At 38.8% G+C, this 144,179-nt stretch overlaps 8 protein-coding genes, 1 long non-coding RNA gene and 1 pseudogene across 29 annotated transcripts; 3 read left to right on the forward strand and 7 right to left on the reverse strand.

The window, feature by feature from the left end:
* The first annotated feature begins 5,689 nt into the window (after positions 1-5,689).
* LOC125254229 (extracellular calcium-sensing receptor) lies at positions 5,690-12,577 on the forward strand. The gene is made up of 6 exons (XM_048168748.1): positions 5,690-6,344; positions 7,663-7,939; positions 8,074-8,907; positions 9,763-9,972; positions 11,377-11,500; positions 11,608-12,577. Exons 1-6 carry the CDS (start codon positions 5,869-5,871, stop codon positions 12,507-12,509), a joined length of 2,823 nt encoding a protein of 940 aa, XP_048024705.1. The 5' UTR covers positions 5,690-5,868; the 3' UTR covers positions 12,510-12,577.
* A 9,626-nt stretch (positions 12,578-22,203) lies between these two features.
* On the reverse strand, positions 22,204-27,226 carry LOC125254808 (extracellular calcium-sensing receptor-like). The gene is made up of 6 exons (XM_048169636.1): positions 26,119-27,226; positions 25,476-25,767; positions 24,373-25,200; positions 24,003-24,230; positions 23,725-23,848; positions 22,204-23,613 (listed from the first exon to the last, which is right to left on the reverse strand). The coding sequence occupies exons 1-6, from the start codon at positions 26,337-26,339 to the stop codon at positions 22,700-22,702; spliced, it is 2,607 nt and encodes an 868-aa protein (XP_048025593.1). The 5' UTR covers positions 26,340-27,226; the 3' UTR covers positions 22,204-22,699.
* Positions 27,227-33,545: 6,319 nt separating this feature from the next.
* LOC125254704 (extracellular calcium-sensing receptor-like) lies at positions 33,546-39,130 on the reverse strand. 2 transcript variants are annotated; one of them, XM_048169446.1, is made up of 6 exons: positions 38,637-39,130; positions 38,090-38,381; positions 37,162-37,989; positions 36,066-36,293; positions 35,774-35,897; positions 33,546-35,659 (listed from the first exon to the last, which is right to left on the reverse strand). In XM_048169446.1, the coding sequence occupies exons 1-6, from the start codon at positions 38,855-38,857 to the stop codon at positions 34,746-34,748; spliced, it is 2,607 nt and encodes an 868-aa protein (XP_048025403.1). In that variant the 5' UTR covers positions 38,858-39,130; the 3' UTR covers positions 33,546-34,745. The 2 variants fall into 2 exon arrangements, with proteins under 2 accessions (XP_048025403.1, XP_048025404.1); XM_048169447.1 differs by having other exon boundaries at positions 38,644-38,767.
* A 10,205-nt stretch (positions 39,131-49,335) lies between these two features.
* On the forward strand, positions 49,336-53,819 carry LOC125254654. 8 transcript variants are annotated; one of them, XM_048169373.1, is made up of 3 exons: positions 49,336-50,411; positions 50,514-50,604; positions 53,758-53,819. In XM_048169373.1, the coding sequence occupies exons 1-2, from the start codon at positions 49,666-49,668 to the stop codon at positions 50,599-50,601; spliced, it is 834 nt and encodes a 277-aa protein (XP_048025330.1). In that variant the 5' UTR covers positions 49,336-49,665; the 3' UTR covers positions 50,602-50,604; positions 53,758-53,819. The 8 variants fall into 8 exon arrangements, with proteins under 8 accessions (XP_048025330.1, XP_048025332.1, XP_048025331.1 ...); XM_048169375.1 differs by having other exon boundaries at positions 53,778-53,795; XM_048169374.1 differs by having other exon boundaries at positions 53,766-53,784.
* A 6,102-nt stretch (positions 53,820-59,921) lies between these two features.
* On the reverse strand, positions 59,922-66,015 carry LOC125254616 (extracellular calcium-sensing receptor-like). The gene is made up of 6 exons (XM_048169305.1): positions 65,157-66,015; positions 64,520-64,811; positions 62,409-63,236; positions 62,065-62,292; positions 61,782-61,905; positions 59,922-61,686 (listed from the first exon to the last, which is right to left on the reverse strand). The coding sequence occupies exons 1-6, from the start codon at positions 65,375-65,377 to the stop codon at positions 60,773-60,775; spliced, it is 2,607 nt and encodes an 868-aa protein (XP_048025262.1). The 5' UTR covers positions 65,378-66,015; the 3' UTR covers positions 59,922-60,772.
* Positions 66,016-70,588: 4,573 nt separating this feature from the next.
* LOC125254870 lies at positions 70,589-70,705 on the reverse strand (annotated as a pseudogene).
* A 3,221-nt stretch (positions 70,706-73,926) lies between these two features.
* On the forward strand, positions 73,927-78,119 carry LOC125254761. The gene is given in 2 exon segments (XM_048169564.1): positions 73,927-76,434; positions 76,436-78,119. Coding segments are annotated over 2 exon segments (3,429 nt in total). The 3' UTR covers positions 77,357-78,119.
* A 17,334-nt stretch (positions 78,120-95,453) lies between these two features.
* Positions 95,454-109,018, reverse strand: LOC125254630. Of its 13 annotated transcripts, none has more exons than XM_048169331.1 (22): positions 108,970-108,987; positions 107,038-107,071; positions 104,515-106,453; positions 104,248-104,443; positions 104,022-104,147; positions 103,888-103,944; positions 103,715-103,771; positions 102,705-102,743; positions 102,562-102,600; positions 102,412-102,450; positions 102,262-102,300; positions 102,112-102,150; positions 101,962-102,000; positions 101,830-101,868; positions 101,687-101,725; positions 101,532-101,603; positions 100,241-100,426; positions 100,076-100,141; positions 99,348-99,514; positions 98,350-98,414; positions 97,026-97,126; positions 95,456-96,782 (listed from the first exon to the last, which is right to left on the reverse strand). In XM_048169331.1, exons 4-22 carry the CDS (start codon positions 104,438-104,440, stop codon positions 96,676-96,678), a joined length of 1,509 nt encoding a protein of 502 aa, XP_048025288.1. In that variant the 5' UTR covers positions 104,441-104,443; positions 104,515-106,453; positions 107,038-107,071; positions 108,970-108,987; the 3' UTR covers positions 95,456-96,675. The 13 variants fall into 13 exon arrangements, with proteins under 13 accessions (XP_048025283.1, XP_048025289.1, XP_048025280.1 ...); XM_048169333.1 differs by lacking the exons at positions 104,515-106,453; positions 108,970-108,987 and adding an exon at positions 107,810-108,194 and having other exon boundaries at positions 100,241-100,282; positions 100,388-100,426; XM_048169330.1 differs by lacking the exon at positions 108,970-108,987 and adding an exon at positions 107,810-108,194.
* Positions 109,019-119,395: 10,377 nt separating this feature from the next.
* Positions 119,396-121,278, reverse strand: LOC125254326. Its single transcript, XR_007181632.1, has 4 exons — positions 121,119-121,278; positions 120,548-120,602; positions 120,325-120,419; positions 119,396-120,213 (listed from the first exon to the last, which is right to left on the reverse strand). It is a non-coding gene; the product is annotated as an uncharacterized LOC125254326 (long non-coding RNA).
* A 9,127-nt stretch (positions 121,279-130,405) lies between these two features.
* On the reverse strand, positions 130,406-135,576 carry LOC125254782 (extracellular calcium-sensing receptor-like). Its single transcript, XM_048169604.1, has 6 exons — positions 135,085-135,576; positions 134,422-134,713; positions 132,534-133,355; positions 132,191-132,418; positions 131,908-132,031; positions 130,406-131,831 (listed from the first exon to the last, which is right to left on the reverse strand). The coding sequence occupies exons 1-6, from the start codon at positions 135,303-135,305 to the stop codon at positions 130,918-130,920; spliced, it is 2,601 nt and encodes an 866-aa protein (XP_048025561.1). The 5' UTR covers positions 135,306-135,576; the 3' UTR covers positions 130,406-130,917.
* Positions 135,577-144,179: the final 8,603 nt, after the last annotated feature.

The raw sequence follows: 144,179 nt of genomic DNA on the forward strand, positions 1-144,179 counted from the left end.
TAGTTACTTCTGTAAATTGTAATGAGATTACTTTACTAGTTACTGCATTTGAAAAGTAACTTCACTACTTATTACTTTACTTTACTTTTTCTTAATTTACCGTGTAGATACATGGACAAACATCATAGCCCTATCATCACTTAACCTTTCTGCATAGAGTTTATTGTATAAATATTGAACCATATGAAAGAACAATAACCCAGTCTGCACAAAGAAATATGCCTCACCGTAAAATCCAGAAACAACAGGATAAAGAAGGCTATTGTGGGGTCATTTTAAAATGGTGTCAACACACAAGTTTCAAAACACAGGCTTTGAATCGCTAATTCAAAAGTGAAAGTATAATGCTCACGGCCGCACGGGCATTCATAACGGCACCGCGCAAGTGGACACGCACACGGTTATGAACGCCAGTGAATGCATTTTAATGATGGGTTCATTAATGATGAGTTTATTATTATTCTTAATAAAAAACCCAACACAGACATCCCAACCTGCAAAAAGTCATTTCAGGGAGGTATCCCAAAGCCACCCCACCCCCCCAAATGTAGAATAAGCTATAGGCAATTATTCATTAATTATGTTTAAATATGTAGATTACTTTTACTATTTATATAAGCTTATACTACTTATGTAAACTGCTTTTATTTATTTTCGATTTCCAATTTTAAACAGGTCTAAGGAGTTTGTTGTTTTCATGTAGCCTTGGCAACTAGCCTGAATAATATGGACATGAAATAAAACTTGTCAATTCACCTCAATATTCCTTTTACAATCATTTAACCCACCATGGGCAATGCTGAAGTCGCTGTCAAATACTGTCATTATGTTTGACGCTTATAAGACAGGGGTACACTTTTGTGTAATCTGCCGTAAAATGTGTCTTGCACTTTTTTTTGTGTGTGTGGCACTCTCCTTCTGCCATGGTGCTCCTGTTTCTAGATACTATCTAGTAGATAGACATAACGATTAATTTGGTTCGGGAGAAGAGATAAAAGCCCGCCCACACTGACAATTGATTGGTTGATTTGCCGAAACAGGCCAATCAGGATGCTGCCTTACATGCGCTTCGCACACACGCACACTACCACACACACGCAAGGTCTCTCGCTCCCTCTCCGTCTCTGTCGTGTGCGCGCTACACGGTTTGAAACACACCCTGTATCCCAATGTGCATACTATCCACCCTATCCACCCTAAATAGTATTGAATATTACTAGTGTCACATACTATTTAGGATGGATAGTATGCACATTGAGACGCAGGCACAGTCGCTGTCTCGCATGCGCGCTCTTGCTCGCTCGCTCTAGATTCCGGGAGATTTTAACTAATTTGCGGGCATCAGGGAGCCGCAATCAAAATGCGGGAGACTCCCGGAACTTCCGGGAGACTTGGGATGTCTGCCAACAACAAAACAATTCAGACAAACTCGCTTAAATAGGCGCTCAGTCAAAGGTGAGGCGAAATGGGCAAAGTGAAGTGCGACTCTCGAGCCCACTTTGAATTGAGCAGATGCGTTCAGTTCTGTAACTTGGTCACATGCAAAATAAAGAAATAAAATATTAAGTTTTGTTGCCAAATTTAGTTTTTTTTTTTTTATTTGATTATTATTTAGTCTATTTGTTTGATTTGTAATGATTTAAGTATAATTTAATTAATTGCTTGTCATCAACTTGCAATTCCCTCGCAAACCCCCGTTTGGGAAACCCTGTTTTTTTTAGAACATTATTTTACATTCATTCCTTGGCGACGCGTCATGCAGCAAGCTACAGGTATCGCGTTTATTTTGTTTTTCCTTTTTTACTTAAAATATTCACAAACTTGTTAACTATATCATGAATTATATGATATTTTCCGATTGTCATATATGTGGAAGTGAATGTGTTTTGTTTAATCACCTTTATAATGATCATGTTAGTTGATAAAACAGAGGATCTGTCGGATTTACATTACATAAATTCATCAATTTTTCCCGAAATAAACGTAAGTGGCTGGTGAACTGGGATAAGAGAGTAAACTTTAAAGGATTATCGCAGCTTCCATGTATGGAATCTGCATTTAACAAACTATAAATGTCTTTTTTATATATAGCCTAGTCCTCATTCAAACGTTTGAAACCTCAAATAAACATGGTTGAAAACTTAGATGTGAAATATGAAAAGCACAGAGCGCGTCAATCTCTGGCTCAGCGCCAGCAGCGGGAAAGCAGGTTTGAATTTAGCGTATTGAACGTTCTCATCACACCGGTGTTATCGTACACGTTAAAAAATTTAAAATCGATCGGGTGAAAGGGGACAAATTGAAACTGAGGGGGCACAAATCAGATCTGAGGGGGCAATATGCCCCCTTTTGCCCCCTCGTGGCGCCGGGCCTGCCGAAACCCCCTGTCTCACTCCATTTCCCGCTCCAGCAGATTTCTATGGCAACGGCACACATACAGGCACACGCATGCACGCACCACTTAAACAGACAGAACTTTACACACAGGCAAACACAGCTTGGGTAACGCAGGAAAGCGCGTTCCTATAGTCTAGTAAAGTAGTGTAGTTACCAATATTATTAGTGTAATGCGTTTCTTTACTTCGTTACCCAGAAAAGTAATATCGTTACTGTAATCCTTTACTTTGTAACTCGTTACCCCCAACACTGTGGGTGAACTAACCCTTTTACCATATTTACATATTATGGTAAGAGCTACTCAAAATATAACTACAAGTGGATCTATCTACACCACACAACAAACTTTAGTGGTTGGCTCACCAGTATCCATATAATTAGTGGTGACCATAAGCTGTGTTATTTAGAGGAATAACCATTTCTTTACTGTTGGGGATTCAGAGACGTCAAAAAAAGACAAAACATTTTGAAGGACATCCACTTTGAGTTGTCCCCTTGAACCACCAAGTGAATTAATTTGTGTACATTTTGATTAGGCCTACCCATTCCCAAGATACTGTCTAACACTAACGTTACTGTAGTATGAAGCAGAGTAGGACTGAGTGTTGTGGGAGCTGAATGAGGCAGCTGGAGCAATTGCGCAACACACATTATCTACTACCATGCCAGTCTCTCCGAGAGTTGTCTCTCTAGATGGTGCAGGTTGATAGGTCCTTAACTCAGTTAGGTAGAGATCACATCGTTATCTACATAGCGCAGCGTAGTCTACAGCACACCTCCAGAAACCCTCCACCTGCCCCAGCTTCACCTGTATAGATCTGCTATGGGCAGTTATGTCATGTATGTTATATGTGCAGCAGCAGCATGTCTTACGATGCTCACAGTAATGTCTGTGAATGTATTAGCAGTAGCAAGTCTCTGTACTTGCTCTGCAGCAGAAGCAGCATAGCAGATATGATGTTTTATTAACAAAGATCAGGAGGAGCATATTCAAATGATCTATCCAATCAACACGTCATCTCAACCAGATGTCAACAGTCAGTAATCAACATTATCTACCCAATCAGCATGAGTGCAGGCCTATAAACACAGTCAACTCACCCATGATTCCTTGACAGTTTTCAGCATCCCTCCACCACCCCATCTCCTCACACTCACCTGGGCCAAATACCTAGCTCGGAGCCCTCTCTCCGGACAGCACAGCAAATATGCATACCATTTATTCTGTCTGACTTATTTATAAGTGTGAACTATTCCTATGTATAACTATGTTTTTCTTTAGCATGTGAATCATCAACATTTTCAGCATGACTATGCACAGACCTGTAGATGCCATGCTCTGATTTTGCATAGTGATTCTGTTGTATTGAATTCAATACAGCATATTTACCTGCTTGCTCTGACTTGATTGCTTACTATTAGTCATCATTAGTCGTTAAAAAGTTTGAAACTCTTAATATTCTAAAGTGTAAAGTTTTGTTTTTATAATTGCTTTGATACAGAGAGCAAAAATAACATTTGTTAGACTTAATGTTTAGTTTATCCAATTTTCTTTTCTTTTTTTCTTCAAATGTATTTCTCCTTATCACTTTGGTTGCTACGTTTTGCCATTGCCCCAAAAAGTGAGTTTGACTGGCCATGACACATTTATTTCCTAGAGGTATATTTATATATTTACCTCCCATTCTTTAAGTCTGCAAAACGTTGACATTGCAGCTATAAATTGGCTTGCAGTATTGCTGCTTACTGTATGATAGTGTTCATCTCTGAGTAACAGCAAACACAACCCTGCCGAAAAATGTTAACATTGCTAGTCACTATAGCTTACGTTATGTTTTGCATGCTGGGACCAGCATGGGATGCTGGTTGCTGGTTTGCTGGTCCCCAGCTTTGGAAGTGGTTGTGCTGGTGGACCAGCGTAAGGTATGATTTGCACACTAGGACCAGCTTAGAATGCTGGAGTGCTGGTGGACCAGCATATGTTGTCTTTGGGGTGCTGGTGTGATCCTAGCTAGACCACAATAAAAAACTTTGTATGTGTTACATATCATGTTTCTTAATGTGTGTTCTTAGATAAAGACAAAAATAATTTTCCAAAAATTCCAAAGAAAAATGCACATTGCATGTTCATTGGTACACAGCAAAATCCTTTATAGTGTTAAATGAACACTGCTCAGTTTTTATTTTGTCCTATTCTATAGAGAGTAAAACAGCAGTGTGGCAGTTAGTGAAATAAAATAGAATCACCTACAAGTGATGATTGATAATTAGAAGAGATGAACAGACAGCACAACAACTACAACCGACTCACAGCCACATAGCCTTAGATTAAATCAACTGCAAATAAGATTATCTCACCAACTCCAAAAACAGCATCAGTATTTTCACTTATTATGAACCCATTTGGGTTTATTTCTTTCGTATGGTACAGATATAAAAGTTGAAGTCTGTTTGAAGTCACCATTATGGTGATTAGTGATCCCTTCATATGGGATCTGGGCCACTGACTCTGGTTAAATTAATTCTCTTTCAGCAATTGTTGAAAATGCATGCTACCACGAATGTCTACAGTATTTCATGCTCCTGACTGCAATGACATACCTTTTACTATGTGCACTTCTTGGAGTCAGTGACTGACAGATGGATTTTAACACATGTGAGTTCCCAAATAAGCATGAAATTCTTTAAAAACAGCAACTTTCAATTCTGAACTTTCATTATCAAGTTGTAATATTTGAAAGAGCTCTTCTCATAACCCCTGTTATTGAACAAACTGCTTATGATTGTGCTTTTATCTGGCATTTTTCTGTTTTCATGCCTCTAAATGATTTTGTTTTGCAATATACACAAGATCTTTTTAATTGATTTGTACTCAGATTCTTTGAAACAAGAGACAAATCCTTTGATCCTTTAAGTTTTACCAGTTTGAATTTTTTCTTTGTTATTTAAAACTTTGGATAACATTGATTAATAATATAATCATAACTAAAACTACTCAAATTTTCAGTTCTACTTTCATCAGAGGGAGCAAAAGAAATTACAAAGTTATAATCATATATTACAATAAATCATGTTTTAATCTTATATTGTTTTCTCTTTAAATCATTAATGTGTTAAATATAGAAATATACAAGCAAAAACAATGCTTGCATACTCACACTCAACCCCACAATATCTATAGTCTCTAACCATGCTGGTAAACCAGCTTCACTAGCTCTGTTTTGTTTGAGAACAGCACAACTATTCTGGTCCACCAGCACTGCCAGCACTATATCGGCACTAACCAACATGAACCAGCCTGGGCTAGCATGGAATTCTTGCTAGTTTATGCTGGATTTTGTCTGTCTCATGCTGATGTTACATAGGACTGTTTTTGTCAGGAAAACTTTGGTGAGAGTATGTAATTAAAAGTCAGTTTGTCAGAGGCTTTCTTGCAGATGGGGCTTTGTTGTTTCAAGTCTGAAGATAACAATGTCTCAGAGCAACCGTGAACTCATCAAAAATTATTGTGTAATTGTCTTTAATTCTGTGACTCAGAGGAGGTGCAATTTGGCCTCATGTTGTTTTTTTCTGGCCCTTGTTTTCCTAATGCTCTTTTGGGACTGTGGTCAAAACAAATACCTCTTCTTGCCCTGCACTGATGCACAAGGATTCAGGAAGACTGCTAGACAAGCTGGTAACACCAAACTGTGCCCAATGTCTGTACATGTCCTATTGTGGCTTCTATTTTCTGTGTTGGTGCTTCTACCGTGGGCAGTATGTGGGGCTCTGGTAGATGAGACTCTGCAGGAAAAGTGTGTGAACTTGGATGCTCCACAGAACTTAGAAGGTGTTGGTTTCTATCAGGATGGTGATGTGATTATCGGTACTCTCATTAATGTCCACAACCTGGCTGCAACCCCTGACCTGAGTTTCACCAGAAAAGCTGAATTAGCGCCATGCTTAGAGTAAGTGATATGCCCTTTCTAATTCTCTTTCCTATTACACCTCACGCCTGTCAAGTACATGGAGTTTAAGTATTGATGTGTTCTGTACAATGATATTTTGTATACTAAATTTGCTCTGTAAGATTTTTCCTGCAAGTGGATTTTATTTTAATTTGCACAACGTCTAACAGAAGGTTTAAAGTTTTCAGGATTATTAATGAATATTCTGTAACTCAGAAAATTGCCTGTATGTGTACTTTGATGTATTTTTTGTACATGTACAAACATATATCATCATTGAAACATGATGTAGCTACTCATGTAGTTTATTTATATGATTGCAGAATCATGTTTTATATGTTTTATATTAGTTTTTTTATTTTATTTTTTATTATTAATATTATTTCTAAACAGCAGCATAACAATGTCTCAGAGCAACCGCTCTTCCAAAAATACTAAATGTCCCTGTGCCACTCTATCTTACCGTGAACTCATCAAAAATTGTGTAATTGAATTTTGAATGTGATACATAGAAAATGTATTCCATATTCTGTATATACAGAATGCTTGCACAGAATATTTATTCAGTAATTTACATGTATGAATTTTATCAAGTGAACATAATTTTACAATATCTTGATCTGCAGGTAATTTACTGTAGCTATACAGTCAAACCAAAAATTATTCAGACAGTTTTGATATTTTTGATATATTTTTACTAGTGGGTGCAGGACACTATAGTTAATTTATGTAAGTGAGGATAGCAAAATAAACTGAGACTGAGAAAATTCTTCATACAGTGGACTAATAAAATTTATAAAAATTTGGAACCAAAAATTATTCAGACACTTTGACCTGACCATGTTTTGCTTAAGTGTTATCTGACATTATTTTTTTTCTGACACAGTTTAACTCTGAGATTTTGTCATATTTTATTACCATTTTTTTTAACTATAGTGAATAAACTAATGAATGAAATGTTCAAGGTGTCTGAATAAATTTTGGTTTGACTGTATCTGCAGTCACTTTTTTATAACATATTTTTTTTAAATCATAAAACATGCTAATGAGGTGAAATATAGGTGAATATAGATTTAGTTTACAGGATTATTGTTCATTATACTAACCCATTGTTGTTTTGCCTGCATAATGTTCCTAAATTTCAGTGCTGACGTATTTAAGTAGCTCAAGTGATCACTGTTTGATTCTTGCTCACCACTGGAAAAAAAATAATTTTAATTTTATGAAAAAAAATATACTTATTCAATATTGTATATGCTTTGTGGCACCCAAGACAAAAAGATAATAATTTTACTGGAAATTGTTTGTCTCCTGTTAGTTTTCAGGAACGTTCTGTTCGCTGGCTTCAGGCAGTTGTGTTTGCAGTTGAAGAAATTAACCGGAGCCCCACTCTGTTGCCAGGGGTCAGACTGGGTTATCACATAATGGATAGCTGTTCCCGATACCCCCACAGCCTGAAGGCAGCTATCTCAATGATCAGTGGAGGAAATGAAACTTGTGGTACCACTAGACCTGCTAAGCTCCTCATTGGAGATTCTTCTTCTACTCAGAGCATTCTTCTATCCAGGACCCTGAATCCCCTACAGATTGCATTGGTGAGGTTATATTATGCACCAAAAAAGAAAGTCAAATTGTGATTGAATTGATGTTTGGCCATTTGTAAATATGCAATATGACATTTAAATTCAAGCTCTATGCAAATACTGTATTGTTTTATATGTACTTCCAGATCAGCTACCTGGCTAGCTGCCAATGTCTCAGTAACAGACAAAAGTATCCTAATTTCTTCCGCACTGTCCCCAGTGATGCCTTTCAGGCACGCACCATGGCACGGATGGCCAAACGGTTTGGTTGGACCTGGGTTGGAGCCGTGGTTGCCGATAATGACTATGGGCGAGGGGCTGTGCAGGTGTTTGAAGAGGAAATCAAGGGCACGGGGATCTGCTTGGCCTTTTTTCACACACTCTACAGGGAGCAATTAACAAAGGATGTGGCCCGTGCTGCAACAACAGTCCAAGCCTCTTCTGCCCATGTGATCTTGGTGTTTGCTTGGTATACAGATGTTGAGGCGTTTCTCTTGGAATTGATCCGTAGGAATGTGACAGACAGGCTGTTCCTGGCAAGTGAGATCTGGAGCACCAGTGACTATCTTTTAGCCAATCCCCAGCTCTACACCATCTCTAAGGGAACACTGGGTGTGGCATTAAGAAGCGTGCCCATACCTGGTTTTGATGCACATCTCCGGCAGCTACATCCTGCTCGTTACCCTAATGATGAATTCTTGAGGGCCTTGTGGGAAAATACATTTGGCTGTAGCCTTACGAAAAGCTCTTCCATGGTTACTCAGGAAGCCCTGCCTCCATGCAGTGGCAGAGAGAGTCTGGAAGGGGTTCACAGTCAATTTACAGATACTTCTCATCTTACAGTGACATATAATGTTTACTTGGCTGTATATGCTGCTGCTCATGCACTTCACTCTTTGCTGGCGTGCACCCCGCAAAACAATTCTGATCCTAAAATAAAACCAAAGTGCTCCTCTCCAGACAACATCACTCCAGCACAGGTATGCATCTCATGTGAATTTTTTAAATAATTATTTATTTATATAGTGGTCATATTTATATAGTGGTCAAAATGACATATTTCAAAATGTAAGAATGCATTTAGATAACCAAATATTCATTCAGCTACCAATCTGTCATTAATTTTAAAGAAAGCTCTTTTCAAACAAGACATTTCACAGTAAGAAGTGTTTGTTTTAACATTTGTTGAGTTATTTATGTTATGTTATTTATTAAAATATTTAATTTACTTTATTTTAATCAATTGAAAATTAAGCTTTATATTTTTAAATTATGAATTATACTTAAATGCAATTTTATTTACATAATTTTTTCCCCCAGTTTAAAAGACTAAAATGCATGTTTGAGCTGTTTAACTAAAAGTAACTTGCACTGACATATCTTAAAATATGTCAATTCCTTTGTTTTCTGAAAAGCTACTGAAATGTTCTATTTGAACTAAGGCCTAATCCTGGCTTAATATAAGCCGTCTGTAAAACCAGGCTTAAATCTCCTACTATTTCAGCTTATTCCGATTTAGACTAAAACAGCACGTTTAAAGTTGTTTAATAAATGTTCTGTAACTCATAAAATTGCATATATTTATTCTTAAACTTAATTATGTTCTCAAATGAACCAACTGAATCAAATGAACACAATTTGAATATTTATTTGCAGTATTTTTTTTTTAAGTAAGCAAACTGTTCAAGTAAGACATTTTTAAACCTTAATAGACAATACATATAATGTAAATATGAAGTATTTGGAAATTGCAATGACTTTTTTCATCTTAAGTATGGATTAACTTGTGGTTGTTCCAAATATTTACATTTTCTCTCTTTTCCTGACTTGTTCAGCTTTTACAGCACATTGGACAAGTTAATTTCACCACTCAGTTAGGAGAGGAGTTTTATTTCCAGGATGGCAGCATTCCACCTGTCTATGACCTGGTGAACTGGCAGAGAGCTGCTGATGGTTCACTCCACTATGTTTCCATTGGACGAGTAGAGGGGAACCAGCTCATTATTAATGAGTCAGCCATTACATGGCCTGGAAACACTGAAATGGTGACAGGGGCTTCTAATAAAAATATATATATATATATATATATATATATATATATATAATGTGGGATGACTTTGAATATATATATATATATATATATATATATATATATATATATATGTATGTATATATATATATTTTTTTTTTTCCACACACACCGATCAGGCATAACATTATGACCACCTTCCTAATATTGTGTTGGTTCCCCTTTTGCTGCCAAAACAGCCCTGACCTGTCGAGGCATGGACTCCACTAGACCCCTGAAGGTGTGCTGTGGTATCTGGCACCAAGATGTTAGCAACAGATCCTTTAAGTCCTGTAAGTTGCGAGATGGGACCTCCATGAATCAGACTTGTTTGTTCAGCACATCCCACAGATGCTCGATTGGATTGAGATCAGGGGAATTTGGAGGCCAAGTCAACACCTCAAGCTTGTTGTTGTGCTCCTCAAACCATTCTTGAACCATTTTTGCTTTGTGGCAGGGCGCTTTATCCTGCTGAAAGAGGCCACAGCCACCAGGGAATACCATCTCCATAAAAGGGTGTACATGGTCTGCAACGTGTCAAAGAAACATCCACATGGATGACCCAAGGTTTCCCAGCAAAACATTGCCCAAAGCATCACACTCCCTCCGCCGCCTTTCCTTCTTCCCATAGTGCATCAGACCAGGCCACCTTCTTCCATTGTTCCATGGTCCAGTTCTGATGCTCGCATGCCCACTGTTTCCACTTTCGGCGGTGGACAGGGGTCAGCATGGGCACCCTGACTGGTCTGCGGCTATGCAGCCCCCATACGCAACAAACTGCGATGCACTGTGTATTCTGACACCTTTCTATCAGAACCAGCATTAACTTCTTGAGCAATTTGAGCTACAGTAGCTCGTCTATTGGACCACATGGGCTAGCCTTTGCTCCCAACGTGCATCAATGAGACTTGGCCGCCCATGACCCTGTCGCCGGTTCACCACTGTTCCTGCCTTGGACCACTTTTGATAGATACTGACCACTGCAGACCGGGAACACCCCACAAGAGCTGCAGTTTTGGAGATGCTCTGACACTGTCTAACCATCACAATTTGGCCCTTGTCAAAGTCTTTCAAATCCTTACGCTTGCCCATTTTTCCTGCTTGTAATACATCAACTTTGAGGACAAAATGTTCACTTACTGCCTAATACTAACCCACTAACAGGTGCAGTGATAAAAAGATAATCAGTGTTATTTACTTCACCTGTCAGTGGTCATAATGTTATGCCTGATTGGTGTATATATAGTGTTTGTATGTATTGGTTATAGGTCTTGCTATATGCAAATTAATCCTTCTGAGACCAGACATAAAATTGTATGTAATTTGTATTAATAATTATTGTCTATTGCCCTCAAATGTCTTCCTTATGTCATGTTCCCAGATGCCTGTATCCAAGTGCACTTCTGAGTGCCCCCCTGGGACACGTAAAGCCATTAAGAAGGGCCTTCCAGTATGCTGTTTTGACTGCTTGCCCTGTACAGAGGGGGAAATCAGCAATAGTACAGGTCATTAATAGTCTCTACTTTATATTTTACTCTGACACTAATTTATTAAGTCACTAAACACTATAGAGCTTTAATATTCCTCTTTTGATTTTTTTTTTCTTCTCTAGGCTCAATAAAATGTTATCGCTGTCCCCAAGAGTTCTGGTCAAATAGTTTCAGAAATGAATGTGTGCCCCGTGAGATGGAGTTTCTCTCTGTTAGAGAAACAATGGGCATTACGCTGACCGGTGTTGCCATTTCGGGTGCTGTCGTTACAGCTACAGTGGCTGTTATTTTCCTGCACCATAGGAACACTCCAATAGTTAAAGCTAACAACTCAGAGCTCAGCTTCCTGCTCCTCCTGTCTCTCAAACTCTGCTTCTTGTGCTCGCTAGTATTTGTAGGCCAGCCATCGCTCTGGTCATGTAGGATTCAACAGGCAGTGTTTGGGATCAGTTTTGTCATGTGCATCTCCTGTATTCTGGTCAAGACCATTGTAGTTCTAGTTGCATTCCACTCTGCTAGGCCTGGATCCTCAGCTCTTATCAAATGGTTCGGACCGGGCCAGCAGAGAGGAAGCGTTCTGGTCTTTACCTGCATTCAGGTGATTATCTGTGCCATTTGGCTCTCTGTCAGTCCGCCTTCACCTCGCCGTAACTTTGGAATCCATGGTTCAAAGGTCATCCTTGAGTGCACAGTTGGGTCAGTTGTGGGATTCGCCTGTGTACTGGGCTACATTAGCTTTCTGGCTGCTGTCTGCATTCTACTGGCCTTCTTTGCCCGTAAACTTCCAGATAATTTTAATGAGGCGAAATTCATTACTTTCAGCATGTTGATCTTTTGTGCTGTGTGGATTGCTTTTGTGCCAGCATATGTGAGCTCACCAGGGAAGTACAGTGTAGCTGTGGAAATTTTTGCCATCTTGGCCTCTAGTTTTGGACTCTTGTTTTGTATATTTCTCCCAAAATGTTACATTATTTTACTCAAGCCAGAAAACAACACTAAAAATTTTCTTATGGGTAAAGCATAATTATACACTTGAAAACCTTTTCTGTTTTGTGATTCTGTTTCCCTATAATAAAGCTGTTCTGAGTCACAGTCATGTTTATTTCTGTCATTCATTCATTGCTTCTCAAATCTGTCCATGAGATCCATGAGAAGTAAATTTTCAAAAAAGTGATCACACATGTATAATTATAATAGGTAACATTTTACAATAAGGTTCATTAGTTAAACATTAGTTAATGTACCCTCTACTGCACACATTGATGGCACATGAAAAAAATATTCCACATCATTTTTTGATTCATTTGGGAACGTTATTGATAAAAAAAAAAAAAAATGTTTTGACCCCCAACCCTCCCCCCACTTCAAAATACTTTTTCAACGTTGTGCAACAATGGTATAGAATCAAAGAGAAATTTATCATAAGACAATGCTCAGGGAGCAATGCAAAATCACAATTAAAAAAAAAAAAAAATCATTAAGTAAAAAGGGGAAAAACACTTGAAACACATTGATATATTGAATTTGATACATGCATAGGTCTGTATCATGTAGTGTGTCGTGTCATATAATGTACTACATGTAATAAGATTTCACTCCGTACAAAACTTCAAAAAGCAGTTCTTCTCTGCTGTGAAATAGTGGTGTATGTTACAATTTTTGCACATCACTTTGGGTGTTCCTGCGCATCCAGAAACCCTGCATCGTCCCTTCTTATAACACATTATTGCCAATGTGAGGTATTGTCCAAAACATTCTCGAAAAGTACCCCTTATTGCACAACGTTGTCCTGAGGCAACGAAAAGAAAAACTGAATTTCTCAACATGCAAAATAAAAACACTTCATAAATCCTGACAAAAGGCTTCTTTACACCTTCATACACACGCGCGCGCACACACACACTCACACACACAGAGACACACACACACACATTTTATGTACAGTTCATGTCATTTTAAATAAGGTTACTAAAGCAAATAATCTTGCCGCCTTCTCACACCATATGCGCCTGTGACCATGTGCCAGAACAGGACGTCCCACCTTCAAATGGTGCTTGATAGTGACTCCCACACCTTACTGAACTCTTCTTTGGTACTTTTTCGACCTTTCTAATTGGTTGTAATCATTTAAAGAAAAATGTACTAAACACAGGGCTTAAGAAAACTTTCCATTGCCAGAGGGCAACGCTGTGCTGTAGAGGGCTAACATGAACTAACTATGAGCAATACATTTGTTACTGTATTTACTAATCTTTGTTAACGTTAGTTAATGAAAATACATTGTTTGTTCATGTTAGTTCACAGTGCATTAACTAATGTTAACAAGATTAATAATGTATTAGTAAATGTTGAAATTAACATTAACAAAGATTAATAAATGCTGTGTAAGTGCAGTTCATTATTAGTTCATGTTACTAATGTAGTTAACCAATGTTAACTAATGAACCTTACTGTAAAGTGTTATCTAATAATAATAGTTTATTTAAAACCTACTATGAATATATGTAGGAATGTTTCTTTTCATAACCTCCATTTCAAAATGTAATGTAATAAAAATTTATTCTAATAAATTGTGAATCTGTACTGTTTGGTTGATCAAAATGTAACAGTATGATCTTCAATTTAGTAATTTTAATAGCCATTTAATTTAGGAGCAAACAGTGTAAAATATATGAATAAATAGCTTTATTAGCTAAATTATAATCTACACTTGACACACATTACTGAACAGAACTGACATTAATTCTAAAATGCTTGAGTATAATGCAAATATTGCAAAAATACTATGGAAACTGTACACTAATGTGTGCCATTTACTGCATTGTACGGTACCGTAAGAAGCCTTCAGTACTAGAGAGCAAAAAGATACCAGCCTCCATCGAAGTCCCTAAAGAAGCATCAGGAAATGATGAGGGGAAGCAACAACAACAACGACAACAAAGGAAACAGCAAGGATAAGAGATGCAGTCTTATATTGCCACTAAGAAATCCAAAACACAGCAGCAACAAAAGAAGAAAAAAAAGAAAGAAAAAAGAAAGGAGGACAGCAGGGAGCAGATGAGGAATGATTGGATAATCTGATAAAACTGTGTAATGAATTTTAAGCCTGATTACAAGTTATTTGTGGATAGTTGCTGTCTACTAATTAATTCCTTCATTTTAATTTGGCCATGATTTAAAGTGGTGATGCAATGGCAGAAGCAACATGTATTTTCTTTTGTATTGTGTATGTCAAAATAAAACCATTTATTTAAAAAAAAAGAAAAAAAAGTGCTAGTGGTAGTGGTGGTGGGGGTGTTTTACGTAAAAAAAGAAATCTTTATTTGATAAAGACAGGATGGAAAAAGGAATTTGGGCTAGAGGTGCTGGTCATATAATTAGAATATCATCAAAAAGTTGATTTATTTCACTAATTCCATTCAAAAAGTGAAACTTGTATATTATATTATATTCATTCATTACACACAGACTGATATATTTCAAATGTTTATTTCTTTTAATTTTGATGATTATAACTGACAACTAAGGAAAATCCCAAATTCAGTATTTCAAAAAATTAGAATATTGTGAAAAGGTTCAATATTGAAGACACCTGGTGCCACACTCTAATCAGCAAATTAACTCAAAACACCTGCAAAGGCCATTAAATGGTCTCTCAGTCTAGTTCTGTAGGCTACACAATCATGGGGAAGACTGCTGACTCGACCATTGACACCTTGCACAAGGAGGGCAAGACACAAAAGGTCATTGCAAAAAGAGGCTGGCTGTTCACAGAGCTCTGTGTCCAAGCACATTAATAGAGAGGCGAAGGGACGGAAAAAATGTGGTAGAAAAAAGTGTACAAGCAATAGGGATAACCGCACACTGGAGAGGATTGTGAAACAAAACCCATTAAAAAATTTGGGGGAGATTCTCAAAGAGTGGACTGCTGCTGGAGTCAGTGCTTCAAGAACCACTACGCACAGACGTATGCAAGACATGGGTTTCAGCTGTCGCATTCCTTGTGTCAAGCCACTCTTGAACAACAGACAGCGTCAGAAGCGTCTCACCTGGGCTAAAGACAAAAAGGACTGGACTGCTGCTGAGTGGTCCAAAGTTATGTTCTCTGATGAAAGTAAATTTTGCATTTCCTTTGGAAATCAAGGTCCCAGAGTCTGGAGGAAGAGAGGAGAGGCACACAGTCCACGTTGCTTGAGGTCCAGTATAAAGTTTCGACAGTCAGTGATGGTTTGGGGTGCCATGTCATCTGCTGGTGTTGGTCCACTGTGTTTTCTGAGATCCAAGGTCAACGCAGCCGTATACCAGGAAGTTTTAGAGCACTTCATGCTTCCTGCTGCTGACCAACTTTATGGAGATGCAGATTTCATTTTCCAACAGGACTTGGCACCTGCACACAGTGCCAAAGCTACCAGTACCTGGTTTAAGGACCATGGTATCCCTGTTCTTAATTGGCCAGCAAACTCGCCTGACCTTACCTTGACCAATTAGTTTATAGTTAATTCATAGTTTATATAGTCAATAGATTAATAGACTCTATACAAAATAGTGAGTTCTTCATTATCACTCTAATTAACTAAATTATTATAATTTAATTAGCTTGTAGTAAAGGAATTAGATATTGGAATTGGTAATAAGGAGTGAATAGTTCTCACTTTAGAATAGGTCACAGAAAATGGGACAATGTCATTAATTGCATTCATATTCACTGTCCCTTAAAATGTTAACAAATACATTAAGGACACACACGCATACTGACATATGTGTTTTACAGGGACTTTTCATAGGAGTAATGGTTTTTATACTGTACTGTACAGTCTCTCGCTCTCTCTCTTTCACATTTTCTGTGACCTAATCTAAAGTAAAAACTATTTATAGTTAATCAGTTGTTAACAAAGCAATATTTAACTCTTTACATATGAGCTAATTAAACAATAATATTTTGGTTAATTACAGTGACAATGAATGAAGAACTATATGTGTATAAAGTTTATGTATTAACTACAGTTTATAAACTATGAATTAACTATATAAACTAATAGTTTAGCAAATGATTCATTAGTACTTTATTAGTGTATACTTATTATACCCAAACTAAGTTACCAATCTTTGTTATTAAATTGACCATATGACAAATTACACTTGTCAATACAGAAGGATATTGTAATAAACCTTTGATTAGATTAATCAAACTTACAGGGATAGATTTGATGACTAAAGGAAACTGTCTGTCTGAACAATCCAAAATAAATTTTGTTTCACAATTACTGTAACTTAAAATATTACTAACTTCATCCATTAAATGTACTACAGATACTGGTCATATAATTAGAATATCATCAAAAAGTTGATTTATTTCACTAATTCACAAAAAAGTGAAACTTGTATATTATATTCATTCATTACACACATACTGATATATTTCATATGTTTATTTCTTTTAATTTTGATGATTATAACTGACAACTAAGGAAAATCCCAAATTCAGTATCTCAGAAAATTAGAATATTACTTAAGACCAATACAAAGAAAGGATTTTTAGAAATCTTGGCCAACTGAAAAGTATGAACATGAAAATGAGCATGTACAGCACTCAATACTTAGTTGGGGCTCCTTTTGCCTGAATTACTGCAGCAATGCAGATAGATTTTCTATGGGGTTAAGGTCAGGCGAGTTTGCTGGCCAATTAAGAACAGGGATACCATGGTCCTTAAACCAGGTACTTGTAGCTTTGGCACTGTGTGCAGGTGCCAAGTCCTGTTGGAAAATGAAATCTGCATCTCCATAAAGTTGGTCAGCAGCAGGAAGCATGAAGTGCTCTAAAACTTCCTGGTATACAGCTGCGTTGACCTTGGATCTCAGAAAACACAGTGGACCAACACCAGCAGATGACATGGCACCCCAAACCATCACTGACTGTCAAAACTTTACACTGGACCTCAAGCAACGTGGACTGTGTGCCTCTCCTCTCTTCCTCCAGACTCTGGGACCCTGATTACTATCACTTTGACTATCAGTGTTGACATTCTCAACACTGAAACGAAAAATGACCAGACTTTAAATAAATTTGTTTGTGTTGGTTTTAAAATTTGTCGTTACGTCCCAAACGCCTTTACATAGTATTGCAGAAAGCTATCAGGAGTGACAAACGCTGACATTTCGCTAGCACGGGCCGTTAAAGGGACCTGCCAATATCCTTTAAGGCAGGGCTATTCAATTACAAATCCAGTTGGGCCAGATTTTTAAACCAAGAAGCTTACCTGGGCCAGTCATTTTAGCGGTGAAGCAGCTCCTAACGACAAATTTTAAAACCAACACAAACAAATTTAATGAAAAACATAAGGTTTATTCATTGTTTCTCTTTTAACTTTTGTCAGTTTGTAAAGCTCCGGTAGTAAGATGCAATCAAACTCTGCACTTTTGCAGCCCTCTCTTGAGATCCCTCGGGAAAATTGGTGCGGAAAGTCTGGTGTTTCTCAACATGGTGCCTCCACACATTGTAATCTTTAAGTACTGCAACGCACTTATTACAAATTAAACACATCGGTTTGGCGTTTGGATGTGGTGGTAAAATAAACAAGTATTTGTCAGTACAGGCAGGGTTGAACTTACGGTTTCATTGGCAATTTTACGTTTCAGTGTTGAGAAAGTCAACACTGATAGTCAAAGTGATAGTAATCTAGGCTACTACTGGCACGCTCTGCATTGTTTGCCCATTGCTAGGCTACATGGTATGAATTTACGTAGGAATGCACGTTTTTGGCGGGGCCATTGACATAATAAATAGTTTATAATATATATATAATAATTTATATATATTAATTAAAAATTATATTAAATAATAATTTATAAATAATATATATTAATTTATTAAGTCTATGGGCGGGACCACAGGCTGGGCCACTCGGAGTTTGCTTCCGGGCCGCATGTAGCCCACGGGCCGCCAATTGAATAGCCCTGCTTTAAGGAGATCTAGTTTAGTGACATAAGTGGCAGAACTAATTCGATCGACACAATCTTTAATGCGGGGTAAAGGAAAAGAATCTGCCTTAGTCACACTGTTAACCTTTCGGTAATCAGTGCAGAAACGGAAAGAAGAGTCTGGTTTCTGGACCAACAGACATGGAGAACTCCACAGACTCTGACTATGGAAGGCCAATTCATTTTTCAGCAAATACTCCACTTCATTTTTCATTGCTGTTCGTTTCATTGGGTTCAGTCGGTACGGATGTTGCTTTATAGGCAAAGAAGTTCCCACATCAATTTCATGACACAGGATTGTAGTTCTACCCGGAACATCAGAAAACAGAGAGGGGTATTTTCGTATAACTCTCACTACATCCTCTCGTTAGCATGTCGGCAAATACTCTAGATGAGTATCTAAATTATTCAAAATAACTGAATTCTCCAGACGTACCCCACAACCTTGACAGTCCTCTGCCAAATCACCCTCCTGTACCTGCTCAGAACTAACATGAATAGGGGTAGCAAGCATTGATGACAAGGGAGTCTGTGTCATCTTTCGCACATGATATGCTTTAAGCATATTGATGTGACAGACCCGGCTCTTACATTTTCGATCCTCAATACATAATCCGTTTCGCTAAGCTTCTTTTCTATCAAATAAGGACCAAAGAATTTTGCTTGAAATGTAGATTTGGAGATGGGAAGTAGAACAAGAACTAAATCACCCGCCTGAACGTTATGTGGTACACTTTTCTGGTCAAAGCGCTTCTTATAAAGATTGCACGCCAGCCAGATGAGCTTTAGTGAATGTACACGCCTGATGTAAACGCTCATGAAAAGAGCTTACGTACTCGGGAACCGATACAGGTGAACTAGATTTGACCCCTGGTCAGTTTAAATCACTCAAGGCAGACCAAAAGTAGTACAAAACCTCACCAATTCTTTGACCAGAAAAGTGTTAAAAAAGCTTTAATCGAGCGCAGCGGGATGACTTCTGCATAATGCGTTGCGCAACACATAACTGTCAGAATGTACTGATGACCGGTTTCCGATTTGGGCAACGGGCCCACACAGTCAATAGTCGATCTCTCAAAAGGTTCACTTAGCACAGGAATGGGATACAAAGGTGCCAAAGGAATCTTTTGATTCGGCTTCCCTGCACTCTGGCATATGTCACAATGGCAGAAATCTGATACCTACCACAGATTTTAATCCGGGCCAGAAATAATACTCACAAACGACTCCCAAATGTCCTGAAAGAGGATGTTCATGAGCCAGTTTCAAGACTTGTAAACGGTACCCAGTCTGTAATACAATCTGATATCTCACCTGCCAATCTGCCGTGTCAGAATGCGGATGGTTTCCATTTATGCATGAGAACTCCCTCCTCCCAATAATAAGTTGTATTCAAGTCAGAGATATCATTTACATTAACTGCCACCTCGGAACAATTTCGCAACGTAGGATCAGCCTTCTGGGCTAGGATAACTGATCTCGACCCACCTGTAAATGAACTCCCTCAGCTGTCGGGATTTCTGAACTAGACTTTACTTCAGCCTCCACAACCAAGTCAAGTCAAGTCACCTTTATTTATATAGCACTTTTTACGATGCAAATTGTGTCAAAGCAGCTTTACAGTGATAACTGGTATATAATTTTGGCTGCACAGCAGCTCTAAAAGAATAGTGTCAATGCAGGCAGATCAAAGCACTGTTGAATATCAAATGTCAAGTTAAAAGTCAAGTGTCCCCAACTAAGCAAGCCAAAGGCGACAGCGGCAAGGAACCCAAACTCCAACAGGTGACAACAGGTTGCAAACAGCTGGCAAATAGGTGTTAAAATGGAGAAAAAAAACCTTGGGAGAAACCAGGCTTAGTTGGGGGACCAGTCATCCTCTGGTGAACAGTGCTTTGTTACAATTCAGGTTGCTATCATAAGTCTGATATGGTCGCAACATTCAAAGTATTTATTTCAGTTCCATCCAGTTCCAGGATCATATTCATCATGCCGGTATGGACGCTCAAGTGACAACCAAGTGATTTTTTCTAGGTTCAGAATCAGTGCCAAGGAAAGAGACAGAGATGTGAATTACATTGTTGAACTTCAATTGCGACCTCGTTACTACACAGGCTGGGAACACCGTAGGAAATTCAGCAGACATATCAGGCTGAAGGTAGGTATCAGGTCTATTACCCACCACTGGGCAAGGGAAAACGTTAGCCCCAGTGAGGTCATTCCAAAGAATGAAGAATACTAACCCCATCCACAGGTAATTTAGGGCACACACCCAACTCAACAGCTCCTGTAAAAAGATCAGATTTTAAATGAACATTATGGAGTGGAACATGAACACATCCCATATATATACAAACCAAAACGTCTCCTTGGATGCGCCAACCAGTGGCGAGGGTGCAATTTTGGTCGGCAAACTTTTTCTTTGTTTCCATTTACGACCTAATTTGCATAGTTTATGAAGTGTCAGATCTGAGTACATTTTCTTCAAAGTACTGTTAAAAATAGAAAAATGCATTTTACAGTAATGTAACATACATTGTTAATTAGAACATTCAGAGAGGTTTACAACGAGACTAAACTTGCCAGGTGGCAAAGACATTAAGGGGAGATACAGTTTATACTTGAATTTATCGTTTAGAATGGAACTAACACAACTACAGTCATAGCTAAGCTTATATACTAGGGATACATACATGCAAACTGGAATACGACAACGGGTACACTTTGGCATAGTCATATTTTGAGGATAAATGTACATACAGTCTCCATGCGTGTTTGTGTGTGTCTGTATGTGTGTGTGTGTGTGTGATGTGTATTGGGGTTTTAGCCGGTGTCTGTGACGACCTGGCCATTAACCCACATGGGGCGACTCTTTTGAAGTCCCCAGAGCTGGTGAGAGGGTCCCTGCTTAGCTTCAATAGGGCAACAAAGATGCCAAGGGTACTATCTCCCCCCCAGACCTGCCGGAGCCAGTTATACAGAGGAGGTCAAATGTTAAAAGCATTCTTTAATTTACAGTTGTGTTGCTGCTCCTGATCCTGTGCAGACGTTACCTTCAAGCCATCCTAGGTGTATATGCCTTTCTTCTTTCTGATGAACATAATCTGAGAAATATTAATAAATATCCTGATGCATCCAAGCTTGTGATAAGCAGTGATAGGGATCAATGAGTATGAGCTGAAGAAAAAGCTTCCATCCACATCCATCCATCATAATGTGTTTGTGTAAAAAAAAAATATCAAAAGTTAACAAGTTATGAAATAAAATATCTAGCTTCCGCCAGACTGTCTTCGTATTTAAACTACGAAGAAAGTGTAAACTGGCGTCACGTCAGACAAATTTCAAATCAGAACTGTGGTGATTCGTATAAAAACCAATGTCATATAACGTACAATATTCACGTTTACCTGTTCTGGCAAAAAAAAATAAAAAAATTAGCACGCTTTTAGCGCAACTCAGTGGACATTTCACATTGAAACTGCAGTGATATGAACGTATTGGTACGTATTTTGACACTTGCAAAAACGTTCCCAAAGGTAAGTTTTTCTAATGAGACCAGGTTGCATTGAAATGCATCACTGGTTGCATTGAAATGCAAATGCATCACTGCCATTATAAAGCTTGGATGCATCAGGATATTTATTAATATTTCTCAGGTTATGTTTATCAGAAAGAAGAAAGTCATATACACCTAGGATGGCTTGAGTGTGAATAAAGCTTGGGCTAATTTTCATTTGTTCCTGGAATTTTGGTGACAAATGTTTTGTAAACAAGTCACAGTTCGATGCTGGATTTGCAGATTGCAGGCGGTGAGTAAAACTGCATCAAATGTCTGTGTTTTGTTGGCAATCAGAGCGCAAGTGCATATAATGTAAACAACACAAACATTTTTGTTCCCTTTTTATTTATAATGATGTCGCAGCTTGCAGACGATCATGACTCTGCCCACAGTACGCCTCCAGGAGAGAAAGAGTTGGTACAGCGTCTATCTTTTATTAATATGATAAAACTAAAGACTTTTCAGAGATATGAAGGATACAATACTACTCTATAGGTACTCAAAATTGACATGAGATTGGCGGAAACTGTGCTTTATTTACCCTTTAAAAGTTGCAAAACAGGCATTGTATGAGTCACCTGCATGTACTGGAAGTCTTTCATTTACATGCATTAGGAACACTCATAATAACATATATCTACAAGCATACACCAAAGATACGCAGGCAGCCTGTAAAGCTATTTTTTTTGTGTTTCTCTTCCCATTATGGCATGTCTAGTGTTTCTCTCTGGATGTAAAAGGATTATGTAGCACTTTGGGGCAAATATGGCCACCAGTAATCCAAAACTGGAAGCTAAAATGGCAAATATCTCCACAGCCACTGCATATTTTCCTGGAGAGCTCACATATGCGGGAACAAACGCAATCCACACAGCACAGAAGATCAACATGCTGAAAGTGATGAACTTTGCTTCATTAAAATTATCTGGAAGATTTCTCGCCAGGAAGGCTAAAAGGAAACTTACTGCTGCCAACAGTCCAATGTATCCCAGCAGCATAGAAAAACCAGCCACTGAGCCAATAGCACATTCATATACTATTTTAGAGCGGATATACTGGTTGTTTTTATGGGGTGTTGGAGAGGCAGTTGATAGCCAGACTGCACATATCACAACCTGGATGGCTGTTAGGATCACAACTGTGCATCTTTGTTGAGCTGCTCCAAACCATTTCATTGTGCCTTTTCCTTCTGGCCGAGATGATTTAAACACAGCTATTACCACCATAGTCTTGACCAGGATGCTGGAGATGCACAAGACAAAGCTTATGCCAAACACAGCATGTCTTAACTGACACGTCCACAGCTGCGGCTGACCAATGAAAAGCAGTACACACAGGAAACACAGTTTGAGTGACACCAGAAGTAGGAAGCTGAGCTCAGAATTGTTGGCGCGTACTATGGGAGTGTTACGGTGATGAGTAAAGATGACCATAACAAGAGCACAGAAGCAGGGGCCAAGCAGGGAAGCAGTGGTCAGAGAGATGCCCAGAGGTTCCTCATAGGATAGAAACTCTACATCTTTAGGGACACACTGATCCTTATCTTTATTGGACCAGAACTCATCTGGACACACTGTGCACTCAATAGCATCTGTGATTAAGAAAAAGAGAAAAAGATAAAAATTTAAGAGGAAATTGGGACATTTTCATATTATAGTCAAATACTGTTTACCAATAGTAAAGTCTTCAATAGAATTAACACCTGTTATATTAGAAATCTCTCCATCTCCACATGACAGGCAGTCAAAACAGCAGACAGGATGGCCCTTCCTTGTGGCTCGTCTAGTTCCTGGGGGGCAGCTCTCACTGCACACAGAACGTGGGGGCTAAAAGAGACATCATCTTTCATGTGTTTGTTATCTCTTTTACATAATGATAAGCGTGGCTTTCCTATTCATTTATTTGTCTTATCACAGCATTGAATATTTTTTAGAATACATATATACAAAAAGGATGACATTAAAATGCAATGTTACTTACCTTTTTTGTCTCAAAGTTCCAGTAAATTGCTTCTTCATCCAGTGTGATCACCGTCCCTGTTGCCACCCCTTCATTTACTACACCGACCGTGTAGATACTTATTGACCCATCAGAGCTCGGCTGCCAGTTTAAAACATCATAGATGGCCAGAGCATCTCCATTCTTATCAAATGACACATGATCCCCAAAACCTGTTGTGAAGTTCACTTTCTGTAGATAGTGAACCAGCTGTACAGTTTGTAGACAGGACAGGTGTTATATGTTTATCTGAAATTTGAATTAACGTAGAGCATACAGTATATTTTGCTTTTTCTACATATAGCTAGTCTATATGCCTAGAGAGAATCTGCACTATTCCTGTGGGTCTTACCTGCCAGGGTTTCAGGTTGATTATGTCAGCACAACTGTTCCCACTGAATGGTCCTCTCCCCTCCTCACATTGAATCAGGTCATGAAGCGCATGTGCCAGGGCATAAACTGCCTTATAGACATTATACGCTGTCCTCAAACCTGAAACATCAGTATATGGTGTGTCTGTTGTGCTCAAATCCTCCTGTCCTGTACACACCTTTTTCACTTGCTCTCCATCTGTCTCTTTATCCCCTGTTTCAAAACTGCACCCAAACATGTTCTCCCAGAAGATCCTCAACATATTTTTTCTTGGATCATTGCTGGGACAAAGACGTAGCAGAAAGTCATGAAGCCCCTGAATTTCTCCACGCCTAACGGCAATGCCCAGTGTGCCCCTAAGAAAGGGCAGGAAACGTGGAGTGTGGTATACAGGTGAGGTGGCCCAAGCTTCACTTGCAATCCACTGTCTGCCTGTCATGTTCTGCAACACCACCTCATCCATCAAAGGCAACAGAAAGGATGATGTAGAAAAAACAACCACCACTCTAGCTGTAGAAGCCTGGATTACTCCCATTATACGCTGAATATCTCTGTGGTTGTTATCATGGGGCAGGATTTCAGAAAAAGCAAAACAATGTCCAATCAGCTGCATTTCCTGCTGGAAGGACTGAGCAGCATAGATGCCATAGTCATCATCACTGTAGACAAGACCAACCCAGGTCCATCCAAAATATCTCAAGATCTGAATCATAGCCTGCACCTGGAAGGCATCACTGGGGATAGTTCTGAATAAAGAGGGGTATTTTTTTCTGTCACTTAAACAGGAGCAGGTGGCAGCGTAACTAACCTAATTAGTGGAGATGGAGAAAGAAGAGAAGAGATGAGCCATAAAAATAGTGAAAAAAATTAAATTAAATTAAAAATTGATCCGTGCTTTTTTCCTTTTTTTATACACAAACAGACGAGAAGTTCTGGAATATATATATATATATATATATATATATATATATATATATATATATATATATATAGTGTATGTGTGTGTAGCAGAAAAGGACACCAAATTTAACTTAAAAGTGCATTTGCACACAGTGTATTTTTACTTTTTTCATTCCATCTTACTATAGGTACTTGAAACAGTCCCAGAACACTGGAAATCGCAATGGAAGGAGTTGAACTAGGATCCCCGACAATCCCAATCACCGGAGGATGGCCAGTGCAGTTTAGGTTTGAGAAGGACTCCTCTGTCCCACTAGCCAGGGATATGGCAGCCCGGAATGCCATTCCTAGCCTCACACAGTTGTCATAAAGATGGTAACCAAGAGTGATGTTAGGCAGCAGACTGGGATTCTTATTGATCTCATCTATTGCAAAAGCCATGGTCTGAGCCTCCTGGAAGCTATCCATATCAAATCTAGGAAAGACAAATGTTAAATGTGTACATTTAGTGACACTAAATGATCATTAAAATACAAATGAATAAAACCATTAACACATTTCAAATATTTCTGAGTTAAAGCATCACTTGCGGACTTGTCAAATACACAGTAGTTTCAATACAGATATACATTTTTTTTTTTTTTTCCGTCAAGGCTTGTTATTACTGCTGTCAACACATAATTTGAGCAAATTACATATGATAAAAGAGGCTCAAGAAGAACATTCATATTTCTTATTATTAATTAATTAGGTTATTTTTTTATTATTTTTAAATATGTTTCTCTCCTCTTTTATAGTTAAGCAATATGTCTGGCTCCAGACTCACTTTTCACAGTGTGGTGGTTCTGGTTTCATTTTGAAGCTCAAATCTGGGAACACTGTGAAAAAATGAACCTGAAACAGGCCTCCAAGTATAACATCTCCATCCTGGTACATTCCATTCAATTTGAACCGTCCCTGGAGCTGACAGGTACCTGATCTGAAGATTGAAGCTGCAGAAATACAGTTAAATGACAGGTATAGAAAAATACACAGTGTGATGCACATCTCTTCTCACTCACTCAGCTAATTAATTTATGATGAAGGTTGTGGTTGAAGGTTGGAGGGGTGTTACTTTAAAAGAGCGGGTGGTGCCATCCTTGGAAATCAGGACGTCACCATCTGATCTCATCATGATTTATTTTTCTAAACAAGGTTAAGAAAAGGTTAAGAAAGGTTAAGAAACCTAAACAAGATTACAAAGAAATTACAACTTTAAAGAAGAAGTTTTATTTATTTATTTTATTTATTTTTATTTTTTCTCAGAATGTCCACTAGATGTCAGGTGCGCATTTATCTTTTGCTAAAAAGCACAGATTATTGGTCCATTCAGTTCATACAGCTTATAAAAGCTCTGAACACAATGTATTCAATTCATTAACAGCCTAATTTATGTTTTGGTGTGGGCAGTCAGAGTACCAGCAACATGTGAGAAGTGAAAGTACACAATAATAAGTGAGGGTAAGCTACAGGTTAAAATATAGAAGTCTCAGTTATGCAAACTGGCCCACTTCAAACACTGCTAAATTGTGATTACAATCCTTTTTATGCAATTGCAAAATGTTTACTGTATACAACTTACCTTTTTTCTGTCTCTTGTCACAGTTCTCATTGACTTTTAGTTTATTTTCAGTGTTTTCTTTGTCTAGTTTCCTGCCACTTATGAGTTGTCATGGTTACTGATATGATTAGTTCTATTAGTTCAGCTGTGTCTCCTTATTAACCTTGTTTGAACCACTACTTAAGTTCCTTTGGTTCCTCTGTTCATGGTTGGTTGTTGTTTGTGTTACATACCTTCGATTACGCCGTGTGGATTATCTGTGTTTGTTTTATTATTAAATGTACTGAAACCTTTCTACTCTTATTCATCTTTGGATTTTTAAAGTTGTGACAGCTCTGGGTACTGTTATTATTTTTTTTTCTTATTCTTTTTTTGATGTAGTTTCTAATGAATGTTCTGTTGTGTTTGTATATTCACTAGGGCTGTCAAAATTAACGCGTTAAAGCAAATTAATTTTAACGGCACTAATTTTATTAACGCGGTGCACGTTTTCGGTTTGACCCATGGCCTTGACCGTAGTTGGAGAAATGGAGATGCAGCCATAGGGGGCGTTCACATGTCATGTCTAAAAGTGCATGAAAAGAGCAGCTGCGCCGCTTTCTCCTTCTTTCCAAAGCACTTGCGCTCCCGTGGCATCTGTCATTGCTATGCAACCATGAACTGCGCTCTCCACGGCGATTAGGAAGTTTAAGCAAAGGATAACCTCACAATGATGACAATTGTTATTGTTCTTTCAAACATTTAATAAATAAATACATAAAAAAAAGAGCAAAGGATAACCCCAATTGATTTCTAGCGCTTGCATTAGCTCTACTACTATATATATTTATGGAGATGAGAAATAAAAACATGCCCTGTACAGCTATGATCAGCTGTTTGGTTGAACTATCGATGTTTTGTTACGGAAATAATGTAAAGATTAAAATGTGCGATTAAATTACGATTAATCACAAGTTAACTCATGACAATCATGCGATTAATCATGATTAAATATTTGAATTGATTGACAGCCCTAATATTCACTATGTGTGTATGATTTTTGAGAACAGGTGAAATGATTGAGGTAATTTATTTTGCCAGAAGAGTCTGAGGTTTTGAAAATATAGTATTAAGATTTGGTTTTGTGTTGAGCTGTGAGTAAATGGGTGAAAATAACAATTAATAATTCATGTTATTTTTTTTACATTTACAATCCAAAACAAATGTTTAAGGGTAAATGTGGTAAACATTAGCTGACCTTTGACATTCATCCAAAGAAATGGATGTCTCCCTCCCTGCATACCACAGTGTTTTTTTTTTTTAATATGCAGCAGCCAGGTTGTACAGCGTCACTGTAACAAATCGGGAGTCATGGTAAGATCCAAATGCAAGCTTTATTAAGAATGTCGTACAGGCAGGGTCAATCAGGAGCAGACGAGAACAGCAAGGGACAGGCAGGATCGTAATCAGGGTGCAGGCAATGGTCAGGACAGGCGGATATCATTCACAGAACAGTATAACAGGCAAGGGTCAGGACAGGCAGCAACAGGTCAAGAAACAGGAACAGGCAAGATAAAACACAGGCAGACAGGATACAAGGTACGCTCAGAATTGTCACTAGGAATCAAGACTTCGCAAATGGGTGGTGTGTGTGAGAGTCTTATATAGTCCTGATAATGAGCTGCAGCTGGGTGTGGTGATTAGTGATTAGTGTGAAGTGTGTGCAGGTGAGTGGCAGAGAGGATGATGGGAGATGTAGTCCGGGAACTGATAGGATTTGTGACAGAATGTCCCCCTCCCGGAAGGCGCGTCCTCGCGCCGTAGATGGCACAACTGGGGAGGGAGGGTGGGTGCCCTGGAGACCTACAGGCAGGAGATACTGGATGTACAGGCGGGTATGGAGGTCTCCAGGGCAGGTCCAGGAACTCAGGTAACCACGGTGGGTCAGGTGGCTCGGGCAGCCACGGCAGGTCAGGAGTGTCGGGAAGCCACGGCGGGTCAGGTGGCTCGGGCAACCGCGGCAGGTCAGGTGGTTCGGGCAACCGCGGCAGGTCAGGTGGCTCAGGCGGCCACGGCAGGTCAGATGGCCTGGGCAGCCACGGCAGGTCGGGTGTTTCAGGCAACCACGGCAGGTCGGGTGGCTCGGGCGGCCACAGCAGGTCGGGTGGCTCGGGCGGCCACGGCAGGTCGGGTGGCTCGGGCGGCCACGGCAGGTCAGGTGGCTCGGGCGGCCACGGCAGGTCAGGTGGCTCGGGCGGCCACGGCAGGTCAGGTGGCTCGGACGAGTACGGCAGGTCAGGTGGCTTGGGCGGCCACGGCAGGACAGAGTCCGAAGATGACCACGGCGGGTCAGGTGGTTCAGGTAACCACGGCAGGTCAGGTGGCTTGGGCAGCCACGGGAGGACAGAGTCCGAAGATGACCACGGTGGGTCAGAGTCCATAAATGTCCATAGTGGGCCCCAGTCCATGGGTGGCCATGACGGTACAAAGGCCGATGACGGCAGTGGCCGGGCAGGGTCCCCACCCACAAGCTCCCCACCCTCAGGTACACTGCCCCCCCCCAAAAAGTTCTTGGGGATTTTAGCGGGGCCCGTCGCAGGTTTGTGGGCAAGGAGTTCGGGTGGCGCCGGCAGGGCCAGGCGTGTGGGTGAAGCCGGCAGGGCAAGACGCCTGAGTGGCGCTGGCAGCGCAAGGAGTTTGAGCGGCGCTGGCAGGGCTGGAAGCTTGGGTGGCGCTGGCAGGGCTGGAAGCTTGGGTGGCGCTGGCAGGGCTGGAAGCTTGGGTGGCGCTGGCAGGGCTGGAAGCTTGGGTGGCGCTGGCAGGGCTGGAAGCTTGGGTGGCGCTGGCAGGGCTGGAAGCTTGGGTGGCGTTGGCAGCGCAAGGAGCTCGGGTGGCGCCGGCAGAGCGAGAAGCACAGGTGGCGCCGGCAGAGCGAGGAGCTTGGGTGGTGCTGGCAGAGCGAGGAGCTCGGGTGGCGGCGGCAGGACAAGACGCTTGGACGTAAGAGGGGGAAGAACAGAAGGAGCCTTCTTCCTCCTCCTCCTCCTCTTCCGAGGATGAGGCAATGGTTCACCGACTGGAGCGGTTTCTGGAGCAGACTCACTGGCTGAAGCGGGTTCTGGAGTGGACTCCATGGCTGGAACGCCCCTACCTCCGTGAGCACCGAAGGGGCGGCCATCTTGCCCGTAGGCACTGGCAAAGCAGCCATCTTGTCCATCGCGTCCAGGGCGCTTGAGTCCATGGCAACTGGTGAGCTTGAGTGCGTTGCAACCGGCGAACTTGAGAGCGTTGCAATAGGCGAACTTGAGAGCGTTGCAATAGACGAACTTGAGAGCGTTGCAATAGACGAACTTGAGAGCGTTGCAATAGACGAACTTGAGAGCGTTGCAATAGACGAACTTGAGAGCGTTGCAATAGACGAACTTGAGAGCGAAGCGGCCACCGGGCTTGAGAGCGTAGCGGCCGGCGGGCCTGAGAGCGTAGCGACCGGCTGGCTTGGGTGCGAAGCGGCCACCGGGCTTGAGAGCGAAGCGGCCGGCAGAGGCTTGGGAATGCCAGCCACTCGTGCTGAAGTCAGCGGAGGATCAGCCACACTGGAACGTAGTCCTCTGCGCCCTTGGATAGATCCAGAGACGTGACGTGACTCTGGGCGATCAGCGGAGACGTGACGTGACTCTGGGCGATCAGCGGAGACGTGACGTGACTCTGGGCGATCAGCGGAGACGTGACGTGACTCTGGGCGATCAGCGGAGACGTGACGTGACTCTGGGCGATCAGCGGAGACGTGACGTGGCTCTGGGCGATCAGCGGAGACGTGACGTGGCTCTGGGCGATCAGCGGAGACATGAACTGTTGCTGTTGTGATGATAGCCGCCATCTTGTGCGTGTTACCTGGCGCGGCGGCCATTACGGGACTCACCATGGTGTCGCATTCCTCCGCGACACCCACAGTAAACGGAGAGCCAACAGTCAACAATGCATAGTCCATAAAGCTGCTAAGTGATGAACGCGGTCCCTCTCGTCTTAATTTATTCTGGAGAGGCTGGTTGACGCCATCACAAAAAAAGTCAATCAGTGCACAGTCCGGAAGATCAGAGAGGTAAGCAATGTTTAGATACTCCTGCACATATTCCTCCAACGATCGCGTGCCTTGCGAACTCCACAATAGCAATAGATTAATGTCCATACCGTAATGAGATCCTCCGGGAAAGCTGCTGGATCTTGGTGGTGGCGAAGTCTTCTGTAACAAATCGGGAGTCATGGTAAGATCCAAATGCAAGCTTTATTAAGAATGTCGTACAGGCAGGGTCAATCAGGAGCAGACGAGAACAGCAAGGGACAGGCAGGATCGTAATCAGGGTGCAGGCAATGGTCAGGACAGGCGGATATCATTCACAGAACAGTATAACAGGCAAGGGTCAGGACAGGCAGCAACAGGTCAAGAAACAGGAACAGGCAAGATAAAACACAGGCAGACAGGATACAAGGTACGCTCAGAATTGTCACTAGGAATCAAGACTTCGCAAATGGGTGGTGTGTGTGAGAGTCTTATATAGTCCTGATAATGAGCTGCAGCTGGGTGTGGTGATTAGTGATTAGTGTGAAGTGTGTGCAGGTGAGTGGCAGAGAGGATGATGGGAGATGTAGTCCGGGAACTGATAGGATTTGTGACAGTCACCATGATTTTGCCAACTAAGATATGTTACTGATATCAGCATATTTTGTTGATCATGGAACAACATTCCTGCCTGAAAATTTAATTGGTAACACTTTACAATAAGGTTTATTAGTTAAACATTAGCAAATGTATTAAATGAACTAACCATGAGCAATACATTTGTTGGTAACACTTTAGATTACAGCCCGGAAAGTACTGCGTAATTACAACAAATTTACAGCGTAACTTTCAATAATTATAGTGTAACTATACAGTAAGTATGTGTAAGTATAGGGGAACAATATGTGAAGTATTGGGAATAAAGGGGTAACAACCAGGAAAATAACAAATTATTTTATACTGTAAATATTTTATAACTAAGGGGTACTTATGACATATAACTAAGGAGTAAATATGAAATTACGGGCCGTAAATAAAAGTGGAGCTTGTTACCCTCTTATTTCATGTAGTTACAGGGTAAGTATGACATTACGGGCCGTAAATTAAAGTGGAGCTTGTTACACTCTTGTTTCATGTAGTTACAGGGTAAGTAATTAATAAAAAATAAATAAATAAAAACGCAAACAGTCATATCACTTGGAAAACTTTATTTGAAAAACAACTTATTTCAAAACAGATTTAAAGTTACAACACTTCTTATTCGTTTCTCTTGCTTGGCTTCCTCCTCCTCTTGTTCCTCTTTTTCTTTCTTTCCACTGATGAATCTTAAGAGGGAATCCCATTTGCTATTCTGTATTTAAAAAATACAGTACACCCGGAAATGTACTCATCATTTACCCTCATGCCATCTGAGATGTATACGACTTTCCTTCTTAAGATGAACACAAAAAGGTTTTTGGAAAAAGAAAAAAAATCATCTGGGAACGCTTTATAATGCAAGCTCACGTGTTCCTAAAAGTCGAAGCATCATACAGCACATACAGCAATAACTACAGTAATCCATACGACCCCAATGGATGAATCGATGTCTTCTGAAGTGAAACGATACGTATTTGTAAGAAAAATACCATATATTTTAATATTTTTAAAACTTTCGACCAGCTGTCTTCTGCGCGTGCATGCGAAGGTTGAGAGTTCATGCTTGACGTAACTTGAAGCGTGACGTAGCGTAAACTCACGCAGATGTTGGATGCCGTCAGTTTTTTTATTTTTTTATTATTATTTTAGTAATGCTCACAACAAAATACACAGAATAACAGATAATGAGAATGAGAAACAAACAAGACAGAATAACAGAGACGGCAGTTCTCGCGCGAGTTTCACACGAATCTCCCGCGAGAACGTCATGAAAGCTTCAAGTTGCTCATTTCAATGTGCTTCATCGAACGAGAAGTCGACTCTCATGCAGGCGCTGGTGACAGCTGGTCGGAAGCGAAAAGATGAATAGCCTAAACCATGAATTTCGGGGTGTACTGTATTTTCTTATAATACAGAATAGCAACGGGATTCCTTCTTAAGATTCATCAGCTGAGAAACAAGAGCAGGAGGAAGTCAAGCGAGAAACAACAACAACCAAAAAATGGACAAAACTTGTTACTTTCTGTCAGGACTTTAGAGTTTGAAATGGAAAGTTGATTAAAAAAAATGAATAATAAGTGTTGTAGACCTGTTTTTAATAAAGTTGTTTTTCAAATAAAGGTTTCAGAGTCAGTGATATCAGATTGTTTGCATTTTATTAATTACTTACCCTGTAACTACATGAAATAAGAGGGTAACAAGCTCCACTTCAATTTACGGCCCGTAATGTTATACTTACCCTGTAACTACATGAAATAAGAGGGTAACAAGCTCCACTTTAATTTACGGCCTGTAATGTCATAGCCTACTTACCCTGTAACTACATGAAATAAGAGGGTAACAAGCTCCACTTTAATTTACGGCCCGTAATGTCATATTTACCCCTTAGTTATATGTCATAAGTACCCCTTAGTTATAAAATATTTACAGTATAAATAATTTGTTATTTTCCTGGTTGTTACCCCTTTATTCCCAATACTTTACATATGGTTCCCCTATACTTACACATACTTACTGTATAGTTACACTATAATTATTGAAAGTTATGCTGTAAATTCATTGTAATTACGCAGTACTTTCCGGGCTGTAATCTAAAGCGTTACCCATTTGTTACTGCATTTACTGAAATTCGTTAATGTTAGTTAATGAAAATACAGTTGTTCATTGTTTTCCATTGTTACCATGTTGTTCATTTTTCATTGTTACCTTGTTAACTAATGAACCTTATTGCAAAGTGTTACCTTTTAGTCCTAACCCTATCCCTATGACTAAACTGACTAACTGATGTTGAACCATCAAACCTGGTTGACAAAAAATGTAAACTTGACTTAAAATGTAAACTTGTTCCTTAAATCTGATTGGTTGATTGGAATGTTGTTCCAGGATTAACAAAGATGAAATCAGTTCACTCATGTGACAAGCCAAGAGTGATAATGAAGTGGGTTGGAGATCACTGAAATTTTGGACTCGTGGCCAGGCAACTCCCCGGATCTTAATCCCAGAGAGAACTTGTAGTCAATCCTCAAAAGGCAAGTGGACAGGCAGAAGTTCACAAACTGTAATCAGCTTTAAGCATTACAGTAATCAGGTAAGAATGGTTTGCCATCAGTCAGGATTTGGCCCAGAAGCTATCCAGCATGTCAGAACAAATTGCAGAGGTTTTGAAGAAGGGTCAGCATTGTAAAGGTTGACTCTTTGCACATATTAAATATTTTTAAAACTTATATGCTTGTCATTGTTTTCCAGTTTACAATACAAACATGTTTAAAAAGAAATCTGCAAATTCTGAAGCAGCAAATTTTTTGAAACACAAAATTTATGTCACTGCCAATACTTTTGGTCACAGCTGTATATAAAAGTCAAAGTGCAGTTAAAATGTATTAGTTTGGAAAACAAATGGAAATCTCCATACTGAACATTTTCTGTATAAATATGTTAAGCGTTACATGCCTAATGTTAATAATTACGATACTACAAAACAGCAGTCATTACAAACATTTTACTTATTAGTTTGAGTTGAAACCCAATAGGAATAATCGAGATTGAAGAGTTGGGGTGAAGGAGGAATGCTGGAAAAACTGTCATAGAACAGACTGTTTAGTCAGCTCTATATGCCTCCTCTCGCATTGATTGAGTAGATTATCTGAACGTGCTCCTACCAGACTTTGTTAATAAATCATCATTTCTTTTGTATATCTCTTCCCATGATGGCTTTTTTAGTGTTTCTTTCTGGATGTAAAAGGATGATGTAGCACTTTGGGGCAAATATAGCCACCAGTAATCCAAAACTAGAAGCTAAAATGGCAAATATCTCCACAGCTACTGCATATTTCCCTGGTGAGCTCACATATGCTGGAACAAATGCAATCCACACAGCACAGAAGATCAACATACTGAAAGTGATGAACTTTGCTTCATTAAAATTATCTGGAAGATTTCTCGCCAGGAAGGCTAACATGAAGCTTACTGCTGCCAACAGTCCAATGTATCCCAGCAGCATAGAAAAACCAGCCACTGAGCCAATAGCACATTCATATACTATTTTAGAGCGGATATACTTGTTGTTTTTATGGGGTGTTGGAGAGGCAGTTGATAGCCAGACTGCACATATCACAACCTGGATGGCTGTTAGGATCACAACTGTGCATCTTTGTTGAGCTGCTCCAAACCATTTTAACGCACTTTTGCCCTCTGGTCGAGATGACTTAAACACAGCTATTACCACCATAGTCTTGACCAGGATGCTGGAGATGCACAGGACAAAGCTTATGCCAAACACAGCATGTCTTAACTGACATGTCCACAGCTGCGGCTGACCAATGAACAGCAGTACACACAGAAAACACAGTTTGAGTGACAACAGCAGCAAGAAGCTGAGCTCTGAATTGTTGGCTCGTACTATGGGAGTGTTACGGTGATGAGTAAAGATGACCATCACAAGAGCACAGAAGCACGTGCCAAGCAGAGATGCAGTGGTCAGAGAGATGCCCAGAGGATCCTCATAGGACAGAAACTCTACTTCTTTGGGGACACACTGATCTTTATCTTTATTGGACCAGAACTCATCTGGACACAATGTGCACTCAATAGCATCTGTGATTTAAGAAAAAGAAAGATGGTGAGAATTTTAAGCATAATGTACTTTAAAATTAAAATTTGATTAAAAATAAAATTATATTAAAAATTGACCAACAATAATCATCTCACCTGTTGTATTAGAAATCAATCCATCTCTGCATGGGAGGCAGTCAAAACAGCAAATAGGAAGGCCCTTCCTTGAGGCTCGCCTTGTTCCTGGGGGGCAGCTCTCACTGCACACTGACCTTGGGATCTGAAAGAGACATCATCTGTTGTTAGTCATGTGTTTGTCTGTCATCTCTTTCACATAATGACAAGCTTGGCCTTTCCATTACTTCTTTCTTATTTATCTTTTCAAAGATTTGACTATTTTTAGGTTAAATCTGCAAAAGGGATGACTTTAACGTGCAGTGTTAGTTACTTGTTTTGGCTCAGAGTTCCAGTATAATGCATCATCATCCAGTGTGAGCACCATCCCTGTTGCTGCCTCTTCATTTACTACACCAACAGCTTGGACCCTTATTGACCCATCAGAGCCTGGCTGCCAGTTTAGTACATCATAGATAGGCAGAGCATCTCCATTCTCATCAAATAACACATGATCCCCAAAGCCTGTGGTGAAGTTCACTTTCTGGAGGTAGTGAACCAACTGTACAGTTTGTAGACAGGACAGGTGTTATATGTTTATGTGAAATTTTGATTAATGTACCGCACATATTTTGCTTTTCCAAATCAGTTCTTGTACACTGTGTTCCAAATTATAATGACATATGAACAGAATTTCAGTACAATAAACATATTCAGATAAAATAAACAGATTCAAATTCAGATTTTAGTTTTTCAAAGAAAGTGTTTGTTTGATTGTTTGTTTTATTTCTCCATATCTTTTATCTTTTATCAGATAACTCAGACAGGTTTTTTTAATTGTTTTCCAGGTCTACTAAGGTAAATGCAATATGGGGAGAAAGAAAGATCTTTCTGAAGATGCATGAAAACATGAATTGGTGCAATGTTATGCAGAAGACATGAAAACAACTAATAAACAACTAATGTGTGTAAACTGAACTATCATAAGATTTGTGAGTTATTTACAGCACAAGAGAACTCAGTCAGATAAAGGCTTATGAAGGAAAGTTCCTGTAAAAAAATAATAATTGTATTTAAAATATAAAAAGCCACTGTTGAGCAGCAAACAGGTATTTGAAGCTGCTGGTGTCTCTGGGGTCCCAAGAACCTCTCCATGCAGGCCAGCAGTTGTGCGTAAAGTTGTGTTTCCGCCACCTCTAATCAAAACTCACAGAGAAACATTTACAGTGGGTTTGGAAATACATAAAGACTCAGTTTTAAATATTTTTATTTACTGTGACATCAGCCTTTATTTGAGTTTTGCTGTTCTCTAAATCATTCAGATTTCAGTATGTATTGTACTGAAATCCCACTGATACATCACTTGCGTAATAATTTGGAACACAGTGTATATGCCTGGAGAGAATCTGCACTATACCTGTGGGTCTTACCTGCCAGGGTTTCAGGTTTGTTATGTCAGCACAACTGTTACCATGGAATGGTCCTCTACCCTCCTCACACTGCATCAGGTCATGAAGTGCATGTGCCAGGGCATAAACTGCCTTATACACATTATAAGAGGCCCTCAGCTCCGAAACATCAGTATATGGTGTGTCTGTTGTGCTCAGATCCTCCTGTCCTGTACACACCTTTTTGACTTGCTCTCCATCTGTCTCTTTACTCCCAGTTTCAAAACTGCACCCAAACATTTTCTCCCAAAAGATCCTTAACATGTTATTTTTTGGATCATTGCTGGAATGGAGACGGAGCAGAAATTCATGAAGCCCTTGGATCTCTCCACGCCTTATGGCGATCCCCAGTGTGCCTCTTAGAAAGGGAAGTAAACGTGGAGCGTGATTTACAAGAGAGGTGGCCCAAGCTTCACTGGCAATCCACTGTCTGCCTGTCATGTTCTGCAACACCACCGCATCCAACAAAGGTATCAGAAAAGATGGAGTGGAAAAAACAACCATCACTCTAGCTGTAGAGGCCTGAATCACTGCTGTTATATGCTGAATATCTCTGTGGTTGTTATCATGTGGAAGGATTTCAGAAAAAGCAACACAGCCTCCAAACAGCTTTATTTCCTGATGGAAGGACTGAGCAGCATAGATGCCATAGTCATCATCACTGTAGATAAGACCAACCCAGGTCCATCCAAAATATTTTAAAATCTGAACCATAGCCCGCACCTGGAAGGCATCACTGGGAATAGTTCTGAAGAAAGAGGGGTATTTTTTCCTGTCACTCAAACAGGAGCAGGTGGCATAGTGACTAACCTTATTAGAGAGAAAGACCAACAAAAAATGATCAGTACTTGATACTTTTTTTCATACAAAAACAGATAAGAAACCCTTTTTTTCTTTCATCCAATCTTACTATAGGTACTCGAAACAGTCCCAGAATACTGGAAATAGCAATAGAAGCAGTTGAACTTGAATCCCCCACAATTCCAATCACTGGTGGAGGGCCAGTGCAGTTTTGGTTTGAGAAGGACTCCTCTGTCCCACTGGCCAGGGATATGGCAGCCCGAAACGCCATTCCTAGCATCACACAGTTGTCATAAACATGGTAACCAAGAGTGATGTTAGGAAGCAGGTTTGGATTGTTATTGATCTCATCTATTGCAAAAGCCATGGTCTGTGCCTGCTGGAAGCTCTCCATATCAAATCTATGAAAAAGCAAGAGAATGTTTAATATTTAAATTAATATTTAAACTATTCTGGAAAGGTAATTGGCAGTACAAATAATAAGGAATCAATTACAGTAATGAAGCAGTAAAACATAACTTGAACAAATTCACAATGGCAATTAACAATGAATTCAAAATGTTTTGCAAAAATATTTTTGAGGTATATTTTCCTAGTTTTAAAAAGCTCTTTTTATTTCAGCCTCGTATTGCTGTCCATATCCACTTTAGACTCACTGCTCACAGTATGGTGGTTCGGGCTCAGTTCTGAAGCTCAGCTCCGGGAACACTGTGAGGAAATCAACCTCAAACAGGCCTCCAAATATAAAATCTCCATTTTTGTACATTCCATTCAGCCTGAAGTGTCCTTGGAGCTGACACATGTCTGATCCGAGTATTGAAGCTGCCAAAATAAAGCTAAAAGACAGATACAGGCAGATGTTCAGAGTGAACCACATCTCTATTTCTGAGCTATTCAACCACTCAGCTCACTAATTTATGATAAAGGTTGTGTGGGTGTTGCTTTAAATGAGCAGGAGATGCGTGAAGTGGGCGTCCCTGGAAATCAGGATGTTACCCTCCTATCACTATATTTCTAATCTATGTAAAGTAATGACAACTTTTGACAACCAGTTCTTTAACGGGTGGGTCGGGGGCAAGAAAACAGTACTGATGGAAAAATTTATTTTTTATGCATTCACAGTGATTTTCTGCTCGGGGAGATTGTAAATGATTATTTAGAGATGTTGAGGTGACAAAAATTTGGTTTTAAAGCTTAGGAATATAATATCAATTATATCTACTTGTCCATGTTTTCTTGACTGTGTTTTTCATTAGAATGTCCTCTAGATGTCAGTCTTGCATTTAACTTTTGAAAAAAAAGAAAAAAAAAGACAAAATCATACAGTGACAAGTGGTAATACTAAGGTATAAAGAATTTATCAAACTGGATGATTGACATATGCCTATTTTAATGTATCTACTGTGTATTAACTAGTAAAGAAAGTTTTTTATTCATCTAACGTGTTAACTTTAAAATAATTTTAAATATTATTAAACATGTCTGTGAAATACAATTCTGATTGATCCAACGCAATATTCAGCGGTCAATTATTTCTGAATAATCACATAATCAAGAGCGTTTAATCTGCAAAGCATCTGTTGTGTACAAACATCTCAAAGCAGTTTTACTTAAATTCTAAATCATAGACATCTTAAAGACATTTTCTAAAAGTCTATTTAACATCTGACAGGAGACGTCTTAGAGACAGATGTATGTGTGGTAGCCATAAATAACACCTGGTTATAACCATGGTTATAGTGACTGAAGTTACAGACTAAAACTTTTTGCACAAACAAACAAATAAATAAATAAATAACAAAAATGTTGTTAATGAGTGAAAAACGACAACAACAACAACAAAAAACTCTTTACCAAGAAAAACAACAACAACAACAACAAAAAACTCTTTACCAATACACTGCTCTGGCTTCTGTGGCATGTGTATTGTTGTGAATTTGTTCAAAAACTTTATATATATATATATATATATATATATATATATATATATATATATATATATACATACAGTATCTCACAAAAGTGAGTACACTCCTCACATTTTTGTAAAAATTTTATTATATCTTTTCATGCGACAACACTGAAGAAATGACACTTTGCTACAATGTAAAGTAGTGAATGTACAGCTTGTATAACAGTGTAAATTTGCTATCCCCTCAAAATAACTCAACATACAGCCATTCATGTCTAAACCACTGGCCACAAAAGTGAGTACACCCCTAACTGAAAATGTCCAAATTGGGCCCAATTAGCCATTTTCTCTCCCTGGTGTCATGTGACTCATTAGTGTTACAAGGTGTGAATGGGGAGCAGGTGTGTTAAATTTGGTGTTATCTCTCACTCTCTCATACTGGTCACTGGAATTTCAACATGGCACCTCATGGCAAAGAACTCTCTGAGGATCTGAAAAAAAGAATTGTTGCTCTACATAAAGATGGCGTAGGCTATAAGAAGATTGCAAAGACACTGAATTTGAGCTGCATGGTGGCCAAGACCATACAGCAGTTTTACAGGACAGGTTCCACTCAGAACAGGCCTCGCCATGGTCGACCAAAGAAGTTGAGTGCACGTGCTCAGCGTCATATCCAGAGGTTGTGTTTGGGAAATAGACGTATGAGTGCTGCCAGCATTGGTGCAGAGGTTGAAGGGGTGGGGGGTCAGCCTGTCAGTGCTCAGACAGTGATGGACTGGCCAAGCATATCTCCAGACCTAAACCCTATTGAGAATCTGTGGGGCATCCTCAAACGGAAGGTGGAGGAGCGCAAGGTTTCTAACATCCACCAGCTCCGTGATGTTGTGTAGAGGACTCCAGTGGCAACCTGTGAAGCTCTGGTGAACTCCATGCCCAAGAGGGTTAAGGCAGTGCTGGAAAATAATGGTGGCCACACAAAATATTGACACTTTGGGCCCAATTTAGACATTTTCACTTAGGGGTGTACTCACTTTTGTGGCCAGCGGTTTAGACATTAATGGCTGTGTGTTGAGTTATTTTGAGGGGACAGCAAATTTACACTGTTATTCAAGCTGCACTCAAAGTGTTGTCACATGAAAAGATATAATAAAATATTTACAAAAATGTGAGATAAAATAATATATATATATATATTATATATATATATATTATTTTATAATTATAATTATCTATTTCATTGCTAGTTATTTTGATGATGCTGATATGGTTCATGTATTTGTGTAATCATACACACATCTGTGTGTGTTTAGTGAAATACAATAATTAAATTACAATCGGTTCAGAACTTTTCACTTGCTGGCACACATGTGTATCTTTATAACAATAGTAATTTGTAGAAATAAATCATTTAATTCTGGTCATACCATGGGCATGTGAGTCTTGAAATGATGTTGAACACTGGCTGGAAACAATGACAGTCTAAAATATAGCTGCAAGCGGTAATAATCAGGGTTCAAGCACCAATGACCAATGTAAATGATTAACAAACCATTTCACATGTATATAAAGAGCACCTGTTTCCTGTCTGTGGTGATTGTGTAGCCTATTTCTCCATGTTTGTTGTTCGTGTCGGTGTCGGGTAATTGTTTCATGTTGGTGTGACCAGCTCTCTGCTCTTATGCGTAACACTATCTGTGTGTGTGTTAGCAGCAGAGTCTCAGTCCCAGTCCCAGCCCCAGAGCCTGATTGTGTTCCTGCTATCGTGACCAGCCGTTCAGTGATACCTGTCTGCAGGCGTGGTAACGTCCATCTGCCAGCCTGGGCCTTCTCCATCTGCCATCCGCGTCACTCCAGCAGGACCACTCTGCTACCGAGGATCTAGGACTCATACGGGAAGCTTCTGTGATTTCCTTTGTTCTCCAGCTGCAGTGTGCAACTATACCATGCCTGGCAGTCTTTTTCTGTTTGTTTGTGGGACTAAATAAATATTTTTGAACTGTATTCGCCTCTGGGTCTTCTGCGGTCTCCTGACAGAATTACCCGACCAAACATGGACCCGGCGTAGGAAGCACCGATTCGCTCCGCTGTGGAGATGCAGGGCATAATGCTCGGCCGACATGAGGAGGAGCTCTCCGCGGCAAGACATGCGGTGGAGAACCTCGCGGGTCAAGTTAGTGACTTATCTCACCAATTTCAATTTCTTCGTCACGAGCTCTCCAACTCTCCACCTCCCAGCCCAACCACCGAGCTGAGTATAATCCACCAAGATATTCGGGTGAGCCAACTGAATGTAAAGCCTTCTTGACTCAATGTTAGGTTGTCTTTTCTCTCCAGCCCACTACTTATGCTGCCAACCACGCAAGGGTTGTATTTGTTATTGTTATTTGTTATTTCTCTGCTGACAGGAAGAGCGCGGGACTGGGCCACGGCAGTCTGAGAGGCAGAGGCTGTATGCTGCCAGTCTTTCGCTTCGTTCTGGGAGGAGTTGATAAAGGTGTTTGACCGGTCCATAAGCGGACGCGAGGCATCCCGCCAGCTTGCTGTGATACGCCAGGGTAGGTGTTCAGTCTCTGATTTTTCCATTGAGTTCCGCACCCTCTCAGCCTCCTGTGAATGGAATGAACCCACCTTGACAGCGCGATTCCTGGAGGGATTGTGTCCTGAGATCAAAGATGAAATCTATGCGCGTGAAGACCCGGCTGCCTTTGATCAGCTGGTGGAATTAGCAATCCGTCTGGAGAAGCATGCTGATCTTCGACGCTGTGCCCGTGGTGCTCAGCGAGTACCATCTCCTCCCCAACCTGGGCCAGCGGCTGTTTCGTTTGAAGCCGCATTTCTCCAGCTGAACGTCAGGGTCGAATACTCCATCACCTCTGCATGTACTGTGGGCGTGCAGGACATCTGGTCGCTGTCTGTCCGCTAAAAGAGAATGCTCGCCAGTAGACCGGGGAGTACTGTCGAGCATAGTTTCACCTTCCCCTCCCACTAAGACAATGACCACACTACCCGTTATTCTCCGATGGACAAGAACTACCACGATGTGTCAAGCCTTCATTGATTCAGGGTCAGAGGGAAATTTTATGGACGCCACGTCAGTGCAGGACAGTGACAGAAGGATTCCTTTATGCAAACTCGATGACCCTACTCCTGTGTTCGCACTAGATGGCAGTGAGCTGCCTGGCATTCATTATGTTACTGTACCGGAGAGTCTCACCATCTCAGGCAATCATCAAAAGACAATTTCTTTTTCTATTTTTCATTCTACTATTGCCCCTGTTGTTTTGGGCCATCCTTGGCTCGTTCAACACAATCCTCTGATTAACTGGGTCCAAGGAACTATTCAGTCCTGGAATTTGCCATGTCATGTCCAGTGTCCACAGAACCCATCTTACCTGAGGGTTGTGTGGTGGGGGGCGTGACTTGGGGTATAGAGAGACTGGTCAAGGCAGCCATAACCAATGTCGTTATTCCTTGTCAATGTCCTCCAGGGCTATTGTTCTCAAGCCAGTTATTCGCGCGCCCACCCGACCCTCCCGATGTCCGGTCTTGGTCGAGGGTTCTCCTGTTTACAGAGTTAAGAAGCTCCTTGACGTGCGCCGCCGAGGGCGTGGCCACCAGTAACTCATCGATTGGGAGGGCTACGGCCCTGAGGAGAGGAGTTGGATTCCAGCCCAGGACGTCCTGGATCGCTTGCTCATTGACGACTTCCTCCGCTCTTGCCAGTCTTCCTCCCTGGGAGCGCCAGGGGGCGCTCCTTGGGGGAGGGGTACTATCATGAGCCAGGTTTGATTTCTGTCTGATCTCCTTTCATTTTGTTCAGCTGCTCCTCATTGCCGCGTACGCACCTGTTCCCTGTCTATGTTGATTGTGTTGCCTATTTCTCCCTGTTCGTTGTTCGTGTTGGTGTCGGGTAATTGTTTCATGTTGGTGTGACCAGCTCTCTGCTCTTATACAGGTACGTAACGCTATCTGTGTGTGTGTTAGCAGCATTTTATCTGAGTCTCAGTCCCAGTCCCAGCCCCAGAGCCTGATTGTGTTCCTGCTATCGTGACCAGCCGTTCAGTGATACCTGTCTGCAGGCGTGGTAACGTCCATCTGCCAGCCTGGGCCTTCTCCATCTGCCATCTGCGTCACTCCAGCAGGACCACTCTGCTACCAAGGATCTGGGACTCATATGGGAAGCTTCTGTGATTTCCTTTGTTCTCCAGCTGCAGCGTGCAACTATACCACGCCTGGCAGACTGTTACAGACTGTTTGTTTGTGGGACTAAATAAATATTTGTGAACTGTATTCACCTCTGGGTCTTCTGTGGTCACCTGACATATATAATATAATATATATATATATATATATATATATATATATATATATATATATATATATATATATATATATATATATATATATATATATATATATATACACAGTACAGTCCAAAAGTTTGGAACCACTAAGATTTTTAATGTTTTTAAAAGAAGTTTCATCTGCTCACCAAGGCTACATTTATTTAATTAAAAATACAGTAAAAAACAGTAATATTGTGAAATATTATTACAATTTAAAATAACTGTGTACTATTTAAATATATTTGACAAAGTAATTTATTCCTGTGATGCAAAGCTGAATTTTCAGCATCGTTACTCCAGTCTTCAGTGTCACATGATCCTTCAGAAATCATTCTAATATGCTGATTTGTGTCACTGATTCTATACTGATGCGATATATATATATATATATATATATATATATATATATATATATATATATATATATATATATATATATATATATAATTTAAACATTATTTAATTATTAAACATTCAACACTACAGTATAACTGAAAGCTATCAATTTCAACATTTTTTAGGCTTTAAGAAATTAACTTAATTTAAGTGAACTTAAAACAATCTTCACATAAATTCATTAGAATAAATGTCATATTTACCTGTGGCCTTTGAATAAAGTTATCAAACACTTTACAGTCTTCACTGCATAAATTATAAATTAAATATAGATTAATCCTTATTAAAGCTACAATTTTTTCTTTTACCTTTGTTCTTTTATTAACATTAATGGCAGACATTGCAGCAACATGGTTTACTAGGCTGCTGTGACTTTAATTAAGACCTGTTGCTGCAAAACATGACAGGGATATGACGTCCATCTCAGTTTCTCACAACTCTTTAAGTTCATTTAAGACATTATTTAAATAATTTAAGACTGCTCTTGTGAGATACTCGACAAAACTGGCATTTTGGCATAATTCTGTGTGTTAATAATTCAAGCATGAAAGAGAACTCTATATTGGTGCGTCTTTCTGTGCATATAAGTGGTCTGTGTGTCACACAGACATGACATTCACAGATAGCGAGTTATCATTTGTCTTGTGGCGCTTGGATGGTTTAAAAGCAAGAGCATAATCATACAATGCAACACTAGTCAAATTATGTAGAGACCTGAGATTATGTAGTCAACACCTGAGATTCTGGGGTGAAGCACCTTGCTCAAGAGTGTCACGACCGGCTCAAGCCGTGACAAATAATAAAGGAGGACTAGTAGGTTGGTAAGGGTGAAACGAGTGTTTATTAACATAAATAGAAAAATATATAAAACAGAAAATTACTTACAAAAATAACCCCAATTTCTGTCTGACACATGATGTTAAAATATCAGACAGAACCAAATACAAAGTAACAACCAAGGCAAAATAAATAAACAAAACAAAAACCAACCAAGCTAAACAGAAGCAAACTCACAACACTCCAAAGATACAAGCCTCTCCACACTCTCGCACGCTTCCCTTTTATAAAGGACCAAACAGGCGCTAATCATTCACAATTAGTCCAAACAGACAACGTTAGGTACAGACTCTCGCGATGCTCAGATTCTCCCAGCCACACCCACCGGTCGACACAGCAGGAGTAACGGGAGACGCGTCACAAGAGCATGAAAAGATTCATCTTGGAATTTTTACTAGATGCCCACCATCAATAGGACCAGTGTGGGTGAAGGTTTTGTTCTGTTCAAACAGTAACACACACCTAATTCTAATTAAAGCCCAGGGGCCAATCCTGGGTTTTAGGTATGAAAATGACTTGGCATGAAAATGACTTGGCTTTTAGTGGTGTTCATCACCATAGCAACTTATGTTCCACAGCAAACCTGCTCCAGAGCAGGTTATGTTCTGGTTCAGAGATCTCAAACTGAAATTGGGCCAATCAGATGTAAGCTAAATGAACTGACACATCCAGTGCAATAAAGTCACTCCCCCAGTTTCTCGTCCTCCAAATTAAAGGTCACTAAATAGTAAAAGAAATTAACAATAAAATTGTCTGGCTTTAATGATAATTACTTAGAATTATTTTATGATTTATATAATTATTATATGATATATATTATTTATCCAATACAAGCAAGCAAGCAATTTTAGTTTAGCAGTTATTACTAAACATTTAGTTTCAATGAATATTAATATATACAGATCATATGTAATATAAATAAACTGTAAATAAACTTTAATATGACTACATGTGACCTTACATGTTTAAGTCTCTATCGCTATATATTATCAACTATATAAACTAACATCACAAGTTCCACTTGATAGACCAAACCACTGATAGAGCAAGATAATTTATTTTATTTGTCCTCCTTCATGGACAAGTATTTTCATTAGTGTAAATGAGTTTAAATACTTCATTTTCTTCAATCTCTTAATTAGAATTATTTTATGATTTGTATTATATGATCTATTTTATTAATCCATTACACACAAGCAATTTTCGTTTAACAGTTATTATTACGTTTAGTTTAAATGAATACTACAGATCATATGTAATATAAATAAGCTGTAGAATCAATAGATAACTCTTTAAAAATGACTACATGTGACGTGTGTTACATGTACGAGTCTCTATTGCTATATATTGTGAAGCAACTATATAAACTAACTTCACAAGTTTCACTTGCACTGATAGAGCAAGAGAATTTCTTTTATCTGTCCTCTTTCATCAGTGTAAATTAGTTTTCATTTTCGTCAATCTCTTAACCTTCAGCAAGAGTTTTGAATCGCGCTGGCTCTCTCGCGAGAAGTGAATCATAGTTTCACTCTGTTGCAAGGCATGTGATTGGCTGTTCACCACTGATGTTACATATTCGTGTGCACGTGCTCCAAAACTCAGGATCAAAGCCTGAGTTGACAAAGAAAGTTGATGATCAGCATCATGGTACCAACAAAGCCAGATTGGAGTTGTTTGGTTTTGTCAATTCGAAACTAATCCTATAACCCTGAGTTTGTTCAACTAACATCATGGTACAGGCCCCAGAGAAAGGATAAACTTTTGGGTACACACTGTACAAATGTTTGTTTAAAAAGGTTTCTTTCTACATCTTAGCTCCTGGCTGAAGGGCACAAAGTACCATTTTAGTTTTATGTTGTTTGGTAAACTTTGAAGGACTTTAAAGTGTTTATTGTATCCATCTCTTTCTTTAGCTAATGTTGTTATTGCCTCGTCAGTGTTTCTCTTGATTTGCACTCCAGGGGCCTGTACCATGATGGTAGCTGAACAAACTCAGGGTTATAGGATTAGTTTCGAGTTGACAAAACCAAACCACTCGACTCCGGCTTTGTTGGTACCATGATGCTGATCATAAACTTTCTCTGTCAACTTAGATTGAAGAAAATGAAGAATTTAAAATAATTTACACTGAAGAAAATAAAAGAAATTATCTTGCTCTATCAGTGCAAGTGAAACTTGTGAAGTTAGTTTATTTAGTCGATAATATATAGTGATAGAGACATGTAAGGTCACATGTAGTCATATTTAAAGGTTTACAGTTTTTTTAAAGTATACAGCTTATTTATATTACATATCTGTATATTTTAATATTCATTTAAACTAAATGTTTATTAATAACTGTTAAACTAAAATTGCTTGTGTGTAATGGATTAATAACAATATAGATTATATACTAATTATATAAATCATAAAATAATTCTAATTATCATTAAAGCCAGACAATTTCATCTTTAAATATTTGTTTTTTTCTATATAGTGACCTTTAATTTGGAGGAAGAGAAACTGGCAGAGTGACTTTATTGCGTTGGATGTGTCACTATCACTTTGCTCACATCTGATTGGTCCAATTTCGGTTTAAGATCTCTAATCCAGAAGATAACCTACCCCGGAGCAGGTTAGCCATGGAGCGCAAGTTACTATGGTGATGAACACCGCTAAAAGCCAAGTCACTTTCATGGTACCTAAAACCCAGGATTGGTGCAAACTAATCTGAAACTTACCTGGCTAGCCAGCTAATCCAGCTTCATGGTACAGGCCCCAGATAGATTGTTTACAGTAAATCAGCATTTTATTTGGTAATTTTATATAATTAATTTATGTTTTTCTCTCTAAATTGAGATCGTCAGTTTTACCAAAATTAAAGGTACTAAAGAGGATCTTTTCGTCGACTGAGAAACCAAAGACTGTTACTGAGTTTTTGAAATGAGCGTATGCGTAAGAACAACCCCCCTCCTTCGAAGGAACGCCTCCCAAAACTCGTAAACACTCGTATTGGAACACGAGTGTTTACCACCGGCATTCGCGGTGTTGTGTTTGTGGATTCATTATGTCGGACTCACCGCAGGTAACTCATAATCTGCAGTTGTTACTCCTGTCTCCGGACAAAAACATTGCATGCGGCGCCTGTGGAGTGTGGAAAGTTACTGGAGCGCGCAGCCGCGCTCGTCTCTCACAAGGAACGTCACGGCAGTGATTGACAAGCCAGAGGGTCATCGCGTAAACGATTGGCTGATGTTTTTAAGGCCATACCTCGTGCACAGATGATGTATATTAATATTATTCCTTTCAGTGCACCTAATAAATAGTCTTTTATCAGTTAGTAAAGACAGTTTCAAGTAATATTGCAAAAATGTATAAAACAAAACATCCTCTTTAGCACCTTTAATTAATTGTTAACTCAGGTGTTTCGTGTAACGTAATTAACATCGCACTCTAAAAGGAGATAGTTATAATTAGAACAATTCATAAAATCATATAGGTTATTACATTAGCCAGTATGCTAAAATGTGATTTATTGTCACATTATTTATTTTTTAAGCCAATTAAAAAAATGTGTATTCGTTTATAGATTTATGGATATTTGTATACAATTTGCAGGCAGATGTCTAATTTTTGTTTATTTGTTTGTTTTTATTCAGCTCTTATGGTGTTTTTGGAAATTAAATTCTTTATAAACATCAGTTCCTGAGAGTAAATTGCATCTGTTCAGCCGGGAATGCTACAGTCACATTCAAGAATGTTAATATGCTAAACACAATATGATTCACTTTTTATAAATTGCTAAACACAGAATATTCTAACTATATTTGTAATAGTGTTAAATTATTTAATCTATTTATCAACACTTCAATTACACTATCAATTTACACTTCAATTTCACGCATACGTCACGTCCTGTTTGTTGCTGCCGCGTTGTTTGAGCTAGAGCTCCGTCGAGCTGATTCCTAATTGTTTGTTTTTGCCTCGTAAAATCTAACTTATAATCTATCACTCTTTCTTTTTCGGTGGGGGAACACATCCCCAACATTATTTTATATAAAAAACATTTGGATTACCTTGATATCGCTAGTTTTATCCGACTTCCCGAACTTTCGCTACTAGCTTTAGCCCGTTAGCATTAGCGGCGTGCCACGCCCACGCTACGCTAGCGTTTGTACTCTTCTCTCTCACAATATTATTGTTTCATCTACTCTAATGGCGAGTGTATTGGATGTTTCTCTACCTTTATGTGCAGGTGAGGACACGTTTGAGCTGCATGCGGTGCAGTTGGAACTGGAGGCCGTGGAGCGGCAGATCCGGATCCTTCTCGAGAAGCAGGCCGAGCTACGCGAGCGGCAGACAGCGCTGGAAACTTCTCGCGCTGACGCTCACCAACCCTCGGTAAGTTTGCAGCGCGATATTAACACTCCTGCTTCCTCTACGCCGTGTGTTTCTCTGCACAGGGCCCGAGCACCAAGAACGCGTTCATCCCAGCCCTCGTTCACTCCGGCGCCGTCACACCAGGGACCTTGGGTGCTTCAGCAGCGGAAGACGCGAGCCAGGCCTCGGACCAGGACCTCTCCTCCACCGCCCCCGGTCTTCGACGTCTCGACACGGAACCGCTTCTCCCCTCTTCGCGAGGCAGAACGCGACGCCGTGGTCATCGGAGACTCCATCGTCCGCCACGTCCACGCTACCACAGCCAAAGGTAAGGTGCGCAGTCACTGTTTTCCTGGTGCTTGTGTTCTCGATGTCTCTGTGCAGATTCCCGCGATCCTCAACGGTGCTGAGACCATCGGAGCTGTAGTGCTGCACGCGGGGGTGAACGACACCAGGCTGCGGCAGACGGAGGTGCTGAAGCAGGACTTCAGAAGCCTGATCGAGACGGTACGAGCCACATCGCCCGCGACGAAGATCATCGTGTCCGGACCGCTTCCGACGTACCGACGAGGACATGAAAGGTTCAGTAGATTATTTGCTTTAAATGAATGGTTGATGTCTTGGTGTAATGAACAGAAGCTGCTCTTTGTAAATAATTGGAATCTTTTCTGGGAGCGTCCTAGGCTCTTCCGTGCTGATGGCCTGCACCCCAGCAGCATCGGAGCTGATCTTCTGTCAGAGAACATCTCCAAGACGCTTCGCACCATATGACTAGTAAGTCAAACCTCAAATCACAGCCTGTGTTCTGCCCACTTAATTGATAGAAATGTGAGTGTAGTACAGTCTATAGAAACTGTGTCTATTCCCCGAATAGTGAGGTTTAACAATAAAAATAAAGGATCTAGAAAAAACCTAATCGTGATCAAACCAGATTTTTGTAAAATTACTGAACAAAAACAATCTCTAAAACTAGGGCTACTAAACATTAGATCGCTGACACCTAAGGCAGTTATCATAAATGAAATTATCACGGATAATAGTCTTGATGTAATTTGCCTTACTGAAACATGGCTTAAAGCAAATGATTATTTTGGTCTTAATGAGTCTTGTCCACCTGGCTACCGTTATAAAAATAAATGCCGCCTGATTGGCCGTGGCGGTGGTGTAGCAACAATCTATAGAGAGATACTTAATGTTACTCAGAGAACAAACTACAGGTTTAATTCATTTGAAATTCTTATGCTAAATGTTACACTCTCAGATATAAGTAAAAAGTCGCTACTATCTCTTGCTTTGGCTACCGTTTATAGACCTCCAGGGCCTTATGCTGATTTCCTAAAAGAGTTTGCAGACTTTCTCTCAGACCTATTGGTCAACGTTGATAAAGCGCTGATTGTTGGAGATTTTAACATTCATGTAGACAATACAAATGATACGTTAGGGGCTGCGTTTACAGATTAACTCATTTGGGGTCGAACAAAACGTCACTGGACCCACTCACCGTCTTAATCATACTCTAGATTTAATTATATCACATGGAATAAATCCTACTGATATAGAAATTCTACCGCAAAGTGATGACGTCTCTGATCACTACCTTGTAACATGCGTACTGCATATTGATGATATTTGTCAAATTGCGCCACGATATCGACTAGGCAGAACAATTCTCCCGACAACTATAGATAAATTCACAAATAATCTGCCTGATCTGTCTCAGCTGCTCATCGTACCCAAACACGCAAATGATCTTGAGGACATGACTAGCAGTATGTACACCATTTTTACTAGTACATTAGATACTGTTGCACCGATGAGATTAAAAAAGGTTAGAGAGAAAAATACTGTTCCATGGTACAACAGTATTACTCGCGCTATGAAAAGAGAAACTCGTAATCTAGAACGCAAATGGAGACAAACTCGTTTAGAGGTCTTCAGAATCGCATGGAAAGACAGTTCGTCCCGCTATAGAAAGACTCTAAAAGCAGCCAGGGCTGAGCATCTTCGCAAACTTATAGAGAATAACCAAAACAATCCACGGTTCTTATTTAGTACAGTAGCTAGATTAACAAATAAACAGACATCACCAGAACAAAATGTTTCATTACAGTTTAGTAGTGATGACTTTATGAATTTCTTTAATGAAAAAATCGAAAGTATCAGAAATAAAATTGTAAATGTACAACCTCTGACAGAGTTTTATGATTCAGCTTTAATTATCGCCCCTCAAGAACAGTTGCAGTGCTTTACAACTATAGGACAGGAAGAGCTACATAAACTTATCACTGCGTCTAAACCAACAACATGTTTATTAGATCCAATACCCACTAAACTACTGAAAGAGCTGTTACCTGTAGCAGAAGAACCTCTTCTCAATATTATCAACTCGTCTTTATCTCTAGGTCACGTCCCACGACCGTTCAAGCTAGCAGTTATTAAGCCTCTCATTAAAAAACCACAATTAGATCCAAACGTATTAGCAAATTACAGACCCATTTCAAATCTTCCATTTATGTCTAAAATACTAGAAAAAGTGGTGTCGGTCCAATTGTGCTCCTTCTTGCAAAAAAACTCTATCTATGAAAAATTCCAGTCAGGATTCAGGTCTCATCATAGCACAGAAACTGCGCTCGTTAAAATTACAAACGACTTGCTTCTAGCTTCTGACCAAGGCTGTGTCTCAATACTAGTGTTACTTGATCTCAGTGCTGCGTTTGACACTATAGATCATATAATACTCTTAGATCGACTACAATATTACACTGGTATTCAGGGACAGGCATTACGGTGGTTTAAGTCGTACCTATCAGACCGTCACAATTTTGTTTATATAAACGGGGAAAAATCTAAGATCACGATAGTAAACTATGGAGTGCCGCAAGGATCGGTGTTAGGCCCTCTGCTATTTTCAATATACATGCTGCCACTCGGCAATATTATAAGAAAACATGGAATTAGTTTTCACTGCTATGCCGATGATACTCAGTTATATATCTCATCACGACCAGATGAAATCTCTAAATTATCCAAACTGACAGAGTGTGTTAAAAAAGTAAAACATTGGATGACTAGTAATTTTCTTCTATTAAATTCAGATAAGACTGAAGTATTACTTATTGGACCAAAAACCTGTACACAGAATCTCTCAGACTACAATCTGCATTTAGAAGGATGTACTGTTACTCCATCCTCGACAGTTAAAGACCTGGGTGTTATATTAGACAGCAACTTGTCCTTTGAAAATCATATTTCATATGTTACAAAAACAGCCTTCTTCCACCTCAGAAACATTGCTAAAATACGGAATATGTTATCTATTTCTGATGCAGAAAAGTTAGTTCATGCTTTCATGACATCTCGACTAGATTACTGTAATGCATTATTAGCTGGTTGTCCTGCTTCATCAATAAACAAGCTACAATTAGTACAAAATGCAGCTGCTAGAGTTCTTACCAGGTCAAGAAAATATGATCATATAACACCAATCTTATCATCTGTACACTGGTTACCTATTAAGTTCCGTATCGATTATAAAGTATTGCTAATGACCTATAAGGCTCTAAATGGTTTAGCTCCTGTGTACTTAACCGATCTTCTATCGCCCTACAATCCTTCACGCTCTCTAAGGTCACAAAACTCTGGACTTCTGGTTGTACCTAGGATAGCTAAGTCCACTAAAGGAGGGAGAGCGTTTTCACATTTGGCTCCGAAACTCTGGAATAGCCTTCCTGATAATGTTAGGAGCTCAGACTCGCTCACCCAGTTTAAATCTAGATTAAAGACTCATCTCTTTAGCCAAGCATTCACATAATGCATCTCATACCAGATAAACTGCACATGACTATCTTTGCTTAAAGTTATGAACAGCAGCTACGCTAATTATTCTCCTTTTGCTTTTCTGTTTTACCTCGGGACACCCGCCCTGAGGTGACTAGAGAGGACTTCAGCTTCAGTTTGGATCCAGCCTCTTAAGAAGACCTCAGACAACCATCACCTGTGAAGAGACGGCGCCAGCTCCTGCGAGGACTTCAGAAGACGCAATCATCTGGATCAACATTCACATTGCACAATCTCTATATCCTAATTTATTGTTAATGTAATTCATTTTCCAGGAGCTCTTTGCTTCTACCTTCAGTTAAACTGCTAACAGTGATTGTAATTAATTACCTAAAGTATATTATTTGCTAACTACATTCTTTAAATTGTAATGTTGACATCCATTTTCTGTAAAGCTGCTTTGAAATGATATGTATTGTGAAAAGCGCTATACAAATAAATTTGAATTGAATTGAATTGAACTATGGGAAAGTGTCCAATCTTACCACCCAAATTTATCTCCAGGCCTAATTAAACACACCTGAAGCTTATCAAGGTCATTCGGATCTATGAATAGCTCCAACACACCTGCCTGGAAGTTAACTCTTCATGAAGCGGAATAAACACAAGGTGTAGGTTTTTTTTTTGTTATTGTGTTTACAGGCTAAACTGAATGGAGATTAGTTACATTCCTCAAATTTAATACAGATTCAGGAATATGAATGATTACCTGATTAAAGGCACAATATGTAAGAATTTTGCAGGACAATATCCAAAAACCACTAGGCCAGTGTTATATATTTTGTTCACTTGAGTACTTACAACATCCCCAACTATTTGTAAATTGTGAGAAAATTGCTATTTTAACCAAGGCTCCGGGACGTGTGAGGAGTCGCCTGTCAATTGCGTCATACCCGCGTTATCCTCAGTTTCCAGTTTCATTTTGTAGAAACCATGGAAACACCAAAGACGCTTTAATATATTACATGTTTTAATAGACAAGGGAACAACTGTTTTGATATATTTATAGACAGAAAAACTAATTGTTGTTATAGCTCAACATAGTCTTATTGTGTAAATCTAATTTTCCTGATTTTTTTGCAAGTACCATGCCTCAGAGAAAAACACTATTTTGTCAAGTAGCTAACAGCATAATCAGATGAAGCTTTATTTTTAGTAACAGCCTACAGCATTTTCTCCATCATACAATATGTTTTAAAATTAATTCCATGCCTTTTATCAACACAAGCCATCCAGCATTTAATATGATATTCTAAAATTGATCTATCTTACTGTAGTGTACAACAAGTGTCTCACAGCAGCCACCGAGCAAACGCACAGAGTAACGTTATAACATTTTCAACACAGTCAAATATATCTAATATGATAAACAGAGCTGCATTACCTCATACTCATGACCGTAAAAGCAGAAGCGGCGCCGGCGACTGTGGCGTAATAAAAGTTCCGCTGCTCGTGAGGACTGTGTTGCGTAATCGCTCCAGCAGCCTTGTTCAGCTCCCACAACACTCGGTCCTGCTCTGCTTCATACTACAACAGTGGTTCAACCCGCGGCCCGTCATGCATGCGAATGCGGCCCACGATGCTGACCATGATAAAAAAATTTAAAAAAAATAAAAACTTACAGTTTTACAAATCTTTTTTTTTTTTTCATTTCAAACAGGCCTAAAATGTATTAAAGAAATAAATGTCTGAACAATAATTGTTTTTGTCATATAAAATAATTTTGATGATCATACAGGCCCAGCTATTGTTTTCAGACATGCGCAGACCTACAATGTACTGACGCAATTACACAGTTAACACACAATTACGAGCGCGCGCTTTGGCAGATTTAAAACAGTCATCAATTAGCGATCAAAATGGATCAAAATGAATTTGTGATTAGAAGAGAAAAAAGAAGTGAGGAAAATTCCAATGAAGGAACAAGACCAAACAAGAAGACTCGTAGCATCAGCAGTGAATGTAGGAGAGTGCTTGAAGAGTTGAAGAATCAGTATGCTGTCAATGAGCGCAATGGGCAGCCTTTCTGCTTGCTCTGCAGTAAAACACTGGCCATTTGCAAAACCTACAATATCAAAAGACATTTCGATACCACCCATGCAACATTTGACAAGAAATATCCACCTGGATCTCAGGAAAGAGCTCTCAAGATAACTAGTCTTGAAAAAAATGCCATCGCTGAACAGAATACAGTGCGAGCTAGCTTAAAAGTGTCCCAGGCCGTGACATTAGCAACGTTCAAAATTTTGTGGCTCCTTGCCAAACACGGCAAGCCATTCAGTGATGGGGAGCTAGTTAAGAGCTGTTTTTTGGAATCACAATGTCTGTTTGATGATCTGAGCAACAAGAGTGAGATAATCCGCAGGATAAAAAGTTTACAGCTCAGCAATGACACAGTTACACGTTGAATTTCTGAAATAAATGAGGATTTGACAGAACAACTAAAAACTAAACTAGCCACTGCTTCAGCACTCAGTTTAGCGGCGGATGAATCGACAGACATCGGAGATGTTGCCCAGCTTTGCATTTGGGTGCGATGTGTGAATTCAGGAACGTTTGAGGTTATGGAAGATTTACTGGTTTTGAAATCGCTACATGAACGAACAAGGGGCGAGGACATTCATAGAGCACTTAGTGAAGCATGCGAAGACATGAACATACCGACATCATCAGTTGTCTCCATCACTACTGATGGTGCACCCTCAATGACGGGAAAACACAAGGGTCTCGTCGCTGAAATGCAAAAAATCTCCCCTGACTTGTTGGTGTTTCACTGTATTGTGCACCAGCAAGCACTTTGCAGGTTTTTTTGATGGATATCTCATGGAGGTTATGGGCGCTGTGGTCAAGGTGGTCAACTTGATTCGAACAGGCCCTCCAATGCACCGCTGATTTATTGCGTTGTTGGACGAACTTCATAGTGCCTATGGAGACCTCATTTTGCACAGTGAAGTGAGATGGATAAGTCGGGGAAAAGTATTGCATCGCTTTCTGGCTGTACTCCCCGAGATGGGTCACTTTCTTGATGATATTGGCGAGGGAGAGAGATTTCCATTCTTGAGAGACAATGAGTGGAAAGCCAACCTTGCTTTTCTTGAAGACATCACAGCTCACCTAAACAAGCTGATCCTGCAACTTCAAGGTGACAAAGGTGAAAAAAATGGTGATGATCTGTTGGGCTGTGTTGAGAGTTTCAAAATGAAGCTAGGACTGCACATTGCACAACTCAAAGATAGTGATTTAACTCACTTTCCACTTCTGATTGACGTGTGTGAGGGGAGTACTGGACATACAACAGAGAGAACGATTCGTTACAACTGTCAATCAAATGCAAGAAAAATTTATCGCTCGTTTTTCAGATTTTGAGAAAATAAAATCTACAGGACATTTCATCAGAGAGCCATTCACTTGCGCACTTGAAGAAGAATTGATGAATGTTCAGGCAAGAGGACACACCCATACCGCACAGCAATCAACCTCAGTTGCAGAAATTTGGCGAAACATCCCTGGAAAAAGTCTCAGATTATTAAGTTTGAGAGTGCTTTCCATATTCGGATCAACATACATTTGCGAACGCACATTTTCTGTAATGACGCGCATCAAGTCACACTTCCGTGCGCATCTTACAGACAGCAAATTACAGTCGCAATTTCACTGTGCTGTTACTCCTTTCGAGCCGTATCACCAAATTGGTCAGCTCCCGACAACATCAGCTATCCCATTAATGGATTAATGGGTAGAATTACTCTCTAATAATTATAATAATAAATGTAATCGTAATTGTCTAGATACCATAATATGACATCTGGTTGGTTTGCATTGGTGACATCATATATAAATGATGTGCGGCCCGTAAGACTTGAACTTGGACATAGTGCGGCCCACTGGAAAAAAAGGCTGAGAACCACTGTACTACAGTACACTGTACTAAGTAGTTAATAATCACATCCATGAATATGATTTCTGCCCGAGTCCTATCCCAATTATTATCCACCGGATGTGAGGTAAAGACTACATGCCCCAAGATTCTGCATTTAAACTTGCCGTCAACAAGCTACGCCTTTGTTTTGAATAGGCCTCTAGCGACCTCTAGTGGGCAGAACATATTGTACCTTTAAGCAGTAATGAGGGAGTAGATAAGGCACAGAATAGCATCAAGTCCCAGGTCAGGTAATAATCCTATCGACTAACTCAATGTATTATCAATGTCACATTTATCAAGAGGGTGCTTCTCATTTTTTTTTAATTGTCTATCCTCATCTGCCTTCATTCCTATAAAAGGAAAGAAGGCAAGGTGCTCTGCAAGTAATAGATGAGTAATAGATGCAAGATTTGGGCTATGTGTAAAGTATGATATTCTTGCTCTATGTTGTTGGAACTTTAATCATAAAATTCCTAATATTACTAAAGCAAGATGCATGCACTTTTTAAGAATTTAGAAAATGGATGGTTTATTCAAACACTTGTGGCCAATTTCAATCAATGGATGTTTTTCAAAAATTTTTTAACAGACTTGCTAAAATGATTAAGGCCCACCCCTAAACTAAGTCCCCAGTGGCTTTGAGCAAATAACAAACAAATCTGTGCTGTCGACTTTCATCAAAATTTCAATGCATATCCAACACACTTTAAACACTGAAATGTCAATCTCAACCAAAATGATGGTTTGGATTAAATCTCAACATTGTATCAATGTCACCATGCTATCTGGGTTAACAACTTTAAAGGAGATGTCTCTGATCTCAAGATAAGTCTCTGATGGTAAAATAAGTCTCTGATGTCCCCAGAGTGTGTATGTTAAGTTTTAGCTCGAAATACCTCACAGGTAATTTTTTATTGCATGTTAAAATTGCCACTTTTAGTGGTTGAGCAAAAACGAGCCGTTTCAGGGTGAGCCCTTTAAATGCAAATGAGCTGCTGTGCTGGCCTAAGCTTCAAGAGCTCGTTCTCCCCTGTCAGGATTCAGTCACGACGCAATATAATGTTAGAAACTGCGACTATATGCTGCATGGAGATAGAACAGGTGTAGTTTAGTTAAATTACGGTTATAACTTATATTGTCTTCTTTTTTATCCACTATATTAGTACAAGCCTGTTGTACCGTCCGAATAATGGCCACAACTATACAGATGAGTTTTATGACGTTTATTGTACTTTACACAAAATATGAAGCATCCATTTTCATTCTAGAAAATCTCTGTAAGGGCTTAATAAAACAAGTGTGCATTAAATTATTATCCATAAACTCTCTCTTTTCCCTTGTATTATCATCACCAACATACATAGCGAAGAACACAAACACAAACACGCTACAACTAACAGTAAACGAATATATAAAGACCTTATGCCTTTCGGGTGGCGCTTATACACGTAAATAAACTCAGATGAACTGTAATAAAGTGCTCTCACCTTCATTACTGCCGTATCCAGTATCACTCTGGAGACTAAACTGGATCACCAACAGTTTTTACTTGTATATCCTTGAGTAGCACATTTTAGCAGTCTCTGTTTTGTATTGTCCCTTTGTATTGATATTCGTTCACTAAGCAGTCCGGTGTGAAATGATTCGCGCAGACATAAACAAATTTCGACAGAACTCAGGGAGCATTTTCCTGGAAAACCAAGTTAATCCACCTCGTTTTCAGCAGCTCAGATTTAGGGAGTAAATGGAGAGAGCTATTTGGATTAATCCATCCAGCTACAGAACACAGAAAACACTTGGGAGACGTACGGTGCGTTCCAAACGGGATATATCGCCCTCCGAAGGGCACTTCGGAGTGAAAATAATTATGGCCGCCATATTGAAGGGTCGTTCCAAACCGAAGTGCTCAAAACTGGCCACTTCAAAGGGCCCTTCGGAATGAAGGATTTCGAAGGGTACAACTGATGGACACTTCGGCCCCCCATGATCCTTTGCACAGGGAAGTTGTTTGACGTCACAGAATGGGAACAGGAGGTTAGGAGTTCGATTTTACCTATAAATGTATAGTATTTTTCTATACTACTATAATATTTAAACGAGTTCGATTTGGTACATTATTATGGTCAAAACGACATTGTACTTCAACAAAAATACTTTACAGCTCCTTTTATCAGTCCATTTAAATGTTTAAAATACATAGATACAATATACATGGTGCAATAAACCTAAAATAAATAAATAAATAAAGTAACGTTAAACAAAGGGCGCAGCTTGCACAATCTACTCCTCCTTGATTGTCTCGTTAAGATGACGCTGAAGTGCGTTCCAAAAGAAGAGTTTTTTTGACCCCTACACCCTTCATTCCTTCGAAGCTCTCACTCCGGAGGGTAAACCCTTTGAAGGGATTAGGGCATAGGGATGAGCCCTTCCGAATGGAACGCAGGGATTCTCATCAGTGCAGTAATGGCGGATTCGCTGTGAACGCGCTCAGTGCGGTTCTATGTTCAAACGGCAGTGTCTGTCAACATTCGTGGGCGGGGCCTGTGGTTTTGTGACCTCACACTGCCAGGGATCTGGAAACGGCTTGTTCTGAGACACTCCTTATGATTTATGGGGATATAAAAAAGGAGTGGTTGGATTTTTATCACCATAGGGTGGTTGTGTACACACACTGCCAACACACATTTATGTCCAAACACCATGCAAAAGTGAATTTCGCATAATAGGTCCCCTTTAAAAGATAATTTTCAGCTTTCTTCTGCTCTTTGCACTGATGTCAAGTGTCTATACACACACTCGCTAGATTGGAAATCCAACATGGTGCCCATATGCAATTAGCCCATTATAATATGATAAACTTTCTGACTTATATCTATAATCAAGTAGCTTTGACAAACTGTCTTTTCTCCTTATTTTATTTTTCCTTTTCTAATCAAACAATTTTAGAAAAATGAACATGCAAAGGAGGTAAACCTACAAAGAAGACAAAACATATAAAAGTCAGTATAACAAATACATTAATAAACAATGCTATTTTAAAGCAGACAAATGGATGATGATAATTACAACAACAAAACAGCAAGCTTTGCAATATTTTTGCTTATTTGTTTACAGAGGTGAAGCCTAAAATGATAAAGTAGTGGAAAATCTGAATTCACAATTTTAAACCATAATAATGTAAAACTACTTCTTTTGTGTTTCTCTTCCCATGATGGCATTTTTAGTGTTTCTCTCTGGATGTAGAAGAATGATGTAGCACTTTGGAGCAAATATGGATACCAGTAAACCAAAACTAGAAGCTAATATGGCAAATATCTCCACAGCCACTGCATATTTCCCTGGTGAGCTCACATATGCGGGAACAAACGCAATCCACACAGCACAGAAGATCAACATGCTGAAAGTGATGAACTTTGCTTCATTAAAATTATCTGGAAGGTTTCTCGCCAGGAAGGCTAAAAGGAAGCTTACTGCTGCCAACAATCCAATGTATCCCAGCAGCATAGAAAAACCAGCCACTGAGCCAATGGCACATTCATATACCATTTTAGAGCGGATATACTGGTTGTTTTTATGTGGTGTTGGAGAGGCAGTTGATAGCCAGACTGCACATATCACAACCTGGAGGGCTGTTAGGACCAGAACTGTGCATCTTTGTTGAGCTGCTCCAAACCATTTCATCGCTCCTTTGCCCTCTGGTCGAGATGACTTGAAGACAGCTATTACCACCATAGTCTTGACCAGGATGCTGGAGATGCACAGGACAAAGCTTATGCCAAACACAGCATGTCTTAACTGACACGTCCACAGCTGCGGCTGGCCAATGAACAGCAGTACACACAGGAAACACATTTTCAATGACAACAGCAGCAGAAAGCTGAGCTCTGAATTGTTGGCACGTACTATGGGAGTGTTACGGTGATGAGCGAAGACGACCATCACAAGAGCGCAAATGCAGGTGCCAAGTAGGGAAGCAGTGGTCAGAGAGATGCCCAGAGGTTCCTCATAAGACAGAAACTCTACTGCTTTGGGGACACATTGATCCTTATCTGGATTAGACCAGAACTCATCTGGACACACAGTGCACTCAATAGCATCTGTATATAAGAAAAAAGACTGAAGTTTAAATTACTTTACTTTTAAATTTACTTCTCAAATTATATTCAAATTTAGCCAACAATAATCTACTCACCTGTTGTATTGGAAATCTCTCCTTCTCCGCAGGGCAGGCAGTCAAAACAGCAGACAGGAAGACCCTTCCTCCTGGCTTGCCTGGTGCCTGGGTGGCAGCTCTCACTGCACACTGACCTTGGGTGCTGAAAGAGATATCATCTGCTATTTGCCATGTTTGTCATCTCTTTTAAATAATGAGCTTATCCTTACCATTTATTTATTCATTTGTTTTAGCATAGCTTGACTAGTATTCAGACTACACGTATGCAAAAAGGATGACATTAACATGTAATGCTTATTACTTTTTTTGTTGCAAAGTTCCAGTATATTGCATCCTCATCAAGTGTGAGCACCATCTCTGTTGCCGGCCCTTTATTTACTACACCAACCGTGTAAGTCCTTATTGATCCATCAGAGCTCGGCTGCCAGTTTAGCACGTCATAGATAGGCAGAGCATCTCCATTCTTATCAAATGACACTTGATCCCCAAAGCCTGTGGTGAAGTTCACTTTCTGGAGATAGTGAACCAGCTGTACAGTTTGTAGACAGAGCAAGTGTTTAATTAATATACAGCACATATTTGAAATTCTACCTTCAGCTTTTCTATATGCCTGAAAAGAATCTGCACTATATCTGTGGTTCTTACCTGCCAGGGTTTCAGGTTGATTATGTCAGCACAACTGTTCCCACTGAATGGTCCTCTACCCTCCTTACACTGCATCAGGTCATGAAGTGCTTGTGCCAGGGCATAAACTGCCTTATAGACATTATAAGATGCTCTCAACCCTGAAACATCAGTGTATGGTGTGTTTGTGGTGCTCAGATCCTCCTGTCCTGTACACACCTTTTTTACTTGCTCTCCATCTATCACATTTCCCTCATTTCCAAAACTACACCTGAACATGTTCTCCCAGAAAATCCTCAACATATTATTTCTTGGATCATTACTGGGGCGGAGACGTAGCAGAAAGTCATGAAGACCCTCAATCTCTCCATGTCTGATAGCAATGCCCAGTGTGCCCCCCAGGAAGGGCAGGAAACGTGGAGTATGGTATACAGGTGAGGTGGCCCAAGCTTCACTTGCAATCCACTGCTTTCCAGTCATGTTTTGCAACACAACCTCTTCCATCAGTGGAAGCAGAAAGGATGCACTGGGAAAAACAACCACCACTCTAGCTGTAGAGGCATAAATCACTCTTGTTATACGTCGAATGTCTCTGTGGTTGTTATCAGGTGGAAGCTTTTCAGAAAAAGCAACACAATATCCAAATAGCTGCATTTCCTGCTGAAATAACTGAGCAGCGTAGATGCCATAATCATCATCACTGTAGACAAGGCCAACCCAGGTCCATCCAAAATGCCTCAAGATCTGAACCATAGCCCGCACCTGGAAGGCATCACTGGGGATTGTTCTGAAGAAAGAGGGATACTTTTTCCTGTCACTCAAACAGGAGCAGGTGGCATAGTGACTAACCTAATTAAGAAAAATGGAGAGAGAAGAAGAGAGAAGATAAAAATTCTGTATTAAAAAAAAAAAAAATTGCATCCTGCCCAAAATCCTACAAGCAATGTTTATATAAAAGGTTTATTAAATGAAATGTACCCATGTAGCTTATGCTATGTTATATTATGTGCAAAAAATGGGTTAAAAATAGTTTTTAAAGCAGACATTAAATTCACTAAACTAAAAATGAAATTAAAAACAAAAGCACTGACTAAATGTTAACGGGTAAGAGGAACACACATTCACTCATCTGAGATTAGGAGTTATATTAGCCTATATTTGATTACCCCATTACAATACTGATAATAAAAATCCACTTACTTGTAGGTTTAAAATTCTATATATGTCAATATTTTAGCAAAATGTAGCAATATTTTTAGTCAGAATTATTGGCTCGTATTTTAATGCGCTCCATCTGATTTGCGTGTATGCGTGTGGTGTCGCTCGTTCACTGAGTCTGGAATTTAGTGGAAACTCGCATGGCTTGTCCACTCCTGACAGAAAAATTTACATATTTTCGTGAACTTCTAACATTTCACTGAAGAAAACACCACATCTCAAACGCATTAAACAGCACATGTGGCTATCTGTCGGAGCGTCTGACTGGGCAATACGTGTTAACTAAATCTTACCAGTTATTTTGAAGTCAGTAATATACAGTAAAACATGTCATGGTAAAATTTGCATGATTACAGAATAATTACAGATGGAAAATATACTTGTGAAATGTAAGTTATGCACAGAGGAAAACAAAACAACAGCCCATGTAGGCTATCTGTCAGAGCATCTAACAGGGCAAGTCACTTTAAACTATACACGTTAAATATCTTAATAGTTATATTGAAGTCATTAATATAAAGGATGCCTCAGTTAAGACAAATTTATACACATCCCCGCAGCAGCCCACTCTGTGTCCTCCGATATTTTTCAGATGATGCACTCATAATAACAAACTATCGATAAACGGTATTGCCTCATCCCATATCATTTATATATATATATATATATATATATATATATATATATATCGATATATCGTACAAACTCGATATACCACCCAGCTCTAGAGTACGATAAACATTGTGATCAGTGCTTTTGTATTATTCTTTTTTTCTTTTTTATCCAGAATATTTTTCCAAAATAGGTTCTGTAAAAAAAACAAATTGAAGACATATGACTAAAAACACTTAATGTAACCTAAAGGTGCAAAAAAGTGCACATAGTATATTTTTACTTTTTTCATCCTATCTTACTATTGGTACTCGAAACAGCCCAAGAACATTGGAAATCGCAATGGAAGGAGTTGAACTTGGATCCCCTACAATCCCAATCACAGGAGGGGGGCCAGTGCAGTTTAGGCTGGAGAAGGACTCCTCTGTCCCACTAGCCAGGGATATGGCAGCCCGGAACGCTATTCCTAGTCTCACACAGTTGTCATAAAGATGATATCCAAGAGTTACATTAGGCAGCAGGTTTGGATTATTATTAATCTCATTCACTGCAAAAGCCATGGTCTGAGCCTGCTGGAAGATTTCCATATTAAATCTAAGAAGAAAAAACAAAATAAATGATGACATGTGATATTAAAGAGATTCTTAATTAAAATATTAATTAATACAAGCATTAATGCATAGAAAAAAAACAAAACAAAAAAACATTTGAGATCAAGCATCACTCATGAAGCCCTCCTATTGTGCATACTTGGTTAAATTTACAGTGGTTTCAATAGATTCTTTGCGCCAAGGCAGAATTACGGCTGTCAATACATCATGTGAGCAAGTTAGCTGAGATAAAAGAGGGCAATGAGAACGTAACATTCACATTTTTAGTATTTATTATTATTATTATTATTATTATATAGGTTTGTAGTCACTTTGGACCCTAACTCACTTTTCACAGTATGGTGGTTCTGGCTCGGTTTTGAAGCTCAGCTCTGGGAACACTGTGAAAAAGTGAACATGAAACAGGCCTCCAAGTATAAAATCTCCATCCTGGTACATTCCATTTAATTTGAAGTGTCCCTGGAGCTGACAGGTACCTGATCTGAGGACTGAATCTGCAGATATACAGTAAAATGACAGGTATAGAGTAATATACAGAGTCATCCACATCTCTCCGTCTCTCTCTCTCTCTCTGACCCACTCACCCACTCTAAGTAACTAATTTATGATTAAGGTTGTATGAGGTGTTGCTTTAAAAGAGCAGGTGGTGCCCTCAAAAAAAAAAAAAAAAAGGATGTCACCCTCCCAACATAGACAACAGTCCTGATGGAATAAAGGTCTTTTTTTTTTTTGCATGCACAGTTTATTGATGTTCAGAGTGGTTGTCTAAAGGCTTTTTTTAAGATGAGCAGATAAATAATTGGCTTAATCAATTATATCTTCTTATCCATGTTTTCTACTTTTGCAAGTTTTTTTTTTTTTTTTTTCCTCAGAATGTCCTGTAGATGTCAGTCATGCTTTTTTTCTGCGCAGACTTTTGCTGTGCAAAAATAAATAAATAAATAAATACTGCGTGATACCATGCTATAGTGATGCTATCAAGTACTAAGGTTTGAGGAATGTTATTTATCAAACAACTTAGGTTTAGGATTTGTTGTAGGGTGGGGTTAGGATTGGGCAATTAGGTAGCAGACACCAAAACTGGAGTCATAATCTGGCAAGGAGGCAAAATTCAGGCTCACAGGCCAGGCAGGTGATAATTTTATATTGTTTCAAAGCAGCTTTACAGAAAATGCACGTCAACATTACAATTTAGAGTAATCTGTTATCAGAGGTGACTTGGTCCAAATTATGTAATTTCAGAAATGTACCAATACAAAGCTAGTTAGCTAACAATGTATTAATTTAAACAATGTAGAAACAATGAGCTCATTGAATGAATGAATGATTGTAATGAATACATGTTAACAATAATATAGCAACATTGGGATATAGCAACATTGGGAATGGTGCATGTTGATCCAGAGTTTGTGTCACCTGAAGTCCTCACAGGGGTTGGGGTCATCTCTTCACAGGTGTTGAGGCATCTGAAGTCTTCATAAGAGGCTGGATCCAAACTACTCTCTAGTTAAGTCGGGATGGGCATCCCTAGATAGAACAGAAAAACTACTGGAAAATAAATAGTGTAGCTGCTGTTAACACATTAACCAAAAATAATGTTACCTGGGGACTTGGTGCTGGCAGGTCATGGGTTTGACATCAGAGACAGTGTTGGACTCATGTGCAGAAGTGAAAACACCTGCTTTCACAAGAGGATGCAGCCAGCTGGATGCAAACGATGTGGAGGAAACACGCCGGATAGCTCACCTCAGGGTGCATGTGGAGAGGGTGATTGGATGTGTACGCACAAAGTACACCATACTGAATGGAATCGTTCCAAACAACATGGCACTCTCATGTAAAGATGAGGACATGATGTTCCTGGACAAGATTCTGATTGTATGCTGTGCTTTGACTAATATGTGCCCCAGCGTTGTTATGAAACCATAAACTAAGAAATGAATGCTGTAAAATTGATTTCTCTCAAGGAATGTCATCCAACCTAAACGTTTCTGTGTAGATATGTTCATGTATTGTGTGTATTTATATAATTTAGATTTTATGTGTAACAATATGTTGTGTATTTAAAAATTTTATATGTACATATTTAAAATGTAAATTATTTATATATTCACTAGTCAACATTTGAAGTGGATCAAAACCTTCAATCAAAGTTGTCATAAAACCTAAAATCAGAATGCGTTCTTGTCTTAGGACAACTTTAACTTTTTTGATCCACTTCAAAAAGGTTATTATATATTACATAGTATGTGTACATATACATACACATACACATAAACATGTTAAAATGTAATTTTACATATGATTTGTACTTTTAAATGTTTTACACTGACTATTTTAACATGAAATACTGCATTCATTAAAAAGTAATATAAAAATATATTTGTTATTTTTTTATTTTCAGTGGGCAGAAATTGATGGAATTGATGAAATTATCTCAAAATACAAAATAAAAAAGATATTATTGAACAAAAATATATTACATAGATTTTACTGGGGAGAAAAAATAGTTACATTTTAGGTGTTCGGTCACTTTTTACTATGAAGATCACAAGTGTGACTACCAAATAAGGAGCACCAGAGGGTTAAATGGTCAGTCTATGGTCAGTCTGGTCAGTCTCCTTAACACAAAAAGCCAATAAAGTATCAAAGACAAACAAGGCAATAAGTTAAATAAAAGAATAGAATTGAAAAGTTCAGTTCTACTGTAGTGCAAATACAACAGGTGTAAGATGTAAAAGTGCTGTAAACTTCAAGTATCAACAACAGCAGTGCAGTAGGTAAAAAGGCAAATAACTATTGAACAGAAAAGTTCAGCTCTACACTAGTGCAAATACAACAGGTGTAAGATGCAACAGTGCTGCAACGGTCAGATAGATAGATAGATAGATATATAGATAGATAGATAGATAGATCTATCTATCTATTGTTATGTAACCAGGTAGTAAATAATCTTAAAATATGTTTCTCTATTTGCATGTTAAAATCTGTTAGTTTATTATTCTTATTATGTTCAGTGAATTAAGTCATGATAAACAGTGGTCAACTGTATTTTCCTGGAGTCGTCAGTGCAGTGTTGCATATGAGACAGTGCGCATGCGCTCTCGCTCTGGGATATCTATGAGATTGCGAGCAGTGAGAGCAACGCGCGCTCTCTGGGAATTGTGGAGTTTCTGTGATCATCTACGGGTAAATACAATGTTTTAAGATTATATTTTGGATAAATACCAATTGTGGATGTATGTTTTGTTGTGTTAATGCGGAGACCTGTCATATTTGAAAAGTTATGTCATGTAATACCGCATTGATATGACGTCACACCATGCGGTGTAGGCCTGTTCATGTAGCATTAAGAAAATGTTATACACTTCATTTTGCAAATGTTGTTGTGCTTTTCATGTGATTTTTATTTGATGTGATTCTTTACACAGTGTACAACATTATGTTGGGGATTTCAGCTTTTGTAAATTTAATATGGTGTTATGTAGGGATGTGCCGAATGAAGCTTTTGAAGCAGTGAGGCTTTTACAACAAACTGCATCAGCGCTTCGAAGCTTTTGAAACCGTGCTCTACTTCACCATCTGGTGGTCAATAAAAATTCCTACACTACCTGTGTCATTCAGTTTTGTTAGTTGGGATGTCATTGTAAGGTTTATTTGTATATTTATTAACCATATATTTCATTAGAAAGATGGAGGACAAGAGTATCCCACACCAATCCATATATTTATATATAAAAAAGACACGTATTATGGCGAGCAGCAGTTGAATGGGAGTTGAGTATGCCCTGGCAGCTCTCGAGGGAGCTGTTTGTGTGCACTATAAAAAACTTACTCTCAGCTTACTTCATTGTTCCAAAAAAGAATGGAGGACTACGTCCTATCATAGATTTACATGTGTTAAATCTCTCCATACAAAAGCTCAAATTCGAGATGCTTACACTCAAACAGATTATCCCACAGATCAAGTCCGAGGACTGGTTTGTGGCGATAGACCTGAAAGATGGTATTGAAAGACTTGCCGGTGGTATTGCAAGGGTTAGCCGAGGCTCCCTTCGAACCACTAGAGGAGGTTCCAGAAAGGTTTCTCACTCTAAAGACTGTCTTCCTACTTGCTATCACTTCTCTGAAGAAGATAGGAGATCTACAAGCACTTTCAGTTGCTCCATCTTATCTCGAATTTGCTCTAGGAATGGTGAAAGCATTCCTTCATGCTAGACCTGGCTATGTGCCAAAGGTCCCCACCAATGTTCCAGGTCCGCTTGTACTCCAGGCCTTATATCCTCCTCCTTTTGAATCTTCGGATCAGGAAAAACTTAATCTGCTCTGCCCAGTGAGGGCTTTGGATGCGTATGTCCACAGAGCTGCCCTGTGGTGAAAATCAGATCAATTATTTGTCTGTTATGGGTCTCCTAAGAAAGGGGGCCCAGCATCTAAGCAGAGGATGAGCAAGTGGGTGGTCGAGGCCATCTCACTTGCATATGAAGCAGCCGGACAGCCTCTCCATTGGCTATCCGCGCCCATTCTACCAGGGGTATGGCGGCATCAAAGGCTTTGATGTCTGGAATTTCCATTGATGATATATGTGATGCAGCTGGATGGTCATGCCAGCACACATTTATTAGGTTTTACAACCTTGATGTTGGCTCCACTACGGGGTCGTCTGTCTTGTCAAGCTAACATAAAGCAAGTACTTGACGTTACGGCGTAGTTGGGATTGCGTTCCCAATGCGTCATGACGCAGCGTCGACAGTTCCCACGAAAGGGAACGTCTCAGGTTACAGATGTAACCCTGGTTCCCTGAGTAGGGAATGAGACGCTGCGTCGCCTTGCCGTACCTCCAGCATAATTGCGAGCGCTTACTTCAGACTTATTTCAGAAGCTAGCGTTCTCTGAATCCCGGTATGCTTTATAGTTTCCTGGTCCATGACGTCACCCGCCTCTGACGTCTCGCTACACGATTGGTTAGATACAATCTGTAACCTGAGACGTTTGTTTGAGCCCGTCGTGATGTGTCTGTGAGGTAACGAAGCTTAATTTCCACAGGTCACGTGACAGCCTCATTTCAAGCAATGCTCTGGAACACTTTTTCGGAGCACTAGTGTGTTGAAAACTCGAGACATGTGTCGACACTCTGTGTCGAATTACCCATCCCTAGTGTTATGTAGGAGCTCATCGTGATGCGAGTGTTATTTTCTCTCATTTCCCTCAAATGATGTGTAAGTGGGTAATATAAAAATGTACTTATGTTGTTTTGTTCTTTTTGTACAGTATTCCCACTGTCGTATTGTACGATAATATTTTGATATAATAATAATTCCTTACATTTATATAGCGCTTTTTCTGGGCACTCAAAGCGCTTTACATATTGAAGGGGGAATCTCCTCAACCACCACCAATGTGCAGCATCCACCTGGATGATGCGACGGCAGCCATATTGCGCCAGAACGCCCACCACACACCAGCTTACTGGTGGAGAGGAGACAAAGTGGAAGCCAATCAGTGTATGGGGATGATTAGGAGGCCATGATGGACAGAGGCCAATGGGCAAATTTGGCCAGGATGTCGGGGTTACATCCCTACTCTTTTCGAAGGACATCCTGGGATTTTTAATGACCACAGAGAGTCAGGACCTCGGTTTAACGTCTCATCCGAAGGACGGTGCTTTTTGACAGTATAGTGTCCCCATCACTATACTGGGGCATTAGGACCCACACAGACCACAGGGTGAGCACCCCCTGCTGGCCTCACTAACACCTCTTCCAGCAGCAACCTAGTTTTCCCAGGAGGTCTCCCATCCAGGTACTAACCAGGCTCAGCCCTGCTTAGCTTCAGTGGGCAACCAGTCTTGGGCTACAGGGTGATATGGCTGCTGGCATATTGTGTTACATTACTCTTATTTTTGATTTTCTTTTTGCACTGAGATTTTTGTAGTGATATTCTCTTGCATTTTAAAAAATTGTATTCCGAGTAATGTGGAACTCTGAGGAGGTTTAATTTGTGTCGCCAGCTTTGTGAAAGCCCTCATTTTGTTTATCTGGATTTTGTTTCGCTTTTCCTGATCATTTTGTGAACTTTCTTCTCAGTTAAATTGAGAAGCCACTTTTGATAGTGAATCAGTTTCTTGAAGACAGTAAATGAATAAACAACAGAGTACATAGAACTCCTCAATGTGTTCCTGGTGGTGAATTTAAATCCCCAGTCACATATAGTTCTAACAGGTGTAAGATGTAACAGTGCTGTAAACTTCAAGTCCAACTGTCAGATAGATAGAACTATATAACAATAGATGGATAGATACAACAGGTGTAAGATGTAACAGTGCTGTAAATTTCAAGTATCAAACAACACAGGTAACAGTGCAGTAGGTAAAAAAGGCAAATAACTATTGAACAGAAAAGTTACGTTCTACAATAGTGCAAATACAACAGGTGTAAGATGTAACAGTGCTGCAAACTTCAAGTCCAACTGTCAGATAGATAGGTAGATAGATAGAACAATAGATGGATAGATACAACAGGTGTAGTGTGTAACAGCAGTGTAAACTGTATCAAGAACACGGTCAACAATGCAATAAGTAAAAAAACAAGTACTGAATTAATTAACTAAAGTACAAAAACACACTTGGGCTCCAGTGTTTCAAGATGTACAGGAGGTGCAAAGCCATGGCTCACTTTCTGATGGTGCCTGCTTCAGTCCCACACAACTGAGGTAGAACCACTGAATGGCACAGCTGTCATTGTCACAAGCCACCATGTCATCCAGGTCTTCAGCACCTTTACAAATGCACCAGAGTCTTTTTCTGTTTGTGCCTGTGTTCCTGCCCTTTTTGTGTGAGATGGCTGCAACTCTGATGAATTAGGTGTCTTTGTGGAGGCTTGTCAAGTGTAGCAACAAGACACAAGCTCCTGTGCCTTCTTTAGAACTGTTCTCCAGTATTGTGCATCCGGAAAGACCCGAACCACAGCACCACAGCACCACAGTCTTTCGCTGTCCATACAACTAAATCACAAACGTTTGCTCCGGTAACGAAGATCTGTGTTTGTACTTGACTGTAGTACTAGTGTAACGTCCCATTAGTTACCTGGAGACAGAAAGTGCTGTCATCTGCACAAGCCTGCAGGATGGAGCTGTTGTGGTGCTTAAATGTGCAATTGATTTTCAGACAGCCTTTCCCTCAACATGCGCAGTAAATGAGGCCGTCAGGTGATGCCCAACCTCAGGAAATAATGGATTTATGATAAATCCACATTGCTCCACTTTTAGGTTCATATGCTGGGGTGCTGTCAGTGACGCATAGGCCTGCCTTGCCGTTTCTTCATTTTTTTTTTTTTATCCCCCATCTGATGGCAGTTGAGGTTGCTGTTTTTTTTGGGATAGCACACTCTTGACACGGTTGATATAGCTGGAGTTTGAACACTAGTGGACACAACGGCATGCATATTAGAAGCTGTTATTCTTCCTGCTCTTGATGTGTACCAGACAGGTGATCGATGTTGCAGTCTTGTCCGAGCTTCCACTGCAGCTCCCTGTGTCTCTGTCACTGCTACCAGGTGTGTGAGGGTGTTGCAATGCTGGAGCAGGTCATATAGGTTGCATTCATCCATTCCTGGGTCACGAAGGTGCTGTAGGGACTTTGACACTACATGTGGCTTAACAGGATCGATATAATGATGATAGTACTCCTCCATCCCAGAAAGACAAACAGCCCTGGTTTGAGTATGCATAATCTGAAGCAAGGGTGACAGGTCTGAAAGTGTGGGCTCATGTGAACAAGAACTCACAGAGACAGAACGAGTACATATCCCTGACATCCCTCTATCCCCACTAATGCACTTGTCAAGTGCAACCCTCTTAGCTGCACCAGAGGTGAAGTCAATCTTGTAGCCCACCTCTGCTTGGACCTTCTCGACATTAGCAGGCATCATCCAGTAGGCTGGAACGTCAGTGACAGTCTTGGTCCCCGTATCCGGATTACTGCTTTAATTTTAAACAGGACAGCCCCGACGTGTGTAAAAAGACTCTGCTATGCCAGCCATGCATGTGCAGTGTGCACACTCCACTTGGCCACTAGCGCTGAGGATCACCCATGGCTTGAGCGGAGGTTCGTTAAGGCATTGAGAGTGCAAAACCTAAGAAATAAATAATACTGTAAGATATCAAATTAATAATACACTAGACATTAGACAACATTACACTAGACAGACAGATATGTAAACAGACAGATATATATATATATATATATAGGAAAGTACTGCAAGAGATGGATAGCTATGTAGATACACAGACAGATAGATAGACACACACACACACACACATATATGTATGTATGTATGTATGTATGTAACACAAAATTGTCTGGGTGACCCGGTAGTGTGTGTGTGTATGTGTATATATATATATATATATATATATATATATATATATATATATATATATATCCACAGATAAATACACACACACACACACACATATATATATATATATATATATATATATATATGTGTGTGTGTGTGTGTATTTATCTGTGGATATATATATATATATATATATATATATATATATATATATATATATACACACACACACACACACACACACACACTACCGGGTCACCGAGACAATTTTGTGTTTTCCATGAAAAGTCACACTTTTACTTATCAAATAAGTTGCAAAATGAATAAAAAATATAGTCAAGACATTGACAAGGTTAGAAATAATGATTTTTATTTGAAATAATAATTTTCTCCTTCAAATTTATTTTCTGAGTTTAATCGAACCCACAAATGTGATGCTCCAGATACTTAACTAGCTCAAAGGAAGGTCAGTTTTATAGCTTCTCTAACCAGCTAAACTGTTAACATAATTGCACAAGGGTTTTCTAATCATCCATTAGCCTTCTAACACAATTAGCAAACACAATATGATGTTCTATTAAACAAGGTTCGGGAGGAACAGGTGCAGATAATTAACCTAACTAGCTCATGTGGAGAGCATTCAGTTAATCAATGCAATCATGACAAGAGGTATAAATACAGCAGACTTACCTCTGTTCGTCTGACAGTTCATCAGCATTTTGGTTTGACCGTCTTGCTACAATGTCTCAGCTCCAGCTTTTCCCATCCGTCGACGAGTCCGACTTCTCTCCGGATCCCGCGCCGCCAACTGCCGGCCCCAGGACCACTCCTCCTCTACCCGACATCACACCTGAATCCCAGGCTTCTTCGCGTGGCCGCCGGCCAGCACAATCAGCCTCCCGCTCACCTAGACGCCGACGCCTACCATCGCCTCCACCTGAGAGAATCCCAGTTCTCTCTCCGGCGTCCTCCTATCGTTCTGCCGTGCCAACAATTCCACCTATTGGGAAGTGGACAGTTTTGAGTTTGAGGCAAGCGCTGATTAATTCTGATGTGCAACCGTCACGCAGAATGAACAAGGCAGATTTATACAAGCTGTATGTCACCTTGCAATCAGCCAACCTCTCACCTAAGTCCACTCCAGCCTCCAAGGCATCCAACAGGCAAACTAAATCCCGTGATGCCCAGAAATCGCCTCATCCAACTCCACCATCTCCCTCCCGCACAAGGTCCGGCGCTCTGCGTGTGTCGGGTCATGGTGCCGGGCCTTCAGCGAGCCTGGGCCGCGTCCCAGATTCCGCAGCATCAAGGCATTGTGCACCTCCCTCTTCGGAGCAGCTTTTCACCACGGCTCTTCCCGCCGCAGTACACGCAGCCGGGCCCGCCGGCCCTCTTTCAGCCTTGCAGTTTTGTCCTCCTACTGTTTCTAACCCCTTTCCTTTGCAGTGGCCTTTAGCTCCCGTAGTTGATGCCAGTGTGAGATTGCCTCTGTTAACGGCTCAAGCATCCCATCACCTTCCTGTGATTGCCGCAAACCCCTCCCTTTTTCAGTGGCCTGCAGCTCCAGCAGCACAAGCAAGCGTGAGGCTGCCTCCGCTTGCATCACAGGCCTACACATCTCAGTCTTTCCCTCAATTTCCCTCTTTTTCTTCTCTCCAATTTCCTCCTCAAGCCCCACAGGCCGACTCAAGCGTGAGGCTGCCTCCGCCAACAGTCGCAGCCCCGGCTTCTCTCCCCTACAATCTTCTTCTACATTCCAAATCACAATATTCTCTGTTCACAGCAACTCCGATGCCCGTCCCAGCAAATGCAGTCGCCGCGGAACCACCTCCAGTGGCCCACAACATCCGAGCACAGATCTTGGCAGGTGCGGACATAGATCTGGCTAACCTTCTTTCTCAGCTTCCAGTAGGTGACTCTAACCGCCAGATAGACTGCGGGGATTTTTCTGTCATGTTAAAAAACCAAAACATTCATACATCACGTTTACTTTCTTTTTCCAAATTTGCTATTGCTTTCAGCCGTTTCACAGAAATTATTTGTTCAGCATTCCCCCATAGGCGATGCGAACTGAATGACTACCTATCGCTCATGGCTGAGCTCGCGTTGTCCTATGGGGGAGGACATTTCTACACCTACCACAAGCTCTTCTCTGCTAAATGTGCAGTCAGGGTCGCCCAGTGGAACCAGTGCCCTTACTGGGGTGCACTCGACCCTGACCTGCACAGCAGAGTTTTCCTCGGCTGCAGGAATGTTTCATGCGCTGTTTGCAGGTCAGTAGCTCATTCTACCGTCGCATGCCCACAGATTAACCCTTCCATTCCACATTGCCCAGACACAGCCTCCGTCAAATCCACCAGCTATGTTCCAAGACCAGCAACCATCAACCCATACAACTCCGACTTCAGACGCAGAACATCATCTTCAGATAACAGACAGCCCTGCAATAACTTTAATATTGGCATATGCACCAGACAAAGATGTCGGTATTTGCACATCTGCAATTTTTGTGGCGGTGCTCATGCCCGTCCTGTATGTCCCGTGTCTAAAGCGGATAATAAAAAACCAAAAAATTACTTATCGACTCCTGTGAATATTTCTCGCCTATCTTTTGAACTTGCGAACCACCCGGACGCCGAATTCACTGATTATCTGCTATCTGGTCTCAAACATGGTTTTAATCCTGCCGTGGAAAGCACGCTTTCCCAAAACATCATCTGTAATAATCTCCAATCTGCTCTCGCTGAGCCTGACACTGTAAACAACCTGATTAGAAAAGAAGTCGAGTCAGGTTTCATGATCGGCCCTTTTGACAACCCTCCATTCAACATTTTTCGCATCAGCCCTATTGGAGTGGCTACGAGAAAATTTTCAGGTAAGAAACGCCTCATAATCGATCTCTCAGCTCCACATAATTCCCTGTTCCCAAGCATAAATAGCTTGATTCCACTCGACGAGTTCTCTCTCAAATACCATGATATAGATCATGCAATCGAAATGATAAAAATCATAGGTCGGGGCGCTTGGCTCGCAAAAATCGACATCACGTCTGCTTTTAAAGTGATGCCCATTCATCCGGATTCATGGCACTTATTCGGGGTGCGCTGGCACGAGAAATTCTATTTCGCTGTTCGCTTAACGTTTGGATGCAAAAGCAGCCCCAAAATTTTCGACATGTTATCAGAAGCGGTCTGCTGGATTCTGTCAAACAATTATGCAATTCCTCACCTCATTCACCTGCTAGACGATTTTTTTAATCATTTCGCCCCCAAACGCCATTCCAGCGGCCCATATCCTTACGGTTCAAAACGTTTTTTCTGAGCTCGGAATTCCCATCACCCAGGAAAAAACGATGGGTCCCGCCACATCCATCGAATTCCTTGGAATTAATTTGGATTCAGTCAAATACCAAGCTTCCCTGCCCAAGGAAAAAATCGATAGGATAATCCTCGTCTCTTCTACCCTTCTAGACAGTTCAAATTGTTCAAAACGCAAACTCCTGTCCCTGCTCGGCCACTTAAACTTCGCCATGCGCATCATCCCACAAGGCCGCCCGTTCATCACGCATCTCCTCTCACTCGCCTCCTCGGTTCACGCGCTAGAGGACTTGATTTCCTTAACACAGGCATGCCGCGATGAAATCAGGTTATGGATAACATTTCTTAAACAGTGGAATGGCCTATCTTTTTTCTATAATAATCTCGTCTCTTCCCCTGTGGATATCCAGCTGTTCACAGATGCAGCCCCCTCAATAGGCTTTGGAGGTTTTTACCAAGGACGCTGGTTCGCGTCACCATGGCCCCCTCAATTTCAGGACATACCACAGTCCTCAGCGCTATTTGAGCTCTATCCTCTCGTAGTAGCAGCCTTCCTGTGGGGGAAAGAATGGACGGCTAACAGTATTTTAGTGCATTGTGACAACGAAGCAACAGTCCAGTGCATTAATAAAGGCCGTTCCAATTCACTCGCTTTGATGCCTTTTTTAAGACGTCTAATCTGGATTTCAGCATGCGACCAATTTATCATAATTGCTAAACATGTCCCCGGATCAGAAAACAAAATCGCTGACTCTCTGTCTCGCTTTCTGTTTCAGATATTCAGGATGCTGGCTCCAGAGGCAGACCAATTTCCAAATCCAGTACCTCACTTTTCAGAACTCATATTCCCGTAACCCATCCGCTAAAACCCCTCCTTGACGCGTCGCTCGACACAATCCTCCAAGCAGTCTCCCCGAGGACACTGCAATCCTACGTGACAGCTTGGAGATGTTTTAAAGCATTCCACTTGTCATATAACACGCCGTTTCCCGATTTCTCTCTCCTCTTAATCACCTCTTTCATCTCATATCTCAACAGCGTCAAAGGGTTCCAAGTCGGGTCAGTAATTTATTATAAAACCATATATTGTGAGCACTATAGATTCCTCTTAAAACTTAAAGGAGTTTGCAAATTAATTCCATCTTGGTTTATTACATATGAAAATTAAATGGTGAAATATTAACTCTACATGAAGGTCAGTAAAAGGTATCTCTAGCTTCCTGATAACAACAAACACTCTTACTACTGATTTTATAAAACTTGTATTAAATTATACATTTTTTAAAACAAATCACAAAGTTATCTCTTGTTTAACAAAACTGATTTAAAATAATTCCAGTCTTCACCTACACCCACATGCTGCTCCATCAACTCCTGACAGTCTCCATATGTAGGCCTACCTCTGGCCACTTCTTCATATCATCTACCCACGTTAACAATGATGATGGATGGGACAATATGAGACCATCTGATCGAAGTATAAAGTTTTTCCGTGCTCCCAATTTAAAACATTTATGGCACTAACGCTATTTGTCATTTTGCTAAAGTTAAATCTATATATCATGAGGTTGCGTTAGACTGTAACTTTGTCCGTCATTTTGACTGACAGGGTCGTAAAAAATCTGTCAGGATCTATTATTACCCGTCATTTTAACCCTTAAATGCATGACTGTTTCGCCAATCATTCTTACATATTCGGGTCTTTATCGACCCGGATCTATATCTAACATGGAAGGATCTCTACCTGTCGCGATAATATAAAACTCCTCTGATATTAGAGGAACAATTACAGAAGAATAAAATAAATCGTATTTTTTACCTTTTGGAGCTTGAAAGGGCTCGGTTTGAGCAGATGTTTTATGCCATCATCACTGTCCTCGTCAGAGCTCATTTGCCAGTAAATTCAGCAAATAAGTTTTATGTTTGAGGTCACGAATATGAGCCCATTCGCGATCTCAAACGTATTCTCAAAACTATAATTTTCAGCATCTTCAAAATCAATATTTTGATCGCTAACAGCTTCATCAGATTCATCCTGTAACAGTTACAGTCATATTTGATTGCGTTTAGTACTTGCTCTGCAGTAAATCGCTGAGCCATTTCATGTTTTTCTTATTTCGTTTTCTGTCTGAATGAATCGTCACTTCAGCATTGTGTATCAGACATTGCCACCTTGTGGAATAAAGGTGAATTGCACTTATTCCGTCACCTAAGATTCAATTATTGTTGTGCAGAAAAAATATACGTACACTCATACACACCTCGGGTCGTTTGTGACCCTATACAATTTTTACAAAAAAGGAATACAAAAATAGGCATTCTTTTATAATTTTATGATTTTTTTCTTGTTATATTCTTTATAATGAATTGATTGAGGAATACCAAGCAGGTTGATGTCTAACTTTAAAAAATGAATGAGGAGGAGGGTAGTGAATGACGTCCCGGGTCACTAAAAACCAGAGGTATGCATTTAAGGGTTAATTTTCATCTTTTAATTATAATAACACATTTAATTGCTTTTATTTTTGCTCACATTTGAATAAAAATAAAAGCAATTAAATGTTTTATTATAATTAAAATATTATTAAAAATTTCTCTGTACGTGTTGGTAGCTATTAAAGAAAACGTGGTTTCATATTTATTTTTAAATAGTCCTATGTTATGTTTTAAATTCATTCATCTATTTGATTATGAAAATTGAAGAGCATGAGTAAGATGCATCATAAGATGCGCAGTATGTCGGGAGACATGGAGTGTGTCCAGTGGCGGCTGGTGCAAAAAATTTTTGGTGGGGCACAATTATTATTTTTTTTTTTTTTAGAAATGCAGGAATGAATAGGCTAATTGTTAAATAATCATTTAACAAGTGATATAATAATGTATCATTACTGCTTATCTAAAACATGGAAAATTCAGTATTTAAAGCATGCCATAGGGCTGGGATAAAAAATAATCTGTATCTAATTTAAAAAAAATTTATTTCACATCCTGCCCAATATTGTCCTAGAAACAATGTTCATATTGAAGGCTATAAAAACAAACATGAATGTAACTGTGTAGTATATGCTATATTATGTGCAAAAAAAGGGATAAAATCACATTAGGCTATATTCTAAAATTGTAACTTTACAATCTAAAAAAAAAAAGAAAATAAATAAAAACAAAAGAACAGACTAATTATTATTATTTTGATTACCTTACAACAGTCACTTTACACAGTTACTGCTGTCGTACAAATACACTTTTCGTATTTTCGAAATTGTACATATGGCATAATTATGTTCGCCAACAAAAACAAATTTTCAACAACAAATATTTTTAGCAAAATATATTTTACTCAGATTGAACTCCGTCTGTTTGGCGCGCATGCGCGCGGCGGCGCTCGTTCACGGAAGTCTGTGCTTGCTGAAGGCTCGTCCACGCCTGCAAAATGGAAATATTTTCTCGACTTTCTAACATTTGCAGATGGAGAATATGTCTGTGGAATGTAAATAATGCACTGAGGAAATTATTGGATGTCACTTCAGCTTCAGAAAAATATTAATAGAGGTATGTTTGTTTCCACCAATCGCTGCACAAGTTAAGGTTACGTATGATGACGAAGGCACGTTAGTGCTAGCCCTCCCGGAACCCATACTGCCGTCCAAAGGTAAAGCGCAGTAACTACACATTTGATCAAAAATGAGTTATGGCTTGAAATGGGCTTTGTAACATCTGTTCTGTCTTGTGACAAAGTATCCCGGTTCAAAATTGTCCCGTTTCTGAGAAACGAGGGTGTCAAAATTGCAGTAACTACAAAATTGAAGCTAATACCAAGGCAAACCGCAGTAAGTGATGTTACTGCGTTCTAGCTTTGTTTTCCCGGCTTTGACAGCTGCGGCATGATGGTTAAACTCGCGTTAAAACGCAAATATCCAAAGACGAGAAAGGAAGATAGCAAAATATTAACTCCTAGCCAAGCAAATGACAGCTTTATAATCAATTAACATTAACTTGCTAGCTGCTAGCAAATTAGACCGATATTTTAGCCTAACGTTACCTGCGCTGCTCCATTGATGGCTATTATACATTCAACGTAATCAGGGGCGGACTGGCCATCGGGAGTACCGAGAGTTTTCCCGGTTGGCCGCTGGACAATGTGGGCCGGCCCGTTGCGATGTAAATATATGTGAAGAATGAATTACAGTAAATTTACGTAGTCTGTATCCTCCGTCAACCCAGACGAATTGTTCGCGCGGGCGCGGCCGACCCACTTCAGCCAAAAAAACTTAGTGTGCTCAGTTTCTCTAGCGTTGTCTGTCTGTCTGTCTACTGTCCACAGAAACTGAGCAGCGTGGCACTTTTACTGTTTGATTAAAAAATAAATAAATAAACGACGGACATTCATTTACAAGCATGCACTTCTGACCTTTTCATATTTTTCATATTTTAATGACGTTATTCGTCACACAATGGACACAGAAACATTAACGTTGTTTCAGCATGCCAGATAAGAGTGAATGTTTGTGTATCTGTTATTAGGATTTCTTCAGTAATTTCACAATCATTTGAAAATTATTCATAAAACTCGAAATATCATTCACAAACTTATACTAAACATGGCATAACTAAACATATTTAAGTAGCCTATGTCCCGTGTTAGGAAAGTGTCTAAAATATATCATTTTCTAATTAGTTCACATGCATTATTTTACACGCTGGTGATCAAGTTTGAAATAATACTTCTTTAATGTCTTTGAAAGAGGAAGGCAGAATTTATTTGATCAAAAATAGTCAAATAGCTGTTTTCTATGTGGATTTATTGTAAAATGTTATTTATTCCTCTGATTAAAGCTGAAATTTCAGCATCATTACTCCAGTCCTCAGAGCAATTTTAACATTCACAACATGCAAACATCAAAAAATAAAATATTAAAGTTATTAAAAACAATCAACGTGTAGTAAGAAACACAACAATAAAGTTGGATGAACACATTTAGTTTGTAGATGCTGCACTTTGCTTTTGCAATGGTGTTTTAGTTGTTTAAGGTCATCCAAAGGCAGAGTGCAGTATCTACATTTTGGAGGTCAAAGGTCACATCAGTGGTCATGGTTTTTATCTATAAAAAATTTCTTCCTAAGAAGGCATTACATGAATGCATTACCACTAATCTACCTACAACGTGTTTGACTGGCTGGTGTAAAAACTTTAAAGGCATTTTTCTCAGTTTCAGTGTTTGCGTAGTTACTGCACTTTGCCTTTGTAGGGCAGCATAGAGATAGACCCTTTTCAAATGACGTCACACAGCTTCCGTTAGGACTCGATGCAGTGTATCCTCACTTCCGTCAGCATAGTGGAATACTAGCGCGACTCGAATGAAGTGCACTCAATAGTTGTACATATGCCACAAATGTGGTTAAAGGATGACTGTAGTCGCCTAATTTCATGTAAATTCAAGGTGAGGTATTTGGCAGCCGCAAATCTCAAACAAACTTACTGATCCGCGCGATTTGCTGCTTGAAGTCGGAGGAGTTGAATACGTACTGAAGCCATACATACACTTTCTGCTGCCCGTACTAACGTGCAAACTTTGCTGTCTTTATTGCAGAAGCTGTTTATATATATTTGTGAAATAAACGCATGTTTCTAACATTCACGTGCAGTAAAAAACCTCTCATTCAAAGCATAATGTACTACTTATTGCAGTGCCTACAGGCCTATGTAAAATGAGATCAACAGAAGCTTATTCTTTATAAATATCAAAGTCTATTTTTCCACTTTTATTTCTATAAATATGACATATATAATAATACAAATTGTATTTAATATAATACCATTTCTACATGAAGACTGTTAATGTAAAAACGGACTCATGTACATGTAATTTTTACCATAGTAAAAAAAAAAAAAAAAAAAAAAAAAAAAAAATCGTCATCATTCATCGCTTTATTGCAGAACAAAACTGTCGCATACAAAAATATATAGAGAATTTACAACAGTCATTGTTATAGCAGCATTAAATTAGCGAAATCAAATTATTTTTCAAGGGATTAACTTTAAATTAACACATCCGTTTTGTATTTTCAATACACTTCTTACAAATTATACAGTCTTAATATATTGCACCAGTTCAGTTTAAACTGGTATGATGTAAAATTATCTAAAATCTTCACACCATTAATTCTTCTGAGTATGTGGATGTGCTGCTTTCAAGTGTCCATTACTCGTGAATAAATCTCACAAGAACAATATCCATTATCATAGCCTACCAATTTCTAAAAATAAAGATTTGTTTTAAAAGACAATATTCTTGTTATTCCAAATAGGCTAACAGATTTGTGTGGACACACAATCGTTGTGATAAAACTCAATTCAATGACAACATTGCTAAAGTTTCTGCTCGTGGAAACCCTAACCAAGGCAGTTACAGAAAGGAAATAATAAATATCATTACCAGAAGAAGCCAACTGTGTAAATCCTTGACATAAACAGTTCGCATTTAAAGTTATTAAAGCATTTTCCCGAGAAGTCGCCGGCGCGAAGGTAAGACGGAACAACTGATACACTGCTTTGCGGATAGGCGGAAGTTAACTGACGTCATTGTGAAAAGGGTCTATTGCATTGCAGTGCAGTTCAAAAAAAAAGTTCTTGAATGGAAGTCTATGGAAGCACTCGGGGAAAATCTCGGCCAGACTGAAATCGCCCAAAAAGAGGCGGTACTCCACAGAGTGTGACTCGACGCTGATTGGACTATATCCAGAGGCAGAACAAACAGTCTAGCAGTGACAGCTAGCATAACTCTGTGGTTGAATGTGATTGAAAAATCCGTCCCTTTCTCACTTTGGTGGTGCGTCGCCCTATTGCCCTAATGAAGAAACCGCCCCTGAGTGTGTCAGACATGATTTTGACCACTTCATAAAGTTTTATTTTGTAGAAAGCCTTTCTCTCTCTTTATCTTTTAATCAATGTTTCATCAACCAATTGCCTGGATGTAATAAATAAGAAGCAAATATAGTAGAAAATATAATCATGACATGGAGGCGCGGGCGCGATCACTGGCACATGAACTGGAACGGGTCTTACATGAAGGCTGCTTGCCTCAGAGACATGAGAAATATCTCTATAGAAAGTAGGGCTGCACGATATATCGCATGAGATTGTCACGCGCATTTCGTCAGTAAAGCCGGTTCCCTGATTACCGCTAAATCGTCATCACCTGCTTTCAAATAGAGCGCCATTTAATAGACAGAGCCGTAGATCACTGAAAAGCCACGCAATATCGCGTTCATATCGCAGATGAATCGCCTTCGATAATGAACGCGATATTGCGTGGCTTTTCAGTGATCTACGGCTCTATCTATTAAATGCCGCTCTATTTGAAAGCAGGTGATGGCGATTTAGCGGTAATCAGGGAACCGGCTTTACTGACGAAATGCGCGTGACAATCTCATGCGATATATCGTGCAGCCCTAATAGAAAGCATGAAATATCTACTTTAACGAAAACTAAATAATTCAGAACGAAAAGAAATAGGCTACTCTGATTATGTAGAATAAACCGAATGAAATGTGCATTCTCTCTCGCGTCCATAAGGAGATGAGGAGAGACAATGTCAACTTCATCTTTGCCGCCGACACTGATTCAGAAAACATTACTTTATTAATAAACAATTAAAATGTCTCCTTGCTGTTTTGGTCACATTCATAAAAGACCAATATCGATTCGTAAATCCCAGGCTATACCCTAGTGAAAAAAAAGTATACTAAGTATACTTGCAGCAAGACTAATTATTAGTATATTTCAAGTGTGTTAATGATTAGTTCATTTAAAGTGTGCTATTTTGAAACAACTTATTTTGTACTAAGTATATTTAAGTTGAAATTAAGTAGTATTAAAATACAACTTTAAGTATATTTAGTATACTTATGTGTACTAAATTGGATACTTAGTACACTTTAAGTATATGCCTGTGTAGGGACTAATTACATGCTTGATTAGCGATATTAAAGTGTACTTAGTTTGTGTTATAAGTATACTTTATTTGTGTTAAAAGTATATTTTTTTGTTATAATATACGTTGTATTATAAGTATACTTTATTTCTGTTATAAGTATACTTTTATTTGTGTTATAAGTATACTTTATTTCTGTTATGAGTACACTTTGTGTTATAAGTACACTTTATTTGTGATTTAAGTACATTACAAAATAATTACGAGTGTCTTCAGAAAACACAAGCAATATACACTGAATATATTACTTTACAGGTAATAGTATATACTGTATGCTCAGTACCTTTGGCTTATTCCAAATATTAAACATTACACACTTTGCAGTTAATAACAATACACTTTGTTATTACTTATACTTTGTATAATATAGTCAACATTTGAAGCGGATCAAAACCTTTAATCAAAGTTGTCCTAACTTTTTTGATCCACTTCAAATGTTGACTACTGTACTTTGAATTACATAATCTCACACAATACAGTTGTGCTACTATTTAAATACAGTTTAACACATTTTCCCAAAGTTGAATGCATTTGTTTTCAAGGCCATTAAAATAAATAAAATATAAGAACATCACTAATGAAGAGACATATTTCATTGACAAATCCAATAGTTTTTATTTAAACTTAGATTCAGCAAAACTTACCATGTTTTTCATTAAAAAAAAAAAAAAAATTGGACCATGGTGACCCTCTATACACAAATACAAATGACACATTATATCATGCAACGTCAACTGGCGGCCCGCGGGCCAAATCCGGCCCGCCAGAGATTTCCATCCGGCCCCCAGAATAATACTGAATTCAGGAATAGCCTTGTAAGAGGAAAAAAGTTTAGGGCTGGTCCGAATACCATTTTTTGAGCTTCGAAGCTTCGGTAGTAATGAACATTGACTCTTCGGAGAGAGGGGCTGAACATATTTTTCTCTCTAATAAAGGCAGGAATCTGTGTCTGTATGTCCGTTTGCATTTTTATTATTTCGAGAACCGTTCATCCAATCGACTTCACAAGGCAGTGCAGTGTCGCATTTGGTGCAATATAGATGGACACGCGAGACGCGACACATTCAGAATTAATAAACTTTTAGTAAACTACAGTCAGAACAGCGCGAGCGGGAAGCGGCGCACCTCACGCGGGCAGGGCTTATGCTCCGAGAACGGACACTGCACTAGTGATATAAAACGCACACACACAAATTAAATTAAATTAAATTTGTTAAATTAAGCAATACTTTTAAGGTAGTCTAATATTTTTCTGACTAACAAATTGGCACAGTAAGGGTAGATTTAAATAAAGAAAAACGAAATTTAAATAAAGAAAAAACGAAATTTAAATAAAGAAAAAACGAAATTTATATAAACAAAAACGAAATTTAAATAAAGAAAAAACGAAATTTAAATAAAGAAAAATGAAATTTAAATAAAGAAAAACGAAATTAAGTTAAATTAAAAACGAGATTAATTTAGATTGATAATAACGGGTAAAAATGCTAATACATTTTGTTTCTATTATTGTATTTTCCACAGTGTCAAAGCAACAAAACACAAGCTCAGACATGCACTTCGGTCCATACAAACTCCGCTGTTCTGAACACTCCCGTTGCTGGAACACGCGTCGGTTCTATTTCTAGCATGCACGCGTTTTCCGCGTGGCTCGAGCGCGCCTGAGACGCGTGTCTCAGTGTGCAAACTCCAACCTGTTAAATATGGGAGCCGAAATAAAAACGGACACGCCACGCAGCTGAGACGCTCACGCAGCCAGTGTGTCGCCGGCCTTATTCAAGGGGGAATGAGAATCGTTTCGCGGGGGATCCCAGGTGTGCAAAAAATAAAAATAAAAAAATATTCGAATGTCAAATTTTCAAATCGAATACCAACCCACTGAACGAATATTTGAATATTCGGGTCCGTTCCATATTTATTTATTTTTAAATCTAACGAAAAAAAAAAACCCTTCTGAAAAGTAGCTTGTGCCATAGCCTGCCTTCAGTCAAGCATGACGATAAACGCGTTCTCTCATTGAACATCTTTTATTGTTTCACGTGCTCATTTTTTCACAAATGTCAAAATTTCCCTTGCCTGGGATTAAGCTGCGTTCACGTCACCTCGTATTTACCGGAATCTTGAAATGACAACACGTGACGTTATATTCGGAGCTGTTCACGTCCTTTTGGTCCTTGAACTGGGAATTATGCGTTTCCATGGCAGCACTGTCAATGCCTAAATGAATCTACAGCTGTCAGGTGGTACAGCGCGGCCACGTGGTATATCTGGGAGCTTTCAGAAAACTCCCAGCTTACAAGCTGTAATTACGAGCTCTACGAGGACATGAACGCTTTTTACAAGCTAGAATCTCGTAACTACAGGAATTACGAGGCCACGTGAACGCACCTTTAGCGCACAATTGCGTGACAGTGATGGACAGCTTGACAGCCTCACAAATATGAAGCCTAAAATATCGCTATCGCCCCCTGGTGGCTTGCTGCAGTACAGGTAATATGTAAAAAATAAAATACATTTGGAATTAGAATTAGTATATCAAATAATAACATATTAGGATACAATTCGAATTTTATTTTATATTACGAGTATCTGGCCCTTACAGTGTCTGCAGAGAAAAATTCTGGCCCTTGGACAAATATAGTTGATGACCCCTGCATTATATTCATGTTCTGATGAGCTTCTCACTGTGTCTGATGGCACAATGATGACCGCAGAGACTCGTGAAGAACAGCATCTGTTGACAGAATATACCAAAGATATAAGACAGCATGTTCAACTCTTTATTCATGTTTACAATAGTCTGTCTAAATCCTACATTGAACCAATACTATTTCTGAACAGTAAATGAGGATTAGCAGCAGGGAACTGTATCAGAATGGCATGTCGATGTTGTTTTCGGTACATAGTCAAGCATAAAACACTTTATGAATTAATATCGTACAGAATACGGGCCGATTTGACCAATCATATTAATGTTTTGGTGCTGCATACAAACATGTGCCATAAACCACCACACACAGACTCAAAAAGGAGATATCAAGCCGAAATATCGCTCTCCGTTTGTTAAAGAAAATAAAATAAAGTTTGTTAACTGGTAGACTACAACTCACCTCCCAATAGCAGGTTCTTTCAGGATCGCGTAGGCCATTAGATTAGCCGGTTGTCGTCGCCATCACGGTCAGTCTGCGATGTCACTTGATTGAACTGGTCAGAATCCCCAAGATTGAGCGATGTATTGCGCTTTCAGTGTTTTATTAAATAAATTATACATTGCGACATTATACTTCACCTGAGTGACTGAGCGAGGGGATTCAGACGACGACCGTGACGTCAGCAGCTCTGATTGGCTGAAGGCAGTGAGCAACAAAATCTGATTGGTCACAGACCAAGTTGAAGAGACATTTGAATTCCGATAAGTTTAACCACTCGACATATTTTTTCCCATTACTTGTGCTGCTGGTGTGTTGTTTAATATAGATTTGTGTGTAAGATTGTAAAATGGTTCTGCCAGTGTAAACTTAATAAACATTTAAACATATTTGGAAATTGTATAGGCTACACTGCATATACTAAATGGGCTTGTAATGCATTCATACTGAAATAAATAAGCACAAGTAATAATATGAATTCCAAGGATGAAGAAGTAAACTTAAAAAATATACTCAAATTTAACATTAGATACACTACAACTTCAGGATATTAAATAATGTATTTTTTAAATATACTTTCAGTGCATTGTTACAATGATCATTTCCAGCACACTGTAAAAATATACCTCAAATATATTTTTATAAAGTGCAAATAAATACACTTTTAAAAAATAAACTGAACTTACACTTCAAGTATATTTTTCTAAAATATATTTTTTTGAAAATATACTAAAGTACAATTATTTTAAAGTGTGTTAAAAGTTGCATTGTGAAAATATGATACTAATATACTTTTTATATATTTAATGATAGTACAGTTTTTGTTAGTATATTTGCAGTGTACTATAGAAAAAGGGAATATATTTAAAATACAATAAAGTATACTTTTTTTTCACTAGGGTATGCCTTTTTCAGTTGACGAATAAACAGTGTGTGCGCCTCCCACCCAATAAATCATAATAGGCTTAAAGCTTTGTGTTGTTTATGATATGGAACAAAGTCTCAGATTTAAAATTCTGCCCATTTCATTAAGAAATTCAAGCAATAAATACTGTTTTGGTGCTCTTTAATGTGGCATGATAGAGAGTTGTAGCTTCTGGGTACTCGCCTGTAAGTTATCAAACGCATAGCAAAAGATTCGTGCCAGTTTCATTTTTGTTCTGGATCCAGTGCTCTGCTGCTACATTGGAGCGCACTCGCCACCAACTGAACAGGGGTGTAAATTACAGTTACAATTTACAATAGATCAACCTCAGTGTAATCTGTCAACGTGACAGACGGCCTTCAGATTTTTCCGTCAATGTTAAAAAAATTCTGTAATTGAATAATTTAATAATAATTAAATTATTAATAATTATTACGGTTTATTATTAATAAACCGTAATACTTTTCGGTTAACGTGACCTCTGATGTACATGTATATATATATATATATATATATATATATATATATATATATATATATATATATATATATATATATATAATGTATGTATGTTTGTATGTGTGTGTGTGTGTGTGTGTAACCTACAGGTTTTCTTTTCTTACTGGCTAAATGTTTTGTGCCCAAGATTTAATTAGATTGTTTTAAAATATATGAATACATTTCTCTCTGGTTTTGTTTGGCAGCTGTAGTACCCTTTATGGTTATTAGAAGAATAGAAATTAAAATCAAATATGCACAGATGAATTTTTATTGGTAAGATTAATCTAAACTCAGTAATTGGCTTACAGTATATTGATTTACCCCATTACAATAGTCAATTTACAGTTACTATCATAAAAATACACTTACTTGTAGGTTTAAAATTGTACATAAGGCACATTTAATGTCCAACATCAAATATTTTAGCAAAATGTATATTTTAGTCAGAATTATTGCGCTTCTATTGCGTTCCATCCGTTTAGTGCGCGTACGCACAGCAGCGCTCGTTCCCTAGTGAAAAAAAAGTATACTAAGTATACTTGCAGCAAGACTAATTATTAGTATATTTCAAGTGTGTTAATGATTAGTTAATTTAAAGTGTGCTATTTTGAAACAACTAATTTTGTACTAAGTATATTTAAATTGAAATTAAGTAGTATTAAAATACAACTTTAAGTATATTTAGTATACTTATGTGTGCTAAATTGGAACAACTTTAAGTATACTTAGTACACTTTAAGTATATGTCTGTGTAGGGACTAATTACATGCTTGATTAGTGATATTAAAGTGTACTTAATTTGTGTTATAAGTATACTTTATTTGTTTTAAAAGTATATTTTTTGTTATAATATACGTTGTATTATAAGTATACTTTATTTCTGTTATAAGTATACTTTTATTTGTGTTATAAGTATACTTTATTTCTGTTATGAGTACACTTTGTGTTATAAGTACACTTTATTTGTGATTTAAGTACATTACAAAATAATTACGAGTGTCTTCAGAAAACACAAGCAATATACACTGAATATATTATTTTACAGATAATAGTATATACTGTATGCTCAGTACCTTTGGCTTATTCCAAATATTAAACATTACACACTTTGCAGTCAATAACAATACACGTTGTTATTACTTATACTTTGTATAATATAGTCAACATTTGAAGCGGATCAAAACCTTTAATCAAAGTTGTCCTAACTTTTTTGATCCATTTCAAATGTTGACTACTGTACTTTGAATTACATAATCTCACACAATACAGTTGTGCTACTATTTAAATACAGTTTAACACATTTTCCCAACGTTGAATGCATTTGTTTTCAAGGCCATTAAAATAAATAAAATGTAACAACATCACTAATGAAGAGACATATTTCATTGACAAATCCAATAGTTTTTATTTAAACTTAGATTCAGCAAAACTTAACATGTTTTTCATTAAAGAAAAAAAAAATATTGGACCATGGTGACCCTCTTTACACATATACAAATTACACATTATATTCCATTTTCTGATGAGCTTCTCATTGTGTCTGATGGCACAATGATGACCGCAGAGACTCTGTTGACAGAATATACCAAAGATATAAGACAGCATGTTCAACTCTTTATTCACGTTTATAATAGTCTGTCTAAATCCTACATTGAACCAATACTATTTTTGAACAGTAAATGAGGATTAGCAGCAGGGAACTGTATCAGAATGGCATGTCGATATTGTTTTCGGTACATAGTCAAGCATAAAACACTTTATGAATTAATATCGTACAGAATACGGGCCGATTTGACCAATCATATTGGTGCTGCATACAAACATGTGCCATAAACCACCACACAAAAACTCAAAAAGGAGATATCAAGCCGAAATATCGCTCTCCGTTTGTTAAAGAAATTAAAATAAAGTTTGTTAACTGGTAGACTACAACTCACCTCCCAATAGCAGCACTTTTCTCCGGTTCTTTCAGGATCGCGTAGGCCATTAGATTAGCCGGTTGTTGTCGCCATCACGGTCAGTCTGCGATGTCACTTGATTGAACTGGTCAGAATCCCCAAGATTGAGCGATGTATTGCGCTTTCAGTGTTTTATTAAATAAATTATACATTGCGACATTATACTTCACCTGAGTGACTGAGCGAGGGGATTCAGACGACGACCGTGACGTCAGCAGCTCTGATTGGCTGAAGGCAGTGAGCAACAAAATCTGATTGGTCACAGACCAAGTTGAAGAGACATTTGAATTCCGATAAGTTTAACCACTCGACATATTTTTTCGCATTACTTGTGCTGCTGGTGTGTTGTTTAATATAGATTTGTGTGTACGATTGTAAAATCATTCCGCCAGTGTAAACTTAATAAACATTACACATATTTGGAAATTGTATAGGCTACACTGCATATACTAAATGGGCTTTTAATGCATTCATACCGAAATAAATAGCACAAGTAATGAATTCCAAGGATGAAGAAGTAAACTTAAAAAATATACTCAAATTTAACATTAGATACACTACAACTTCAGGATATTAAATAATGTATTTTTTAAATATACTTTCAGTGCATTGTTACAATGATCATTTTCAGCACACTGTTAAAATATACCTCAAATATATTTTTATAAAGTGCAAATAAATACACTTTTAAAAAATAAACTGAACTTACACTTCAAGTATATTTTTCTAAAATATATTTTTTAGAAAGTATACTAAAGTACAATTATTTTAAATTGTTTTAAAAGTTGTATTGTGAAAATATGATACTAATATACTTTTTATATATTTACTGATAGTACATTTTTTGTTAGTATATTTGCAGTGTACTATAGAAAAAGGGAATATATTTAAAATACAATAAAGTATACTTTTTAAACTTTTTTTTCACTAGGGTTCACTGTGAAGTTTAGCAGCAAAATGGAAATATTTGCATGACTTTCTAACATTTACAGATGGAGAATAAACTTGTGAAAAGTAAGTTATGCACTGAGGAAAACACCATGTCTCAAACGCATAAAATAGCACAAAATGTATGCTGTTTCCTGGATTTGATCCATGATCAACCTCTAGGGCTGCTTATAAAAAAAGTGTGCACACGCAATTATCTTGACTTGGTAAACCTGGATCGAATTAGCGGAACTGCGTGAACTTCAATTACCTTTTATGAAACCGCTTTAGCCCCAACTCATTTGTTAGGTTCATTCAAGTCAGGTTTTGGAGTTTAATCCTTGCTTTTCTTAGCGCCTTTTATGAAACAGCCCTCCAGGGAGTTTGTAAAACTGTGTTATGGCCCAGTATCCCAGTTTGACACTCCAATAGTGGATTTGGAGGTATTACAGACAAAAATGACCAAAGGTTTGAATGAGATCAGAAATATACTGGGGGGCAAGACCATGAAGTGCTTTGAATGTGATGAGGAGTATTTTGTATTGAATTCGGAAACGAACAGATAGCCAATGGAGTCTGTGTAGAATGGGAGTAATGTGAGAAGATTTCTTTGAATAAGTGAGAACCCTAGCTGCAGAGTTTTGAATGTATTGGAGCTTATTAATTGTTGTGTTTGGTAAACCATAGAAAAGAGAATTACAATAGTCGAGTCTGGAAGCAATGAAGGCGTGAACCAGTGTCTCAGCATCATTGGTATGTAAGAAGGGATGTAAACGTGCAATATTACGGAGGTGAAAGAAGGCAGACTTAGTGAGTGAAGAGATGTGTGGAAGGAAGGAGAGTGATGAGTCGAAGATTATACCCAGGTTTTTAACGGAGGTGGAAGGTTGAACCAAGACTCCTGCAATGTTAACACTGTCAAGACAGAAACGAGATACAGATTTCGGTGAACCAACGATTAGTAGATCTGTTTTATCTGTGTTGAGTTTGAGAAAGTTACTGGTCATCCAAGTATTAATATCATGAATACAAGCAGATATGGAGTTGTTGAGAGAAGGAGAATTGAAAGTTGAAGCCATGATGACGGATAATGTTACCTAATGGGAGTATGTAGATGATGAACAGTAAAGGTCCAAGAACAGAACCCTAGGAAACACCGTGAGAAACAGGGGCAGTAGTGGACTTGGCTTGGTGAATAGAGATGTAATGCTGACGTTCAGACAGGTAAGAAATGAACCAGGATAGAGCAGTACCAGAAATACCAAGAGCAGAGATTTGTGAAATGAGAATACTATGAGAGATTGTGTCAAAAGCAGAGGAAAGATCTAACAGAATTAAAATGCTAATGGAGCCTGAGTCAGTGGCCATAAGGAGGTCATTGACAACCTTGAGAAGTGCTGTCTCAGTGCTGTGGTGAGTGTGAAAGCTGGATAGGAAACATTTGTAGAGGTTGTGAGATGACAAATAACATTGAAGTTGAGCAGCAACAACTTTTTCAAGCAGCTTTGAAAGAAATGGAAGGTTCGAGATTGGTCTGTAATTGACCATGTCAGAAGGATCGAGAACAGGTTTTTTTTAAGACAGGTGTGACAGCTGCAGTTTTTAATTCCAGAGGAACAACACCAGTACTGAGTAGTTGAGAAATGAGAAGTGAAATAGGCAGTGAGATGACAGGTGCACAGTTTTTATTTTAATTTTACAGACATGTGAACCAAAAATACATTGATTTTAAGCTAGTTTTTACAGATGGATCAGAAGACCCAATAACAGGAGTTACAGGTGCTGCAATTGTAGTTCCCAGCCAGAAGAGTGAGATGAGCAGGAGAACATCAGATCACTAAAGTATATATGCTGTTGAGCTGTTTGCCATTTTGATGGCGTTAGAATGGATAGAATGCACTAAGTTAAACAGAACTTTAATTTGCAGTGACTCTGTCTCTGTACTACAGTCTCAAGACCGGTTAAGAATCATCAGGAGCTTTTCAAGAATAAAGAATAAAAGTATGTAGTTATATTTATGTGGGTCCCAGCACATATGGGTATTATAGGAAATGAAAAGGCAGACAAAATAGCTAAGAAAGCACTGCAAAAAAAAAAAAAAAGTATAGAAGCAGTCATCAGCCTTTCAAGATCAGGGCCCGTATGTATAAAGCCGCTCAGAGTAAAATTTTAGTCTTAAGTGTGTCAAAATTCTAAGATTGACGTAAATTTACTCTTATTCTTAGACTTAATAAGTATGATTCATAAAGGTTCCTAAGTGTCTAGACTAGGTCTCAGCTCCTAAATTATTTAGGAGAGCTGGAGAGGTCTCTTAACCTAGTTATGATTAGCAAGATGGCAGCAAAGAAGAGGAGACACATGCTCTCCAATGAAGATATGATGTATTGGAGTTATATGATGACATGGAGTTGATAAAACGATATAAACTTGATTGACAATTATTTTTGTAACTGACCTAATAAAAAATGTAACAACTTTAATTAAATTTAATACATTTAATAAATATTACTTAATAATTAATATGTTTATTGCATTTTAGTACATTTAAAGGTGCTATATGCGATTTCTCAAATTCGTTGTTGAACACTGTTGATATTTGAAATCAACCTAAACAAACCCACCCCTCTCTTTATTGCACTGCCTCCAAAACTTACACTCCAATCCTAACTACCCTGTTCCCAGTCAGTCTCGAACCCCGGGCCGATCGCTGCTGGCATGCGAGGTGAATGCATTACCAATGACACTAAACAACTCATTCACTAGTAGTCATCAGTGCACAGTGGTTTAACTGCAGAACTCACTATCTGGCCACTGTTACACACGTAATGTGATTGGATGTCTGTTTATCACAGCTGACACACAACAAAATGCTTCACAAAAAATAAAGCGCAGATGACAAACAAACGACAAGGAAGCACAAAAAAATTAATGTACAGTACACAAGAGGAAATACAAACAACACTGTTAAAAATAAATGTAAATTTACAGGTAATGGTCTGTATTTTTTTACAGATTTTTCCCATTTTGTCTTTATACACTGAAATTCATGTTGTTTTACAGATATTTGCTGTAATTTAAATTTAAATTGTAATTTAATTTAAATTTACAGGGAATTGCATGTATTTTAGTATTACATTAAATTTCTGTTTTTTAAAAGAAATGTTCTGTATTTTTACAGAAAAATGTGTAAATTTACATAAAATGTTGATTCATATTTTACAGATTTTTTCTGTAAAAATAGAAAAAAGGGAACAAATGTAGAACTACAGAAATCAACAGCCATTCAACATGTTTTTTCCTCTTCCATTTAAGATAATGTGTTGGTGGCCTACACACCGTATGTACCAATACTATAATTGAACCTTAAAAAACTAACTTTCATGGTGAAAGTTAGTTTTTTAAAGTTAAATTATAGTATTGGTAGATACGGTGTGTAGGCCTTCTATATATTATGCATTGTTTATTTTACTAATATTTTAACCTCAACCCAGCGAGCAAAAAGTCGTCTAGAACACGTCTAAAAGACATAATTGTTAGACCTCCAGAAGACGTCCTCACAGGAGCCAGAATGAAAGTTTTTTTTACGTCTTTTCTGGACATTGTTTAGACGTCAATTAAAGACGTGTTACAGACGGAATTGTTAGACCTCCAGAAGACGTCCTCACAGGAGCCAGAATGAGTTTTTTTTACGTCTTTTCTGGACATTGTTTAGACGTCAATTAAAGACGTGTTACAGACGTAATTGTTAGACCTCCAGAAGACGTCCTCACAGGAGCCAGAATGAAAGTTTTTTTTACGTCTTTTCTGGACATTGTTTAGACGTCAATTAAAGACGTGTTACAGACGTAATTGTTAGACCTCCAGAAGACGTCCTCACAGGAGCCAGAATGAAAGTTTTTTTTACGTCTTTTCTGGACATTGTTTAGACGTCAATTAAAGACGTGTTACAGACGTAATTGTTAGACCTCCAGAAGACGTCCTCACAGGAGCCAGAATGAAAGTTTTTTTTTTATGTCTTTTCTGGACATTGTTTAGACGTCAATTAAAGACGTGTTACAGACATAATTGTTAGACCTCCAGAAGACGTCCTCACAGGAGCCAGATTGACCGTTTATTATACATCTTTTCAGGGCATTGTATAGACGTCAATTAAAGACATGCTAAAGACCTGATTGTTAGACATCTAAAGGTAGCCAGACTAAAAGTTGTATTAGATGCGTTTTCTGTAGTAGAAATGTTAATTAATGTTCTGTAGTAGACTGTTAAAGACCCACTGAATTCCCAACTGTGCATATTTGCATGGATCCAACTGTAAAAAATGTTTACTTCAAAACAGTGGCAGTTCTCACAGAGAAAAACCCAGTTAATCATTGTTAATGGTTGTCGTGTCATGAAACGTCAGACGATAGACCTAAATAAGATTTTAAAGAATACTGATAATATTGAATATTTAATTGAATAACTGTGTACTGTATAAACTGCATTTTATCAATATAATGGCAATAAACTGCTTACCATTTTCCTGTAAACTGACCACTCCAAGAAATCAACTATTAAAATTCTCAAACTACTTTATTACTAATTTTTTCTGGTGAACAAAACTTCACAGCCAGAACACAATAACACAAATCTTAAAAGCCAGAACAGAAATTAACACAATTACAAAATATATAAAATGTTGTTAAAACAGTAAAACAATTAACAAAATGTGGCTCCTAAAGATTAATAGCCACCACCCCCGAGTCTCCCAGGGGCATGTTTCAGGTGATCAGCTGCAGATGATTTTATCTGTGCCTCTGTTGCAGCGGCATCCCATTTCATGACAGCAGCTACAATCAAAGCAAAAAAAATCCACATGTAAAATAAATGGATACAAATGCCACTGTTGTGGTTTAGCTTGCAGCAGAGTGTACATAGTTGAAAATCAAGTACTCTAATCAATTAAATGAAATGGTTATTAAATCACAAATCAAGTAAAACTACATCAAGCCTGATATTAAGCATTCCACACACATACATATACACACATATATACAATTTTTTTTTTTAAATTACCATAATATGAAGCTAACCTTTTATTGCTGAAAACACTGTTTTGTCCTCAAACCGTAATTTTCCTTTTTTACCCTTCCCCTTCATATTGAATTTGGTCATAAGTTGATTGGTGAAGAGCCTAATCCAATCCAAGACAAAAATAATATGCAATTATTACACACACACACACACACACACACACACACACACACACACACACACACACACACACACACACACGTAACATGATTGTCCATGCATGGTGACCGCAGATTGCATTTCTCCAATAAGTTGAATTGCCTCAACTTTTTCCTGCAGGAATTCAAAATCAATGACACAAAAAAACCCTGCATTATGCACAGCCATACTATTTTTACCTTCATCAAATAGCCTGAAAACGACTGATCTGAGAGAGATCTGCCAGATAGTGCTCTCACCGCGCCAGTGAGAATACGGGTGATGCTCTGTTGCTAACTTGCTATGCAGATGATTTAGGTTTGGTTGATGGTAAGTTATGCAGTAAACAAACATTACGTTTCCTTCTTCAGTCCTATAAATGCGTGCAACTGTGCCTAGTAGATTTCTAGATGTCTGTAAGAATTAAAGTTAGGACTCTTTGACAATTTAGCACACTTTGCTAACAACTTTCTCATTAATCTCTACACCATATGAGGCGACTAGCTTTTTCACAATTACCAATGTACAAGAATGGTGTTTTGATCTATTGCTTATGTAGTATTTACTTGTATTTTGAAATAAATAAGTTTTGTTTTAAAGTGTTTTGGGGTTGACTTGATATCAAGAAAATAGCAAGGGGAATGTAAACCTAAAGGCCAGCGCCTTGTTGTCAACCTGTACAAGATAGATGGCTATTATTATGGTTTACAGAGTACAGAGTACCCTTTTATGCATTAATTGTGCATCCTGCATATGAACAACATTTACACACTTCTTTATAAATAAAAAATGTAAACATTGGACGATTAATCGGTAATCAGCATTTCTGAGTCTCTTTAAATCAGCATCGGCTCAAAAAAATCCATATCAGTCGGGACCTAGTGCGTATGACATCTCACACGTGGCTTTGACTTAAAACTACATATTTATCCATTTTCATAAAAAAAAAGATAAAACTGTATATCACCATTGAGCCAAAGAACACCAAGATATGATTTTTTTATCCATATCGCCAAGCGTAGTCCTGCTCCTTATACTTAAACCATCAACTAAATTCTGTCAACCACCAAATGAAAACAAATTGGGGACATAAGAAAACCAAAGTAGAGCTGAACTAATATGATCAATTGTTCTGGTCAAATGTCTAAAGACCTATGTCTGTTAAGTAAATGTGTAAATAAATACCTGTCCATCACTTTGTGCGTGCAGTCCTTAACATCTCTCCCCCCCACTCTTGCCAGCTGACAAACCTATGATTAAAAAAAAAAAAAAAAAAAAAACATGAAAAAATATTAAGAGTAAAAAGGTGATAACATTGTATGGATAGAAAAAAGTTCAACCAGTGGGGTCCAGTTGTTTGCTGCCCTGAAAAACTGTCAATTTTAACAATTATATGCATCTGGTCTAGTCTTGAGAAAATTGCAAGCTTTGTTTAATATCACATTTTCCAACAAATTGTATCAGTAGGTAAAATATAAAAATGCAGATTTGCCCAAAAGATCACCTTATTCCTCAAAACAAAACAAAATGAAAAAAAATATATATATATACAGCTATGGAAAAAATTAAGAGACCACTCCAAGTTCAGAAATCAATGTTAAGTGGTCTCTTAATTTTTTCCATAGCTGTATATATATATATATATATATATATATATATATATATATATATATATATATATATATATATATATATATATATATTGTAAAATCAGTTATATTAATTTGTCACTATCAATACAGTGTTAATAAAATACATGATTATTCTAATTGCTTAAGGGAGTTGTTTAAAACCTTTTAGTAAACTATACACAATGTTCTCAATGCTGGAGTTCATGTGTAGAGCCCCTGGAGATAATTGGAGCAAAGTTTCACGTTGTTTCTTAGTGTTTTAAAAATACTCGCAGCTCGGCACACAACAAAAACTGTTGCTCGGATGTTGCCATTCCAGATATTTTAACAATCCAACATTTTAATTAAAAGATATAGACTAAAGTTTGATCAGAAATAAGAGTTTTATTATAATAAGCAAAACTTATCAGTTACCTAAGAGATCAGATGTGTACCCTACCGCTACAGATGTGTACTGAAGTGAAAAGCTAAAATGATAAGACCTGTTTTCCGGTACAAACACTCAGCGTTCCGCATAACCCCATTTGGCATTAGAGGTTGAAAACATCTTACCAAGGTTTCAAATTTGTGTGGTTCCAGAAGAGAAGCCTCCTCCCTCTGGAACTCTTCCAAGGTGTCCATCTTCTTTATTTCAATTCCAGATTGAGGTACGCTCCTCTGCATTTTTCTGACTTCATCAGTGAGAGTCACCAGCTTTGTAAGAACGATTTTCTGGAACTCTGGCAATAATGAGAAATTAAGAAAAAAATTATTACTCACTATAATCATGGCTCTCTGATAAAAGCAAGCATTTCAGCCTTTCAGTAAAAGAATGCTTGGCTTGCTCAGTCGGGGGCACTGAAATTTCAACTATATTACTGATCTGTCCGCATTGTCACTATATGATAATTGAACTGAGCTGATGACATCACTGTTTTCTCCAGAGCAGCTGTACAGCCTAATCAAATTCTGTTGCATTATTTTCTGGTTTAACACTGTGAAGCAGCTTTGTAACAATCTGCACTGTAAAAAGCGCTATATAAATAAAGGTGACATGACTTGCTCTCTTGTAATCCCAGAAAAATTTATAATTATTCAATTAGCTAGTTTTATTAACATTTTATTCAAAAGGGAAACCTTAACCGTTTTTCATTAAAAAAAAAAAAATTATTAAGAGATTGTTCTAAACTAAATGTCATAAATGCCAAAGTCTGATTTACCAAACAGTTACAAAGGGAATGCAATGTTATAATACACAAGTTATTAGTCTGGGTGTCACATGAAAATATTATTGTACTTACTCGCTTCTGACAGCGGGAACGTGGTTGGCACATCCCTATTGGAAATGGACCTTGCATGTGAAAGACCTAAGCAGGAAAGAAAAAAAAAAAGTGTGTGAAGCGATCAATATATTTTGAACATATGTACAATGTGCCTCATTGAGTGATACAACCAATGGCATTCACCATCCATGGACCTGCTCTCCACAGCCTGGGACCTGGGTACACCTGATAAACCCAAACCACCAACATTAGTCAGTCCAGTAACAATAGTATTCTTCATGCTAATTTGACATTCAATAAGAGAAGCCAAATGTAACTGGCAATACTCACGACTACTTGAACTGTCCCGGCTCACAGACCTGGAGGAACCTGAGCAGCCCAGATTTAGCCATCATCAATAGTGCTAATGACCTATAGGGCTGTGACGGTGGCAAATTTTTACCACCGCGGTGGTAAATCACCGACAACCGCCGGTGTTGCGGTGGTGGGGTCCGAAGGGGGCGGGGTTTGGTTTTATATATAGGCTATATATATATATTATAACATCAGAGGTTGCTTTAGACTTGCGTTTCACCGTCATTTTGATGGGCAGGATCGTAAAAAAAATCCATCATAATCAATAATTACTCGTCATTTTAATTTTTATATTTTAATAAGACATTTAATAGCTTCTGATTTCGTCCACATTTTCATTTTTATTCACGAACTTACAGGATAAGCAAATAGGCATAGGCTATGCGTTTATTTATATTATGAAAAGAAAGTTGATCAAAGACTGCGTCACTTTCAGTTTCCATCTTGAACACGTCGCGGATTGTGAGTGAATGTGATTATCCTTTCCTCTTTACTACTGTACAGAACGAAATAAACATGAATGAAAATAAAAAAAATATGTTGAAAGATAAAGTAGCTTACCGAAATCTGTATCACATCAGTTCAATCAGTATTGCAAATAATGTCACGTAACAATATACCTCAGAAAAGCCATTCGTTGACCATAAACTCATAGTCAGCAAGAAAAATAACAAAACTTAATTATGTAAGTAAGCATAAGTAATTTATTACTTTAAAATTGACTTAAACTAGGGTGCTCGTCTGTGTGTAATCAAACAACGCATCGTTTTCATTTTATTCTGGAGACTGAACTCGCTCTCTGAGCCACACTGGAGCGCACTCACCACCTACTGGACAGGAGTGGGAATTACAGTTACAAGCTACATAATCTGTCAAAATGACGGACGGGCTGCAGATTTTTTTTCCGTCACTGCTAAAAAAAATTCCATCAAAGACGGAACATTTTCGGTTAACGCGATCTCTGAGATATATAAATATATATTATATATGATGTCACACTACCGCCGGTGACACTCCACGACCGCGGTGGCGCGGTTGTCACGCCTACCGTCACAGCCCTAATGACCTATGCTGATTTGATATGCAATAAGACAAGCCAACTGCGACTGGCTATACTTACAACTACTTGAACTGTCCCGGCCCACGGACCTGGACCTGGATCTGGACCTTGACGAACCTGTGCAACCCAATACTGAAACATCAGTTTTTCATGATCAATAGTGCTACTGATCTGCATGCTGATTTGATATTTTAAAAATGAGAAGTTAAACTCACCACTAGTAGAACTGTCGCGGTCCACAGTCCTGGATGTACCTAAGCAATGGAGAGCAGAAAATCAGTCACAAACATAAGTCAGTCATGAACAACAGTCCTAGTGACCTGCCTGCAATATTCAGCAATTGAAAGGATATACTCACGACTAGTTGACTTGTCCTGGCCCACAGACCTGGGTGAACCTAAACAAAGCAGAGCAGCAACATCAGTCAACAATGATCAAAAGTGTTACTGACCTTCATGCTGATAATCTAAAAATGAAAACCTAAACTCACCACTACTTGGCCTGTTGCGACCCACAGACTTGGGTGTACCTAAGCAATGGAGAGCAGAAACATCAGTCACAAACATCAGTCAGTCATGATCAATAGTGCTACTGATCTGCATGCTGATTTGATAATCTAAAACTGAAAACCTAAACTCACCACTACTTGGCCTGTTACGACCCACAGACTTGGGTGTACCTAAGCAATGGAGAGCAGAAACGTCAGACAAAAACATCAGTCAGTCATGATCAATAGTGCTACTGATCTGCATGCTGATTTGATATTTTAAAAATGAGAAGTTAAACTCACCACTACTTGACCTGTTACGATCCACAGACTTGGGTGTACCTAAGCAATGGAGAGCAGAAACATCAGTCACAAACATCAGTCAGTCATGATCAATAGTGCTACTGATCTGCATGCTGATTTGATATTTTAAAAATGAGAAGTTAAACTCACCACTACTTGACCTGTTACGATCCACAGACTTGGGTGTACCTAAGCAATGGAGAGCAGAAACGTCAGACAAAAACATCAGTCAGTCATGATCAATAGTGCTACTGATCTGCATGCTGATTTGATATTTTAAAAATGAGAAGTTAAACTCACCACTACTTGACCTGTTACGATCCACAGACTTGGGTGTACCTAAGCAATGGAGAGCAGAAACATCAGTCACAAACATAAGTCAGTCATGAACAATAGTCCTAGTGACCTGCCTGCAATATTCAGCAATGAAAGGATATACTCACGAATAGTTGACTTTTCCTGGCCCACAGACCTGGGTGAACCTAAACAAACCAAATCGGAAACGTCAGTCAGTCATGATCAGTAGTAGGTAGGGCTGCGCAATTAATCACAATTTTATCAAAATCGCAATATGAACTAGCGCAATATCCAAATTGCAGTGGGGGTGCAATTTTTGTTAAATGCAAAATGTCATACCATTCTAAAATAAAGTATTGTGGTGCTGCAGAGACATCCCGGCCTACAAATAGAGACTTCTCGCAAAAAAAAAAAAAAAAAAAAACCCACTTCAATCTTTTTTTAAATATTTTACAGTGAAAATAATGATATGATAATGTTCATATAATCATATAATAATGATCATATCACAATCGCAATATCAGTCAAAGTCATTTCAATTAGATATTTTACTAATATTGTGTGATCACAGTAGTGATTACAGGAGAAGAGTGGCATTAGCCTTGAGTAAGAGGGAGGTATAAAAACCAAAGGATTGTTATGGTTGGTGGCCACAGTCTGCAGCCACTCATTGTTTGACTGTTTCTTGCAAGAAAATAAATCTTTATAAAGACAACTGGAAAAGGTTTGTCTCTTATTTAGCGATCATTGAATTTTTTCCACAGCAGCCATTGGCATTGCGGCTAAAGCTATTGTTATGTTATGAAATCGTTTCGGCTGTGCTTTCGAACATGCTGTAATTGTGCTAACCGATCACCGCTAGCCTTTATAGCCGCTTCAATACACTTGTTAGATAATGTTTCAGTACAAGATTGACAATGCATAATAGTACAGTAATAAAAAGTAATGGCTGCATTTGAGCATTAAATATTCGAATATAAAAAAAAAATGAAATTTGAATGGTATTAAATTGGAAGATTGACAGCTCTACTCGCCACGATTTGATCTGATGCAACCCAATGACAACAAAGACAGACAAAGTTTAATAAAATTACAAATACTTAACTTAAAATTTAAATCTGGTTAAAATGTGCATGTCACCTTAGCATCAACTCACCATTCTTTGACATTTTGATTGGTGGGGTGGGAAAGACTGGAATTTCGGGACTGGCATCTGATCAGTAAATAAGGGGTATAAAAAAAAATTAATATACAGTTTACTTGATTTTGTACTGAGCACAGGCAACATTTCAATACATTCAATTAATGCCACAAGAAACATTTCTGTACCTCCTTTCCTCTCTTCTTTATCCTCCCCCTCAGCAGTCGCCTCAGACAGGTCAGATCCTTTGAATAATAAAACACGTTCCTATTGTAACGCGAGTATGCATGTTTTCACTATTCAGCCAATGATAGGGGCATACCTTCAACATAATCTTCAAAAGTTTTAGTTTTTTTCATCCTCTTTCGCACTATAACCTCTTCGTCTTCATCTTCACATTGTTCAGCATGGCTGGTTTGATCATATTCCTCACACTCATGGAGACTTTCTGCAAAGACAGCATGCATGTCATCAAAGCTTATATCAATGTCTTGTCCACATAACTTCTCAAATTTGTTTTACCATGGTATCAAAATATGAGAGGTTACCTGCGGTAAATTTCACTTTCAACAATGGGAACATATCCCAGTCATCCTTAGGGGCCACATGGTTTTCAAAACAATATTTTGCCCTTGTCTTTGGCCACCGAAGGGTTTTCTCAGCTACATTAACCCAGGCATCAGGGATGGTCCCCTCCATTTCCTTCCCATTTTCATTCCAAACGGCTCTGACAAAAAGCATAACCTGCAACAAAAATTGAATATATTAAAAAATGAAAGTTTTTAAACACACACACCAGTATATTTCCAACATACTTTTTGACTTGCCAATCTTCAACATGAATGTTCAATGCCATGCCGCAGAGGAATCATGACAGAGCCATTGTTGTAAGGTAGACAGGCTACTTTTCGACTGAGGTCTTCTTCCTTGAGTTCTTTTCTTTTGAATCTACGGCTATGCCCTATGTAACCAATGTTCAAGAGCTTTGACAGACATGGTTTGTCAAACAGATTGACAGTGTGTCTCTGTTTTATCACATCGCAAACAACCGTCCCATCTCCCCTCCTCTCTTGAACAAAAGCAAACCTCTCATCTTTCAAAAGGAAGCAGCTGTCTCTCATTTTTGTTGAAATGTACATTTTGGGCTTCGCCTTAGACTGTGCACTGGAATTCCCCTGGGCATGTTCAATTTCGACCAGTCGTTTGGACACCTGCGCTAATGGATTTTGGCCAGTCCTGACCAATCTTTTGATCTGCTGCAAATAATTCTCATATGGAAAGCAACATATGTCATTTAAAGAGCATTTGAAACGAGAGACATCTTCATGGATGTGTAACAGGGCATGCACATTGTACACAGCAAATGTTTTTCCATAGAGTGCAGGGCAGCTAGACACAAAGTGCCTCATCAGTTCAGAAGAAAAATCCAAATAGGCAGCTCTTGTCACGTCATCCGAGTCCAGCATGATGGATACTGCCACGGTCAATGTCACAAAATGATCATACAGCTGTGAAGAGACAGTATTTTTGAGTACTATGGGTCCCGTGTAAAGAAGAAACTGACGGAACTCTGTGGCTTTCCACCTGTCCAACTCCTGAAGGCCACGGGGCTGTCGCGCAAACTCGCTGGGCATATGGCCTCGTAGCATGTTCAGTTTTTGTGATATTTCAATTTTCTGTCTCACAGAGAGCCTACACAGTTTTGGGCCTCTAGTCAGATACACCAGCAGCCGCCTAACAACACCCAAGCAAATCGTATGCATATAGTCAAACACAAAGGCACTGACACAGGGAATCCCAGCAGCTATTAAAGGGCTAGACCCATTTTGATGGCGGGAATACTCTATCTGACTAAATGCTTCATCTGTGCGCAAGGTGGATGTCAAGCTGATTGAAGACGACTCTTCTTTCGACATACTGGCCTTTCACTTGGCACCTCTCACAACTGTCATATGCAGTATGACCTTTAATGCATTTTAAATATGCTCTTGCCGGTGCATCACAAACAAAGGTATGAATATTTACTGCAAACTTTTTGCCACGAATCACCAGGCCATTCTGTTGGAGATTATTGAACTCCTCCAAAAAGTCATGGAGATAATCATCAAGGGGCTCAGGCTTGCTTTCCCCACAGTATAATGCCACAATAAATGGATTGAAATTGTTAAATTTCACCAGTATTGGCCAGAACTGGATTTTGCTACTTTTAAAGATTGGTAGTCCATCAATGTTGACATCTAAACTGACCGTACTGTGTTGTTGCCTGAAAGCATCATTTTGACACAGTATACAGGAAATGCCGCCCTCCAAGCCATTGTATATATACTGTCCATTGCATTTTGAATGGCTGTCAATGACTTGAGGGGTGGCTAGTAATGTGCGGGAATCTTTGGGGAGTACATGTCCATGATCCCTTAGCATTTGCAATAATTCATTTAGGGACCTATTAGTAATTTGGTGTCTTGTACTCCACTCTCGCAAGTCATTGCCTAGGTTTCTAACTTGGGCCTCTGGTTCGGGATTCAAAATCTCCACATCTGAGTCACACATTCCAATGTCTGTGTCAAAGTCTGAACCATCAGTGGTCACAATGGTGCTGTGGTCATCAGTATTGCTTCCACCATCATCATTGGTTGTTTCCTTTCTGTCATTTGTCATGACTGCGTTGTTGATTGTCACTGCATTGTCGTTTTCAGACAGGAGAAGTTCATTGATATCTGCTTTACGTTTTCTCCACATTCTTAAATAAGCCATCTGTAACCATAAAAAAGTTGAAAGTCTCATAACAAAATCCAGTAATATTAATTATTTTGCGTGCACACACACTAGAGATGTGCCTTGTCCTGTTTTTATATGCAGATACTGATTGTTGATCATCAATTAGCACTATCTGCCGATAAAGGGCAGATATCTTTGGTTTTGTGTTGTTTTGTTAAAGCAGCTATGTATACATGTATGTGTGTCTACCATATACAAACATATATATTATATATATATACACACACACACACACACACACGGGGTGTGTGAAAAAGAATTGATTCAACTACAACTCAACTACAGATTCAAAATCGATTCATAGAATTCAAAAAACCAATTCATATTTATTTTTATTTTAATATATTGTATGTCTATTGCAATCACATGATAGATACTATATTGATCCCCAAGGTGAAATTCAAGGTCCCAGTCAAAAGTCTGGGGTCACTTAGAAATTTCCATTCCACTCCATTATAGACAGAATACCAGCTGAGATCAGTTGCATATGTATGTAAGTACTTTGGAGACTTTGTGTTGAAATAACATTGAGACAAAGGAGGCAGAGGACAAATACTCACTTCTCTTGGTAGCTGCTCTGATGAATGAGGGATTCTAATAAAAGATAAAAGAGAGACGAGAGAAAGGAGGGGAGGGGAGGAATTAATTAGCATGGGTCACATTTCAGTTACTTCATTTAATTTTATACGACAACATAGCCTGATTCTGGTCTTTGAACCAAGTATCTTGGTCTTTGAACCATGTCAGCGTGGACGCTATACAATCAGCTAACATGAGTCTGACACTTTAAACTAAAATTCGATTACTTTTTTTTGTCTTTAACGGGTGATAAAACCGTTTGTCTCTGGTGTTCAGACAGCTAATCAGGGGCATAAATTTCATCTGACAGGAGGGGACAATAAAAATAAAATTTCTTAAATGCAATTTTTGAAGGGGGCGCAAATAATACAGCCAAAATTTTACTTATAAAAAATATATGTTATGTTACACAGAAGACCTACTATTATTAGTGTAGCAATGGGGACTGCCAATATGCTCACTGTTTCTCTTTGGTTCAATGAAAAAACTGACTAAACTGGCCAAAATATTCTTCTTCAAAATCTTATATATTATATTTTTAAAGTTGTTTACAACCAAGTCACCAAAATACCATGAATACACACTGAACATAACCCAACACAACAGTAAATCTATTAGCCTTATTACAGTTCACATATTCTTATCACAATGTTAATTGTTGTTGGTGTGGATGACTTAGTATCCAACAAGCTATGGTAAACAAGCTACCAAACAAGCTAGGTAACATTATAATCGCTAAAATAGCGGACTCACAGAAAAAAATCACCAGTTATCATCTTTTTTTGTTGTTGTTGTTGTTGTTATGACTAATTACTCAGCACCGTCAGCATTAAAGAGAAAATAATCACTTCATCCTATGTTTTTGAATAAAATAGCCTTGCCGATTTACAGGAACCAAGGTCCCTTTCCCTTTTTTATTCTATAGTCTTTGCTGGAACTCATCTGTTCTCTCCCGCCGGCGCCGCCGCCGGACTTCTACAGAATCTACACACACACAGACAAGTGTGACGTGCGCGGTGGACAAACCACTGTGAGGCAAGGGAGGGGTGACTCAAAATGTTTCTAAACTTAAAACGCCCGTTTGCGTTTGCATTGCTTTACTTGCATCGTTATTTTAAGTTTATATAATTTAATTACAATACTTAGCGTGATTATTAATTATTTTTTTCATTTTTTTTTGGCGGGGGGGGGGGGGGATACCCCCCTGCCCCCCGCGATTTACGCCCCTGGTATCAAATAAAAGTGTAACTTCTTACGTTTCTAACCATATAAAGTTTAAATAATTAATTTCCTTTTTTTTTTTTTTTTTACTGTGGCCGTAAAATGAGCGCCATAGCCCATAGCTTTTGACGCTAAGGTACTATTATCTTAAGTCGGACACTCATCTCACCTTCTTTGCGCATCCAGCTTTGTGTGTGTTTTTTTTTTTTTTTAGCTTGCTTTAGCTTTATTTTAGGTCTAGGATACTGCCGTTGGTATTTACACATGTGCCTCATTTCCGTCCTTCATAGCTAACGTTAACATTTTCCTTTGCTAGTGTAACCCGTGCGGCTCGCTTATGCCCAGCGTGATGTGCGGCCAGCGACAGCGGGTATTAAAACTTGGTCTGCGTTGTGTTACGTTGTGTGGATGCAGAAACAGACACGGGACAGCAGGCAGCCGATTCATTTTTACTGTTTATCAGAGACAAATAAGCAGCCTCAGATTGAGTGGCCCTTATAACACTCTATAAAACAAATGGTGCACCTCCATTACCATGTGCTGGTCTCACATAAAAGACAGAAATATACCTCAATGAACGTAACATGACGAAAATAATCCCAAGGATAGATAGAATAGTACTTTATACATAAGTTTGGGTGGAAATACCAATATAAAAGATATAATTAACAGTGATGACAAAAGAAACCTACCTCTTCCTTTGAATCACGTTTCAAAAGGGAAGAGGAGGAGTTAGGACAGGAAATTAGGTCATACTGTGACCATGCAACACTTAAAGGAGAAGCGCACCTTTGCAGGTATCATAAAAACATAAAAGAATTATATGTTTGAATTTGTGTGAATTATAACAATATGTAGTTGTATACTTTGTATACCTGTTACACTAGCAAGCATGTAGACTTGGAGGAAAAAACATTTGAATGATGACTTAGATGGACCAACTGGGACTAACGAAAAATACTTTATAATAAAATTTCGGGAATCACTCACTATTAGTTTACCAATATTACAAAAATACTTACAAACTCCTTGGTGGGGACGGCAAGTACAACACGAGGCAGGAAAGCGCGAAACAGCCTAAGTTCCAGGTGCGGACTGCAGTCACATATCCGTCCGCCACAGAACTGGAGAAACTTGTATTCCCGAGCATGTTTGATCAATAAAAAAACTCAGTACCATGTTATAAAAGTTTTTAAAATTTATTCAAAACAATGTCTACTTAACACAGTCCCGATTTTTTATTATCACCAGGGCCCGGTTTTTCAAAAGTAATCCACTAGGATTTTGGATAACGGATTGGATCAAATCTTGAAAATGTGTTTTTCAAAAGAAAAAATGGATTACATAATCGGATTAGATCACGTAATCCAATCTTGGTTTTGATCCGGATCAAACCTTTAGTTTGGGTTTTTCAGAACTTTTTTGTAGGATTTGGATCACTTTGATCCAAAAAATCTGGATTAAACTGATCCCATCAGAAGGGTGGATTCAGCGTGGATTTCATGGCCAAAATGTAATGAAAACTTTAAAAATTTATCAAATAATACTATATTTGGATCATGCAGTATCTTACAAGATATCCTATTTATTCATAAGGTTTTAATTTTATTTGTTCATCCGTCATGCTACAGTGATTAGGTAGGCTTTAACGTATTCAGCCTTTCAGTATTGGCCTACAGCAAAGTAGAAAGAGTTTGGCCTCATAAAATAATCCCCCAAACAGCTGTCAAAATTGAGCAAAAACAATAAATTTTATTCTGTCACTAATTGATATATATATACATCACAATCGAAAATATTTTTGTTTTTAGAATATTTATTAGTGATGCATGCAATGATTACAGAATAACCAAAAAAATGCAAAGAATGGCAATCACTGATTTTTGAAATCCAAAACAAATCCAAATCAGAAATAGTGTCTAACTATTGTGTCCCTTGTTACACGTCCTGTTTGCTCGTTCTGGCAGAGGAACAACTGACTCTGACCAAACTGCAGCAAACCAAGGCCAGACTTGAGATCCACCTCCTAAAGGCTACGCTCAGACAAGCTGGTCTCTCCACATCAGATGAGGAAGTCTGAAATTATTGTGGAGTATCTGACATTAAGTCTTTTTTTTTTTAATTCAATACATCTATACTTGATACTTGTTATAAATATCCTCAATGTACAGTGTTTGTGTTGTAGGTCTCAGATGAGCGGACTGCTGGAAGAGGATGGGGTGGGGTTTTTCTTGTTTTTAGTTTTTTATAAATGTGTGTGTTTTCATTTCAAATAAAAATAAACTTATATTGACCCCACACTGGCTATTCTACTTGTTGCTCTTTATCTATAGTTCTACAATGTGATTTCCTATCCTGTTTGAGCACTGGTTGGGATCAGTTTAATCCAGATTTTTTGGATCAAAGTGATCCAAATCCTACAAAAAAGTTCTGAAAAACCCAAACTAAAGGTTTGATCCAGATCAAAACCAAGATTGGATTACGTGATCTAATCCGATTATGTAATCCAGTTTTTTCTTTTGAAAAACACATTTTCAAGATTTGATCCAATCCGTTATCCAAAATCCTAGTGGATTACTTTTGAAAAACCGGGCCCAGGTGAAGAAATTTGTCTTGGACAATCATGGACCACCATTGTCAATCAATTCATCAACAACATCAACACATCAACATTCACATTCCAATCGCAAAACAGCAAATACATCCACAACAGTACACAAGTCAAGTTAATCACATTAATTATGATTCAAATATATTGCAAAAAAAAACTAAAAATGTGCTAAAAAGTATTGCCCCTCTCCCTATAGCCTGCTCATCTAAACAGTCATATTGAATTATTATGGTTCAGAAGTGCAATTGACAAAGGAATCAGAGAATGTTTGTATCTCTTCAGCCTACAGTTTGGAACTGTACCCTCTGCCTGAGGGCATAACCTCACACTGATCAAAGAGAAAGTGGGTAGAGTCATTAGCAATCTTTCGACCCAGTTTTAGTGCTGTCTTTTCAAAAAATGTCCAGTAGAGAGCAAAGAGGAAGCACACCCATTATTTTGCCTGCCCTTTTTATCAGGTTCAGAATCTGTGATTTAAGTTTAATTGATAAATTACCAAACCAGGTAGTGAGTCCATATCTGAGGAGATGCAGTTCTATAAAAGATGAGCCTTGCAGTTTCACATAGCCAAAATCTATTTATTGACAGTTATTTGGTTTATTCCTCTCCTTGTTTGAGGAACTATGTCGTCTATATTTGTGCCAATGCCTGCATCCTCTATTCAGAGCTCATAAAAATCCTCATGCTTTCCCCAGCTGACTGCCTAAAGCGAAAGTTTAAAAGACCAAGGTGACCAAAGTAATTAAATTATGTAGAGAAGGTTGAATGCAATACACTTGTGATACTGACACAAAAATAGCCAAGATGCAGTACATGGACACGTCAACTCCACGCAGCGTCACTCCTATGAAGTTGTGACAGTCTGATTTGCAAGGTGTCTGCCAGAAAACTGGCTACTGCTTGCTGGTGAAGTGCTAATTTCAAAATGTTACTGACATATAAATGAATAACGTTATCTGAGTTTATTTGCAAAGTGACGCTACTCATGCTGCTTAACACCAATGCAGGTCAGCCTGCGTCACTTTAACGCGAAGTTACACATTTTTGGAGGTGCACACATCGATACGGCGGGGCTTGAAGGGGTTCGCAGGGTCTGCGGGAATATGTCATCGATTTGACGCAGAAACATATGCCTTTAGCCATGCTGTCTCTTCACCACTGCCATTTTCTTTTTTTTCTTTTCTTCTCTTTTTTTTTTTACTGTCCCCAAACAGCAACATAGTGTCAGCCCAGATCCGGCCCACATCTGGTCTGCATGTAATCCACATGTACCAGATGTGAGCTGGATCTGGGCCACACTATGTTGCTGTCTGGGTCATTTCTGGTTGTATAGCCATCGTGAATGATTTTTCTTGATTTGTAGGGGGATGTCGGTTGATGTATTGATTGTGGCCTTTAACATATTTTATGTAATTTATAGACTAATTCTGGACGTGGACAGTGGACGTTCATATTGTGGCCAGATTGGACAACTTTATTCACGTCATTCATCGACTAATTCTAGATGTCAATGGACGTCCAGATTATAGTCAGTATGAACGTCTATTCTCAACGTATTCTGGCTGTCAGTGGACGTTTATATTATGGCCAGATTGGACATCTTTATTCACGTCATTCATCATCTAATTGTGGACGTCATCGGACGTCCAGATTATAGCCGGTATGAACGTCTATTGTCAACGTATTCTGGCTGTCAGTGGACGTTTATATTATGGCCAGATTGGACATCTTTATTCACGTCATTCATCGACTAATTCTAGATGTCAATGGACGTCCAGATTATAGTCAGTATGAACGTCTATTCTCAACGTATTCTGGCTGTCAGTGGACGTTTATATTATGGCCAGATTGGACATCTTTATTCACGTCATTCATCAACTAATTGTGGACGTCATCGGACGTCCAGATTATAGCCGGTATGAACGTCTATTCTCAACGTATTCTGGCTGTCAGTGGACGTTTATATTGTGGCCAGATTGGACATCTTTATTCACGTCATTCATCAACTAATTGTGGACGTCATCGGACGTCCAGATTATAGCCGGTATGAACGTCTATTCTCAACGTATTCTGGCTGTCAGTGGACGTTTAGATTGTGGCCAGATTGGACATAATTTCTCAGTGTCATTAATCGACTAATTCTGGCTGTAAATGGACGTTCAGATCATGGCCTGGACGGGCGGACGGGATATCAACCTGTTTTGGATGTCCACAGACGTCGCTTGCTCAGTGGGAACTTGCACATTATGCTTATTTTGAAACTGCTGATTGGCCTTGACTTATTCTCCTCTAAATTTCCTGAACACATCTATTATTGATACATTTTATGTTTTTCCAAATCGAGCTGCAAATGCGTAGCTTTGTGTGTGTGTGTGTGTGTGTGTGTGTGTGCGTGCGCGCGCGACGCAGATTCAAATTTGCCGCCGATTACTTTTCCGTTAGTCCCGCCCACAACAGTTCCCAGTCAGAGCCGTACACTGATGGAAGGGCGAGCGTCGCGGGTAATTTGAATTTATTTCAGGGCAGGCTATGCTTGTGGGTCGTGAGATTAACAGTAGTGTAAAGCATTCGTAAAGAGCAGTCGTCGTGGACAGGAGAATTTATTATAACACATCCGTCTGTCCATTCTTCGGAACAGTGTGAGGAAAAACGAAAAACTAACACGTCCTTTCAGCGAGAAGACCACAGCGGACATCATACCAACCGATCACTGGCTGAGGTAAGAGTTAAATTCTACATGTGTGATATTTTATATCGTGTGGCTACACATTTATATTGTTTATAGTTTTGAAAAAGCTAATGTTAGTATTTCTAAACGGTGTTCAGACACATAACGTAAGGTAACTGCCGTTGAAAGCAAAACTGCAGCAGGTATCTTTCAATTTTCCATCTGTTTTAAACCAATAAAGATTAGTTATTTATAAAGTCCATTCAAGTGTTTATATCTTCGTTTAGATGTGACAGTACCGCCATTTTTTCAATCTCTTTTGATACACTGAACGATTAATGTGGCTAACTGCCACTCTGCAGCCTGTACAACTCATACTATAGTATGATATATATAGGTCCAAGTTATACGTTACATGAAAGCAGATGAGAGTACAATATCAACAACATTATAAATTAAATATTCTGAGCGCATCTGCTTGCAAACACGAGTAGTATGCATATATTAGTGTTATAATAAATTACTAATAATAGAAAAAAATATTACATGACCTGAGTAAATTGTCAATACTGAATCATAAGATACATTGGATAGTTGGATATAAAAATTCCAGATCAAAGATGGTTGAGGATTTGCATTGTCTCAGGAAAACATATGCTGGCATGTTTGAATTAATGTAATAGCCAACTAATTTTTATTTCTTTATGATTTCAGGTCATGTGGAAAGACTGGAGATCTACAGCAGCATTGCAGTCCATGTGTGGAAAGTGTACTATTCTTATACAACAAATTCTTTGTTTACATCTTTTAATGCTGCTGTTCTGTACAGTATTTTTTGTTGTAATTGTAACTAGAATCATTCAGAAACATGGCTTTTCCTATCACTGCTATCCTGACACACATCTTTACTTTTCATTCCAGCCAGATGATCAACCAGTAGCTGCTCACATCTCAGCCTGCTTGATGGAAATTTCCGACTTTCACCTGGATGGCCTTTACCTTCAAAAAATAATTTCTATGCATACTGTGCTAGACTAACTGGAAATTGTCATTGTACTTATTGTTGCATCCATTCCCAGGTGAAAAAAAAAAAGTACATTTCTATAATCTACTTAAAGTGCTCTATTTTCGTGCACTAATTTTGTACTTAATATACTAAAAATTCTTCTTTAGTACTTCTTAAGATAATCTTGAGAACATCTAAGTGTACTCAACTGTGCTGTTTTGAGACAGCATGAAATATGAACTAAAATGTGCTTTTAATATACTATCTCTGTATTTAAAAAATATATTTAATTACCACTTGTAGTACACTATGGGCTAAAATGTACTATAAGTGGTATCTAAATACATTTTTTTAAATACAGAGATAGTATATTAAAAGCACATTTTAGTTCATATTTCATGGTGTCTCAAAATAGCACAGTTGAGTACACTTAGATGTTCTTAAGATGATCTTAAGAAGTACTAAAGATAAAATTTTAGTATATTAAGTACAAAATTAGTGCACTAAAATAGAGCACTTTAAGTATATTATAGAAATGTACTTTTTTTCACCTGGGTTGTACTCCTTGTAGTCACTTTGGATAAAATGTAATCATATGTATAAAATAACAGCAATATTACAGTATAAAAGTATACAGAAATTGTCTTTTAATGTATATGTTCTATATACTAAGCTTGAATTTCCTATAATTTAAGTAACTTGACATACAATGACTAATACCGTACATGTGCATGTTCCTTTGATTAAATGTATTTGGTACTATATTTTGTTAATTTAACAGAAATTGGTTTTTAATTTTATGCATTTCTAAGTAATTAATTTATAGATTGATTGTAGTTGTGAGTGGTTCTGTAAAAATAAAGATTAATACTGTAAAATGCAAACATTTGTTTTTGAATTTATGTGCTAAGTGCATTTTTATAAATAATTTCTTAGTTATTGTACATGGAAAATCTATATTTTAAAAGTAAATAACTGTAGATGGACAGAGCAGCTTGATAAAATAACTCATAAAAACCTTCAATTTGCAGAGATTAACCTTAAAGTTAGTAATTTTCTATGTAATCTGACATAATTTATCCGTTTTTTCACGGTTTAATAAATTATTATCAACAGTAATATACTGTAATTTAATGAATTTTGACTAAAGTCTGTTCTGTATTTTTACAGTTTTTGTATGTAATTTTGTGAAATGGTTATTTGCTGTAATTTAACGGAATCCGTCTGGAAACTCTGCTGCCAGACTTTTTACCGTTTTTTTACAGGATTTTTTTTTACAGTGAAGTTTAATCGCCAACAGAACAGCAGCTCCAGACAATCAAAACCCAGTGTCACTTACATAATAAGGAATCAAAGCTTACTAAACCGGTTGCCCAGTCATAAACCTTCATTGCAGTGATATTCTTTTGAGCTCTTTTGTATTGTGTAAACTTACCACATCAAACATAGTGGCCAAAATTAATGTGCAAAGTTCTTTTTTTTTTTTTTTTTTTTTTTACAATTTTGCTTAAACCATCAAAATATGAGGAAAATATTTTTATTTTTGTTTATATTATTTAAATGTTTTAAAATATGACATTGACTACAACATAATCCGTTTTTAATATTTCATTGGTTCTCTCTTGTTTTTGCATGTGTTCATAATTTCTTTGCATGACAGCCTGGCCAAAAATAATTTTAAATAATTTTAAATAATTTCATTTCATTATCACACATGAAGCAATTGACTCCAAGCACAGCCACACAATATGCTTACATCTTTTAACACATTTTTAAAAATATTTGAATTAAGGTTGAAGATGTCAGTTTTCATATGGCTGGACATCACATTTGGTCACTATACTATGGCAGTTCATCGACTTTCCAACTGCCAATCAAACCATGTGGCAAAAGCACTTTTATGTTGATAGTGGGCTTCCCTGGAGTTGTTGAAGCAGTTAATGAACTCATGACACATCATTGCTCCAATTGTAAATGAGGAGACATTTATCAATAGACAAAGAGATTCCACACCATCAAGACTAATTTGTGATAATTTTGCATAATGCAATTTTTTTATATATATAATAACATTAAATGATTGGTGTTGTGCTGCTGCGCATAACCTGATTTTGCTGAGTTCAACATGTTCCTGGGTCAATATTGTGCTGCTGTGACTTCACCCTTGCAGGCTTGCTATTGGCTCATTCAGAGGTTGAGGGTGACCATTTTGAGTTGACAGTCAGCACTTAAGAGTCAGTCTTATACTTTACTAAAAGTTGCCTTTAGCTTCTTTATAAAAGTGTCCTACTCTTAGAAAAGTCCTAGTTGGTATATGATTTGCTTTCTGACTAAAACGGGACTAATGACAAGAATATGATGACTAAAGTATATAGGAAATAACTAGAACCAGACGATGGCAGTAATGCAACGTCAAGTATGCAAGCTGCCATTAAAACCCAAAGAAGAAGAAGAAGAAGAACACACCTGAAGCAGCTGATCAAGGTCATTAGGATCAATGAAAACTTCCAGGCAGGTGTGTTGGAGCTAAACTCCTCATGAAGAGGAATAAACACAAGGGCTGCATCCGAAACCGCCTACTCAATGAGTAGGTACTTAATTTCAATAAGTACTTACTTAACGAGCGCTAAAAGAGTAGGTACTTAACAGCCAAATCTCGTTGAGTATGAATGAGATCCGAGAATAATCCGCCATGTTGACGTTATCATGTGACCTACGACGTTATCGCAAGCGCAACAACTGAAAAGATATGAGTAACTAATGTGATTTATTTTTTGTTACAAAAAACCAAATTCGCGTGAATATATTGTTAATTTCTTTATTTTATATGCAAAAATGTCCATCCACAAGCAAAGGTGGCATAAATCTAATTTGTTTTCCTCTTTTTCTTGTTGAATTAGCTTAGTTTCATCCCTCAGGCTTATAAATTAAAAATAAATAACTTTTACGCATTATGATGTATTCAAAATATTTAATCTTGTCATCATGCTTTATGTCTGTGTATATAATCTCAAACTATGATGTATACAAACCCATATTTTTTTTTTTTTTTTTTTGTCATTATTATTGTTCATTGTTAAAGATACACTATGGTATTTTCCATGATCTTGTATGTAAATTGTAGATCCTGCAATAAAAATAAAGATATGAGCAACAGGTGCACCAACACCTCACAGCACCAGTAACTGAACCAAGCGGCAACCTCCCCCTTTCTCTTGTGAAGCCAATACGGAAGTAACTTAAACTGCGATTCATCGACTGGCCGCTAGGGACAGGCTCCAAAAGAGAGCAGAATCTCATAGAGTCCCATGTTAAATTGGCCAAGTTTATAGCAGAAAAAAACATGTTTACAAGTTGGTTCAAATTGTGGTTTTGGTCTATACTGCTATTTTTGCCCTTCATGACAACTCTGAGGGGGGTGAATTTTTTTTATAACTTATCCGTTTAAATTATATTAAGCCTTAAAGTTCTGCATAATTAAGGGCGTGGTCACTTGAGTGACAGGTATATTGCGCTGCTGTCTGTGAGCCGTCATGTTACCTCAGCTGCCGCTGAATTTGGCATCTCAGCCGTATTTGTGCTCGATTATTTTATACAATTATAAAATATGGCTTGCTGCATAATATTCGAGACTGATGTGTGTCTGTGTAGATGTGCATGCATGGGGAAGAGACACATCCCAGATAGCACACGTACGTCTGCAAGACGTCTGTTAAAGATCACTTCATCTGGAAAGCATCTGCTGTTTACAAACATCTAATAGACGTCTTTAAGATGTCAGTTTTACATACATTCTAAATCATAAACATCTTAAAGACGTCTTCTAAACGTCTATTTGACATCTGACAGGATACGTCCTATAGACGTATTCCAGATGAGCAAACACCCTAAATAATACGTCTTCCAGATGTAAACACGCACATCAAATAGACGTCTCCGAGATGTACGTGTGCTATCAGGGATACGTTGTTGGATCGTGGCATTGGCTGAAAGTTTTGGTTGTGAGATTTACTGCAATGACAATGGCGGGAGGATATCAAAATCCGACAGCACTGCTTGGATATTATAACTAAAACTGCTGCACTATTTTGAAGAAAATATACTTTGGACACAGGCTCATTTGTTTGTTAGATACGATCGCTGCTCAGATTGCATCCTTTCTTGAAGAACGATGACAGAGAGCAGATCATTCAGAAGAAATGTGACATGTTTTTTTGTTTTGCAATGGACATTCATATTTTACCCAAGTGCCACGGATTGGATTCATCTCGCGATCTCTATTTCATTATAAAGGTATGAAGTCCCATTTGATTTTCCATGTTGTTATTTGCACAACCAACACTACTGGTGTTGGAGCATCTATATCTTAAAAAACACTGTAGATTGACAGTAAACTTTTAGAACGTTCTGATGATAAAACTTATCTTCATTAATATTTTAGATCGTATCTTCGATAGATATATAGCTCCTTTGCTGCTAACATGGTTACGTCGAGCTAGGCAGGCGTGGTTTCAGCAACCAGTCATATCAGCTCAAACCACCTCCCCGCCTCTTTGCCCATTTTCAGTTATCCGGTAGTGACGTGCTGTGACGCGCAGCTAAGATGGCTCCATATTTTTTTACAGTCTATGAACTGAACCCTACCTAGTGCGGTTTTCCTCAGTGTTAGCGATGTCTGAAGCCAAAGAAGACATCAACAGCTGCTCGAAGATCTCGTCTTTGGAGAAGACTGATTTTATACTCAAAGTAGTAAAAAGTACTTAAAATTAAGATTACACCAGAATGAACTGCTTTTCTAACACACCGCAACACTTACACACAATAATGATGATAAATGCTGACCAAAACTTAATTATATTACTTTTCATTTTACTTCTTTAATAAAACAAGCAAAATGTAATGTTTAGTTATATGACAGCTGTGCATGAACACACACTAGACAAATACAGCTGATGTGAATACATCTCCATTTACAGTCAATTCATGCATTAATTCATTGCTTATTAAAATATATACATTTACTGATAATAGCATAATTAATAAGTAAAGAATTAATAAAAGTAATAATGACAAATAAATGCATATACAAGTCAACAACACACGAAACAAAGCTTTATTCAAATGTATTGATCTAACAATCAGGTATTTACAGTCCTGTTGTCATCTCAACACAGCTGTGCCAATTCTGCAGCTTTATTCTGATCAAGCAGCTGATGAACACCTTCATCATCATGTTCCTCACTGCTGAAGATGATGATGATGATGATGATGATGATGGAGCCCTGAACCCCTCAACCTTGGAGCAGGAGTGGGAGAAGATGTGCGGGACAATCTGCTGCTGCAAACATTCATGTGCTCTCCATCAGCAGATTAAAACATTTTACAATTAATTCATGTCAGCATTCTGTTTCTTGCATATTTCATTTCATATTTTTCAATTGCTAATTCTTGTCATGGCTTCATTAGTTTTGTGGTGTGGTGGTCTAAACCACTGAGCTGGTCAGCAGAAGGTTGCTGGTTCGATCTCTGCAGCGTTTCCTCCAGTGTGTCCTTGATCGAGTCACTTGGAAGGAGGAGTGATGGACGATCTCGTCCATAACACTGAACCATTCCCAGGATCTGCTGTGTCTCTCCATCAGGACATTCACATCCTACAATAATGCACAAATATAATACAAAAGCAGTCATTTTAACAGCACAGTGTCATTTGATTTCTGTATTAGAAATAACAAAATGATCTTACTTTATATTTTGTTACTTACTTTATATATATTTTTATTTTGTTTCAGGTTTTCCTCTTTTTTTTCTAACAAATACTGTCGTCAGCTTTTCTTGCAGGTCCTGCTCCACCAAAGCTCTGAAGCAAATGCACAGACATCAAGAATCAGAAAAGTGCTGTAATAAGTCTGTTTAAATTCCAATAATTAAAATAAACTAGACTTTAGATTTAAATACACTTTGTATTCATTTCTGTAGTATCCTCACTCAAAGCCTTTGATGGCATCATTCCTCCACCGGATAAACACGTGATCATCTGTCCCTGTAACATCAGACAAGATTCACGTTTCCTCTGAGATTTATGTGCTCAAATCTACATTCACATGTTGATGATGTGTTAACTCACTTCTTATCCAATACAAATGTTCCTTAATTTATTAACAATACTAATGGACAAATAAAATAGATAAACTTATGTGTAGTTACTGTAGATTTGTTTATTTACATTATTTTCATTCATTTAATGTAAACAGTGTTGACAACAGTGAATAATAGCACACACACATCACTCATAATACTAGCACTCATAAGTCATAATATTTGAAGAAGATGTTCGTGTCAGATGTTAAATAAACATTTAGTAAGCATCTTTAAGATGTATATGGTTTAGAATATGTAAATCCACTTTGGAGAATTAAGGTGTGTTTATCCCGTTATCTATACATAATAAATCGTGTTTTTACTGCAAAATCACAACAATAGTGTCTAGCATCTTTACACATTCAGCAGTTTACTCTACAGTAGTTCAGCAAATGTGTTTTTGGTTTTCAATACTCACATTTGACAGCATCCGCGCCGCTTTTCTCCTCCGTGTTCGATTATGACCATAGACTGTAAAAAAATATGGACGTAGCGTCCGTGACGTCACCCATAGAGTTCTGAACAGCAGTTTTGTTTTGACCATAGACAGTAAAAGAAGGTTTTGACGCCTAAATGAGGCCGCGGCCATCTTAGCTGCGCGTCACCGCACGTCACTCCCGGATAACTGAAAATGGGCAAAGAGGCGGGGAGGTGGTTTGAGCTGATATGAATGGTTGCTGAAACCACGCCCACCGAGCTCGACGTGACCATGTTAGCAGCAAAGGAGCTATCTATCTATCTAAGATCCGATCTAAAATATTAATGAAGATAAGTTTTATCAACAGAACGTTCTAAAGGTTTACTGTCCATCTACAGTGTTTTTTAAGATATAGATGCTCCAACACCAGTAGTGTTGGTTGTGCAAATAACAACATGGAAAATCAAATGGGACTTCATACCTTTATAATGAAATAGAGATCGCGAGATGAATCCAATCCGTGGCACTTGGGTAAAATATGAATGTCCATTGCAAAACAAAAAAACATGTCACATTTCTTCTGAATGATCTGCTCTCTGTCATCAGTCTTCAAGAAAGGATGCAATCTGAGCAGCTATCGTATCTAACAAACAAATGAGCCTGTGTCCAAAGTATATTTTTTTCAAAATAGTGCAGCAGTTTTAGTTATAATATCCAAGCAGTGCTGTCGGATTTTGATATCCTCCCGCCATTGTCATTGCAGTAAATCTCACAACCAAAACTTTCAGCCAATGCCACGATCCAACAACGTGTGTTCTGTGTCTCTTCCCCATGCATGCACATCTACACAGACACACATCAGTCTCGAATATTATGCAGCAAGCCATATTTTATAATTGTATAAAATAATCGAGCACAAATACGGCTGAGATGCCAAATTCAGCGGCAGCTGAGGTAACATGATGGCTCACAGACAGCAGCGCAATAGGTCACTCAAGTGACCACGCCCTTAATTATGCAGAACTTTAAGGCTTAATATAATTTAAACTGATAAGTTATAAAAAAATTCACCCCCTCAGAGTTGTCATGAAGGGCAAAAATAGCAGTATAGACCAAAACCACAATTTGAACCAACTTGTAAACATGTTTTTTTCTGCTATAAACTTGGCCAATTTAACATGGGACTCTATGAGATTCTGCTCTCTTTTGGAGCCTGTCCCTAGCGGCCAGTCGATGAATCGCAGTTTAAGTTACTTCCGTATTGGCTTCACGAGAGAAAGGGGGAGGTTGCCGCTTGATTATGACGTATCCTCTCCCGTGGCCTGCTGGGATAGAAGTATCCAGCAAGGAATACTTCAGAATCTGGGCGGAAGCAGTAGGCCATCCGGGAACTCCTCGACTACTATTTTATGATTACTGAGGTTTCTGACATACTTAATTGCTCGCCTACTGCTTTCCCCTATCATATATTAGTAGGGGTGTGACGAGATCTCGTGGCGCGAGATCTCGCGAGACTAATATGTGACGAGATTTCTCGTCAAGGCGAAAAGTAGTCTCGTGATGTTGTTGACATGTTAGGATGATTAGGAAAGAATATGCCACCGCTATGTTTACATTACGCCTCCACTGTCGTTTTGCTTTGTATTTAAATAAAAAACATTTAATTCAGTTGGATAACGGTTGCCACCGCTCCATATTTACAGAGTTACGCGCGATCGCTAAAAGTGAAAGTAAACGCGCGCGCGCGCGCGCATTCAAACGCGATTTCAATACCCCACATTTTGAAAGCGGCTCCCTGATGAATGAAATATCTCTCAATATGAAAGCTATTTTAGGCTGGGCAGTGTAGTTGTAACCATCTCTTAGCTCTGTATCAAAGAAAAATTTGGTCTTATTTGCACTTTGGTTGCACTTATTGTAAAGTGTTACCATAAAAAATGAATAACAGTTTTCTCTTAATCTTATTAAGCACAAACAGTAAGGTTTCATTTGTTAACATTAGTTAATGCACTGTGAACTATCATGAACTAACAATGAATGACTATTTTTATTAACTAACATAAACAAAGATTAATAAATACTGTAGCAAAGATATTGCTCATTGTTAGTTGATGTTGGTTAATACATTAATGTTAATAAATGAGACCTTATTGTAAAGTGTTAACATTTTTATTTATACTGTTTTTATTTCTATGATCAGTTTGTGGAAAGGAGTTCAGTTAGGAGGTCAAAAGTTGTAGAAGCTCATAAATCATGTAGAGTGAAGTCTGAAGAGACTGAAATCATACAGAAGAGAAGCCAGTCAGTTGAGTTAGTGGCAAAACCTTTTACATTACTTGAGTATTGTTGTCTTTTACTGCATATGATAATTCATACCAAGAAAGTAGAACTGAAATGACATTCATTACGAGATGATTAGTTAAAACATTTCAAATACACCTGCAGAATATTTTTTCTAGTCATGTATTTCGCCATTGTGGATTTCTTAAAAATAGTGTGTAAAAATCTTGTCTCGTCTCATCTCGTGAACTCAGTCTCGAGTCTCGAGTCTCGTCTCGTCTCGTGAGATACCTGTCTCGTCACACCCCTATATATTAGGTAAGTAGGCGGTTTCGGACGCACTTTAAGTAGGCGCACGTCCGAATCTCGCGAGAATTAGTACGTCAAGCAGGTAATAGGCTTGTTTGAGATGCGCCTAGCCTCGCCTGAAGTTCAGCCGAGAGTAGGCGTCTGCAGTTAGGGGAGGAGTGAAAAAAGTGCAGGCAAGACGAACAGTTCTCTGTTCTCGTAGTGGATCAGAACCTACGAGATCAAAGGCGGATATCGCGGGATTCACACTCGTGCGCTGTGTTGCTGATAAACTGGATGTAATTTAAGTTCTGTTGCTTTTATATGAAAATAAATAATGAACAATACACCCAAAGTACTTGTTATTTGTTTCCATTCGAAAGATGTATCAATCATTTTTACTTTAATTATAGACATGTTTTTATATATTTTTTTATAAATGACAACGTTCGCATAACCCATAGAGAGATCACTGTGTCAGAGAGTTTGGGAATATACACACATTATTTTTACACATAAAAACATGATATTAGAGTTTTAAAATCAAACATTTTAAATCAGATCAATACATCACGGTTGTTTAAACCAATAAGCTTTAAGCTGTGTCGTCAGCAAGTCGTTTCCCATTGTGCTTTTGGTCAGCGCAGTCGGTGGAGAGCAACTGCGCTCGACTGCAGAATCCGACACGTCCGCCTCGCACTCGCAAGAGGTTTTTGACACACGTCGGCATGACATCAGAGCAAGGCGGCCCAACCGCGGACACATTTCTAACCGGCATGCATCTCGCGGTGATCACCGGTGATCGGTTCTGCGCAGAATTTGCTCATCTCAAACAAGCCTAATTTTCGCCTACTCTTTTTGCTTCAGACATACTTATTCGCTCGCCTAATGCTTTTCCCCTACTAAATAGTAGAGAAGTAGGCGGTTTCGGACGCAGCCAAGGTGTTTTTTGTTATTGTGTTTACAGGCTAAACTGAATGGAGATTAGTTACATTCCTCAAATTTAATACAGATTCAAATATATACATTTTTTTTTACGGGTTTTTATCATTAATGATTACCTGATTAAGCAGTAATGAGGGAGTAGGAGATAAGGCACAAGATAGCATTAAGTCCCAGGTCAGGTGAATCCTACAACTCAATGTTATCAATGTCACGTTTATCAAGAGGGTGCTTCTTTTTTTTTTTTAATTGTCCATCCTCATCTGCCTTCATTCCTATTAAAGGAAAGAAGGCAAGGTGCTCTGCAAGCATGGAGTAATATGTGGGCTATGTGTAAAGTGTGATATTCTTGCTCACGTTCATGTCACTTGCACTTCAAGAAATGTTGTTGGAACTTTAATCATAAAATTCCTAATAAATATTAGGGATGGGCATTTTTCCAAAATATTTTATTCCAATATTTGGGCCCCTAAAAATCGAATATTCGTTTATTTAAATAAGGTTAAACGAGAAGGACGTTATTTTTTTTAATTCATCAAGATTTTGTAACCATTTCTGAACAAGCTTGCGATTAGGCAATATACACAACAAGCTTATTATATACATAAGCTTACGTTTCTTTTAGTTCAAAGCATTAAACAATACATGCAAACAAAAAAATATATAGACAAACAAAACAAAATATAAACAAACAGAACAAAAGCATTTAAACTCAAGCAGCGCTAACGGGAAAAACGCTTATAAAGCAGACAGCGCCAGTTATCATACAAAACGTACATAATACACTGGAGTCAGCATATGGTTATTGTGTTCATATTGTTTCACATGTTCATGTTGAGAAAAACAATAATATCCACATGCTCAGGTGAGAAAACGAGCTGCACCGATGAAACAAAGATAACGATAATATATAACGGTATGCTAAGCTAGGTTTCTAACACTTTGTGTTTTCTCTTAGTAAATATGTCTCCCTTGACGAAATTTAAAGGAAGCATAGGCTATATCTCAAAATCATTTTGCTATCAAATAAGTTATCTTCTCGGCTCACTCGGGGGTACAGCTACTTAATGCAGTGATGGACAGCTGTCTTTCCTCATTCGACGGGTGTTTTGTATTTCATGTGCTTTCTCATTATGGTGGTGATATTATGATAACTCGGTTTCATTAATTAATTTGATCAAAAGTAATTATATTTTGTAAGATAATTTTCATCCAAGTAGCTAATTCCAAACTTCGCGAGGCAGACGACAACCTGTGATGATCAAATAAAATGAACTTGTTAAACACTAGTGATGTCCGGTTCGCGAACGAATCGTTCTTTTTAACCGGTTCTTTTCAGTGAACCGGTTGAACCAGTTCACCAAATCGGTCTGAATCGTTCCAAACAGTTCGCATATCCAGTTAGCAAACACGAATCCACAAATTACTAAAGTTATTCACTTTTTGACGTGCCTGACACTACCTCTCGAAATAAACCAACACCCCGGAGTTATTCGGTTACTCCAACAGTACAGTGACTTAACCTGCTGTAAAGAGAGAACTGATGATCATGAGCACGAGCAGCAGAGCAGCTGATATGAATGCGCGTGCGCGGCGTACACAAACGAACATACACGGCCTGTCACTGTTCTCGTTCTCGAGTCAACAACCGGTTGCAACGGTTTTCGGATCATCAGTACACAACCGAGAACCGCTTCTTTCGGACATGTCCGATTTGAGAACCGGTGAGCTGATGATACTGCGCATGCGTTTAACTTTTCAAGAGAACAAAAAGCACGTTAGTCAAGTTTTGTTGAACATCGGACAGTGTGATTATATAAAACATACTGGAAATATGTTTATGACTTAATTCAAAATACAAACATTTTTTTTGTGCTTTTCCAAATACACCATAGCAGATTGATAGCATATAATACTGTACATAATACTGTATATAATAAACTACATGCCAACATGAACATAATATTTTGTACATAGATCAAACTAATGTTCAGAAATAGTTCTACAAATTTATTTTTCTATATTATTTAAAAAGCAATATAGTGAAAGTTGTGCAGTTGTGCTTTCAAGTTATTTTTTTTAAAGATTGGAAACATTTATTTGTTTCATAAATAATCCATGGGCAGTTTATTTAATTTATAAACAAGGTGATAAATACAGCAAGAGCAAACAAGCGAATCGCTCTCGTGGTTCTCGAATCTCAATCTCGTTCTCGAGTAGAATCGGTTGCAACGGTTTTCGGATCACCAGTACACAACCGAGAACCGCTTCTTTCGGACGTGTCCGATTTGAGAACCGGTGAGCTGATGATACTGCGCATGCGTGATTCAGCGTGTGATCTGAAGCTACCGAACAGTAACATCACAGCACCGGTTAACGGCAACTGATGCTATGAGAGGACTCGAATGAGGGGCCAATTCTGGCGAAACGTAAGTTTATTTAATTACAAATAAATCATAATGTAAGAGGATCATGGTTTCTGCTCTGATGAAGACAAATTTATTCACTTTATAACTGTAAAACTTTGTTTGCACATCACAGTGTCATGTGTTTGGATGCTTTAGATGCAAAACTAAATTGTAAGAAATGCTTCAGATTATAATGTTTTAGTTGACTGATGTTATGATTACTGACTTTATTTGAATGTGTTAAGTTTTTTCATCCTGGCCCGCGATAGACGACGTTATCGCGGATGACGTCATTTCGTCGGAGCGTAAAAGAACCGGTGAGCCGTTTTTTTTCAACCGGATTATTGAATCGAACTGTCCGAAAGAACCGGTTCGCGGAAAAGAAACTTCCCATCACTATTAAACACGCTCCACAGCGCCACCCAGTGCATATAGTTATAACTGTGAGTTTAAGTGCTTTATCATGGATTCACGGTGTAGTGATATGAACTCAAGTAATCATGTATGTATTGTTTATCATTAATATTATTAGTTGTCATTTATTAAATATAGTTCTTGCGTTAAATGTATATATGAAAATATATCTGTATATAGTACTGTGCAAGGATGCCAACTTGAACATCACTTACCTGTAGACGCTGGCGGATGACGCTAGAGGGTGATCGTGAGCCGCAGGATATAGCGCTTCATTTATATATGAAGAAGCCACTCTGGCAGTCACTAGGGATGCGTTCCACTCCAGTTTTAGACACGCGCTCGCGAACTTCCCTACACACTTCCCCTCGGGGGAATCCCTGCCGCCATTTTGAAGTGCGTTCCACTTCGTGAAGTGGACGAGGGAAGTTTATATGGACATATGTACATCCGAGTCAACGAGACCTAGGGAAGTTAGCGAGGGAAGGGCATTTAAAAACCGAACTGGAACGCAGCCCAACTGTGTCTGAAATCGCTCCCTATCCACTATATAGTCCACTATATCGGGTGTCGGCCATTTTGTAGTGGTGTCCGAATTCTGAGTGAACGACTTAAAGGTGCTAAAGAGGATGTTTTGTTTTATACATTTTTGCAATATTACTTGAAACTGTCTTTACTAACTGATAAAAGACTATTTATTAGGTGCACTGAAAGGAATAATATTAATATACATCAACTGTGCACGAGGTAGGGCCTTAAAAACATCAGCCAATCGTTTACGCGATCATCGCGTAAATGATTGGCCCTCTAGCTTGTCAATCACTGCCGTGACGTTCCTTGTGAGAGACGTGCGCGGATTGGCCCTCTGGCTTGTCAATCACTGCCATGACGTTCCTTGTGAGAGACGAGCGCGGCTGCACGCTCCAGTAACTTTCCACACTCCACAGGCGCTGCATGCAATGTTTTTGTCCGGAGACAGGAGTAACAACTGCAGATTATGAGTTACCTGCGGTGAGTCCGACATAATGAATCCACTAACACAACACAGCGAATGCCGGTGGTAAACACTCGTGTTCCAAAACGAGTGTTTACGAGTTTTGGGAGGCGTTCCTTCGAAGGAGGGGGGTTGTTCTTACGCATGCGCTCATTTCAAAAACTAACAGTTTTTAACAGTCTTTGGTTTCTCAGTCGACGAAAAGATCCTCTTTAGCACCTTTAATTCCCTACATTTGTTCACTACTTTATACCCACAATTCTCTCTGATTTCGAGTGTACATTCAATGTACATTTGCTGAAGCACTATTTCCCAAAATCCAATTTTTTAACCTTTTTTTTTGTTTTTAAATTAATCACTACTTGAATAAAACCTACTAAAATGTAGGGGGACATTATTATATAGATGAATTAAAAAAAATAAATTATATTAATAAAAATATTATTTTTATTATTAAAATATTATTAAAATATTATGTAGGCATTAAATCAATTTAATGTGTTTTACTAACAGCAATGTGTTTTAATAATTTGTGGCACTGTTAACTCATTAAACTTTAAAAGATGATAATTTAGTGGATGATTTAAAAAAAATCATTAATCATAGGTAGCGTATTCAAATCATAACGGTCGCCTGAGGTCGCTCAAAGACCATGTAATCTGTGAGCGTGAGAATTTCTAACAACTTTATTAAAAAGGATAAATAATGAAATTAAGTACACTTGTTAATGTGTTTATTTTTGTTTTCAGTATTTTATAGTATTAATGATTATGAACACATTAAGCATGACAAAAAAATTATACAATCGATTAAACTACAAAGCTGGCACAGAGGCATGTATGATTACACTCGTTGTTATAAAAGAGTTTATTGTTACGTTTGTGTTCTGTAAATCTGTCATGGGTTAGGGACAACTAAATTGCTGATACAGATCGTTTACCACAGAGCACAGAGAGAAATATAGCCTACTAAAAAAGGAAACAAAGTGCTTATACACATTTGTGTATGTTTATTGAGTATTGTCTGTTTGATGTAATGAAAGTGTATTACAGACAGTATACAGCAGTGTATTCTCATTTTCTTTTTATGTATTGCCATAAGATTGTGCAAAGTGAGTTTATTGAAAGAAAGCTTCATATATTATTTTTATATATGAAGAAGCCACTCTGGCAGTCACTGTTACACAGTAACTAATTATTATCTCTGTTTATGTGTGTTTACAGTGTGTTTACAGCAATGAAACAATATAATGTGCCACCAGAAGTCCTCGCCTCTTCTGTGTGTGCAACAACTGCATTTACGGCCAGGAAAGCAACATAGTAAAATTTGAATAGTATTTTTATTTTTCGAATATTAATTACAGGTCGAATATTCTACTATTTGTGCACATCCCTAATAAATATTACTAAAGCAAGATGCATGCACTTTTTAAGAATTTAGAAAATGGATGGTTTATTCAAACACTTTAACTTTTTTAAATAAATGTATCTTATTAGATTCAGTAAATCAAATGCAAATAGCAAGCACAAAAACAAACAAACAAAAGGACAGAAACAATAAGAAAGATGCATGGTTTGAAACCCAAAGAAGTCAGGTGGTTCAACAAACAATACTACTGTATAGGATGCATCTGTGGTTTATCTTGAATGAGGAGGAATTGATTAGACTACTGAGAAGTGCACATGCAAAACCAAAATGGGCGTTTACAAATCAGTAGCCAATTTCAAGCTACATTGGATGTTTTTCAACGATTTTTCAACAGACTTGCTAAAATTATTAAGGCTCACCCCATCTCTGTATTTAAAAAATATATTTAGTTACCACTTATAGTACACTATGGGTTCAAATATACTATAAGTAGTATCTAAATACATTTTTTTAAATACAGAGATAGTACATTAAAAGCACATTTAAGTTCATATTTCATGGTGTCTCAAAATAGCACAGTTGAGTACACTTGGATGTTCTTAAGATTATCTTAAGAAGTACTAAAGAAGAATTTTTAATATAAAGTACAAAATTAGTGCACGAAAATAGAACACTTTACATCATAGAAATGTACTTTTTTTTCACCTGGGTATGCACACACTTGCTAGATCGGAAATCCAACGTGGTGCCTATATGCAACTAGCCCATTATCATGTGAGAAACTTTCTGACTTATATCTATAATCAAGTGGCTTTGACAAACTGTCTTTTCTGCTTATTTTATATTTCCTTTTCTAATCAAACAATTTTAGAAAAATTAACATGCAAAGGAGGTAAACCTACAAAGAAGACAAAACATATAAAAGTCAGTATAACAAATAAATTGATAAACAGTGTTATTTTAAAGCAAACAGATGGATGATGATAATTACAACAAAACAGCAAGCATTGCAATATTTTTGATTAATTGTTTACAGAGGTGAATCCTAAAATGATAAAGTAGTGGAAAATCTGAATTCACAATTTTAAATCATAATAATGTGAAACTACTTCTTTTGTGTTTCTCTTCCCATGATGGCATTTTTAGTGTTTCTCTCTGGATGTAGAAGAATGATGTAGCACTTTGGAGCAAATATGGATACCAGTAACCCAAAACTAGAAGCTAAAATGGCAAATATCTCCACAGCCACTGCATATTTCCCTGGTGAGCTCACATATGCTGGAACAAACGCAATCCACACAGCACAAAAGATCAACATACTGAAAGTGATGAACTTTGCTTCATTAAAATTGTCTGGGAGATTTCTCGCCAGGAAAGCTAAAAGGAAGCTTACTGCTGCCAACAGTCCAATGTATCCCAGCAACATAGAAAAACCAGCTACTGAGCCAATAGCACATTCATACACCATTTTTGAGCGGATATACTGGTTGTTTTTATGTGGTGTTGGAGAGGCAGTTGATAGCCAGACTGCACATATCACAACCTGGAGGGCTGTTAGGACCAGAACTGTGCATCTTTGTTGAGCTGCTCCAAACCATTTCATTGCTCCTTTGCCCTCTGGTCGAGATGACTTGAACACAGCTATTACCACCATAGTCTTGACCAGGATGCTGGAGATGCACAGGACAAAGCTTATGCCAAACACAGCATGTCTTAACTGACACGTCCACAACTGCGGCTGACCAATGAACAGCAGTACACACAGGAAACACATTTTTAATGACAACAGCAGCAGAAAGCTGAGCTCTGAATTGTTGGCGCGTACTATGGGAGTGTTACGGTGATGAGCAAAGACGACCATCACAAGAGTGCAAATGCAGGTGCCAAGCAGAGAAGCAGTGGTCAGAGAGATGCCCAGAGGTTCCTCATAGGACAGAAACTCTACTGCTTTGGGGACACACTGATCCTTATCTGGATTGGACCAGAACTCATCTGGACACACAGTGCACTCAATAGCATCTGTATATAAGAAAAAGACTGAAGGATAAATTACTTTCAAATTATATTCAAATTTAGCCAACAATAATCTACTCACCTGTTGTATTGGAAATCTCTCCATCTCCGCAGGGCAGGCAGTCAAAACAGCAGACAGGAAGACCCTTCCTCCTGGCTTGCCTGGTGCCTGGGTGGCAGCTCTCACTGCACACTGACCTTGGGTGCTGAAAGAGATATCATCTTCTGTTTGCCATGTTTGTCATCTCTTTTAAATGATGAGCTTATCCTTACCATTTATTTATTCATTTGTTTTAGCATAGGTTGACTAGTATTCAGACTACACGTATGCAAAAAGGATGACATTAACATGTAATGCTTATTACTTTTTTTGTCTCAAAGTTCCAGTATATTGCATCCTCATCAAGTGTGAGCACCATCTCTGTTGCCGGCCCTTTATTTACTACACCAACCGTGTAAGTCCTTATTGATCCATCAGAGCTCGGCTGCCAGTTTAGCACATCATAGATAGGCAAAGCATCTCCATTCTTATCAAATGACACTTGATCCCCAAAGCCTGTGGTGAAGTTCACTTTCTGGAGATAGTGAACCAGCTGTACAGTTTGTAGACAGAGCAAGTGTTTAATTAATAAACAGCACATATTTGAAATTCCACCTTCAGGTTTTTATATGCCTTAAGAGAATCTGGCCTATATCTGTGGTTCTTACCTGCCAGGGTTTCAGGTTGATTATGTCAGCACATCTTTTCCCACTGAATGGTCCTCTACCCTCTTCACACTGCATCAGGTCATGAAGTGCATGTGCCAGGGCATAAACTGCCTTATAGACATTATAAGCTGGTCTCAACTCTGAAACATCAGTGTATGGTGTGTTTGTGGTGCTCAGATCCTCCTGTCCTGTACACACCTTTTTCACTTGCTTTCCATCTATTACTCTTCCCCCATTTCCAAAACTACAACTGAACATCTTCTCCCAGAAAATCCTCACTATATTATTTCTTGGATCATTACTGGGGCGGAGACGTAGCAGAAAGTCATGAAAACCCTCAATCTCTCCACGTCTAATAGCAATGCCCAGTGTGCCCCCCAGGAAGGGCAGGAAACGTGGAGTATGGTATACAGATGAGGTGGCCCAAGCTTCACTTGCAATCCACTGCTTGCCAGTCATGTTTTGCAACACAACCTCTTCCATCAATGGAAGCAGAAAGGTGGGAAAAACAACCACCACTCTAGCTGTAGAGGCATGTATCACTCTTGTTATACGTTGAATGTCTCTGTGGTTGTTATCATTTGGAATCTTTTCAGAAAAAGCAACACAGTATCCAAATAGCTGCATTTCCTGCTGAAATAACTGAGCAGCGTAGATGCCATAATCATCATCACTGTAGACAAGGCCAACCCAGGTCCATCCAAAATGCCTCAAGATCTGAACCATAGCCCGCACCTGGAAGGCATCACTGGGGATTGTTCTGAAGAAAGAGGGGTGCTTTTTCCTGTCACTCAAACAGGAGCAGGTGGCATAGTGACTAACCTAATTAAGAAAAATGGAGAGAGAAGAGAGAAGATAAAAATTCTGTATTTAAAAAAATTGCCTCCTGCCCAGAATCAAAATTTTTAAATTCACTAAACTAAAAATTAAATGCACAAATCAAAACCACCGACTAATTGTTAACAGGTAAGAGGAACACACATTCACTCATCTGAGATTAGGAGTTATATTAGCCTACATTTAATTACCCCATTACAATACTGATAATAACAATCTACTTGTAGGTTTAAAATTCTATATATGGCATATTTAAGATACCAAAACAAATATTTTAGCAAAATGTTGCAATATTTTTAGTCAGAAATTTAGTGGAAACTCGCATGGCTCGTCCACTCTTGACAGAAAAATGTACATATTTTTGTCACCTAACATTTCACTCAAGAAAACATCACATCTCAAACGCATTAAACGGCATTTGTTTCTATCTGTCAGAGAGTCTGACTGGGCAATACGTGTTAACTAAATCTTAACAGTTATTTTTAAAGTCCATAATATAAAACATGTCATGGTAATATTTGCATGATTACAGAATAATTACAGATGGAAAATATACTTGTGAAATGTAAGTTGTGCACTGAGGAAAACAAAACATTAAACAGCACATGTAGGCTATCTGTCAGAGCGTCTAACGAGCAATTCACTTTAAATTATACACGTTAAATATCTTAATAGTTATTTTGATGCCATTAATATAAAGGATGTCTCAGTTAAGACAAATTGGATTATGCACATCCCAGCAGCATCTCACTCTGTGTCCTCCGCTATTTTTCAGATGATGCATTGATAATTGGTATTGCCTTATCCCATATCGTTTCTAAAATATATATTGATATATCATACAATCGATATACCACCCAGCTCTAGAGTACGATAAACATAGTGATCAGTGCTTTTGTATTATTCTATTTTCTTTTTTATCCAGAATATTTTTTCAAAATAGGTTCTGTAAAAAAACAAATTGAGGACATATGACTAAAAACACTTAATGTAACCTAAATGTGCAAAAAAGTGCACATAGTATATTTTTACTTTTTTCATCCTATCTTACTATTGGTACTCGAAACAGCCCAAGAACATTGGAAATCGCAATGGAAGGAGTTGAACTTGGATCCCCTACAATCCCAATCACAGGAGGGGGGCCAGTGCAGTTTAGGCTGGAGAAGGACTCCTCTGTCCCACTAGCCAGGGATATGGCAGCCCGGAATGCCATCTCTAGTCTCACACAGTTGTCATAAAGATGATATCCAAGAGTTACATTAGGCAGCAGGTTTGGATTTTTATTAATCTCATTCACTGCAAAAGCCATGGTCTGTGCCTGCTGGAAGATTTCCACATTAAATCTAAGAAGAAAAAACAAGATAAATGATGACATGAAGTGATATTAAACTATTATTATTATAACTATTATTATTATTATATTATAATTATAATTAATAAATATAATTAATTATAATAATGAATAATTAATACAAGCATTAAAAAAAAACAAAAAAAAAAAACATTTGAGATCAAGCATCACTCATGAAGCCCTCCTATTGTGCATACTTGGTTAAATTTACAGTGGTTTCAATAGATTCTTTGCCAAGGCAGAATTACGGCTGTCAATACATCATGTGAGTAAGTTAGCCGAGATAAATGAGATTTTTAATATTTATTATTATTATTATTATTATATTTTATAGGTTTATAATCACTTAGGACCCTAACTCACTTTTCACAGTATGGTGGTTCTGGCTCGGTTTTGAAGCTCAGCTCTGGGAACACTGTGAAAAAGTGAACATGAAACAGGCCTCCAAGTATAACATCTCCATCCTGGTACATTCCATTTAATTTGAAGCGTCCCTGGAGCTGACAGGTACCTGATCTGAGGACTGAATCTGCAGATATACAGTTAAATGACAGGTATAGAGTAATATACAGAGTCATCCACATCTCTCCTTCTCTCTCTCTCTGACCCACTCACCCACTCTTAGTAACTAATTTATGATTAAGGTTGTATGGGGTGTTGCTTTAAAAGAGCAGGTGAAGCCCTCAAAAAAACAAAAAACAAAAAACAAAAAAGGATGTCACCCTCCCAACAGTCCTGATGGAATAAAGGACATTTTTTTTTGCATGCACAGTTTATTGCTGTTCAGAGAGGTTGTTTAAAGGTTTTTTTTTTTAAAGATGATGAGCAGATAAATTATTGGCTTAATCAATTATATGTACTTATTCATGTTTTCTACTTTTGCAAGTTTTTTTTTTTTTTTTCTCAGAATGACCTCTAGATGTCAGTCATGTTTTTTTTTTTTTTTTTTTTTTTTTTTTTTGCTGTGCAGACTTTTGCTGTGCAAAAATAAATAAATAAATAAATACTGTGGTGATACCAGTATGTAGGCTCACAGACCAGGCAGGTGATAATTTTCAATCCAGTTCACATTCATTTGTATTGCACTTTTCACCATACATTTCACCATATCATTTCAAAGCAGCTTTACAGAAAATGCACGTCAACATTACAATTTAGAGTAATCTGTTATCAGAAGTGACTGTGTCCAAATTATGTAATTTCAGAAATATACAAATTCAAATCGGGCAGTCGTCACAGACACGCCAGGCTCCACCATGGTCCAATCACAGCGCACTTCCTCACCTGAATACTGATCATGCACACCTGCACCTCATCAGCACGCCAATCAGCCACCATACAAAAGACACTCACACACACTCACTCACTCATCATCCGGTCTCGTTCACATTAAGGACTTACCTCAAGGACTCCTATCGATCTACTTACCAGACTCCAGCATCTCCACGTCTCCTCCTGTGTTCCCAGTTTGTGTGTGTGAGTCGTCCAGCATCTTTTGTGTTCCTTCTCTCTGCCATCGCCCAGGATCCCCAACTCTACAAACACAAAGGACAGTATCATTCACCCATCATTCACCAGCCACATATATATCTGCATTCTACTCACCAGCACGTCTGTATACTCTGCTGTGTGTTCAATAAATACTACTAACCATATTCTCCAGTCTCCGACCTGTCTATTGTAACAAAAGACCGGACCAAATCCGCTGAACACCAGCATGAATCACCCGGATCCTTTCCAAGAGCCCGTTGACACTTTGCGCCGAGCACTCACCATCAATCCACCTGCACCACAACCAACGATCACTTCCATCTCCACCGCCATCACTCCTTCACCTCCTGTTTACGCCAGTCCCATGGCCAAACCGGCACCCTACTCTGGATCGGCGGAGGATTGCAACGGATTCCTCCTGCAATGTTAGCTGGTCCTGGAGATGCAAACGCACTTGTTTCCCACTGAACAATCTAAGGTAGCCTTCATAATTCAACAGTTAAGCAGCAAAGCATTACAATGGGCTGAATCTGTTTGGTCTCAAAATCACGCTGTAATTCAGTCCTATTCCATTTTTGTGTCTCACTTCAGAGAAGTTTTTGGAAAACCAGCCTGGGGATTCATCTATTGGTGAGAAATTGTATAACTTAAAACAAGGCACAATGACTGTTAATGAATATGCTCTTATATTCAGAACTCTAGCTGCCACAAGCGGATGGAATGAACAAGCTCTGCTCACTGCCTACCGGCAAGGATTGGATCCTTGAGTGCAGTTGCATCTCACTGCATACGAGGATACCATCAGCCTGGAACGCTTCATCCAACTCTCCATCCGTTTCGCCACTTGTATACAGTCGTGTCTCGAAGAGCACCAGGGCCAGCCACAGTTCTCCACCTCCCTCTGCCAACCAGAGTCTGTCAGCCCTCCAGAACCAGCTCTTGAACCTATGCAACTGGATAACACTAGACTGACGCCCTCTGAACGGCAGAGGCGGCTTACCCACAATCTGTGCCTCTACTGTGGTTCTCCTGAGCATGTAATCTCCACATACCCAATTCGTCCTCCTCGTCCCATGGTGAGTGTCATCATTCCCTCCATCGGTAAAATGAAACCACTCACCACTGTTGTAAACCTTACTGCTGCTGATATTTCCATTCCAATTACTGCACTCCTCGATTCTGGGTCAGCAGGCAACTTCATCTCTGGCACCCTCTGCCGTCAGCTCAAGCTCAAGATCTCGGCTATGCCGTCCACCTACCAGATTCGCTCAATAACCAGTAAACCTCTCAGTAGGAGACAAGTATGTCGGAGCGTCTGTCCCATTCTACTTCAAGTCAGCATCCTTTATGTGGAAAAACTTCATCTGCTGGTTCTGGAGGAATCCACCGCTGACGTGATCTTAGGGCGCCCATGGTTGGAGCAGCACAACCCAGCCATCTTGTTTAAGACCGGTAAGATCCTGAAGTGGGGCGACACCTGTTTCCTGGCATGTTTCTCTGCACTTCCTGTACCATCCTCTCCACGTACTGAACATCTCTCCGTCTGTGCCACTTCCATTGAGAGTCCTGTAGAGAAACGTTCAGTGGATATACCATCTTGTTACGTCCCCTTCAGTGATGTCTTCTGCCCCAAGAGAACATCCAAGTTGCCTCCACACCGACCATGGGACTGCGCCATCGATCTGCTTCTGGGTGAGTCAGTGCCCCACGGAAGGATCTACCCCCAGTCAATCCCGGAGGAGAAGGCCATCGAAGAATTCATCAAGGAGGCTCTGGCCCAAGGTTACATCCATCCATCTACTTCCCCTGCTACTTCAAGTTTCTTCTTTGTGGCGAAAAAGGACGGAGGCTTGCGGCCTTGTATAGATTACCACTGAACCTTGTATAGATTATCACTGAACAACATCACCGTCAAATTCAGATACCCCCTTCCCCCTTCCTCTCGTCCCAGCAGCGCTTGAACATCTCCGTGGTGCCACCGTCTTCACCAAGTTAGACCTCCGCAGAGCCTACAACCTCATCCGGATACGTGAGGGGGACGAGTGGAAGACCGCCTTCGTGACCCCTACTGGACACTATGAATATCTCGTCATGCCGTATGGCCTGGTCAACGCCCCCTCCGTATTCCAGCACTTCATACACAAGGTGCTCCGGGAGTTCCTCCACAAGTTCGTCTTGGTGTATATAGATGACATCCTGATTTACTCCCAGAGTACGGCCGAACATCGCCACCACAGTGCGGAGGTCCTGAAACGCCTGAGGGAATTCCAGCTCTTCCTGAAAGCAGAGAAATACTCCTTCCATCAGCCCTCAGTGCAGTTCCTTGGATACAATATTGACAGCAGTAGCATCCGGATGGACGAGAGGAAGGTGGAAGCCATCCGAAACTGGCCAATTCCCTCCACAGTCAAAGAACTCCAATGGTTCCTGGGCTTCGCCAACTTCTATCGACGTTTCATACAGGATTACAGCACCATCTCCAGCCCACTCACAAGCCTACTCCGCAACAAGCCCAAGTCTCTGTCCTGGACACCAGCTGCCACCAACGCCTTTAACATCTTGAAAGAAGCATTCACCACTGCTCCTCTACTCGTCCATCCAGATCCTGACAAACCCTTCGTCTTAGAGGTCGACGCCTCAACCACCGGAGTGGTAGCGGTCCTTTCCCAGCAGCAGGGGAACCCCAGTAGACTCCATCCATGTGCCTTCTTCTCCCGCAAGCTTAACCCGGCGGAGATCAACTACGACATCGGCAACAGGGAACTCCTTGCCATCAAGTTGGCCCTAGAAGAGTGGAGGCATTGGCTGGAGGGTGCCAAACATTCCTTCCTGGTTCTCACAGATCATAAGAACTTGGAGTATCTGTGAGTAGCAAAGAGATTAAATCCCAGACAAGCCCGCTGGGCTTTATTTTTCACACGTTTTAACTTCACTATCTCCTATCGTCCAGGTTCCAGGAACATCAAGGCCGATGCCTTATCCAATCCTTATGCATACTCCTGAGGAAAATCCTGAAGAGCCCAAAACCATCCTTCCAGAGAAACTCATTGTCAGCCCCATAACCTGGTCAGAGGAGACCATACCATCCTCCAGTGCCTCCGCAAACAATCCGCCGGGTTGCCCACCAGGCTTGCAGTACCTCACCAGGACACGCCGCACTTCACTCATCTACACTGCCTACACGTCACTTGGCACTGGCCACCCGGGGGTCAATGAAACCCTCCCGCTGCTGAAAGAGCACTTCTGGTGGCCAAACATGGCATCAGACGTCAGAAGGTACGTGCAGGGATGTAAGGAATGCGCCATCTCCAAGAGCCCACGCCATCTTCCCTCCGGGAAACTCCATCCTCTGCCCGTTCCCAACAGACCCTGGTCACACCTAGGAGTGGACTTTATTACTGATCTACCTGCCTCCGATGATTGTACCTGTATTCTGGTGATTGTTGACAGATTCTCTAAATCTTATCATTTGATTCCATTAAAGGGATTGCCCACAGCCATGGAGACTGCTGAACTCATGTTCAACCACATCTTCAGATACTACGGAATCCCAGAGGACATTGTATCGGATCGAGGACCTCAATTCATCTCCCGGGTATAGAAAGCATTCTTCTCTCTCCTAGGTGTGACCGTCAGCCTATCATCTGGATACCAGCCGCAGTCGAACGGGCAGACGGAGAGGAAGATCCAGGAGATTGGGCGCTTCCTCCGTACCTTCTGTCACGGCCACCAGGACTCTTGGAACCATTTCCTGGGTTGGGCCGAGTACGCGCAGAACTCCCTGCGACATCCTTCCACCAGACTCATTCCATTCCAGTGCATACTCGGTTACCAACCCCCATTGTTTCCCTGGTCAGGGGAACCGTCGGACGTTCCATCTGTCGACTACTGGTTCCGAGAGAGCGAGAGGGTCTGGGACTCTGCTCACCACCAGCTGCAACGGGCCTTGCGCAGACGCAGGATGGCAGCTGACCTTCACCATTCCGACGCCCCCACATACCAACCTGGACAGAAGGTCTGGCTATCAACCAGGGACATCAGACTGCGTCTGCCTTGCCGGAAGTTGCACAGCATGAAAAGTGGGATTTTCATCAGTAAGCGGCACTGTAGATTGTCGTGGAAGTTCAGGTTTACGACTGCACACGGCAATTTGCAGGCAACACCGAAAACTGCCGTGAATTGTCAGAAATTGACGTGAGCCTTGCTTGGCAGTTGTCCCCCCATGACCCCCCTTCTTCTAATTCCAGGGGAGGCTTTAACATGTAAATGAAAATGCTGTGAGCTATACAAATGCAAATGCTCTCAAAATTGACTAATTTTGAGAGAAATGTCTGCAGGTATCCATCTGCTACTTCCAGTCTATTGAAGGATATGACTCTGGAGCAGAGTATGATACAAGCCTGCACAAAGTCAAGTTTTTATAGTTCCTCAGCCAAAGCAAATGTTGAGTTTAAATCAGTCATGAATCCAGAATGAAACATGGTTGTTTTAGGATACAGAGTGTACTTGAAACCTAAGCAAGAGATCTCAGAAAATAAAATCAACAAAATCAGTAAAATCACCTAGAACAAACACAAGCCAAAGTGTCTGTTTTTTTTCCCCTTAATATATGTAATCGCTCATAAAATAAATAATTTGCTTATGAACAATAGTAAGCAACATATAAATTAACAAGACTTGTTAATAAAAACATTAAGGACTTTGCAATTCATGTTTGCTTTAGGTAGCCTACTGCTAATTTTAGCTTAATCTGTCTGTTGTAATTTGTGTTTAGAAAACATGGCAGCACACTACAGACACAATATGATACACTATTGTTGAAAATAAATATTTATACTTTACTTAATTTCGTTGACAAGTTTGACATACATTGAAACTAGTGTCCCATGTTAACGTGGGCGTGGTTTGTGAGCGTGACGTGACAGCATGATAAACTTCCTTAAAACTGCTCCAAAAACGCAGGAAAGAACACCGCAAAATCGAGGCGCTTGTTAACAACTGGTGAAATATACATTTTTAAATCTATAATCTGTGGAATATTGCATGTGACGAATCTGTTGCCATCTAACATCTGCTGGAAATCCAGGTAAAACTATCTGCGTGCTCGCGCGTGCCCCCAGTTAGCATGATCCCTAGTTGATCTGTAACACCGGCGAGAAGAAACTGCTGAATGCTATCAGTTTGCTGCCGATGTAAATGAGCAGTTCACTTACCTCAAGGACTCCTATCTATCTACTTACCAGTCTCCACGTCTCCTCTCCAGTAAACTCCAGGTTGCTGTCCATAGAAGATAGGTTGGCTGCTTTGGAGTCGAAAAACTGTGTGGAAGATACTAACTCTAAGAAGAGAAGACGGGTGCACAATCCTAAGATTGCGGTAAGACTGCTATCTAAGCTAAAAGTAGCCTAAAAGCAAAGCTTTTTTTAAGTAGCACAAGTGTAAGTAACTTTTACTATTTTCTCCTTTATTGTTTTTACTGTTTAAGTTCTTTTACATGTTGTTTTTTATTCATATCACTCTCATTCAATTGTTTTCCAGCTGCCTGTAAGACATATTACGAGACAATCCAAAAATATTACAAACATCCAGATCTTGCATCGCAGGCAGAAGCTGTGAAGCGTTCAGCTCGGAGTCGAGCGAGAAGAAAGAGGGTAAGATTTATTAGATTAGATCCGTTTTTGGTCAATGTGAATATTTTTCAGGTGCATTAATAGATGTGTTGAGTCCATACGCAGTGCATCGCGCAATACTGATTGTCTTTATTGGTTGTTTTTTACAGCTGCTAGAAGCAAGACAGACTGTGCTAGCTGAGGATGAGGTGGGCCTTTGGAAGTGCGCTACCATAGACCTGATGTCTGATGAGGAAGACGGCATCTTTGGCGGGTGTCTGGATGGATTGTGCGGAAAACAGACATCATGGTGCTGTAGGATTTTGGGCTTCTCGTGAGCTTCCCATTTGTTGTGTGGGCAGATCTCCTACGTTTTGTACATGGTTGTGTGTTTGTGTTTGTGCTAATAAAGCTCTTTCTTTGAATAAACAGCACGTCCCTGGCAAATTTTCCTTTCCTCAATAAATTCATGTCCTTGATGGTAATAATAGTGTAGTCCATAGGATAACAATGACATGAATATACAACATAATAGCATAGCATATGAATATATAAAATTAAATTACATTATATATATATATATATATATATATATATATATATATATATATATATGAAGACTTCAGATGCAAAAGCCTCTAAGTGCCGTCTGAAATTTTCTTCTAAAATGAGCAATTTTATCAAGCTTGTATGTTTATGTTCAGTAATTTCACTTTAATGGCAATGAAAATGACGTATTAATTGCCATTAAAGTGAAAATACTGAACCTAAACATAAGAGCTTGATAAAAAATGCTCATTTTAGAAGAAAATTTCAGACGGCACTTAGAGGCTTTTGCATCTGAAGTCTTCATATATATATATATATATATATATATATATATATATATATATATATATATATATATATATATATATATATATATATATATATATATATATATATATATATATATATATATATATATATATATATAATTTTGGGGTTTAAATTTATAATGACCCAGGGTGACCAATAGTAACAGATCTGCCAACCAATCACGAGTGATTTTTCTTGTTTAAATGTAGTAGTTTCAACCAATACTGAGTGAGGAAATTCAAGCCATTCTCTGGCAAGGCGCGGGCGCTGCTATTCATATGCTAATTAGAGCCGTTAGCGCCTCAGCATGTGCTCCACATAAGTCATGGTTCGTTTCCGTCAATATGTGGCACAGACGAACGCGATGTTCACAGGCTGTAAATTGTCATTAATTGTCGAAAATTAGGGAGATTTCCGGCCGTTTACGGGGACAAAAATCCCACTTTTCATGCAGTGTTGAGTCCCAGGTTCATTGGCCCATTCATCAAGCAGATCAACCCGGTCACGTATCAACTCCAGCTACCACCTCAGTACCGCATTCACCCTACATTTCATGTTTCTCTCCTGAAATCTCACCACCCTTCTTTTCCTTTCTCCACAGAGCCTGGCGTAGCAGCAGCTGAACCCCCCACTTCCACACATCCTGGACGACGGAGCAGCCTATGAGGTTCGTGAGATCCTGGACTCCTGGCACTGTGGTGGTCAACTGGAATATCTCGTGGACTAGGAAGGCTATGGTCCCGAGGAATGCTCATGGCTCCCCAGAAACAATGTACTTGCTCCCAATCTGCTGGACACCTTGCACACTAATCATCCCAACAGACCTGCCCCACGCGGAAGAGGACAACCACCACGACGTCGGGATCCTCAGCCCTCTGGAGTGGGCCGTGGGGGGGTTGTACTGTCACAGACACGCCAGGCTCCACCACGGTCCAATCACAGCGCACTCCCTCACCCGAATACTGATCACGAGCACCTGCACCTCATCAGCACGCAAATCAGCCACCATACAAAAGACACTCACACACACTCACTCATCGTCCGGTCTCGTTCGTATTAAGGACTTACCTCCATGCTTACCTCAAGGACTCCTATCTATCTACTTACCAGTCTCCACATCTCCTCCTGTGTTCCCAGTGTGTGTATGAGATGTCCAACGTCTTTTGTGTTCCTTCTCTCTGCCATCGCCCAGGATCCCCAACTCTACAAACACAAAGGACAGTATCATTCACCCATCATTCACCAGCCACATTTATATCTGCATTCTACTCACCAGCACGTCTGTATACTCTGCTGTGTGTTCTATAAATACTACTAACCGTATTCTCCAGTCTCCGACCTGTCTGTATTGTAACAGCAGTTAGCTAACAATGTATTAGTTTTTTTTTAATTGTTAACAAGCATTTACCAATACTTAAAGTATGTTTTCTAAACTCTTAACACAGCAACACATACATCACACAATTAGCCAAATAGTTAATTTTCTGCCCAAAACCATAT

The sequence above is a fragment of the Megalobrama amblycephala genome, linkage group LG19 (genome assembly GCF_018812025.1).
Source record: "Megalobrama amblycephala isolate DHTTF-2021 linkage group LG19, ASM1881202v1, whole genome shotgun sequence".
NCBI classification, from domain to species: domain Eukaryota; kingdom Metazoa; phylum Chordata; class Actinopteri; order Cypriniformes; family Xenocyprididae; genus Megalobrama; species Megalobrama amblycephala.

Bases quoted from the DNA above. Each gene is read 5' to 3' on its own strand.
- LOC125254229 (XM_048168748.1), top strand. From the start codon at position 5,869: ATGTCTCAGAGCAACCGTGAACTCATCAAAAATTATTGTGTAATTGTC. The intron at 7,940-8,073 runs GTGAGGTTATAT...ATGTACTTCCAG, and splicing joins ATCCCCTACAGATTGCATTG to ATCAGCTACCTGGCTAGCTG. The intron at 11,501-11,607 runs GTCATTAATAGT...TTTCTTCTCTAG, and splicing joins GGAAATCAGCAATAGTACAG to GCTCAATAAAATGTTATCGC.
- LOC125254808 (XM_048169636.1), bottom strand. From the start codon at position 26,339: ATGTGCATCACACTGTGTATTTTTCTATACCTGTCATTTAACTGTATT. The intron at 25,201-25,475 runs GTAAGATGGAAT...TCCACTAATTAG, and splicing joins GACTGTTTCAAGTACCTATA to GTTAGTTACGCTGCCACCTG. The intron at 24,231-24,372 runs GTAAGACCCACA...CAAACTGTACAG, and splicing joins TCAACCTGAAACCCTGGCAG to CTGGTTCACTATCTACAGAA.
- LOC125254704 (XM_048169446.1), bottom strand. From the start codon at position 38,857: ATGTGGTTCACTCTGAACATCTGCCTGTATCTGTCTTTTAGCTTTATT. The intron at 37,990-38,089 runs GTAAGATTGGAT...CTCTCTAATAAG, and splicing joins GACTGTTTCGAGTACCTATA to GTTAGTCACTATGCCACCTG. The intron at 35,660-35,773 runs GTGAGATGATTA...CTTAAATCACAG, and splicing joins ATTGATTTCTAATACAACAG to ATGCTATTGAGTGCACATTG.
- LOC125254654 (XM_048169368.1), top strand. From the start codon at position 49,666: ATGGCGAGTGTATTGGATGTTTCTCTACCTTTATGTGCAGGTGAGGAC.
- LOC125254616 (XM_048169305.1), bottom strand. From the start codon at position 65,377: ATGTGGATGACTCTGTATATTACTCTATACCTGTCATTTTACTGTATA. The intron at 64,812-65,156 runs GTGAGTTAGGGT...TTTTCTTCTTAG, and splicing joins GAACCACCATACTGTGAAAA to ATTTAATATGGAAATCTTCC. The intron at 63,237-64,519 runs GTAAGATAGGAT...TTTCTTAATTAG, and splicing joins GGCTGTTTCGAGTACCAATA to GTTAGTCACTATGCCACCTG.
- LOC125254630 (XM_048169323.1), bottom strand. From the start codon at position 107,832: ATGATAACTGGTGATTTTTTTCT. The intron at 101,726-101,829 runs GTGAGTATATCC...TCCATTGCTTAG, and splicing joins CCAGGACAAGTCAACTAGTC to GTACATCCAGGACTGTGGAC. The intron at 100,427-101,531 runs GTAAGTATAGCC...TGGGCTGCTCAG, and splicing joins CCGGGACAGTTCAAGTAGTT to GTTCCTCCAGGTCTGTGAGC.
- LOC125254782 (XM_048169604.1), bottom strand. From the start codon at position 135,305: ATGTGGATGACTCTGTATATTACTCTATACCTGTCATTTAACTGTATA. The intron at 134,714-135,084 runs GTGAGTTAGGGT...TTTTCTTCTTAG, and splicing joins GAACCACCATACTGTGAAAA to ATTTAATGTGGAAATCTTCC. The intron at 132,032-132,190 runs GTAATAAGCATT...TATCTCTTTCAG, and splicing joins GGAACTTTGAGACAAAAAAA to CACCCAAGGTCAGTGTGCAG.